The 123,146-nt window shown below is 44.2% G+C and overlaps 1 protein-coding gene across 1 annotated transcript; it reads left to right on the plus strand.

Moving 5' to 3' along the window:
• Window positions 1-62,648: 62,648 nt before the first annotated feature.
• LOC140725371 (phosphatidylinositol 3,4,5-trisphosphate 5-phosphatase 1-like) lies at window positions 62,649-116,013 on the plus strand. The gene is made up of 5 exons (XM_073040771.1): window positions 62,649-62,818; window positions 70,282-70,378; window positions 77,894-78,013; window positions 114,209-114,743; window positions 115,876-116,013. The coding sequence occupies exons 1-5, from the start codon at window positions 62,800-62,802 to the stop codon at window positions 115,876-115,878; spliced, it is 774 nt and encodes a 257-aa protein (XP_072896872.1). The 5' UTR covers window positions 62,649-62,799; the 3' UTR covers window positions 115,879-116,013.
• Window positions 116,014-123,146: the final 7,133 nt, after the last annotated feature.

Below are 123,146 nucleotides of genomic sequence, written 5' to 3' on the forward strand. Positions count from 1 at the left end.
TGGAACTATCTGGAGTTCAACAGCAGGAAATCGCAATGCGTTTTGGAAAACCTCTTGTGCTTGAACAAAGGTCTTGTCTGTTAAATCAGTTATTGATTTGATGATACATTCATTCCCCTGGAGCAGGTTCTCTTTTCTTTAATGGCTGTTCTCTTCAATACCACGAATACTCAGGCCAAGAAATCTTCCACTCAGTGTAGAGTTAAAAGGCACCACAAGGATTCCCAGGGGGCCACCGCTTCCAGAAAATTCTATGTTCTTTGTCAAATCACTTAGAGTGCTTTCTGAATGCTTGTCTGGTGGTCCTGGAGGCTCTGTTCTTACATCGTCTGCGGGTGCCCCGTCTGCTACTGTTACGATTGGCTTCACATGCAGGTTCCTGTTAGCGAGATCATCAGGCTGAGATGCAACTTGCTGTAACTGGGCAGGTGGTACAAGAGCTGGGTCACTCACATTGCCATCGGCGAATTCATCTGCACGCTGCACCTCATGCTCTTCCGTCATGTGTGCATATTTAAATTCATGCCAGTTGAGCCAGATTTTACGAAGCCAATCATGGCCCAGAAGACTGGGCCCACTACCCTTAGCTATCACCAACCTGGCTTCAGCCTTCTGGACCCCAGCCGAAATATCCACATATAACATTCCTAAATGAGGTATGGGCTGCTCGTACAGGTCCTGAGTTAGAGTTCAGATGGTCTGATGGGAGGCAGGTTGGATCCCCATGTCCTGTAGGTCTCTTCACTAATGACTGATGCAGTAGCCCCTGAATCAATCTCGAACTTAATGTCCTTTCCCTTGACAGTGACTGTGGTATAATAGGGTTCAGGTGGTCCCTTGTCTGTTTCCAGCCCAAACATGTTGTAGGCACACGCTGCCTCTTCGTCTGCTTCCCCTAGGTGGTGTGTGGCTGCCTGAGTCTATTGAGCTTTCCCCTGCCCAGGCTTAACCTTACCCTTTATGCTCCTGCACTTCTTAACTAAATGTCCCTTCTTGCTACAAGCACGGCTGACAGCATCTTTGAATTTACAAACATTTGCATAGTGCGTTCCTCCACACCGAAAACATTCCACCCGCTTTGCCTGTTTACCGGTCTCCCTTCTGACGTGGAGCACCGCCGTCCACTGCGACCCCCCCCCCCCCCCACCCCATATGCTTTGTGTATATCCTTGGCATTATTAACAGCCAACTCCATGCCTTGAGCAATTTCTAGGGCTATCTTGATAGTCAACGGTGGGGTTTCCCCCAACAAGTGGCGTTGTACGGTGTCATTATTATTGCTGCATACTAATCTATCACGGAGCATGTCATCCGACATGGCTCTGAAATTACAATGTTCCGACAGCTGCCGAAGCTTGGCCACAAAATCGCCCGCAAGCTGACCTGGCTGTGAAACTTGAACTATCACCGAAAGCTTCGGATTGCGGTGGTTCCCCACAAGCATGACCAGTTCGTCATATGGAATTTCTCCCGGTTTCTGCGGCGTAGCCAAGTTCCATATCAGCTTGTATGTCTTTGCCCCACACACACTCAGGAGAATAGAGTGCTTCTTAACCTCCTCAGTGATTCCATTAGCACAGAAAAAGTGGCCCAACCTTTCCTCGTACTCCGGCCACTCCTCGATTTGCTTGTCGAACACACCGACCGTTCCTAACGCAGCCATCCGAACACGAGGCTCCTTGCCCGCTCACAGCTCTTGATTGAAAATGGGGCCGACCCATCCACAAAACCAGTTTACCTCGTCACCAAAAATATGTGGTAATTTCTACTTTACAAAAAGACCACTCGACAGCTTGATGGCCAAAAGAGCATCTTTATCTGGGACGGCAAATGATATTTACAATACGGAGGCTTCCAGGTACCTCGTGCAGCATGGGTCGACAACAATGCATACTGGGAGTAAAAGAGCAGAAGTAAAGACCCCCGCCAACCCCAGTAGTTTAAACTTACTTTTAATAATACTCACATTACAACAGTAGTAAAGCTGGTTCTGTATTTTTCTAGCTTTTCCGTTTTTCTGTAACGATTGTCGTACCACTATTTTAAAGGTTATTTGTTATCACTGGAGAGTTGTTAGCATTTCACTCAGAGCAATATTTTTATAAGAAAAGACAACCACAACTTCTTTGCTTTCTCCTTTTTCTTCAGTTGTTTGCTCTTTATTGCTGTGACATTTCTCATTGCTGCTGTTACCTTGTGGCTATTGTTGTTTTGTTGCTTGTTGTGTTCTGTGTCATTCCGCTGAGCACTGCGGGCGTGCAATGTTGGCGCTGGAACCTGTGGCGACACATGCCGGCTGCCCCCAGGTGTGTTGGCTGTTAATGCAAGCAATGAATTTCACTGTTCACTTCGACGTACGTGTGATAAATAAATCTGAATCGGAATTATTCTTGACTTCTGAATCTCTAGATTGCAAAAAAAACAGCAGGACACTACCTTTGCCACTCACCCCCCTCCATACTTTCCTACAATCATTTAAAATTATGCCCTCTTGTACTAGTCATTCTGTGGAATCATAATTGTAATCCTCCAAGAGTACCACAACTTTATCACAGGGTTTCAAGTCTCAATTACCCAGAGATCTATGTTGGCTGGAGTCAGGGCCTTGTGCTTTGGCTCTTGGTAATGTCACCTATGCCAAATAGGTCAAAGGGTAGAGGCCAGACTTAGAGTGGTCCACCAGTCCTTCAGGTTTGTGGGTTCAGCTCAGGACTAACAACAAAAATTGTTACCGAAACAGCCAATGACAAATTCTTCTGTATCTGTGTGCGATGATATGGACTGAAATGGAGGACCATCATCGCTGTCCTAAATGCCATCAGCGTAACAGGCCATTGATATAATTGTAATTGCATGACCTTTTTTCCAAGTCTTCTGTGCATTTGATTCCTGGTCTTGCGTCTAATGGTCCAACACTATTCCTGCATGGTTCTTCTCCTAGTATTCTCTCCATAGACTTGACCTAGGTATGGTGCAGCCACCTATCTAGAAGCAAGGCTGGGCAGTTCTGAAAGGCAATGGAAAAGGACCCCTCAACTCCCATCAAAATATCTTTCTTTCTATGTCCTTTTATTCTAGAAGATTCGTGAGGGTAAAGGGGGAAGAGATTTGTTCAGTCTACCCCTTCTATAGCCCACATACGTTTACATACTTCAATCATGTACTTCCTTAACCTCCTCCACACCAGAGAAAACAGTCACAGCCACTCCAGTGTCTCCTTATGACTGAAAGGGTCAATCCCTAACAACGTCCTGGTGAATCTCCTCTGCACACTTTCTACAGTGACCACATCCAACAATATTTTCTATTCTCTTGTGTGGTGGCATGGTAGCGAAACGGTTAGCACAATACCTTACAGTGCTCAGGGTTCAAAACCTGCCACTCCCTGTAAGGAGTATGTACGTTCTCCACATGACAGTGTGGGTTTTCTCTAAGTGCTCTGCCTTCCTCTCACATTTTTAGTTGTTTGTTTTTTTTTCTCACTCTCTGCCCATCACTCTGCCTGTACTTCATCTCCCTCTGGTGCTCCCCCCCACTTTCTTTCTCCCGAGGCCTCCAATCCCATGATCCTTTCCCTTCTCCAGCTCTGTATCACTTTTGCCAATCACCTTTCTAGCTCTTAGCTTCATCCCACCCCCCCCCCCCCACCCCCGGTCTTCTCCTACCATTTTGCATTTCCCCCTCCCCCCCACTACTTACAAATTTTTTATTATCTTTCCTTTCAGTTAGTCGTGACAAAGGCTCTCGGCCCAAAATGTCGACAGTGCTTCTCCTTACAGACGCTGCCTGGCCTGCTGTGTTCCAGCAGCATTTTGTGTGTGTTGTTTGAATTTCCAGCATCTGCAGATTTCCTCGTGTTTGCTCATCGGGTATACTTAAGGCAGAGATTGATAGGTTATTGATTAATCGGGGCACAAAGGAATATGGGGGAAGGCAGGAGGTTGGAGCTGAGAGGGAAATAGGTCAGGCATGATGAAATGGTGGAACAGACTCAATGGGCCAAATGGCCTACTTCTGCTCCTATATCTTATGGTCTTATGGTTTCATATGTATGGTGTTTGATGATCTGTGAGGACTTGGTAGGCCAAAGGTTCTGATTCTGTGCTGCAGAGAAATTGAGCCAAAGGCCCTGTTCCAGGCTCTGTGACTCTGTGATTCTATTACACGAAAAGATGTTGCGAGCATTGACAGAACTTCCTGTTTTTATTTCAGCTTCTGTTTTTATTTCAATTTTCAAGAAAGGTTGTGATAAGATACAGAAAAGATTCACAAAGATGCTGGACTAGAGATTTTTCAGTTATAAGGAGAGGGGGCTGACAGTAATGTATAGAATTTTGAGGGCACACACGGAGGTTAGTCACAGTCCTTTTCCCAGGGTAGGGGAGAGTTTTAAGGTGAGGAAAATAATTTAAAGAGCACCTGGGGGGCAGGTTTTTCACAGAGAGTGTGGTGAATTCATGGAACAACCAGAGCAATACAATAAACCACATTCCTGGTCTCATCCCATATCCTATGACAAATCCCTCGAACGTAGAGTACTTCTAGAGATTTTATCTTAGGCTTATAATGACACAGAAGGTCCATTAAGTGCATGGTTCCTCTCCCCCCCCCCCCCTCGCCAAGGACAGTAGTCCATTCATCCCATACTCTTCACCCTTGTCATTTATCGTCTCACACACCTCTGGCATTCTTCTTTGAAACTTTTTATTGCCATTTACTGACGACTGAATTCTCTGAGGTAAAGGTTAACTGATGTACAGCAGAAAATGACTTTGATAAGGTCCCAAGCAAGAGGCTTGTACAAAGGAAGGTTATAAATTCAAGGAAAAAGTGATGGTTTGAATGCTCAATTGATTCAGCGACAGGAAGGCAGGTGGTCATGTTCAGTTACTGGTTAATCTACTGGGATGTAGGAGGAAATGGCTGCAAACCCATGTGACTGTGGAGAGAATATCCAAACTCTGCACAGACAGTGCCTGAAGTCACTACCTAGGTCTGCCCATGCCACTGAGCTATGAGATAGCAGCTCTACAGCACTGTTCCATAAAAGTAATACGTTTACTTCCCCCTTTTTCTTGAATAAAGGTATCAGTTATCTTCAGGGCAGCTGTCAGAAAAATGCTGGAGTTCATTATTAGGACCGCCAACAGGACAGTTGGAAAAGCTTAACATGTTTAAGACAAAACATGCCACGAAAGAAATGTTGCCCTGAATGAGCTTCATGTTTTGGAGATGTGACAGGTTGGAGATTGAAATGGTTCGTAAGCTGGAATGTCGTCAAGTGAAGAAGCAATTACCTTTTATTTATATGGGAAAAATCTGTGACCGTTCGCAGACCCAAAAAATAACCTGCCAAATCATGCCAAATAACACATAAAACCTAAAATAACAGTAACATATAGTAAAAGCAGGAATGATCTGATAAATACACAGCCGATGTAATGTAGGAATACTTTTCTACAATTATTGCAGCACTGACCCCCCCCCCCCACCCCCGCCGGAACGAAAATCTCACGCAAACGCTCTCGGCAGGAACACACGGCGCAAGCGCGCCCGACCCGGCAGGAACACACGGCGCAAGCGCGCCCGGCCCGGCAGAAACACACGGCGCAGGCGCGCCCGGCGGAAACATGAGCGCAAGCTTTCCCGGCAGAAGCACTTTTTCCAGTAACCTTAAATTTAAGCTATGAAGCTACCGAATAACACATAAAAATACAGAGCCTATATAAAGTTGATATAATGTATGTACAGCGTAGTTAACTTACTGAAAATCGGTAAGACAGCGAGCACACTGATGATGGTGTGCTAGGCTGAGTCGTCGGAGGTTGGGGTGGTGGGACACTGGGGTGTCATCTCATCGTCGTCTGTTTCCATCAGGGCAGGCAGGTCACCTTCTTCTATGTCGAAGGTCGAGCTTCGTCGTCTGATGTGGCTCATCTGGAAGGCTTGTAAAACGACAGTATGCTTGACTGCTCAGCCTCGCACATTTTTCTGTCATTCAATTCTTTGTAAGCAATCAAACCATCCTGCAAACCTGCCCTGAACCTACATACCCTTTCAAAATTAAAGTCAAACTTTTCTGCAATCTTTGCAGCGTTGTCAATCACAGCGAAAATCTCACGCAATTGCTTCCCGTTCAGTTCCTGGACGTCTTCACTTTCGCTACTGCGTTCGGCTTCAATTGTTATCCTTTCCTCTTCATCAGCTCTTCATCCATCAGCTCTTGGTCTCGGGATGCCAAAACCTCTTCAACATCATCTTCGTCAATTTCCACAAACCCTTAGCCAAACTCTCTATATCTTTACTTCGTTCACCACGATCGAAACGCTTTATTATCTCTAGTTTTACGCTGTGTAACACCCTTATGCGCTCTTTTAGGCTTTTCCGATACCTTAGAACTCATCTTGCTAATGGATGTACAAAATAAAACGACATGAAGCACAGATGCACACAGGCACGTGTTTAAGCAATGGCGGCTAGAATCCGGTTCCGGGGGAGGAGCTAGTCTGCACGGCGCGTGCGCTGCCCTTATCCGCGCGCTGCCGTTACCCCGCGCGCTGCCGTTACCCGCGCGCTGCCTTTATCCGCGCGCTGCCGTTTTCCGTAACGGTGAAAACACTTTCTGTTACCTACAACAGGTATCTAATGCAAAATATCTCATACATTCACCATTGAATTGTAGACCACTGTCTGTGAAAACTTCATCAGGTATACTATGTCTATGTCTACTATATACTATGTCTGGAAAAAACTGTTTTCTTGCATGTAATTATGTTCTCTGCTGTTGTTCTGCTCAAAACCACACACTTCAGGATACAATGAGTAGTAATCTGTTATTAATAGATAATCTTTGTTGTCATTTACAAAAAGATCAACGTCTACCTTCTGATAAGTTCTCTGAGGACTAGGATGTGGAAGCAGTGGCGCCTTCGGGTTGCTAGGTTGGTATTTAAAGCATATTCAACAAGAAGACACCAATTCTGCAATTTCTTGATTCATCCTGGGTCAAAACATCACTTCCGGCACCCTTCTCTTACACGTTTCAATACCTAGGTGGTCTTCATGAATTTTCCCAAGCATTTCTTTTCGGAGACTTTTAGGTATCACAATTCTACTACCTTTGTACAATATCCCATGCACAACAGACAGTTCTGATCTATGGTTCCAATAATCTTGTACTACTGAGGTACAGCCATGCCTATTATCTGGCCATCCATCCATCACCACTTGTATTACCTGACTGAGAATTATGTCCTTCTCTGTCTCAAGGCACAGCAGTTCCAACTTTCCGGGAGCAACAGGTACAGTCTCTATGATCACATCAACAAATGCCTGAACATCATCAGCGTCCCTGTGACTGTATTTTGTTGTTGGATCCACAGCGCTGGAAAGTGTGTCAGCCGTGTACATGAATTTTCCAGGTGTGTATGACACATTCAATGTGTATCTTTGCAATTTGTTCATCGTTCGCTGAATTTGCAAAGGACAGTCACTTAAAGGTTTGTTAAACAATGCAATCAGAGGCTTATGCTCAGTTTCAACATCAATAGATTGCCCTGACACAAATTGATGAAATCTCTCACAAGCAAACATAATGCTGAGCAATTCTGTTTCAATTTGGGCATACCTTGTTTCTGGATTGGATAATGCACGAGATGTATATGCCACTGGTAGCCATTCCTGATCATGTTTCTGGAGTAATACTGCCCCTAAGCCTGCTTGAGATGCATCACATGAGATTTTGATGGGTCTGTCAGCATCATAGAATTTCAACACAGGTTCTTTGGCAAGCACTTTCTTGAGATTTTGCCATGCCTTCTGTTCATGATTCCAGCTCCATTTGTTTTTCTTTTCTGTTAGCTGCCTAGGTGGAGCATTCTATTCCAAAAGAATTTTCCCATGTAGTAGACCATTCCCATAAACCTTTGAACATCCTTTTTATATTGTGGTCTTGGCATGTTCTCGATACTAGAAACCTTCAGTGGATCAGGATGCACACCCTCTTTGCTGATGATATCACCCACAAAGGTAAGTTAAGTCACTCCTAGCTGAGATTTGTCTTTATTCAACTTGAGGCTTGCCTTGCGTGTTGCCCCTAAGACTTGTCTTGAGTCTAGTGTCATGCTCTTTAGATAATCTCCAAACAATAACATCATCCATGGAAGTATCCACACCCTCAATGTGCTCATAGAGCATGTGAATGGTTTTATGGTACACTTCAGGAGCTGATACCGTTCCAAATGGAAGCCTAAGAAAACGGTATCCAGAAAAAGGAGTGTTAAAGGTACACAACTTTGAACTCGGTTTATCTAGTTTTCTTTTATTTTTCAATCTTTTTATTAATATCATCATGATAAGATTAATACATAGTTATTGGGATTACAAAATTAAAATGAACATGAAAGGATACACAAGCAATAAGTACAATATAGTTAAGTTCCCAAATCATGAATGATACAACTATCATATAAACGAAACAACAAAAAAAACTGGGTATATCATGTTGAGAAAAAAAAGAAAAGAGAAAAAAAATATTGCCCTAAGAAAAACTAATCTAATAAAACTAACCACTAACTAATAAAGAGAAAAAAAAGAAAAAAGGGAAGAAAAAAAATGGGCTGTTTATAATATCTATAAAAAGACAAAGAATTATCAGTGTCCCCCAACCCTGATCCTCTCAACAAACATATAATCAAAACCGGAAAAACAAATAGGATTGGAACAGGGTCGAATTACATCATGTGAAAATATTGAATAAATGGCCTCCAAGTCTTTTCAAATTCAATAGAAGGGTCATATATGACACTTCTAATTTTTTCCAAATTTAGACATAACGTAGTTTGAGAAAACCAATGAAATATGGTAGGGGGATTAATTTCTTTCCAATTCAGCAAAATAGATCTTCTAGCCATTAATATAAGGAATGCAATCATCCGACAAGCCGAAGAAGATAAATGAATTGACTATCATTGGTAAACCAAAGATTACAGTAATAGGATGAGGTTGTAAGTCAATGTTCAATACCGTGGAAATAATATCGAAAATGTCTTTCCAATATTTTTTCAAAAGTGGACATGACCAAAACATATGTGTTAAAGAAGCTATTTCAGAATGACATCTGTCACATATAGGATTTATATGGGAATAAAAATGAGCCAATTTATCCTTGGACATATGAGCCCTGTGCACTACTTTAAACTGTATCAATGAATGTTTTGCACATATAGAGGCTAAATTAACTAATTGAAGAATTTTATCCCAATTCTCAATAGGGATAGTAAGGTTAAGTTCTCTTTTCCAATCATTTTTGATCTTATAAAAGGCCTCTGAATGTATTTTCATAATTATATTGTAAACATTTGATATTACACCTTTCTGAAAAGGATTTAGTTGTAACAATTTCTCCAAAATACCCGAAGAAACAAGATTTGGAAAGGTAGGAAGTCCAGTGTTTAGAAAATTCCTAATCTGTAAATATCTAAAAAAATGAGATCTAGGCAAATTATATTTATTAGATAATTGTTCAAAAGACATAAAAAAATTATCCAAAAATAAATCAGAAAATCATAGTATACCTTCAGTCTTCCAAGCTGAATAAGCTTGGTCCATAATAGAGGGATGAAAAAAGAAATTGGATACAATAGGAATTGCTAAAACAAACTGATTCAACCCAAAAAGTTTCCGAAGTTGAAACCATATACGTAAAGTGTACTTAACTATCGGATTGTCAATTCGTTTATGCAATTTAGAAAGAGCAAAGGGAAGAGAAGTCCCTAAAATAGAACCCACAGAAAATCCTTGTACAGATTTACCCAATGAGGGCTAGGAGATAAATCCAAATCCCTTAACCAACAATTCAAATATCGAATATTAATTGCCCAATAATAAAATCTAAAATTAGGCAATGCCAATCCACCTTCCTTCTTTGACTTCTGTAAATATCTTTTACCCAATCTAGGATTTTTATTCTGCCATATATATGAGGAAGTTTTTGAATCAACATTGTCAAAAAAGGATTTTGGAATAAAAATTGGTACCCAGCTTGAAATATATATAAGAACTTGGGTAAAATAATCATCTTAATAGCATTAATCTGACCTATCAGAGATAAAGACAATGGTGACCATTTAGTAAACAAACATTTAATCTGATCAATTAAGGGTAAAAAATTAACCTTGAATAACTCCTTATGATTTTTTGTAATTTTAATCCCTAGGTATATAAAAAAGTCATTAACTAATTTAAAAGGTAAATTTTTGTAAATTGGAACCTGTCTCTTTAAGGGGAACAATTTACTCTTATTAAGATTCAATTTATACCCGGAAAAATGACTAAACTGAGCCAATAATGATATAACTGCAGGAATGGATTTCTCAGGATCAGAAATGTATAATAACAGATCATCTGCATATAATGATAACTTATGTATATCTATCCCTTGAGTAATGCCAAAAATGTTAGGTGATTCTCTAATAGCAATTGCCAAAGGTTCCAGAGCAATATCAAATACTAATGGACTAAGAGGACAGCCTTACCTGGTACCCCGAAATAAACGACAAAAGGGAGGTCTTTGATTATTAGTAAAAACCGAGGCTACTGGAGTATGATATATCAATTTAATCCAGGATATAAATGTCGGACTAAAATTAAACTTCTCAAGCACAGTAAATAAATATGGCCATTCAACTCTATCAAATGCTTTCTCCGAATCTAATGAAATGACACATTCTGAGGTACTGCGTGAAGGATTATAAACAATATTCAATAATCTCCTAATATTGAAAAAAGAATAACAATTTTTAATAAAACCAGTTTGATCCTCCGAGATAATTTGAGGTAATACCTTCTCCAGCCTGGTTGCCAATAACTTGGAAAAGATCTTGGAATCTACATTCAATAGAAATATTGGTCTATAGGATGCACAGTCAGTAGGGTCTTTATCGTTTTTCAATATTAAAGAAATGGAAGCTCTATAAAAAGATTGTGGTAGTTTACCTAGTCTAATTATTTCTTCAAAAACCCTGCATAACCAAGGAGAAAGAGTAGAGGAAAAAAACTTTTAAAATTTCACTGTATACCCATCTGGACCTGGTGCTTTCCCGGAATTCATAGAGGAAATAGCACCTTTAATTTCTTTTCTTTTTTTATTATTAGTTATTTATTAAATTTTAGAAATTACAAAGAATAAATGTGATGATAAAATAGTAAGAAAAATAATATTAACCCTCCCCCCTCCCCTTAACCCTCCCCCCCCCTTAACCCTTATCTAAAGAAAGGAAAGAAGAGAAAGATTGCCTGGATATCGGAGGATCCCCACATGCTCCATGGAGTTCAAAATAATTTTGATATTTATTTTTACTTTCCCCCATTATTTTATAATTTTATCTTCAAAGGACCTATGTATTTAATCCTATCTTTTGTAAGTATGGGAACCAAATTTTCAAAAATATATCATATTCATTTCTTAGATTGTACGTAATTTTTTCAAGTGGAATACAACTATGTATTTCGTTATTCCAACGATCCATAGTTAAATATAAATCAGATTTCCAAGTAACTGCGATAACTTTTTTGGCTACTGCCAATGCAATTTTTATAAATTTTTTCTGATACTTATTCAATTTAAGTTTCGGTATTGTCCCTTCAATGTCTCCTAATAAAAATAATAGTGGACTATGTGGGAGTTGTACTCCAGTAATTTGTTCCAATAAAAGTCTTAAATTTATCCAAAATGGTTGAATTTTAAAACAAGACCAAGTAGAATGTAAAAAAGTACCAATTTCTTGATTACATCGAAAACATTGGTCAGACATATTTGAATTTAATCTATTTATTTTCTGTGGTGTTATATATAAAAATGAAATATATTTCCTAGATTGCAATATTTATTTCAAACTTTACCAATGCAATTACCTCAGAAGTTTTTTCAAGAACTGAATAAATATGTAAGGAAATTTCTTTGGAAAGGAAAGATGTCAAGAATATCATTGGAAAAATTGACATGTAAATTTGATTTAGGAGGGTTACAACTTCCAAATTTTAAGAATTGTTATAAAGCAAATCAACTTAGATTTATTGCGTCTTTTTTTGCTGAAGAAAAACTGGCATGGATTAGAATAGAATTAGATAAGATAGGAGAAAACATACCGGAAGATTTTATATATAAATGGGAATCCAAATGGATACGGGAAAAAAAAGAGTCTCCTATATTAAGACACTTGATTGATTTATGGAATAAGGTAAATATGGACGATGAGATAAAGAAATATTTATTAGCAAAAAGAACTTTAATTCAAAATAGGCTTATTCCTTTTACAATGGATAATAATTTTTTACATAATTGGTTCCAAAAGGGGATTAAATATATAGGTGATAGTTTTGAAGGAGGTATATTGATGTCATTTGATCAATTAAAAAATAAATATATCAAATAACACTATTTTGTGTTATTTTCAATTAAAAGCTTACTTACGAGAAAAGCTGGGTCAAACAATGTTGATACCAAAACCTAGTGAAATAGAAATATTAATTCAGAAAGGAAAAATAAAAAAAAAATTACATCTTGTATGTATAATTTGATTCAAAAACAGACAATTAAATCAGGAATTCATAAATCAAGACAAAAATGGGAATCTGATTTGAATGTTAAAATTGATGGAAAAACTGGTCAAGATTATGTTCTGATAGTATGAGAAATACAATAAATGTTCGACTTAGATTAATACAATATAATTTTTTACATCAATTACACCTTTGATTTCTGCATCCGTAATAGGAGTTTCTAATATTAAAAGTTCTTCAGATGATAATTTTGGAAAATTCAATTTCCCTAAAAAATCATGCATGGTATTATGATCATGAGGAAATTCAGAATGATACAGGGAGGTATAAAAATCTTGAAAAGCTTTATTTATCTCACCATGATTAACTGTCAGTTCACCATTCTGTTGACGAATCTTAATAATTTGACGTTTAACCAAAGCACTCTTCAATTGGTTAGCTAACAGTTTACCCGATTTATCACTATATATATAAAAATCACTTCTGGTTTTCATTAATTGATTTTCAATCGAAGATGTAAGTAATAAACTGTGTTCCATTTGAAGCTCAACCCTTTGTTTGTGAAGCTCCTTACTAGGAGCAATCAAATATTTCTTGTCAATTTCTTTAATCTTATCAACCAATAAAAGAGTTTTCTTCTTAATACATTTTCTCAACCCAACAGAATAGGAGATAATCTGTCCACGTATATATGCTCTAAAAGTGTCCCAAAGTGTTCCGCAGGAGATTTCATCCGTGGAATTAGTTGAAAAGATCAATCTGTTCCTTTATAAATTTAATGAAATCTGGATCTTGTAGTAAGGTAGAATCAAATCGCCATTGCTTAGTACTGGGAGCTGTGTCCATTAATTTAATAGAATGTTTCATTGGAGCATGATCAGAGATGGCTATAACGTCATAATTTCAACCAGTTACAGATGGAATAAAACGAGAGTCAATGAAAAGTAGTCAATTCTCGAGTAAGAATGCTAGACATGTGAGAAAAATGAAAACTCTTTGTCCTTAGGATGTAGAAATCTCCAAATATCGAAAATTCCAGTATCAGTCAAAAAAGAGTTGATATAAGTGGCGGACTTATTTGGTAAAGTCTGAATGGATATAGATCTATCCAGCAAAGGATTAAAACAACAATTGAAGTTGCCACCCATTATTAACATATATTCATTTAGATCAGGTAGAGAAGTAAATAAAGACTTAAAGAAATCAGGATAATCCACGTTTGGAGCCTAAACATTAACCATAGCAAACTTCTTATTGAAAAGTAACCTAGTAATTAACAAAAATCTACCATTCGGATTCAAAATATTATCGTGTTGAACAAATGTAATAGAGGAGTCAATAAAAATTAAAACTCCTTTTACTTTGGCATTCAAATTCGAATGGTACTGTTGACTCCTCCAAAAGCTTAAAAAAAGTTGATTGTCCTCTTTCCTCACATGAGTTTCTTGTCCAAAAATAATATGCGCTTTCAGTCTTTGGAATACTTTAAAAATCTTTTTTCTGTTTAATTGGATGGTTTACGCCATTAGTATTCCAAGAGACAAAATTAATGGTCTGAGCCATATTTCTAAAATCAACCCTTTGGTATATAAAGAGTTAACCAAAGTATGAACTCATGCACCCGGAAGAGGAACAAAAATAAGTGGAGGAACTGGAAATGACGACACATCGGACATTTTAGTAGTTTGAAATCAGCCCAAATGAAAAAACTAGAAAAACTAATAAAAGGACCAATAGAATTAGAAAGAGATCCCCCACCCACCACCCACAAAAAAGAGACTCTCCTGAGCCTAAAGGAGGCAAGGAAAAAAAAGCGTGACACTAAATCTACCCCCATGTCTCCAGAAGGCGACTCCAAATATATAAAGGAGAGAAAAAAATCCTCCCAAAATCCTAAAAAGTAATTAACACTATGCTAAAACAGACTTCTTAATATAATTGCTAGTAAAAAGAAAACAAAAAGAATATGAACACTGGTAACTTATAAATCGGGTTAAAACCCGAACAAATAAAAGTTAGGATGTGATAAGAAAGGCATTATAGGAAGAAGAAGACAAAAAAAATGGCAAAATCAAAAAGAAAGCAAGAAGTATTTTAAAAAAGAAACCGCCATCTTAGTTACACAAAAAAATGAAAAAAAGATATATATCAAAACGTTAAAAAAATTCACCTTCAGAGAATTAATATAATAATGACCAAAAAATGAAATACAATGGTTAAAGTAAATAAATTTTAAAAATTAGTACGTTGATAAAGAAAAGCTTTAATAGGAATATAAAATGTAGAGTAAACCTACACCAATAACCAGAAACAAAATCTGGCTTTGGAAACAAAGATTATCTTGTAATGATCAAAACCATACATTTATTAGAGACGAGAAACTGAAGCAGTAGGATAATTCTCATCCAGAAAGCTTTGAGCATCAGATGTGGAGAGAAAAACATGTCATGGTGCATTCGAAGGCGAGATTCTAAGTTTCGCAGGGTATAAAAGCGCTGGTTTTAGGCTTTTCTCATAACATTTAGACATCAAAGGTTTAAAAGCGAGCCACGCCTTCATCACTTCTAGGCTAAAATCCTCCGCAAGCTGGAATTGGAATTCTCGCAATTTAACAATCCCTAAACGACGAGCCAAACGAATAAGGTGCTCTTTAACATGCACATAGTGAAATCGAACAATTACAACAGGTAGTTTAGATGAAGAACTTGGTGATCGGCACATAATTCTATGGGCACGATCAAGTAACGGAGGACTACCTGGGAAAACAGAAGGGAACGCATCCTTTAAAAGTTGAGCGAAATACTTTGAGGGGTCTCCTTGTTTGATACCTTACGGGAGAACAAGTATGCGTAAGTTCTGTCTTCTAGATCGATTTTCAAAATCGACACTCTTGGCTTTAAGTATTTCCAACTATTTAATCGCCAAAGATAATTTCTGCTCCAGATTCTCGATTTTCAAGTCTCACTTCCGAGTGTCCTCTTGCAGAGTTGCGATTAAAGTTTGATGCTGTTTAACTTCATGACCAATCTTATCCAGAGAATCCTGGAAAGCCTTTAAATCTTCTTTGGAAGTTTGGCATTGTTCTTCAAATTTTTCATTTAAGAGCTCCAAAAACGTATCATAAGTCAATTCAGTACATTTAGGATCAATCTTTTTTTTTCTTTCCATTGCCGTTAGAATCTTCCCCAGGGTCTCGCCCTTTAGATCTTAAAGCCATTTCTGTACTCATTTCTTCAAAATTCACAGTACACTCTTAAAGATAAGTCCAAGAAGGTAACAAGAATCTTCTGGTGTAGGTAAAAATAAGTTAAATAGGGGAGATCATAGGTTAAAAAAGTAAAGGTTATGGAGCGAATCTAAAATAGTGCTCACTCCATGAGCGTTTCCTGGTGACCTGGTTTATCTAGTTTAAGTTGCCAGAATCTAGAGGATGCATCTAATTTACTAAAGTCTCCTGGAAATCCCACATCTTACACCCAGAACAGAACACTGGCTCTGTAAACATACTGCCTATTCTCTCTGAAGTTAATACAGAATAAGAAATAAGGAACTAACTTACCTACTTACCTTGCCTCTGCCTGTTCTCGCCAAAGCCTTGTTGAGCGAGGCCTTACAACTCTGCCTCAGTCGACTCCGATGACCGCACACACGATGACCGCTCTGCTAGGTGGTACCTCTCTTTTATAGAGATGCCCCATGTGTCTTATTTGTTATACTGTACTGTCTAATGAAGCCATGAAACTGTCAAGATGGCAGGAACACTTTCGTAAAAGGCACCCTGATAAAGCTGCTTGTGGTATTACCCGGTTCCAGATGGTGAAAGAAGCATTTGAAAAGTGTTGATGCCAAGAAAGCTAAAAATGATCTTGTTCTTAATGGTGTCATTGTTTCTTATAACATTACAAAAATGTTTGCAGAGTGTGGAAAATCTCACACAATCAGTGAAAGATTAATAATGCCTGCTGTATCAGAAGTGCTCATCACTGTTTGCAAAATGGATACCAGTATTTTAAAATCAAATCCTTTGAGTAGTAACTCTGCAGCTTATCCTATTGAGGAAATGAGTGAAGACATTGAGTATCAACTATGCACAGAGCTACAAAACACAGAATTTGGGATCCATCTGGATTAGTCAACTGTGCAAGACAACAAGGTGTTGCTGATAGCATATGTACAGTTTGTCAAAAGTGGATTCTTTCCTCCAATCACCATAAAATTATGCCCTCTTGTACTAGCCATTTGCTCTCAGGAAATAAGTCACTGGCTAGCCATTCGATCTATGCCCCTTTTCATCTTGTACACCTCCTCAAGACATTTCTCATCCTTTATCATCCTCTATTGCTCCAAAGAGAAAAGCCCTAAATCACTCATCCTATCTTCATAAGATGTGCTCCCTAAACCAGGCAGCATCCTAGTAAATTTCTTTTGCACCCTCTCTAAAGCTTTCAATTCCATCCTACAATGAGGTGAGCAGAACCAAACACGATACTCCTAAGGTAGTCTAACCAGAGATTTATAAAGGTGTAACATTTTCTCACTTCTCTTGAACTGAATCCCCCACCATTTGAAGACCAGCACACCATACATTTTCTTAACCACCCAATCAACTTGCATGACAACTTTAAGGATCTTTAGATGTGCCCTCCTATTTCCCTGTTCCTCCACACCGCAAAAAAATTGCCATTTACTCTGTATTCCGCCTTCAAGTTCAACCGTCTAGAGTGAATCATTTAATACTTTTCCAGGATGAACTCTTATCTGCCACTCAGCCCAGCTGTGCATCCTATCAATGTGTCATTTAATCCTACAGCAATCTTCTACCCTATCTACAACACCATCAACCTCTGGAGTCCCATTAAATGTTCTCAGTGACTCTGCTTCCTCCACTCTCCAGCAGTCTTTTCTAAGTACTCACCGCTATCTGGGTGAAAAAGGACCCCTCAACTCCCATCAAAATCTCTTTCTTTCTATGTCCTTTTATTCCAGAAGAAGGGGGAAGAGATTTGTTCAGTCTACCCCTATATAGCCCACATACATTTGCATACTTCAATCATGTCCTCGCTTAACTTCCTCCACACCAGAGAAAACAGACACATCCACTCCAGTGTCTCCTTATGACTGAAAGGGTCAATCCCTAACAACGTCCTGGTGAATCTCCTCTGCACACTTTCTACAGTGACCACATCCAACAATATTTTGTATTCTCTTGTGTGGTGGCATGGTAGCATAACGGTTAGCACAATACCTTACAGTGCTCGGGGTTCAAAACCTGCCACTCCCTGTAAGGAGTATGTACGTTCTCCCCATGACAGTGTGGGTTTTCTCTAAGTGCTCTGCCTTCCTGTCACATTCCAAGTACATATGGGTTAGGGTTAGGATTAGTATTAGTAAACTGTGGTCTTGCTGGGTCATGCTACCCCAGCATGTCCTCAGTCAAAACAACCCTTTACTCCAACCCTCCATCTTCCATTACCACACACAAAATGCTGGTGGAACACAGCAGGCCAGGCAGCATCTATAAGGAGAAGCACTGTCGACGTTTCGGGCCGAGACCCTTTGTCAGGACTAATTGAAAGGAAAGATAGTAAGAGATTTGAAAGTAGTGGGGGTGAGGGAAATGCGAAATGATAGGAGAAGACCGGAGGGGGTGGGATGAAGCTAAGAGCTGGAAAGGTGAAAGAGCTGGAGAAGGGAAAGGATCATGGGATGGGAGGCCTCGGGAGAAAGAAAGGGGGAGGGGTGGATAAGCACCAGAGGGAGATGGAGAACAGGCAGAGGGATGGGCAGAGAGAGAGAGAGAAAAAACAAACAACTAAATATGTCAGGGATGGGGTAAGAAGGGGTGGAGGGGCATTAACGGAAGTTAGAGAAGTCAATGTTCATGCCATCAGGTTGGAGGCTACCCAGCCGGTATATAAGGTGTTGTTCCTCCAACCTGAGTTTGGATTCATTTTGACAGTCGAGGCCATGGATAGATGTATCAGAATGGGAATGGGATGTAGAATTAAAATGTGTGGCCACTGGGAGAACCTGATTTCTCTGGCGGACCGAGAGTAGGTGTTCAGTGAAACAATCTCCCAGTCTGCGTCAGGTCTCACCAATATATAAAAGGCCACACCGGGAGCACTGGACGCAGTACACCACACCAGCCGACTCACAGGTGAAGTGTCGCCTCACCTGGAAGGACTGTCTGGGGCCCTGAATGGTGGTGAGGGAGGAAGTGTAAGGGCAGGTGTAGCACTTGTTCCGCTTAACAGGATAAGTGCCAGGAGGGAGATCGGTGGGAAGGGATGGGGGGGGGCGCGAGTGGACAATGGAGTCACGTAGGGAGCGATCCCTACGGAAAGCAGAAAGGGGAAGGAGGGAAAGATGTGCTTGGTAGTGGAATCCCGTTGGAGGTGACGGAAGTTACGGAGAATTATACACTGGACCTGGAGGATGGTGGAGATGTAGGTGAGGACAAGGGGAACCCTATCCTGAGTGGGGTGGCAGGCGGATGGGGTGAGGGCAGATGTGCAGGAAATGGGAGAGATGTGTTTGAGAGCAGAGTTGATGGTGGAAGAAGGGAAGCCCCTTTGTTTAAAAAAGGAAGACATCTCCTTCGTCCTGGAATGAAAAGCCTCATCGTGAGAGCAGATGCGGCAGAGACGGAGGAATTGTGAGAAGGGGATAGCATTTTTGCAAGAGACAGGGTTGGAAGAGGAATAGTCCAGGTAGCTGTGAGAGTCTTGTAGGCTTATAGTAGATATCAGTAGATAAGCCGTCTCCAGAGATGGAGACAGAAAGATCAAGAAAGGGGAGGGAGGTGTCAGAAATGGACCAGGTAAATTTGAGGGCAGGGTGAATGTTGGAGGCAAAGTTAATGAAGTCAATGAGCTCAGCATGCGTGCAGGAAGCAGCGGCAATGCAGTTGTCGATGTAGTGAAGGAAAAGAGGGGGACAGATACCCATATAGACTTGGAACATGGACTGTTCCACAAAGCCATCAAAAAGGTGAGCATAACTGGGACCCATGCGGGTACCCATGGCTACACCCTTGGTTTGGAGGAAGTGGGAGGAGCCAAAGGAGAAATTATTGAGAGTAGGAACTAATTCCACTAGTCGGAGGAGAGTGGTGGTAGAGGGGAATTGGTTAGGTCTGGAATCCAAAAAGAAGCGAAGAGCTTTGAGACCATCCCGGTGGGGGATGGAGGTATATAGGGACTGGACGTCCAAGGTGAAAATAAGCCGGTGGAGACCAGGAAACTTAAAATCATTGAAAAAATTAAAAGTGTGAGAAGTGGCACGAATATAGGTGGGAAGAGGTTGAACAAGGGGGGATAAGACAGTGTCAAAGTATGCTGAAATGAGTTTGGTGGGGCAGGAGCAAGCTGAGACAATAGGTCTACCTGGACAGGCAGGTTTGTGGATCATGGGTAGGAGGTAGAAACGGGAAGTGCGGGGTGTGGGAACTATGAGGTTGGTGGCAGTGGATGGGAGATCCCCAGAACTGATAAAGTTGGTGATGGTATAAGAGACAGTGGCTTGGTGCTCCTTAGTGGGGTCATGATCAAGGGGTAAATAAGAGGAAGTATCAGAGAGTTGTTGCTGTGCCTCGGCCAGGTAGAGATCAGTACGCCAGACAACAACAACTCACCCTTTATCAGCAGGTTTTATAGTGAGGTTGGGATTGGTGCGGAGAGAGCAGAGTGTTCGGAAGGAGTTAGGTTGGAATTGGAACAAGGTGTGGTGAAGTCGAGAAGGTTGATGTCCCGTCGGCAATTAGCAATAAAGACCTAGGAGAAGCAGACGTAGAGGCAGCGTCTGCCTACAACATGTTTGGGGTGGAAACAGACGAGGGACCACCTGAACCCTATTATGCCACAGTCACTGTCAAGGGAAAGGACATTAAGTGCGAGATTGATTCAGGGGCTACTGCATTGGTCATTAGTGAAGAGACCTACAGGACATGGGGATCCAACCTGCCAGACCCCTCTCATGTCCCCAACACTAGATCCACCCAAAACATCCTCACCAGCGGTGCATGCTTGGTCACCGGGAGTAGTGTGTAGATCGCAGCACCCTCGCAAACCTCCTGACAGACTGAATCTTTGATTGGATAGTTTCTTCTGTTGTTAGATTGAATGTTGAATTTGCCATGTTTTTTAGGTGTTTTTGTATTGGTAACCTGTTGCTAATGATACCACTGTTTTTATTTCCCAGTTCTTCTATATTTGGGAAATGTTGGATTTTAAAGGGGGAGAAGTGTTGTAATGTGAGTATTATTAAAAGCAAGTTAATACTACCCAGGTTGGCGGGGTCTTTACTTCCACTCTTTTACTCCCAGTATGCATTGTATATAGTTCCTCCACAATCTATGAACGGCCAGAGGGAGGTACGATGACCTTCCCCTCCCCCCCCCCCCCCCCCCCCCCAGAAAATACAACCATCCTACAGACTCAGTTCGGTCTTGTGTTTGGCATAAGGTCTCAGTTCCTCTCCTTCCACAACTCTGGGCCAACCTTGTAAAAGAAAAATCTTGACTTCAGACAGGACTGGGTCCCTCTCTGTCCATTGATTGATCTGGGTCGCTTCTACAGGTGTCGCGGACAGCCTCTCCAATGAAAAAACAGTCTCTGGAGGCACATATGTAGTAACAGCTGTCTCAGGTAAAGGGAGTCGACTCAGCGCATTAGCGTTTGCATTATCTCCACCCGCCCTGTACACAATAGTATACTGTTAGGCTGAAAATGTGAGAGCCCAACTCTGTATCCTGGCTGAGGCTAGCGGTGGGATGCATCTGGTCTCCCTAAAAAGGCTCATCAGTGGTTTATGGTCCGTATAAATTGTGAATGCACATTCATAGAGGTACTGATGAAAACGTTTGACTGCAAAAACAATGGCCAGACCTTCTTTGTCTAGCTGTGAATATCCCTTCTCAGCACCCGTCAGGGTACGTGAATCAAAAGCAATAGGCTTCTCTGAACGGTCCTCCATTACGTGTGAGAGAACTGCCCCGACTCCATAGGGTGAAGCGTCACATGAAAGGGTGATCTCCTTGTCTGTGTCATAGTGACGTGCAGCTTCACTGAGTGCAACAATGCTTTCACTTTCTTGAAAGTTTCCTCCTGCTCTTCACCCCACCGCCACTTAGTGTCATTGTGAAGCAGCTTATACAATGGGGCCAAAACCTTTGAGAGGTCCGGAAGAAACTTGCCATAATAATTCACCATGCCCAAAATTGATCCGAGTTCAGTGACACTCTTGGGGCTTGGGGGCTCCTTAATACCTCTCACTTTTTCCTCCGCTAGGCAAAGCCCCTCAGCTGTAATCTTGTGTCCCAGGTAGGTCACACTCAGAGCCAGGAAGACACATTTTCTGTGTTTCGACCGCACTCCTGCATCTCGGAGTCTCTTCATCACCTGTCTTAAGTTAGCCAGATGCTCCCCCTCCGTGGCTTCCGTAATCAAAATATCATCAAGATACACTGCTACATGAGGAATCCCCTGCAGCAAAGAGTCCATTGTCAACTGCATTTACTTGACAATTCATTGAAGAATTACACAAAAATAGAGGACTATATAAAATACATAAAGCATAGAAAGTTAAACTACAAAAAAAACTGAGAGAAGTAATAATTCTGCAGAGAGTCTCTGGAACGTGCTGCCAGGGTAGATACATTAGCGGCATTCAAAAGACTCTTACATAGGCACATTGATGAAAAGAAAAATAGTGGGTTTTGTGGGAGGGAAGGGTTAGATTGCTCTTAGAGAAGGTTAAAAGGTTGGCACAACATCGTGGATTGAAGGGCCTGTACTGTTCCAGGCTTCACGTCTGCAAGCTCCACGACACTTTGCTCCATTGTGTGATTTGAGACTGAGGGGTGGGCCTGCTCTGGCTGCTCTGTGCTTCGTGCCTGTGGACTCACTCTTGTTCCAGATGCTGTTGCTTGCATTTATTGTTTTCACGTTCTGTGCTTTTCTTTGATTTGTTGGTCTTTTTAAATGGATTATTTCAGGTTTCATATTTTGTGGCTGCCTGAAAAGAGACAAATTTCAAGGTTGTATAATTTGTACATACTTTGATAATAAATGTACTTCGAACTTTTTATACATTCTTTTTTTATATATTGTAGTGATGTGCTATACACAGCGCTGAAATAACGACACGCAGTCGGTAAGTCATTTCCAGACTAGTTTATTCAAACTTCGCAGCGCTGGCACTTAATCCCTAGCGTCTGCCCTCTCTGGGCGGAAATGACATCACAGGTGCATTACCAAAGTCTCTCCCCATGCGCTGGCTATTTGTGAGGCTGTTCGCCTGCGCAGAAAGTGGGTCGCCACATGACCTCCTCCCCCCAGAACCGGCGATACACCCCCCAATGTCCACAGTCTGGATCAGCCTCTGTTTGGGAGGTCTGCCTCTGCGCCGCGGTGCCTGAACCTCGACCAGCTGCGCCAAGTCCACATGGGCTGGTTTGAGTTGGTCCACTGTGAAAACCTCCACTTTCCCCCCAATGTCCAGAACGTACGTGGACCCGTTGTTGTTGATCACCTTGAACGGCCCCTCGTATGGCCACTGTAGCGGTGCCCGGTGTCCGTACCTTCGTACAAACACAAACTTACAGTTCTGCAGGTCTTTGGTACATGGGTCAGGGTCCATCCGTGCTGTGAAGTCAGTACGGGGGCTAGGTTGCTGAGCCTTTCACGTAGTCTGTCCAGGACTGCTGCGGGTTTTCCTCTTGCCCCCTTGGGGCTGGTATGAACTCTCCTGGGACAGCCAGGAGTGCGCCGTACACCAACTTGGCCGACGAGACGTGCAGATCCTCTTTGGGTGCTGTGTGAATTCCATTCACTGACCTGCTTGCGAAGTCCGTGCCATGCAAACTGCTGGAGACCATCCGGACGGTTGTCCTGATAGATGGGTGCGCCAAACTGTGTATGGAGTCGAAAACTCGCCGCCTCCAGGCCGCTGGGATGATGGGGCGAGGTTGGCCGGTAGCCACGTCGCACAGGAGGGTCCTCTCACCTGGGCCTAAGAGAAAGTCCTGCAGCTGCAAACCCGAGACTGCAGTCCTGTAGCTGGGCATCTCGTTGTCTGCCTGCTGCGCCTCCGCCAGTGTTGCATAGTCCACCCCCAGGGACAGAGCCTGGACAGCTGGTCTGGAGAGTGTGTCCGCCACAACATTGTCCTTTCCCGAGACATGCTGGATGTCCGTCGTGTACTCAGAGATGTAGGATAGATATCGCTGCTGGCACACCGACCAGGGATTGGACACCTTCGTGAACGCGAAGGTCAGTGGTTTGTGGTCCATGAACGCCTTCTAAGAAGTACCTGAAATGCTGGATTGCCAGATACAGTGCCAACAGCTCCCGGTCGAAAGCACTGTACTTGAGTTCGGGTGGTCGTAGGTGCATGATGAAGAACGTCAGGTGTTGCCAGCGCCCCTCGATGAGCTGCTCCAGCACCCCACCGACTGCTGTGTCGGATGCGTCCACCATGAGTGTGGTCAGAATGTCCGTTCTGGGGTGCACCAGCATCGCGGCATCTGCCAAGGCTTCCTTGGCTTTAACGAAAGCGGCCGTGGCCTCTTCCTCCCAAGTAATGTCCTTGCCTTTACCCGGCATTAGGGTATACAAAGGGCGCATGATACGGGCTGCTGAGGGGAGGAAACGGTGGTAGAAGTTCACCATACCAACGAACTCCTGCAGGCCTTTGACCGTGTTGGGCCGAGCAAAGTGGCGGATCGCGTCTACCTTGGCGGGCAGAGTTGTTGCCCTGTCTTTGGTAATCCTGCGGCCCAGGAAGTCGATGGTATTGAGACCGAACTGACATTTGGCCGGGTTGATCGTGAGGCTGAAGACATAGTGCATAAGGCACTGGATGCACTTAATGGAATCTTGGTGTTGCTCCTTCATCCAGTTCAATTCTGGCCTTCATGGCTTTGATTTTACCAATCCATTCTCAAACACCTTCTCATTAGCATTAAGCAGCTATGACAGTCTCTGGTTAGTGCTCCCAGGAGGGCTGCAGTTGCCTGTGATGCTACACTAAGAGCTTTGATTGCGTGCCAGTCTAGTGGGATTTTTCTCAACCATTCATGTCCAAAACGTGCTGCCCTCCACCTTTCAACCTTTGACTGGTTCCTATTGTGAAATCTAAATCTCTAAGCTATTACCAGCAGTTTAGGGCTCAAATGATTTTGTAAAATTGCAACAATTTCATTGAATGTCTTGCTTGCTGGCTTTTCATGTGTTACTAAGTTCAGATTCAGATTCAGATTCAGTTTATTGTCATTTAGAAACCACAAATGCAATGCAGTTAAAAAATGAGACAACGTTCCCCCAGAATGATATCACAAAAGCATATGACAAAACAGACTACACCAGAAAATCCACGTAACATTTGGCAATCCCCAATCCAGAGTCTGGAGAGGCTGCTGCGTATTAATATCGCGCTACCGTCTAGCATGTTCCCCGGAAAGGAGCTCCAAATCCACCAGACAAAAACAAGACCAAAAACTAAAGCTACAAGACCTGCACAAAACCACATAATTACAACATATAGTTATAACAGTGCAAACAATAGCATAATTGATTAAAAAAAAGACTATGACACAGTAGAAATAGTCCAAGATGTTAAAGGACTGTAAGTTCAAAAGAAATCACCACAGTTTCCACAAGTCCCCAGGGTCCCGACAGACTTGCCATCCCACGCCGGCGGAAGAAGGGAGTACCCCCACTATGGATTTCCAAGGCGCCGCCCAACTCAGCCGCACAGACACAGCACACAATGGAAGCTCTGTCGAAACCAGCCTCACAGACGCAGCACACACCGAAAGCGACCTGAGTCCGTTGAAAGCACTCCGAGTCCGTCGAACCTCCGAGCCGATGACCATCCCCTCCGGCACAGCTTCTCCGAGCACCATCCTCTGCCGAGCGTATTAAGACAGCCCTGCCAATGGCCATCGGCAATGTGACCCCGAGGACTGGGGGGCTGTTCTTCCCAGCAGAGTCCCGGACCTCACAGCAGCAGCAGCATCGAAGAAGGTCTTCCTGGAATTTCCCGATGTTTCTCCGTGCTTCCACATCCATTTTCAATCGATTATGATTGTGCACGGCACCCTACTTCACAAACAGCAGATAATCAGTTCCAGAGTGGCCGCTGCAAGCTGCGTCGCGCCGCCATCTTGGAGCAAGACAGCAAACAGTGCAAGACATGCGCGCAATACAACAGGTCAATGTGCATGGGTACGTTATCCGTCAATAAGAGGTGCCAAGGGGAGTCATTGTGATAAACAAAATGCATCCATACATTATACTAATTATTCTAATACACAGTCAATATTTATGTTTTAACTGGTTACAGGTATTATTTTATGTTAAATATGTTACAAGTGTATATGAAAAATAAAACTTTTAAAGCTCTGAATAGGATTCTTTATTTACAATATATAAATATTCTTTTACAATATTCTTCCAACAAGCTGCAAAAACACGCTTAATTTTCTTACTTTGGCTGTTCAGGGAGATCCTCGGGACTGATGCAAACAAGAGATATTTTCAATATCTGACTGCAACTTGGTTAAAGATAATCGAAGATCACCTCTTTTCACAACATCAAGAGGGTTATGAGCTTTTGATAGCAGGTGTCGAACTTGACTAAAACAACATTCAACTCAATAAGAGGTGGGAAATCCAATTATAAACAACATTGCTTTCGTCCAGAGCTGTGGAAAGCTATTTTAAATATCACTAGTTATTCTGAAACATTGTTTGCTGTGTCAGAATTTTGCTTGAGCTGTTGTATTGCTCTGCAGCTCAATAAGACATTCTTGCAATTTGGAGTCAACGTTGTTCACATTCAGTCCAAATGCATCCATCACCCACTTGGAAAATGCATTTCCAGCAGGTCTTGGAACCAAAATTCCATATCAGTGTGCAGTTGTTCAAGTGATCAATGTACATAATCGGATCACTGGTGAGGCCTCACCTTGAGTAATGTAAACAATTTTGGGCCCCTCGTCTTAGAAAAGATGTGCTAGCATTGGAGACGGTTCAGAGGAAGTTCACGAGGATGATTCCAGGAATGAAAGGGTTATCATACGAGGACAACATGCTGGAAGAACTCAGCAGGTCGGGCAGCATCCGTGGAAATGAGCAGTCAATGTTTCAGGCCGAGACCCTTCGTCAGGACTGAGAAAGGAGGGAGCAGGAGCCCTATAAAGAAGGTGGGGGGAGGGTGGGAAGGAGAAGGCTGGTAGGTGCCAGGTGAAAAACCAATCAGAGGAAAGATCAAAGGGTGGGGGAGAGGAAGCAGGAATCGTGAGAGAGGTGATAGGCAGCTGGAAGAGGAGGCAGAGTGAAAGTGGGATAGGGGAAGGGAGAAGGAGGAAATTACCGGAAGTTGGAGAATTCAATGTTCATACCAGGGGGCTGGAGACTACCCAGACAGTATATGAAGTGCTACTCCTCCAACCTGAGTTTGGCCTCATCATGGCAATACAGGAGGCCATGTATAGACATACCCGTATGGGAATGTGAAGCAGAGTTGAAGTGGGTGGCAGCCGGGAGATCCTGTCTGATGTTGCAGATGGAGCGGAGGTGATCAACAAAGCGGTCCCCCAATCTGTGTCGGGTCTCGCCGAATGTAGGGGAGGCAGCACAAGGAGCACCGGATGAAATAGATGACCCCCAACAGACTCACAAGCGAAATGTTGCCTCACCTGGTAGGACTGTTTGGGGCCCTGAATGGTGGTAATAGAGAAGGTGTAGGGACAGGTGTAGCATTTACACTTGCAGGGATAAGTACCTGGTGGGAGATCTGTGTAGAGGGACATGTGGACCAGGGAGTCGCGGAGGGAACGATCCCTGGGAAAAGCGGAGAGGGAAAGATGTGCTTAGCGGTGGGGTCCTATTGAAGGTGGCAGAAGTTGTGGAGGATAATATGCTGGATCTGGAGGCTGGTGGGGTGGTAGGTGAGGACAAGGGGAACATGGTCCCTGTTGTGGTGACAGGAGGATGAAGTGAGGGCTGAAGTGCGGAAAATGGAGGAGATGCGGGTGAGGGCATCACTGATGACGGCAGAAGAGAAACCATGATTTTTAAAGAAAGAGGACATTTGAGATGTCCTGGAATGGAAAGCCTCATCCTGGGAGCAGATGCGGCAGAGACGGAGGAACTGGGAATAATTGTCTAAGGGTAGATAAGTCTCCTGGACCAGATAGAGTGCACCCTCGTGTTCTGAAGGAACTAGCAATGGAGACTGAGGAGGAATTAGCAATGATATTTCAAAAGGCGATAGATTCAGGCCTGGTTCCGGAGGACTGGAAGATCACAAATATCACTCCGCTATTTAAGAAGGGGGCAAGGAAGCAAAAGGGAAATTTTAGACCTGTTAGCTTGACATCAGTGGTTGGAAAAATGTTGGAGTCGATCGTCAAGGATGAGGTTACGGAGTACCTGGAGGCATATGACAAGATAGGCAGAACTCAGCATGGTTTCCTTAAATGAAAATCCTGCCTGACAAACCTAGTGCAATTTTTTGAGGATATTACAAGTAGGCTGGACAAGGTAGATGCAGTGGATGTTGTGTACTTGGATTTTCAGAAGGCCTTTGACAAGGTGCCGCACATGAGGTTGCTAAACAAGATTAGAGCCCATGGAGTTACAGCAAAGTTACATACGTGGATAGAGCGTTGGTTGATTGGCAGGAAACAGAGAGTGGGAATAAAGGGATCCCATTCTAGTTGGCTGCCAGTTACCAGTGGTGTTCCGCAGGGGTCCGTGTTGGGGCCGATTCTTTTTACGTTGTATATCAACAATTTGGATTATGGAATGGATGGCTTTGTGGCTAAGTTTGCTGATGATACAAAGATAGGTGGAGGGGCCGGTAGTGCTGAGGAAACAGAGAGTCTGCAGAGAGACTTGGATAGATTGGGGGAATGGGTAAAGAAGTGGCAAATGAATTACAATGTCGGAAAGTGTACGGTCATGCACTTTGGTAGAAGAAGTAAATGGGCAGACTATTACTTAAATGGGGAGAAAATTCGAAGTTCTGAGATGCAATGGGACTTGGGAGTTCTCGTGCAGGATACCCTTAAGGTTAACCTCCAGGCTGAGTCAGTGGTGAAGAAGGTGAATGCAATGTTGGCATTCATTTCTAGAGGAATAGAGTATAGGTGCAGTGATGTGATGTTGAGGCTCTATAAGGCACTGGTAAGACCTCGCTTAGAATACTGTGTGCAGTTTTGGGCTCCATATTTAAGAAAGGATGTGCTGATGTTAGAGAGGGTTCTGAGAAGATTCACTAGAATGATTCCGGGAATGAGTGGGTTAACATATGAGGAACATTTGACCACTCTTGGATTGCACTCCTTGGAGTTTAGAAGAATGAGGGGGGACCGCCTAGAAACATTTCGAATGTTGAAAGACATGGACAGAGTGGATGTGGCAAAGTTGTTTCCCATGGTGGAGGAGTCTATTATGAGAGGACATGACTTGAGGATTGCAAGGCGCCCATTCAGAACAGAGATGCGAAAACAGTTTTTTATCCAGAGGGTGGTGAATCTGGAATTTGTTGCCACGGGCGGCAGTGGAGGCCGGGTCATTGGGTGTATTTAAGGCAGAGATTGATAGTTATCTGAGTAGTCAGGACATCAAAGGTTATGGTGAGAAGGTGGGGGAATGGGACTAAAGGGGTGATTGGATCAGCTCATGATGAAATGGCAGAGCAGACTCGATGGGCCGGATGGCCGACTTCTGCTCCTTTGTCTTATGGAATAGGGAATAGCATTTTTATATTTGGCAGGGTCAGAAGAGGTATAGTTGAGGGTGTTCTGAGAGTCAGTGGTTTACCAGCCTTCTCCTTCTCACCCTCCCCCCACCTTTATAGGACCCCTGCCCCCTCCTTCTTCAGTCCTGATGAAGGGTCTCGGACTGAAACATTGACTGATCGTTTCCATGGATGCTGCCCGACCTGCTGAGTTCCTCCAGCGTGTTGTCCGTGTTGATTTGATTACAGCATCTACAGTGTACTTTGTGCTTACTTATCATACGAGGTATGTTTGATTGCTCAGGGTCTGTACACACTGGAATTCAGAAGGATGAGAGGGTATTTCATTTGCCACCTTTCAAATATTGAAAGGCCTAGACAGAGTAGATGTGGAAAGGATGTGTCCCATGGTGGGAGAGTCTTGGACACGAGTGCACAACCTCAGGATAGAGGGGCGCCTTTTCAAAACGGATGCTGAGAAATTTCTTTAGCCAAAGGGTGGTGAATTTATGGAATTTGTTGCCGCGTACAGCTGTGGAGACCAGGTGATTGGGTATGTTTAAGGTGAAGATTGATCGGTTCTTGATTGGATATGGCATCAAAGACTACTGGGAGTAGTCCGGGATCTGCGGTTGAAGGGGAGATAAAGAAAAGGGTCAGCCATGGTTGAATGGCGGAGCAGACTCAATGGGCCAGATGGCCTATTTCTGTTCCTATGTCTAATGGTCTATAGATCATCATCTTGTAATTGCATTATAAAAGTGGCCAGGGAAGGAAAGGGCATAAACTTGTGAAATCCAATATTATTGCTGAGACGTTTGAGTTTTCCATGGAAAACAGTAAGAGCCTCCTTGCAGTTTTTTCCCCATAACTGCCCTGTTTAATAAATTCAGTTTTTCAACTATATCTGACAGGTAAAATATGTCAGACTTAGCAGTGACAATTTGTTCTCCTAGAAATACTACAATACTGTCCCAAATGTAGGGCTGTCAGTACCATTAACTGTGGTGTTAACTATTCAGGCTAACAGAATGGCTTCTCTGTAATGTTACTTAATGCTGTAATGTGTTTTTGTGTCTGGAATGTTTGGGATATGACTGCAGGTAAGGGAGGAACTAACCAATGGAGAATTGTTATGCTATCTTGTATGTGTAAGCTGAGCAGGTGTTCGTGGTCTTATTCAGGGAGATGAGCGAGGAGGATGGACGTGTGAGGAGCAGACAGCGGTTCCAGGGCGGCGGATACTGGAAGTCAGCAGCTTGGACGGTGGCTAAAGGCTTGGAAGGTCATTGTGGATGGAACTGGAGGCGTGAGCTCCAATGTATTAACATATTAGGTGCACAAACTGATAAACTTACTGATTTGGTGCCTTTAGGTTATCTGTTTCTACTAACCCATCACTAACTTTATAGTTAAAATTGTAATTATTTACTCGCATTTGGTGTATTGTTTGATTTTTGTGTTGTGAGCGTGTACTGGGGGGGGGGGGGGGGGCATTACACCGTATTTACACCGAAGTATTGCACTGCTGGCAGGGCGACAGCGGTTCACCCTAGATGAACAGGGTTAAATTGGGGGCACAGATGCTACACAAATTTCAACAAACCAACAAAGACAATTACCTTTTGATAACCATCGTACCTCAATGTGCATTAGTAGCCATTCAATATCTTGTTCACTTTCCTCACAAAGTTGTTGAAAAAGACGATATGAAGTGTGTTGAATGTGATGAAGTTGACAGCCATTATCACACAGCAAGGCTGTCTTATAAACATTCTCCCAATATTTTCACAAGATGGATGAAACAAAGTATGTCAGGCAGAGCATTTTTCAATGAGTAATGAATCCTCTGTATCTTCTTCTCATCGAAGCAGCACTATTATCAGTTGCAAAGGCCATTATGTATGACATCTGTCTGATTGGGCAGTCTGACAGAAAGAAGCTGCAAAAGGTTGCAAATCTAGTCATCTCCATCTTGGGTACTAGCCTACAAACTACCCAGGAGATCTTTAGGGAGCGGTGTCTCAAAAAGGCAGCATCCATTATTAAGGACCTCCAGCACCCAAGGCATGCCCTTTTCTCACTGTTACGATCAGGGAGGAGGTACAGAAGCCTGAAGGCACACACTCAGCGATTCAGGAACAGCTTATTCCCCTCCACCAACCGATTCCAAAATGAACTTTGAATTTTTGGACACTACCTCACTTTTCTTTTAGTATATAGTGTTTCTGTTTTTGCACATTTAAAAAAATCTGTTCAATATATATAATTGATTTACTTGTTTATTTATTATTTTGTTTATTTTATTTATTACTATTTTATTTTTATCTAGATTATGTATTGCATTGAACTGCTGCTGCTGAGTTAACAAATTTCACGTCACATGCTGGAGATGATAAACCTGATTCTGATTCTGATGGACTCATTGGGTGGAAGAGCCCATCATCGTGCTGTATCTCTAAATCAACACAAACATTTGTAAAACCTGTGGAAGATGTTGGGAAAACCACATTTGGAGTACTGTATACAGTTCTGGTCATCCTGCAATGGGAAGGAAGTCATTAAATTCAAGTTACAAGGAAGTTACTGTGACCAGAACAGGAGGATTAGAGTTATAAGGAATGACTGGATAGGATCGGACATATTTTTTTGCTTGGAGCACAGAAGGTCGAGGGGTTGACAGGATAACATCATGAGGTCAGCTGTTCACACAGAGGGGAAGGTGATTACATGGACTGAGCTGCCAGAGGAAGTGGTAGAGGTGGGGACCACCACATTTAAAAGTCATTTGGATGGGAACTCGGATAGGAAATGTTCAGAGGGACATCCCCCAAATGTAGGCAAATGGGACCAGCTTAGACGGCATCGACCAATTGCATAACAACCTGCATCTTCCTGTAGTCACGTGTTTGATCATCATGAGGTAGATTGTGAAGTGGTTACGGTGCAGTACCTGGCCACAAGAAACTGCAGGTTGAGTGCAGTACACGAGGAGAGGATACTTTCCTTGATGTGCTGAGCTGCTTTTACAACATTTTCTCGGAATAACTCACAAAGTTAACAGAATTCCATAAACTGTATAGGCTGGTGGTCTTTGGTGGTATTGCCACCGTCTTCAGCTGGTGGGCTGCCTGAGATTTGGCAAGAAGCGCCCCCAAGCTGTGACAGCCAAGCCCACAGTCGGCATAGCGCAGACACTAGATTCCAGCACTGAGGAAGTGGAGCCGGGGGGCAGTGCTGCTCACTCTGGACTACCAGTCAATAGAATTTACACTGTGGATCTGAAGCCACAAGGTTAGAAGCCAGAGTATGGAGCAGGGGTATATTCAGTCAGAGGATGGAGGAAATGAGCAGGGGATGTCGTCACAGGGACTGGCAGATTGAAGTCCTGAACTTACCCAAACAAAGGCAACTGAATCAGTGGACGAACATGAGAAACGAGAGGAGGAGAGGGAGGAAAACGACAAATGAACCATCAGAGATCAGGAGGAAAAAAACAATGAAGGGAGGCTGGGGGGTGTGTGGGGTGACTCCACCAATGTCCAAGTGGGCAGGAGAAGGGGAATAAAATTGAACAAGAGAAAGAGATCCCTGGCGAAGAAGATAGTTGGAGAGGGGAAGGAAATGAGGAGGTGGAAGACAAAACTTCAAAGGGAACAGGTCTTTCTAGGTAAGAGAAGTAGAAGGGGACAATGGAGACCTCACAGAAGAGTTCTCAGGTTTAGTGAACCAGTGCCTGAGGCTCGGTCAATGAAAGGAAAATGGAAAGAGCAATCCTTTGGCCCTAGCAGGAACACAGAAGACTGTGAAGCGAATGAAGGTAAAACTATTAGTTTAAATAGATCTGTCTGTGTGTACGTGTAAGAGTTTGAGAATAAATGTATAGGCACAATTGCTGTATCAAGTTTTTAATGTAAAGGGGTCTGTGGTCCAAAGACTTTGGGGCTCTAGAATATCTAAGTTGTAGAAGGCTACTGATCAAATGCTGATAACTGGGGCTAGTATGGATGACATCATTGAAATGATGGGTCCAAGGGTCTGATTCTGTGCAGATCTCTCGATGACATGTCATGACATCACAGACCCTTTGTTTACCGGCAGTCTCCCACCCACCTTCATTATCTAACTGCCCCTCGCCTCTGGTACGGGGCAGTGGAGAAGCAATTAGTGCAACACTCCACAGTGCCAGCGATCACCAATCAGGATACAGTTCCACTGCTCTCTGTGAGGAGTTTATACATTCTCCCCAAGACACCATGGATTTCCTCCAAGTTCAATCGGAAGCTTCCAATTTCCCCCCTTCCTGGTATCAGCTGTGCAGAGGAGATTCACTAGGATGCTACCTGGACTAGTTTAACCCATCCTCATGTAGTCTTATGAGGAGAGGATGAGCATGTGAGGGCTTTTCCCTTTGGAGTGAAGGAGGGTGAGAGAAGACTTGAGAGAGGTGTACAAGTTCATAACAAACATAGATCGAGTGGATAGCCAGAGATAGTTTCCCAGGGTGGGAATGGCTAATACCAGGGAGTGCACACAGAGAGTGGTGTGTGTATGGAACCACCTCAGGGGTGGTGGTAGAGGCAGATACATTGGGGACATTTAAGAAATACCTGTACAGAGCACATGAATGATAGAAAAAGGGAGTGCTCTATCTGGGGAAAGGGTTATATTGATCTTAGAACAGGTTAAAAATTTGGCACAATACTGTTGTTCATCAGGAGTCACTCCTGTTGAAGGGTTTCGGCCCAAAACGTCGTCACTACCTCCTCCCATAGATGCTGTCTGGCCTGCTGAGTTCTGCCAGCATTTTGTGTTTTTATTTATTTCCAGCATCTGCAGATTCACTGGTGTTGCCTAAACTGTACACAGTACTGCAAATGCAGTCTCTCCCACTGCAACAGAATGCCCCAACTTCAACGCTCAGTGTGCTTTCTCTGACGACAAAGAAAGAATATTAGCTTAAGCAGTTTCTTCTGTGTCATCAAGCATCCACAGCTCATTAAGTGGTGCAAGAAGCACCCATGGGTGGGTTGGAAGGGTGGCAATGTGCATGCGCTAATATCCGTGAGCCTGGGGGTTGTGCAACCTGCCTGGTGGACTGGGACATCCGGGGGAGAAAGTGAGAGCAAGGGTGCCCTTCCAGGCTGTAGGCTCACACAGGTGCTTGTAGAACCGATTCCTGCCGCGTGTCCGAGGGTCAGAGTTACTCCAGCCCCAGGCTCTTGTCAGGGTGCACTCGGGCCCAGTTAAAACTGGCTAAGGCAGCAAAAGTGTTATTCACCACACCACAGTGAGGAACACACTGACCCAATCTCCACCGATCCTGATGAAGGGTCTTGACCCGAAACGTCAAACATCAACTGTTCATTTCCCTCCATAGAAGCCACCAGCTATGCTGTGTTCCTCCAGCATTGTGTGTGTGTGTGTGTGTGTGTGTGTGCGTGCGTGCGTGCGTACTGCTCAGGATAACAACTCTCCAATTCCTTCAGCATTCCACAGGCAGAAGAACTTTTAGACGATATGACCCACATGTTGCAATATTCTCCTGCAAAGCTCCTTTGTCACACACACACACACACACACACACACACACACACACACACACACACACACACACACACACACACACACACACACACACACACACACACACACACACACACACACACACACACACACACACACACACACACACACACACACCTGTCTGCAGCATTCATCCTGATGGAGGATGTTGGCCTGAAGTGTTGACTCTTTACTCCTCTCCATAGATACTGCCTGACCTGCAGAGTTCCTCCTGCATCTTAGGGAACCACAATAGCAGAGGGGTTTGTGCGATGCTGTTGCTGCTCGGTCAGGGATGGGGGGGGCAGGGAGAGGGCAGGTAATAATTCAGAGTTCAATACCAGTGCTGTGTGTAAGGAGTTTGTATATTCTCCCTGTGACCATGTGGGTTTCCTCCTGTAGTTCAAAAAAGGCTGATTAGTGATTGGAAATTTTCCTGCGGTTAGGCTGGTGTTAAATAGGTGGGGTGTTGGGCAATGTAGCTTTCTGGGGCAGAAGGGCCAGTTCTACAGAGTATCTCTAAATAGATAAAGTACTGTGAATAAATAACTTTGTGTGTGTGTTACTCTGAATTTCCAGCTTCTGCAGAATCTCTTGTGCTTATGAATGTGTCTGAATCTCTTGTTCTGATCTCTGCTGCTGTTTTGCTCCCTCCCTTGCAGTCTCAATTAATGATATCAAGGAGCTGAAAGCTGGTCATCAGACGAAGGGAATGCAGCGGAATGCCACAGACATACCAACCAACCAATGCTTCAGCATTGTATTTAAAGGCAGCCGGAAGAACTTAGATCTGGTGGCCACCAACACCGACGAGGGCAGGCAATGGATCCGTGGCATTTCAAAATTAATGGAGAGAAACAACCTCATGAAGAGGAGACAATGGCTGCTGAAGCATTTATCCAGCAGTGTGCCACAGCACAGAGCCAGGGAGAGAGCGACAGGCAGAGCATCAAGTCCACCCCGAACCCATGTGGAAGGTCAAAGGCACCTCTCCATCTTACAATACTTCTCTGTTTACTTACCTATGTGACCTTTAGTTCCCTCAGGCCCTCAGCCTCCACAGATTCCATTAGTTACTAATTTATTTTCAGTATTATTTTAATATATAGTCAATCTTTAGGTTTTAACATGTTATAGGTATTATAGGCTAAACTTAATTTTATAGGTGTTTATGAAATATAAAACTGCTTTAAAGCTCTGAATGAGATACTTTATTGATGTAATATTCTTCCAATCATCAACAAAAATACACAATATTTTGTTTTCATAACCAATGCTGATGGTGGATGAAACCCTGTTTGCAAAATACAACAAGCATTGCATTTTAAATGAGTAATGAATCCTCTATGTCATCCTACCATCAAAGAAGGATGCTTCCTTACACAAGCTATGATATTTTCCAGCGGAATTTTGTTTTTCAAAAATAGTTTCACCTTTTGTATCTGTCTTTAACTGTCAGGAAAAAAGCATTTCCTCACTGGCGTAATCTCACGTGAAAAAGTATCAATATTAAATATACATGTAAAAATAAAACTAGCTTTTTAGGCAGGTTCTTAGACAGTGTCATAGAGTCTGAGCAAAGTACAGCACAGAAACAGGCCCTTCAGCCCATCTAGTCCATGCCTATCTAAGCTACCTTCTCCTATCGATCAGAGAAGATTCACAAGAATGATTCCAGGAATGAAAGGGTTGCCATATGAGAGACGTCTGGCAGCTCTTGGGCTGTATTCCCTGGAGTTCAGGAGAATGAGGAGGGATCTCACTGAAACATTCCAAATGTTAAAAGGCCTGAACAGATTAGATGTGGCAGTTATTTCCCATGGTAGGGGAGTCCAGCAAAAGAGGACCTGACTTCAGGAATGAAGGATCAGGGATGTGGAGAAATTACTTTAGTCAGAGGGTGGTATGACTGTGGAATTTCTTGCCATGAGTGGCTCTGGAAGCCAAGTCATTGGATGCATTTAAGGCAGAGACAGATAGGTTCTTAATTAGCCAGGGCATCACAGGTTATGGGGAGAAGGCAGGGGAGTGGGGATGCCTGAGAGATTTGGATCATCCTGGTAGCTCATTCACAATCTCACAATCCTAGACCCTAGGTTTAATCCTATAAACCTCAGGCGCTGTCCTTGTGGAGTTTCTGCATTCTCACTGTGACCATATAGACTTCCTCTGAGTGTTCCAGCTCCTATTGGCTAAACTAGGTCAAATTCTGCCGATATCAAAGACAGTTATTCCTGACCCTCCTATGGAATTCAGCTTTTCAGTGCCTCTTTGGACCAAGGGTGTGATGAACACAAGAACATTAGAACTAAGAGCACAAGTAGACCACCTGGCCTTTTGAACCTGCTCTGCCATTCAATAAGATCATGGCTGGTCTGGCCATGAACTCAGTTCCACTTACCACCCTTTTCCCCACAGCCTCTGCTATGCAAAACTCTGTCTATCTAAGTCTTATGTAACTGGGTGACCGTCGAATCTTATTCATTATCGTTAAAAGCGTACTTAGGCATCCATCTGCATGCTTATTGTGAAAACTTTAAAGACTTGAGCTTTTACTATGTTACGCTCAGAGGACACACCAGTTGAATTTGATTTAAATGAGCAAATTAGGGAATTGCGTAGTAGGTTTGATGAAGCCATGGCAACCATAGATACATTAAGCAAAAGGTCCTATGTATATGGCCCAAGGGAAAAGACACATCGTTCCATTGACGGGGGTTGTTGAGAAAGATGGGAGGCCTGTTGATGACTTTATTGAAGAAGTACAATGTGCACTTCATAGCAGAAATTAGTCTGACCAGGATCAGTATGACTTTGTCATGTCCCTGCTCAGGGGTGCAGCCTTAGAGGAAGCACGTATGATAGATAGATAGATAGATAGATACTTTATTCATCCCCATGGGGAAATTCAACATTTTTTCCAATGTCCCATACACTTGTTGTAGCAAAAACTCATTACATACAATACTTAACTCAGTAATAATATGATATGCATCTAAATCACTAACTCAAAAAGCATTAATAATAGCTTTAAAAAAAGTTCTTAAGTCCTGGCAGTTGAATTGTAAAGCCTAATGGCATTGGGGAGTATTGACCTCTTCATCCTGTCTGAGGAGCATTGCATCGACAGTAACCTGTCGCTGAAACTGCTTCTCTGTCTCTGGATGGTGCTATGTAGAGGATGTTCAGGGTTTTCCATAATTGACCGTAGCCTACTCAGCGCCCTTCGCTCAGCTACCGATGTTAAACTCTCCAGTACTTTGCCCACGACAGAGCCCGCCTTCCTTATCAGCTTATTAAGACGTGAGGCATCCTTCTTCTTAATGCTTCCTCCCCAACACGCCACCACAAAGAAGAGTGCAGTGATGCTGAGGAAGACCGGCTGATGACACCGCCCTCAAGAGTTTGGGAGTCGGGCAATTCGGCGGAACCTCATAGGTACAGAGGATGCGCCACTATCCCGTGACCGGTTGCTGCAACGCGCCATAAGAACATGTCCAGTTGTTAAACTTGAAATAGCAGGTATCGCTCTCCATTGTCTGTCGACCACAGGTCGTCAAGAAAGCACCATGACCGAGCAGTTCTTTTGAGAACACTTGAATGGAGAGGACTGCTGTCCTGGCTGTTGTCCACTGCTGGCTGGCTTAGTTTAACAGCTGCAAACGGTCTTGATATTCCCTACCTTGGGTATCTAGACCTGGAGGTTCAAGCAGTGGGCATGAAGATACCAAATTGTAGCTTTCTATAAGTCGGGGATCCTGTTGGCACCGAACCACCTATCCTGTCTATTGTAGGCATGAACATTATCAGCCAGTGTAGGCAACTTGTCTACGCAGAGTTTGACACAACCCTAGAAGGGAAGCTGGATTCTGATTGCAGAGATGTTTTCCAGAAAGTACAGATGCACACTACTGAAAAGAAAGCAGTAGTCTGAGTATTGGGAAAAGATACTGAGCACATACCTGCTGGAACTGTAGTCACCATTGCAGCTAGCAAGGCCACTGGCGATGCTGGCAGTGACCATAAAATGTTACTTGAGCCACTTAACAGCCCTTTACCTGGAGGTATTGTAGTCATTCCTGCGCTCATTGAGTCTGTTAATCATATAGTGCCAGTACAGATTTTAAACCTCTCTCGAGAGGATGTATGACGCACACCTAGGACCTAGCTGGGTATCCTGTCAAAGGTGGAGTGCATAGATAGTGATCAGCAATGTGCAGTAAGGTTTCAGCGGATCTCAGCTGGCATTGATCACGTGACTGTGGGTTTAAAGGAGCAGTGTAGTAATCACAAGTTGAAGTCAATTCTAGACAAGCTCGACATTGGGGGTAGTGAAAGACAACAAGCTCAGCTAAGAGCATTACTGGTTAAGTACCTGGATATCTTTGCAGTTGAAGAGGAAGACCTTGGGTACACTGACAAAGTCAAGCATGAAATTCAGTTAATTGATGACAAGCCTGTTTGACAGCCATACCGTCGTGTTCCGCCGAATCAGTACAATGAAGTGAAAGAGCACATCGCAAAGTTGTTGAAGAAGGATGTGATTCAGGAGAGCAATAGTGCGTATGCCTCATCTGTGGTGTTGGTCCGGAAGGCTGATGGGAGTATAAGACTGTGTGGATTATCGGAGACTGAATCTAAGACCAGAAAGGACGCGTTCCCGCTCCCACGTATTGATGAGAGTTCTGATGCCCTGCGGGGTGTGCAAATTTTCTCGACAATAGACCTCGCAAGTGGTTACCACCAAGTGGTAGTAGAGAAGCGTGATAGGCATAAGACTCCTTTTTTGACCCTGTTTGGTCTATATGAATATCTTCAAATGCTGTTTGGGGTCTGCAATGGATCGGCGACTTTTCAAAGGCTCATGCAGGCAACCATGAATGACTTAGTCTTCCAAATCATGCTTGTGTACCTAGATGATATTCTGGTGTATTCACAGACTTTCCAGGAACACTTGGAGAGACTCAATACTGTGCTTAAGTGCCTCAAGGAGAATGATCTGAAGGTAAAATTGGAGAAGTGTCATTTTCTGCAGTCAGAGGTCAAGTTCTTAGGACACCATATATCAGCCAAGGGGATAGGCACAGATCCTGAGAAGGTCTTAGCTGTTCAGCAGTGGCCAGTACCAACTACAGTTAAGGACTTAAGATCATTTCTGGGCTTTTGCAGTTATTATCAATGGATTCAGGGATTCTCAAAGATTTCAGTCCACTGCATGATGTAGTGAATTTGTGTACTAATGTAGGGAGTCCAAGTAAAACAAACCAGCTGTTACAACAGTCTTGGACAGAAGACTGTCAAACTGCCTTTGACTTGATCAAAGAGAAACTGACCAGCTCCCCCATCCTTGGCTTTGCTGATTTCTCCCAGCCCTTTATTGTGGAGACCGATGCCAGCAATCATGGGCTAGGAGCTGTGTTATACCAACAGTAGGGAGTGGCAAAGTGGATTATTGCATATGCAAGCCGGCGATTAAGGAATGCCGAAAAGAATGATAGAAATTATAGCAGCATGAAATTGGAGCTGCTTGCACTTAAGTGGACTGAAGTAGAGAAGTTTCATGGATACTTGTGGGGTTCGAAATTCACTGTAATCACTGACAATAACCCCTTATCGCACCTGAAAACTGCCAAATTGGGAGCAGTGGAGCAGAGATGGATCTCACAGCTGTCAGTGTTTGACTTTGATGTCCAGTATCGTCCGGGTCAGAGCCAAACTGTGGCTGATGCACTCTCAAGGCAGCCATTTGCAGGGGAGCCTGAACCTGTCTCAGAGGATGCGGAGTTTGATAGGTCTGTGGTGATCTGTAGTTTGATCAATCGTGGCACCTGGCACTGGTTACTGCTGGTCTCAAAGGCTGTAGGGTTAAGCAAATTCGAACCTGGGAAGTGGTACAAGTGATGTAAGTGGTCCAATGCAAGGGAACACTCCAACCCTCCCAGGTTTATTCTAATAGGGACTTGCATACTTTTCAGCAGCAAGACCCTGTGTTAAGTGTCCTAAGAGAGTTATGGAATCAGAAAAGAAAGCTGAGTTGCCAGGAGTGTAAAACTCTGCCTAAACCTGTTTCATCTCTGTTAAAGCACTGGGACAGTATCAGGGAGCATAAATGGTTGCTGTATGGGTAGTTGAGGATGAAAAGCTTGGGGAGTGTTACCAGCTTCTGGTACCTATCAGTTTGAGGAGCAAAGTATTAGAATATGTACATGACATCAAAGCATAGAACTTTGTTGTTGAGAAGCTGATGCTTTTGGGTGGGCATACACGAGGATGTGGCACGGTGGATCAAAAATTGTCCACGTTGTGTGCTAACTAAGATGCCGCAGCCTAGGATCCGTCCCCCATGAAGTCGTTTCTGGCTTCTAGGCCGCTTGAAGTTGAGGCTGTAGATTTCACTGTGTTGGAGCTGGTGACTGACGGGCGTGAGAATGTCTTAGTGGTCACGGATGTTTTCACTGAATTCACCCAAGCGTTTCCGACTCGGGATCAAAAGGCAGATACCACAGCAACAGTGCCCTTGAGGGAATGGTTCATGAAGTACAGTGTTCCTGAGGGATTGCATTGTGACCAGGGCCATAACTTCGAAAGTGAGGTCATTGCTGAGCTCTGCAAACTGTACGGGGTAAAGAAAAGCCGTTCCACACCTCATCATCCTATTGGCAACGCGTAGTGCGAGCGTTTCAACTGGACCATGCATGATTTGTTGCATACGTTGTGTTACGTAACCTCGTAACCAGATAACTTACCAGCAAAGATAGCGGGATCAGCTGAGTCGGATGCTACTATTTTCAAACGTTTTATTCAAAAAGGGGCACAAACGTATGGTTAATACAAAACATTCAGAACATATACATCATCAGAACTCAATCTAAAACACCGGTGTAATAATAATCAATCAGAAATAAGCTCTATAGTTGTCTAGGGGGTAATACTGAGTCCAATTGAAATATAACGAGTCACTCAGAAGTCTGCAGGCTTTTCCCTTTTGGGAACCGCTGGGGTTTCACGTTGGGGAAAGAGAGATGGATGAGAAAGGATAAACACTTGCCCGTTGTCTTTACAGAGCAAATCCTTGGAATCAGGGGAGCAGGCTTCCCCATTGTTATTTAAAAGCGGTCTTCCGTTGGTTCTAGCCACAGATTCAAAATTTGGAATCTAACGCACGTGGCTTCCTTCAAAATGGCTTCCCGCTCCCATGGGAATCGGTATCGTGCTTCCTTGGTGTCTCCTTGGTGCGTCTGAGGGTTGTCTCCCCCTCAGACCCTCCTTTATACTTCTTCACGGGATCGCAGGTGTCAATCAGTTTGCAGGTGATGCGATCTCTCTCTCAACCAGCCCACTTTGCCCGAGGGCTTTTCACGTGGTCTCCATGAGACAATAGTCAATGTCGCCTTTATTCTGCTTCTCGGGAGAACGTGGTCTTCCGCACGTCTCCCTCTCTCTCTCCCATTTCCTGTGTCTATTCAGCACGTCTCTCCCCCTCTTGGGTCAGTTGACCCCCCCTTGACTAGGGCTCTTGCGATTCTCACAAAGGAGGGGGCCGAGGTCATAACAGTTGTCTCCAGGAAAGCAGCGCAGGTGGCCAGAACATCTACCCAAGTTGGAGAATGCATATAATACAACCCCTCATGCCACCGCCGGGTATTCACTTTACTATCTGTTGTTTGTGGTGGATCCCAACTTGCCCGTGGATGCTCTGCTGGGACAAGAATAGACTGTGGACTGGAAACATGATTAACTAGCTGTACACCACAGCAACTGAGGGCAAAAGAATACTCCGAACAGAAGCCGGCAGAACGCATTGTCTGGCAGGAGAACAAAGTTTCCTGTCTCAAAGTTGATGTGAATGCGCTTGTTTACCTGGGGAACAGACCATTAGGCTGTAATAGGATCCAGGATGCTTGGAACTCGACCGTCTACAGGATGGCAGAGGTACTAGGCAACACATACACTGTGGAAACTTGGGAGGGTGGGCCTAGCAAGAGGGTGAACAGGGTAGACATCATGCCCTGTGAGAACCATCCCCATTCCACTGAATGTGAAGAAAACAAAAGAGATGGTTGTTGGCTTCAGGAGAGCACAGAGCGACCACTCTCCACTGAACATTGACGGTTCCTCCATTGAGATCGTTAAGAGCACCAAGTTTCTTGGTGTTCACCTGGTGGAGAATCTCACCTGGTCCCTCAACACCACCTCCATAGCCAAGAAAGACCAGAAGCGTCTCTACTTTCTGTGAAGGCTGAGAAAAGTCAATCTCACACCCCCCCCCCCCCCACCCGCTCCCATCCTCACCACCTTCTACAGAGGATGTATTGAGAGCATCCTGAGCAACTGCATCACTGCCTGGTTCGGGAATTGCACCGTCTCGGATCGTAAGACCCTGCAGCAGATAATGAGGTCAGCTGAGAAGATCATCGTGGTCTCTCCCCGCTATTACAGACATTTACACCACACGCTGCGCCCACAAAGCTAACAGCTTTGTGAAGGACCCCATGTACACCTCACACAAACTCTTCTCCCTCCTACCATCTGGCAAAAGGCATCGAAGCATTTGGGCTCTCACAACTAAACTATGTAAAAGTTTCTTCCCCCAAGCCATCAAACTCCTCAATATTCAGAGTCTAGACTGACATCTACATCATACATCATTTTACATAGTCTAGTGTAGTCTTGTGCTGTCTCACATAGTCTGGTGTAGTTTTGTGTTGTTTCATGTAGCATCAGGGTCCTGGAGGCACGTTGTTTTTACTGTGTACTATACCAGCAGTTTATGGTCGAAATGACAATAAACTTGACTTAACTTGATGACCTTGATGCACCATCAATAACTCACTCTGAGACGTAAAGGCGAGATATCGGCTTTTATTGACTGGAAGAAGGAACAAGCAGTGATTGACCACCATACTACATCCTGGAGTCAGAGAGGCCGGGCTCAGACCTCCACCACCTTTATACAGGGGTCTGTGGGAGGAGCCACAGGAGCAGTCAGAAGGGGGCGTGTCCAGACAGGTATATGTAGTTCACCACATTCACCCCCCCTTTGTTTTAAAAAGAGTCCCCATGTGGCGAAGTTTCTTACAAGTATATTTACAGGTTATGTCTATCAGGTGGTCGAATCTGTCACTGCGATCTACGTAGCACCGGCTGTGATTGCACAGGTGCCGGTGGTGGTGATTGCACAGATGCCGGTGGTGGTGATTGCACAGGTGCCGGTGGTGGTGATTGCACAGGTGGTGGTGATTGCACAGGTGCCGGTGGTGGTGATTGCACAGATGCCGGTGGTGCTTGCACCGGAGACGAAGGTTGTGCTGGTTCCGGCCTAACTGGAGGTGTCAGCCCACTAGGCGTCAGTGATCCCTCACGCGAGGCGCCTGGTATATACGCGTACGAGGCGCCTGGTATATGAGTGTCGTGAGGAGTCTGTGTAGGGCTTGATGTGCGCGGTGTCACCTCGGGTACAGGGTTCATAGTTACCGTGGAGTGTTCGGGGTAGTTGTCTGCTGCTCCTGCGGGCACCAGGTCGCGGATGGAGACCGTGTCCTCTCGCCCATCAGGTAAGACCACGTAGGCATACTGGGGATTCGCATTTAGAAGGTGAACCCTCTCGACCAGCGAGGAGTATTTATTACTCCTCACATGTTTCCGGAGCAGCACTGGCCCTGGGGATGTCAGCCAAACTGGTAGGGTGGTCCCAGTGACAGACTTCCTGGGAAAAGAGAATAGGCACTCATGAGGGGTGGCATGGGTGGACGTACATAACAGGGAGCGGATAGAGTGGAGTGCCTCAGGGAGGACCTCCTGCCATCGAGAGACCGGCAACCCTTTTGACTTAAGAGCTAAAAGTGTGGCCTTCCACACTGTGGCATTCTCCCTCTCCACCTGTCCATTTCCCCGGGGATTATAACTCGTGGTCCGACTAGTAGCAATGCCCCTAGCTAGCAGGTACCGGTGCAGCTCGTCACTCATAAAGGAGGACCCTCTATCACTGTGGATATAGCAGGGATATCCGAACAGAGTGAAGAGCTGGCGCAGGGCTTTTATGACGGACGTGGTAGTGGTGTCGGGCAGGGACTGGCAAAGGGGAACCGCGAGTACTCGTCGATAATATTGAGAAAATAGACATGGCGGTCGGTGGAGGGAAGGGGGCCCTTAAAGTCAACACTCAGTCGCTCAAAAGGGCGGGTGGCCTTGACAAGTTGCGCCGTTTCAGGATGGTAGAAGTGCGGTTTGCACTCAGCGCAGATTTGGCAGTCCCTGGTCATCGTCCTGATGTCCTCCAGGGAGTATGGCAGGTTCCAGGCTTTCACGAAATGGTAAAATCGGGTTACCCCCCGGATGGCAAAGATGTGCATGAAGGGCGTATAGCTGGTCGAGCTGTGCGCTAGCACACATTCCCTGGGATAGGGCATCAGGGGGCTCATTGAGTCTGCCAGGCCAGTACAGGATATCATAGTTGTAGGTGGAGAGGCTGCAAGTGGTGTCAGTAGCGCAGCTGTCGGCATGGTGCAGGGTGGGATGTGTGGGTCGGTGTGTGTGTGTGTGTGTGTGGTCAGTAGCAGGGTATGTGACGAAGTCCCACCAATCTGAGGATTCCTGACAGTGAGTGGTGGGAGGGGCCAGTCATATGCCATAGTCACACTTTCGAGATGGCTCTGGAAGTCCAGCCCCAATAGCACAGGTGCGCACAGTTTAGGCATGACCAGTAGCGCAAAGTTCCGATATTCTGTGCCCTGCACCACCAATGTCGCTACGCAACCCACCTGGATGTCTGTGGAATGTGACCCAGAAGCCAAGGTGATCTTCTGACTTTCCGGCCGTGTCACGAGTCCACAGCATTGCACTGTGTCCAGGTCAATAAAACTCTCAGTGCTGCCTGTGTCAAACAGGCAGTTAGTCCTGTGCCCCTCCACCAGGATGTCCATCATTGACCTTGCAAGTTGGTGTGGGGCGCTTTGGTGGAGGGTTACGGTGGCCAGAGTTGAGCCGTCTTGGTGCCCGGTAAACACCGGTGGGTCGGGGTCGGGGGCGGGGCATGCTAACGCCGACAAATATGGCCGCCCACATCCGGGCATGCAAGATGGCGGCCCCCATGTCTCAGATGGGTCGGGGGCGGGGCATGTTGACACCGACAAAGATGGCCACCCACATCCCGGCATGCAAGATGGCGGCCCCCATGTCTCATGCGCAGCGTTGCCCGACCCCACTCGTGGTTTAGACTTACAGACCTTGGCGAAATGGCCCTTCTTCCCGCAGCTGGAGCAGGTCGCTTCTCGGGCCGGGCAGCATTTTCAGGGGTGCTTTTCGAGTCCGCAGAAGTAACACAGCTCAGGCTTTCGCCTGGCCGCAGCCGTGGTCGGGTTCGGGAAGTTCGTGGAATCGCGACTGGCAGCGGCGTTGGCGAATTCGCTCGCGGGAACCGGCAGCGGCGGGGTCTGAGGTGTCCACGGAACCGGCAGGGGATCGCGTGACTGGACAGCGTCAGCGTTGTGCAGAGCAGCCTCCAGCGTGTCAGCCGTCTCGATCGCCGAGCGTAAGGTAAGATCGGCATTTTCCAGCAGCCGCTGGTGCACGTACCCTGACCTAATTCCTGGAACAAAGTCGTCTCATTCTAGCAGCTCCGCATGCTGTTCCGCTGTGAGTGTTTTGCAGTCACAAGTTCGGACGAGTGTCTGTAGGGCTCGGAGAAATTGGGCGCTCGATTCTCCAGGCCGCTGTCGTCGGGTAGCTTAGCGATGTCTTGCGTAGACAGTGTTCACCGGCCGCAGGTACTGTCTTTTGAGGGCGTCCAGTGCCCCTTCGTAGGTCGACAGGTCCCTGATAAGTGAATAAACTTTTGGGGTGACCCTCGAGAGGAGAATTCGATGCATAACTGCGGGGTCAGTTGCACGAACCTCCTCCAAGTATGAGTGGAAGCATGCAAGCCAGAGTTCAAAGGCAAGCGCTGCTTCAGGGTCTTGGGGGTCCAAATCCAATCTTTCCGGACGTAAAACGGTTTCCATGTTTTAAAACTTCCAGTCAATAAAATTGATGCACCATCAATAACTCATTCTGAGACGTAAAGGTGAGGAATCGGCTTTTATTGACTGGAAGAAGGAACAAGCAGTGATTGACCACCATACTACATCCTGGAGTCAGAGAGGCCGGGCTCAGACCTCCATCACCTTTATACAGGGGTCTGTGGGAGGAGCCACAGGAGCAGTCAGCAGGGGGCGTGTCCAGACAGGTATATGTAGTTCACCACAGACCTACCGCACACAAAGTCATGTTTAAGATGCTCTTAGATGGTCACATGAACGTACAGAGAATTAAGGGATATGGTTATTGTGTAGGCATAAGGAATTAGTTTAGATGGGTGTTAAATTATTACTTTAATTAGTTTGGCACATCATGGGCTGAGTGTCTGTTCTTGTGTTGCACTGTTCTGTGTTTTATATTCTATGTTAAGCATCCCAAGTTCAGGTTTATTGTTGTTATAAGATATATATGCAAAAAGTATAGATGGCATGAAAATGAGCCTTGTGCAGCAGCAGTACAGTGCATTACAAAATGAGGAGAAATATACTTGTATATTTTAAGCAGAGGTTCATAGGTTCTTGATTAGTCAGAAAACAAAGATTATGGAGAATGGGGTTGAGAGGGATATTAAATCAGTCATAATTCAGTCATCAGTCATAATGGCCTAATTCTGCTCCTATGTTTTATGGTCTAATACACTGACATAAATTTAAAATTAACATAAATCATACATAACTTACATTTGTGAACAAATCACCAACAAAGTAAACAACTTGACAGATTGAAACAGAGTAAAATAAAAAGAAGTCCAAAACAAAGTTCAGTTTCTTGTCTGTTCAAGAAGCTGATCATAAAAGCCCTCAGCCAGGTAATTGATTTTGTTTTAGATAATTAGCCACAATCATTTGCTACACCTTGGGGAAATCAGATTTCTTATCTGCACTCTTGTCTACATTGAGCCATCAATTCTTCATCTTGCAACCACACTTTGAGAGAAGTAACCAGCTTGTGCATACTCTATTGGACATCTCTCTTTCCAACGCTTCTATAAGCTCTCCAAGTTGTGAACATCTAAGGATCCTGCCTCCTGTCATTCTCACCACCCTGCTCATCAATGGTCTGTCTGTAGGTCAGACTCATAATGGTGTTACGCCAGTAACAAGTGAGGTGCTAAAATAACTCTGCTGTTGAAAATAAAAAGTCCTTGATTCACATCCCAGACTCCAATGGTTCTCTTGGCACGTCCAGCTGGCAGGAATATTTTGATAAGTGAAAGAAACCGTTCGTATTCCTCCACTTCTCAAGCTTGCCATTTGCTCAAACAAACAAATATGCTATCATTGAATTATATTCCATAGAGGGTACCTGTTTGGTCTATTATGTCAGTGCTAGTGCTTGGCTATCGAATTGGTTGTTTTTCCTTTCTGACACTGGAGTTACAGTCTCAAAATAATTCAGGAGATATAGTTTGGCATAATGAGTTGAAGAGAATGTAGTGAGTATAAAAAAAATAATGGTTTAGTATTGGATTAATATCAGGTTGAGTCGGTGGTGAGGAAAGCCAATTCAATGTTAGCATTCATTTCAAGAGGACTAGAATATAAAAGCAAGAATGTAATGTTGGGGCTTTATAAGGCACTGGGGAGGCCTCACTTGCAGTATTGTGCACAGTTTTAGGCCCTTACCTAAGAAAGGAACTGCTGACACTGGAGGTTCACAAAAATGATCCCAGGATTGAAAGGCTTATCATAAGAGAAGTGTTTGATGGCTCTGGCCTGTACTCACTGGAATTCAGAAAAATGAGGGGGGATGGGGTCTCATTGAACCCTCTTGAACGTTGAAAGGACCACACACAAAATGTTGGAGGAAGTCAGCAGGTGAGGCAGCATGTTGAAAGTCCTTGATAGAGTGGATGGTGGGGGTGGTGGAGACCAGAAAAGACAGCCTCAGAACAGAGGGATGTCCATTTAGAATAGAGATGTGGGGGGATATGTTTAGCTAGAGAGTGGTGAATTTGTGGAATTCTTTGCCACAGGCAGCTGTGAAGACCATGTCATTGGCTATATTTAAGGCAGAGATTGATAGGTTCTTGATTAATCGGGGCACAAAGGAATATGGGGGAAGGCAGGAGGTTGGAGCTGAGAGGGAAATAGGTCAGGCATGATGAAATGGTGGAGCAGACTCAATGAGCCAAATGGCCTACTTCTGCTCCTATATCTTATGGTCTTATGGTTTCATATGTATGGTGTTCGATGATCTGTGAGGACTTGGTGGGCCAAAGGTTCTGATTCTGTGCTGTATGGCTCCATGACTGCAAATCTCTCCTCCACCTTCCCTGATCCAAGGAGATATATCACAATTACTCTCTTCCTTCCGTCAGAAGTAGAGAAAATGCAGGATCATCGGGAATATCGTGTTGAGATTTGAGAGGCAACAGACAGCAGCAGGAATTGAACCCGGGTCACTGGAGCTGTAATGGTGTTACACTAATCACCACACTACTGTGCTGCCCCACAGTTGGACATGCTGCGACTTCTTGCTCTAGAAAATGGAGGAATGTCAGATCATTAGGAGAGTGATAACAGTCCTTTCCCCAGGGTAGGGGAGCCTAAAATTGGCAGGTGGGAGGGGGAAGATTTAAAAGAGACCTGAAGGATAACCACCTTCAGAGAGAGCAGGGGTTCCCAACCTTTTAAATGCCACGGATCAAAACAATGAAGCAAGGGGTCCATGGACCCCAGGTTGGGAACCCTGACATAAAGAATTGTAGGTATATGGAATGAGCTGCCAGCATAGGATTTTATTTAGATATTTAAACAGTAACATGGATAGTAAAGGCTTTGAGGGCTATGGACCAATGCAGACAATTGGGACTTGCTCAGGTAGACAACTTGGTCAGCAAGCACGAGCCGAGCGGAAGGGGCTGTTTCCGTGCTGTATAACCCTTTGAGTGACTGACTCTGCCCCTATTTTCTTACGTATGTTCTCCTGTACCTAACGACTTTCATGAGTAATGCTAATTTCTCAGCACGGGCATGGTTTTGAAAGAAGTAGAACTTTTGAAAGAAGTGGCGTCGTTAGGCACCTAATGGGAGGAGCCAACCATGAATCTTACTATCACCCAAGGAGATCACAGATAAGAAGAGATATATTATACTTCATTAAATATTCATGGAATAGATTTTCAATAAATGTCAGTATTGATTAAATCCATTTAAGCAGCTGGATAAAAATCATGAAGAATTAAGAATACGTATAGCTATGAAGGAGGTGGCACTTTGAGAGATATTCAGTCTCGTTTATTACCAAGCAGGGACCTTCTCCGAGTGCACCGACTCATGACAGTAGGTGATGCACAATGATGTGGCATTACTATGATGGGATGAATGGCCTCTTTTTCACGCCATGGATTTGAACTTCGAGATTTTTTGATTTTCTTGGACAACCTTTTTCAGAGAAATTTGTTGTTCCACCTATCACCCTCCCTGCTTTCTCTGCTACCTAGACTAAACTGCTCCTTCCCTTTCTCATTTCTGAAGAGGTTTCTCAGACCTGAAACACTTTTCGTTCCAGAAGCACACAGATTGTTTCCAGCCATGTAATTACAACTTTTAAACGAAACAAGACAGAAACATGGATCAGAAATGTTTAGATGGATATGGGGCAAGTGGGACTCGCTTGGACAGAAATTGAGCCAAAGGCCCTGTTCCAGGCTCTGTGACTCTGTGATTCTATTACTCGAAAAGATGTTGCGAGCATTGACAGGAATTCCTGTTTTTATTTCAGCTTCTGTTTTTATTTTAATTTTCAAGAAAGTTTGTGATAAGATACAGAGAAGATTCACAAAGATGTTGCTGGGACTAGAGATTTTTCAGTTATAAGGAGAGGGGGCTGACAGTAATGTATAGAATTTTGAGGGCACACACGGAGGTTAGTCACATTCCTTTTCCCAGGGTAGGGGAGAGTTTTAAGGTGATGAGAATAATTTAAAGAGCACCTGGGGACAGGTTTTTCACAGAGAGTGTGGTGAATTCTTGGAATGACCAGAGCAATACAATAAACCCCATTCCTGGTCTCACCCCATATCCTATGACAAATCCCTCGAACGTAGAGTACTTCTAGAGATTTTATCTTAGGCTTATAATGACACAGAAGGTCGTCCATTAAGTGCATGGTTCCTCCCGCCCCGCCCAGGGACAGTAGTCCATTCATCCCATACTCTTCACCCTTGTCATTTATCGCCTCACACACTTCTGGCATTCTTCTTTGAACCTTTTTATTGCCATTTACTGACTTGACTGAATTCTCTGAGGTACAGGTTAACTGATGTACAGCAGAAAATGGCTGTGCTGTGCTGTGCTGTGCTGTAGATTTGAACACTTTGATAAGGTCCTAAGCAAGAGGCTTGTACAAAGGAAGGTTATAAATTCAAGGAAAAAGTGATGGTATGAATGCTCAATTGATTCAGCGACAGGAAGGCAGGTGGTGATGTTCAGTTACTGGTTAATCTACTGGGATGTAGGAGGAAATGGCTGCAAACCCATGTGACTGTGGAGAGAATATCCAAACTCTGCACAGACAGTGCCTGAAGTCACTACCTAGGTCTGCCCATGCCACTGAGCTGTGAGACAGCAGCTCTACGGCACTGTTCCATAAACGTAATACCTTTATTCAAGAAAAAGGGGGAACTAAACCAATCAGTTCTCTTCAGGGCAGCTGTCAGAAAAATGCTGGAGTTCATTATTAGGACCGCTAACAGGACAGTTGGAAAAGCTTAACATGGTTAAGGCAAATCATGCTACGAAAGAAATGTTGCCCTGAATGAGCTTCGTGTTTTGGAGATGTGACAGGTAGGATAATATTGGAATTAGAATTGGTTTAGTACTGTCATATGTAATAATATACAGTGAAACGCTTGTCCTGCACTCTGTTCATACGTATCAATTCATTACAATAGTGCTTTGAGGTAGTACAAAGTACAAGCAGGGGTCGGTGTTGGGACCACTTATTTTTATACTGTATCTCAATGATTTAGATGATGGAATAGATGGCTTTGTTGCCGAGTTTGCAGATGATACAAAGATTGGTGAAGGGGCTGGTAGTGTTGAGGAAACAGGTAGGATGCAAAAGGACATAGACAGATTAGGAGAATGGGCAAGAAAATGGCAAATGAAATACAATGTTGGAAAATGCATGGTCATGCACTTTGGTAATATAAATAAATGTGTAGACTATTTTCTAAATGGGGAGAAAATCCAAAAATCTGAGATGCAAAGGGACTTGGGAGTCCTTGTGCAGAACACCCTAAAGGTTAACTTGCAGGTTGACTTGGTAGTGAGGAAGGCAAATGCCATGTTAGCATTCATTTCAAGAGGTCTAGAATACAAGAGCATGGAAGTGATGCTGAGGCTTTATAAGGCACTGTTGAGGCCTCAACTTGAGTATTGTGAACAGTTTTGGGCTCCTCATCTTAGAAAAGATATGCTGGCATTGGAGAGGGTCCAGAGGAGGTTCACAATGATGATTCCTGGAATGAAAGAGTTATCATACGAGGAGTGTTTGATGGCTCTAGGTCTGTACTCGCTGGAATTCAGAAGGATGACGGGGGGATCTCATTGAAACCCTTCAAATGTTGAAAGGCTTCAACAGAGTAGATGTGGAAAGGATGTTTCCCATGGTGGGAGAGTCTAGGACAAGAGGGCACAGCCTCAGGATAGAGGGGGCACCTTTTCAAAACAGAGATGCGGAGAAATTTCTTTAGCCAAAGGGTGATGAATTTGTGGAATTTGTTGCTACATGCAGCTGTGGAGGCCTGGTCATTGGTATTTAAGGCAGAGATTGTTAGGTTCTTGATTGGACATGGCATCAAAGGTTACAGGGAGAAGGCTGGGAACTGGGGTTGAGGAGGAGAAAAAAAAGGATCAGCCATGATTGAATGGCCCAGCAGACTCAATGGGCCAGATGTCCTAATTCTGCTCCTATGTCCTATGGTCTAAAACAGTAACAGAATGCAGAATAAAAAGTAACAGCTAAGGAGAAAGTGGATGTGTAGGTAGACAATAAGATTATAATGAGTAGATTGTGAGGTAAAGAATCCACTTAGTTCAAGTAGGGAACCATTCACTAGACTTATAACAGCAGGGTTGAAGTGGTCCTTGAGCCTGGTGGTATGTGCTTTCAGGTTTTTGTAACTTCTGCCTGATAGGAGAGGGGAGAAGAGAGAATGTCTGGGATGGTGGGGCCTTTGATTGTGCTGGCTGTTTTACTGAAGCAGCGATAAGATTAGACGGAGTCCATGGGGGGGAGGATGGTGTCTGTGATGTGTTGAGCTGTGTTCATAATGCTCGGCAGTTTCCTTTGTTCGTGGGCAAAGCAGTCGCCATACCAATATTAAAGATTCCAGATAACTGGTACATGTATACATCAAGACAAAGAAGGGTGTGCCGGAGGCAGCCGGTAAGTGTGGCCACACATTCCGGCGCTAACATAGCATGCCCACAATACTCGGCAGAACAACACGGAACACAACAAGCAACAGAAAAACAAGCCCTGTTCCTCCCTCCCACCTATGCACTTACATACACAATCCTTTAACTCCAGGAGAGACCTCCGGATTCTAATGGACATAGAGCTTCAGACTTCAAGCTTCAACCTCTCCAGCGGACTCACGGGGATTCAGACTTAGCTCCGGACAACAAGCCCTGACTCATGGATTTCTGATTTACTCTCGGCCCACAACACTCGGGCATGTCGATCACCAAACGCTAGGCCGCAAACTCCAGACCCGCTAAGTCATGAACCCTGGGGGTGATCGGAACTTGTTCCTCTTGCCTGAACAGAATTCCAGAACTCGCTGACCTGGAAGACCCTCATTCACATCCAACATCTGACCACGAATGTCGCACATCCACATCGCTGGTCTTAGAACGAGGAGCGGCGATTTCGGCTCCACCCTGACCTCTAATAGCCCCACTTCTCAGTTACTAAAACCTAAACTGACCCCTAACTTCCCTCTTCCAAAAGTCCTCCATGCAAACCTGAGAAAATGAAAATTTGAACAAGTAAATAATTAACAAACTACTAAACCTGAGCTGTGACTCAGCAGAGGCTGCAGCTCAGCGGCATCTTGCCTTTTTGCATCCAGATAGGACTCTTTTAATGGTGCATCGATAAACATCTGTAAGTACCATGGGGACATAACAAATTCCTTTAGCCTCCTGGTGAGGCATCAGTGAGCTTTGTTGGCCGTGGCATCTGTGTGGTTGGCCCAGGACAGGCTGTTGGTGATTCTCATCAGCATTGTTAATGTAGACAGGAGCATGTGCACCCACCCACTCACCCCCGCCTTTTCCTGAAGTCAACAAACAGCTCTTTTGGTTTGTTGACATTGAAGCAAAGGTTATTGTCATCACACCATGTCACTAAGCTCTCTATCTCCTTCCTGTACTGTGACTCATCATTATTTGAAATATGGCCCTCTACAGTGATATCATCTACAAACCTGTAGATAGGTTTAAAACAGGATCTGACCACGTGGTCATGGCTGTACAGGGAGTCAAGCAGGGGACTGAGGACACAACCTTGGGAGTACCCGTGTTGAGAATAATCCCGGTGGTAGTGGTGTTGCTGCCTCTCTTGTTACTCTTTGCAGTCTGTTGATTTAATAGATGAAACACTCTAAAGTCACTCCAAAGGACACTATGCAAGAGATCATAATGCTGCATTGTTTCAGGGACAATAAACAAGCACTATTTGAAATTAGAGGCACAAGTGGCTGCAGACGCTGGGATCTGGGGCACTAAGAAATCTGCTGGAGGAACTCAGCAGGTCAGCAGCATCTGAGAATGCAAAAGCACGGCTGGTGTTTTGGGGCAAGACACTGCATTAGGACTGAAAGTGTAGAGCGGAGGACAGCCTGCATGGAGGGTCGAGGCAGGAGCTGGCAGGTGGTACATGGATTTGGATGAGGAGGGGGGTGATGGGCAGGTGGAGGGGAGAGGAGCGGAGGGATGGTGTTAGGAGACAGCAGCAAGTGGGTGATAGAGAGGAAAATAAAGGGGGCAGGTGAAGGGAGAAGGGTGGAGGTATAGATAAAATCTGCGAGGTGATATGGAGATGGATAAGACTGCAATCTGATAAGTAAGAGAGGAGACATGGAAAGAGCTAAGGAAGGGGTAGGGGGTAGATGGAACTAGCTTGGAGATGGGAAAAGGTGACTTAAGTAGGGTGATGAGCAGATTTTAACAAGGTAACAGGGGTGGGATTTGGGGAGGGTGGGTTGGAAAGGGTGTGAGAGAACCCAGGTGTTTCAGAAGGAGAGAGAAAGGAACAAAAGTGTGGGTTACCCAAACTCATATTTCGTATTCACATTATCAGATAATAAGGTGGATCAAGGATCAAAGCTTAGGCCTCAGCTACTTACAATCTGCATGAATGAGTTGGATGAAAGGACTGATTGTAATGTATCACAAGTTTGATGCATAGCTAGAATGAATCAGTGCAAAGAAACTGCTGTTGAACACTGAGGTGTGAGTCTTTAGGCTGCTGTACCTCCTACCTGATAGCATCAGCGAGAAAAGAGTGTGGTCAAAATGGTGGGTGTCCTTAATGATGGATATCACCGTCCTGAGACATAACCTCTGATAGATGTTTTCGGCGATGGGGGGAAGATGTCAACGATTGTGTGCATGGTGACTGTGCTTTAAGTAAATGCTATTGATTGATTCAGTGAAAATCTTGCTGGAAAACCAGAGGGTCGATTTTTCTCCCAGGCACTGACAGGCGTGGAAATGGGTGCATTTTCACTCTACAGTAGGTTAAATTGATGCTCAATTGTACAACAATGGTTTGCACGGAATTTAACGGGAGATCACAGGGCCTCGGGTCCTGCTGTTATTTTAATATGTGCACAGAGTAGTGAATGTGACAAAACTGTTGGTTCTCGATCACAGGGTGCACCACAGATATCGTCACCAGCGACCATTCCCCGGTGTTTGCAACCTTTGAGGTGGGCGTGTCAACACAGTTCGTTTCTAAAACTGGTTAGTAGCTGCCAAGGTAACTTATTTCTCCTTTAAGTGCCACCGTGGTATGTTCAGTGCCAAAGTTCAACATGACTGAGGCACCTACCTAACATGTAACAAAATAACTGGCCAGCCAGTTAGCACAGATAGTCAGGATGCACCTCCCTCCTCCCTCCCCATCATGCCCAACATGGTTGCCCACCAAGGGCTGTGTGCTGAGCCCACTGCTGGACACTCTGCTCACACGACTGCTGATGCACCATCAATAACTTACTCTGAGACGTAAAGGCGAGGTATCGGCTTTTATTGACTGGAAGAAGGAACAAGCAGTGATTGACCACCATGCTACATCCTGGAGACTGAGAGGCCGGGCTCAGACCTCCATCACCTTTATACCGGGGTCTGTGGGAGGAGCCACAGGAGCAGTCAGCAGGGGGCGTGTCCAGACAGGTATATGTAGTTCACCACAACTGCACAGCCAAACACCTGAGTAATCACATTGTCAAGTTCGCCGATGACACAGTGCTGGGGCTCATCACCAACAACGATGAGGTGGCCTACAGGGAGGAGGTGGAAGAGCTCGAGGTCTGGTGCTGGGCAAATAACCTCTTCCTCAATGTCAACAAGACAAAGGAGATGGTTATCAAATTCTGGAGAACTTGCACCACTAACACCCCTCCTTACATCGGCGACAGAGCAGTGGAAACTGCAAGCGGTTTCAAACTCCCGGGAGTGCACATCACACACAATCTCTCATGGTCCTGAACACATCTTACGCAGTCAGAAAAGCCTACCAGCACCTCTTTCTGAGAAAACTGAAGAGAGCTGTACTGTGCACATCACGTCCTTCCACAGAAACGCAGTACAGAGCATCCTAAAATGGTCATCACTGCATGGTACGGAAATTGCACTGTGGCAGACAGGGAGACACTACAACGGGTTGTTAAAACTGCCCACCCACCATCGAGGAGATTATTACAGAAGATAGATGGCCGATGACAGGGTGTGGGGACAGACAGCAGAGGGTGAACTGATGGAGGGGAGTGTTAAGAGGGAGAGATAAACATTAATGCTCTGCCTCTGTCCATTTAGAAAAGGCCAATCACAGAGCAACGATAGTAGTGTTGGAGTGACTGAGTGATGTTAATAACTGATACCACACTAACTTGTCACTTTACTTCTCAGACCCAAACAATGCTGACTCAGCGGGCACTATCAACTTCCTCCACTGCGAAGCCACTCTGAAAACAAAATCTAAGACCAAGTTCTTCATTGAGTTCCACTCCAGCTGCTTAGAAGGTAAGAGCACTCCCAATGACAGGTTTTTACCCAAACCCCATGTTGTTTTGCTCCAAAATCTCTTCAGTTATCACTTTCAGAACTATGGGGTGTAGTCCATCTGGTCCAAATGACTTATCTACCTTCAGACCTTACAGCTTCCCTGCTCTTTAGTAATAGCAACTGCACTCGCTTCTGCTCTCTGACACTCTCAAATTTCTGGCATACAGCTAGTATCTACCACAGTGAAGACTGACACGTAATACTTTTTAAGTTCATTTGCCATTTCTTTGTCTCCAGTTACTACCTTTCCAGTGTTGTTTTCCTGCAGTTTGATATCCAATCTCACCTTTCTTTTCCTCTTTATATATCTAAAACAACTTTATGTATCTCTTTTATATCATAGGCTCTAACTATTATATTTTAAATTTGCACTAATTTTTGCAATATTATGTTTCCTTTATGTTGTTTTTTGATTTCCCTTGTCAGCCACGGTTGCATCACCCTCTCTTTAGGATACTTCTTTGGGATGTGTCTATCTTGCGCTTTCTGATTTGCTTCCAGAAATCCAACCATTTTTGTCCTGCCATCATCCCTGTTAGTGTCCCCTTCCAATCAACTTTGGCCAGCTCCTCTCTCATGCCTCTGTAATTTCCTTTCCTCCACTGAGATACTGATACATAGGACTTCATCTTCTCCCTCTCAAACTGCCTGACGAATTCTGTCTTAATATGATCACTGCTTTCTAAGGGTTCCTTACCTTAAGCTCCCTAATCAAGTCTGGTTCATTACACAACACCCAATGCAGAATTGCGTTTTCCCTAGTGGGCTCAACTACAAGCTGCTCTAAAAAGGCATTCCACAAATTATTCTCTGTTGGGATCCAGCACCAACCTGATTTTCCCAAACTACCTGTATATTGAAATTTCCCATGACTATCATAACATTGTCCTTTTTACATGCCTTTTCTATCTCCTGTTGTAATTTATATCCCACATCTTGGCTATCGTTCAGAGACCTGTATATAACTCCCATCAGGGTCTTTTTACCCTGGTAGTTCCTTTACTCTACCCACAAGGATTCATCATCTTCGGATCCTATGTCACCTCTTTCTAAGGATTTGATTTTCATTTTTTTTACCAACAGAGTCACCCCCCACTCCCCGCCTACCTGCCTGTCCTTTTGATACAAAATACATCCTTGGATGTTAAATTCCCAATCATGACTTTCTTTCAGCCATGGCTCAGTGATGCCCGCAAGTTCATACCTGTGAAACTCTAACTGCTAACTTATTCCATATACTGCATGCATTCAGATAAGACACCTTCAGTCCTGTATTCATCACCCTTTTCGATTTTACCCTCACGTTACACTTTAGCTCATAGATTCATAGAAAAGTACAGCACAGCAATAGGCCCTTTGGCCCATCTAGTCTGTGTCGAACCATTTAAACAATGTACTCCCATCGACCTGTCCCTCTGACTATAATTTTGCCCTGTCATCTGCCTTTCTCACAGTCTCACTACACACTGCATCTACTTGTAATACAACTGCCCCAACTTCAGTCCTATCACTTCAGTTCCCATCCCCCTGCCAAATTAGTTTAAACCCACCCCAACTGCTCTTGCAAACCTGCCCTCAAGGGTATTAGTGCCCCTTGAGTTCAGGCGAAATGGGTCCTTTTTGTACAGGCCAAACCTTCCCCAGAAGAGGTCCCAGTGATCCAGAAATCTCAACACCACCGCCCCCCCCCCCCCCACTGCACCAATTCCTCAGCCACTCATTCATCTACCAGATCATCCTATTCTTATCCTCACTGGCACGTGGCACAGGCAGCAATCCAGAGATTACTACCCTTGAGGCCCTGCTTTTCAACTTTCTACCTAACTCCCCATATTCTCTCTTCAGGACCTCATCCCTTTTCCTTCCTATGTGGTTCCGATATATACTGCGATTTCTGGGGAACTCTCCCCCCTTTAGAAAGCCGTTGACTTGATCTAAGAAGTCCCTGCCCTTGGTACTTGACAGGCAACCTACCATCCAGTTGTCCCTTTCACGTCCACAGAATCTGCTGTCTGCTCCTCTAACTGGGCAATCCTCTATTACTACTGCAGTCCTCTTCCCCCTCCCCCTTCCTTTCAGAGCCTCAGGTAAGATTCAGTTCCAGGACTCTGGTTGATGAACCTCCCCCCTGGTAGATCACCCCACCTCCCATCCCCACATCCACCCAGAAGTATCCAAAGCAGTGTATTTAGTTGTGAGGGGAACAAAAGAGAGAGAGTGGATGAAGATGGATGGACACACAAATGCCGTGCTTTGTACCGGTTGAGTGATGGCTGGTTAATGCACCATCAATAACTCTCTGAGACGTGAGGTGAGATATCGGCTTTTATTGACTGGAAGAAAGAACAAGCAGCAATTGACCACCATGCTACATCCTGGAGACTGAGGGCAGGGCTCAGGCCTCAATCACCTTTATACCGGGGTCAGTGGGAAGAGCCACAGGAGCAGTCAGCGGGGGGGCGTGTCCAGACAGGTATATGTGTGCATCCAAAGATCCAATATTTAAATGAAAAGAGAAGGGAAACCTCCTCCTCACAACAACTTGGAACAAAGAGTGGAGCAGGGAGATGGAAAAGGAGGTTTCAGAGAGGAATTGGGTAAATGCATCTTAGAAGTGCAGGGGGAGGAGCAAGGGAGTGAAATGAATATTAGATCATTTGCAAGGTGGATTGGGTGGCCTCCTTGTTGATTATCAATACAAATAGCAATCTTTGATATGATTTGTGCAAATTGCTCAGGTCTTGTATAACTGTACAGCATAGAACGAGGCCATTTGATCTATCACATATTCTTGCTCCTTTGAAAGAGCCACTCCCTTGCGATCTCTCCAAAGTGAATCTTCCATCCCACTCTGCTGCATTTAACCCTGGGGATTTGCCCTGTGTTTTGTTACCCAGGTGAGGGATGCATTGCTCTGCAAGCCGGCTCCAATGAGATAACGTTCAAGGTCCCGTTGGAACACCGTGGAGAGGAGACAGGGAAGTTCAGCGGCTCCTATAAACTGATCATGTCAGAGGGGAAACAGCGAGAGAAGACTTAAGGTAATTTTCAGTGGTTGGTATATTGGGACAGGGAGGGGGGTCTAACTCCAAGTGGAGAGCTGGGTCTGCCCAAGGGACCATCGATGGACAGGGTTTGGAACTCCTTACCAACACACCCAAAGTGCTGAGGGGACTCAGTAAGTCGGGCAGCACCTGTAGAGGGGAATAAAATGTCAATCTTTTGGGCTGAGATCTTTTAGCCAGTCTTGGGCTCCTCCCCCTTATCTCTTTTTCCATTCCCCATTCTGGCTTCCCTCTTGCCCTTCTCTTCTCCTCACCTGCCCATCACTTGCCTCTGATACCCCTCCTCCTTCCTTTTCTCCTGGTCCACTTTCCTCTCTTTTCAGATTCCTCCTTCAGCCTTTACTTTTTCTGGTTATCACTCCTAGCTTCTCACTTTGTTCCCCCGTCTCACTTCACCTGATTTCACATCAGCTTGTACTCCTTTCCCCTCCCCTACTTTTTCATTCTAGCTTCCTCTCCCTTCCTTCCCAGTCCTGATGCAGGATCCTGGAGCAAAACATCATCGGTTTATTTCCCTCCACAGATGCTGCCTGACTTTGTTGAGTTCCTCAAGCATTTTGTGTGTATTGCTCAAGATTTCCAGCATCTGCAGAACCTCCTGAGTTTATTACGAGGGGCAATAAAGGCACTGGAGAAGGTGTAAATGATATTTACCAGAACTTCAAGAGTATAATAATTACAGCCTTTTTCTGTAAATCTAAAGAGGAATGATGTTACCCAATACAGCCTGTTAAAAGTAGAAAAAGATAGAGGTAACAAAATTACTGCATGTGGGAGAGTTTAAAACTCGAGACCATTAAGCTGATAGCTCTAAGTAAATGGTAATAATCTAGTAAATAATTCAGGAGAAACAACCCGGAGGCTGGTGGAGTAGAGTTTGCTATCAAAAGGAGCCACAGTGCTGAGTGGTATGGATTATGGATGTGGAAATAATATCAACTCAGAGAAGAATAGAGGTGAAGTTAAACAAAATTCAACACAATCTGTAGTGTGGACTCCTTGTACTGATTGTCTTATTTCTCAATTATAGACATAAAATATTCTGTTATATCATGTAACATTACAACCACCGATCTTCAAACACAAGCAGGTACTTTGTATGGTAGGAAGGCATTCTTTCTTTATCGGTGTGCTCCATGCATATAATAGAAGGTGCTGGGCTGGGATTGGCACAGGCCTGGAGTACTGATGCTGATTCTAAAGGAGGAGTTGAGGCCTGCTTTGATGCTGAGGTACATCCGAGGGTGTATGCTGGGACACAAGAGGGATGTGACCCGGGGTCATCAGGTGTTTCGGATGCTTCGATGTCAGACACTCTCACCCAGGCCACCCAGCCAGGGTTGATCAGGCTCTGGCTTGTGTTCCAGCTGCGTTGGTCCACGGGTCACACCTCTTGATCGTTAGTCATCTGGAGGCTCGCTCAGCAGCCCCTGTGACGGTCCTAATGGCTGCCCCCATAATGCTAAGGAGAGAGTAGGTTATTCAATAATCAGGTTAGGCCCAACCGCTGGGTTTGATCCTCTTTTGGACAATATCCAGACTACATTATTTATTAGGACAATGATTAGGAGCAGAGGTCCTCTCTGAATCCAAGGGCTGCAGATATGTTGTGGACGTAAAGTATGATAATGGCAACGTAACGTGAAAAATCCCTATTTTTTGAATAGGAAAATGGTGGTAAATCCAATGTAATGTAGGAAAATTTGAGATCAGCAACTTTGGACCTAAAGGGGATAGAATTGAGAACTTTTTGTATGATGATAAAATAGAAAGAGTGAAGACTTCTGGTAAGATGGCGATTGTTTAGTCGCTTCAAACTTTTGCTCCGTTATATTTCCTATCTTTGCACTATGTGTCTCCCTTTTTAAACCTTAGTTTGTTATTTTATTAGTTTTCTTTTATCTGCCTGCGAATACACCTATCTCATAATGGCTACAAAAGGTACTAAAATCGAGAAAAAAGAAACTTCCACGGCTCTGTCGGCTGAGATTCTCACTATTTTGGAACAACATTGACAAGATACTTTAACGGATATCAAGACTGAATTGAGAACTTCTATCAATCAGCTGGAATCAAAATTGGATCAGATTAATGCCAGAGTGGATGACCATGCTGAACATTTATCTCGCATATTCCTAACCTCTGAAGATTTAGAACACCGTGTTCAACATCTCGAAACTTTCTGCTCCAACCTAGCGGAGGAGAACAGTAAACTTACTTCCAAAATGGTGGATCTCGAAAATCGGAGCAGACGCTGCAATCTGTGAATTCTCGGTTTGCCGGAGGCCACCGAAAAGGGCTCTTCCGTTGAATTTTTCTCTTCTTTTCTCTGTGAGATTTTTGGGAAAGAATTTCTTCCGACTCCACCTGAGCTAGAAAGGGCTCACAGGATTTATGTTCCTCGCGCAATTTTGGGTTCCCATCCACAGCCAATTATTTAATGCTTTCATCGATACCAGGTGAAAAACCGTTTGATTATGGAGGCACGCCGCAGAGGTACTTTTGCTTTTCAAAACACGAATATTCATTTTGTGGAAGATTACGCCCCCCAGGTTCTGAAGATGCGTGCTGAGTTTAAAGGTGTAATAAAAGTGCTTTTTGATCGTGGATTCAGACCTTCTCTCCGTAATCCAGCGGATCTTCGAAATACGCTTACTACTGGAGAAAATAAGTGGTTTAAATCAGTGAAGGAGGCTGAGTTGTTTTTTGGAAATCTTCCAGCCATCTTGACTTCTTCGGAACCGGTCTGACTTTCTAAAATGGCTGATAAGTACTTTTCGAAGTAAAGTTCTTTTTTCCGAACTCAGACTCTAATTGAATAATTCAGACATTAACTATTGAGATTCTAAGGGCTCTAGTTAATCTCTCCCTGGACTTGGTGCGTTTTTCCTAAATAGATGATTTAAATTTAATGTTTCCCTGTGGACTTTTAGATTTTACCTGTGTAATTTATTTTACTTCTGTATAATGTTATCTATAGAGAACTACAATTGATCTTAATTTGTTTTGGAGGCTTGGAGTTTTTTATTGAAGGCCTCCCTGTTGGTTGATTTATAGTATAAGATTTGCTTTTTTTTTGTAAACGGCTGATAAGTACTCTCTTTAAATTTATAATTTCCCCCTTCCCCCCCTTTTTATTTTTTTTTCTTTCAATTTTTCATAGTTTCTCGCGGGTAGGTTAGTTTTTTTTCTGATTTTTTTTATATTAAGTTTTATACCTTTTCTGATGAAGTTGTTCCTATTTGTAATTTTGCTCTCTAGTGCATAAATTAGCTATTATTTGCTATATTATGTATACGGAACCTTTGTCAACGATACGGAACTGGAAGTCATTTTTGGGTTAATATTTTTCGTAGAGCTAGCTGCTTTTTTGGGTAGCCATCTAGTTTTGGGTTGCAAGGGTGGGGTGGATTCTCCAGTTCCAACCTACTCACTGTTTTTTTTGTTTTCCCTTGTTATTCAGGTCATGTCTGTGTCCTGATTCTACTGATTTATGTTTACATTTTTGCTCCCAGACTGTTATTGTACTGTTTGATTTTTTATATGCCTACTACCTTCTATGCACTAGCAATTGATAATGGTTAATACACTTAAATTTGTGAGCTGGAATGTGAAGGGATTGAATCATCCTGTTAAAAGAAGGAAGGTCTTCTCTCATATTAAACTCAAAGCTGACATTGCTTTCCTTCAGGAAACTCATATTCGTAGTTTTGATAATTCTCGGCTTTTGTCAAAGTGGGTGGGTCAACATTTTCATTCATCCTTTGCCGCCAAAGCTAGGGGGGGGGGGGTTCTATCCTTATTAATTCAAATATTCCTTTTGAACTCCATAATAAGATATCTGATACAAATGGCCATTTTATTATTGTTTCTGGTAAATTATATAATACTGAAGTTGTACTAGCAAACCTGTATGCTCCCAATTTTGATGATATTAATTTTTTTGAATGTTTTTTCTCCTAACTACCAGATTTAAATTCATATTCTCTTATACTGGTTGACGACTTTAATTGTTGGTTAGATCCTAATTTGGATCGATCGTCCTCTGTTACTAGATCACCGACTAAGTCTGCTTTAGCCATTCACTCTTTTCTTTCTAATTATGGTATCTCAGATATATGGCATTTTCTTCATCCTACTGAGAGAGCTTATTCTTTTTTTTCACATGTTCACCATACCTTTACTAGAATTGACTATTTTTTACTTGATAATCACTTATTTCATTTGTCTATTCTTGTGATTATCAGAGTATACTGATTTCTGACCATGCCCCAATTACTTTGTCTTTAAACTTTCCTGGTCTCCCTCAGAGGAATAAACACTGGTGTTTTAATTCGACTTTATTATCGGATGATAACTTTCTAAAATTTATTAAGGATCGGATAACTTTTAATTTTAACACTAATACATCATCTGAAATGTCATCCCAGAATGTCTGGGATGCCATGAAAGCATATTTGAGGGGTCAAATAATCTCTTATACAGCAAATCTTAATAGAAAGTCCCGTATAGATCGATTAGACCTAATTAATCAGATTAAAGAATTAGATCAATTGTATGCTCAAACTAATAATCCTGAATTATACAAGAAGCGTGTAGAACTTCAAACTAAATTTGATCTTCTGTCTACTCAACCTGTTGAACACCAACTTCTTGAAAGTAAGAGTCGCTTTTATATTCATGGTGACAAATCTGGTAAATTTCTGGTTAATCAGCTGAGGCGTTCTAAAGCTAAACAACATATTACAAAGATCCAGAAGGAGAATGGGGATTTTACATCGGATCACTTAGAAATCAATGACGTATTTAAAAATTTTTACTCTTGGCTTTATTCCTCTGAATCTCTGAATGAGAATATTTCTGTTGATCTTTTCTTAAATAATCTGAATATTCCTTCACTTTCATCTGATTTTAAAGAAAAACTGAATGAGCCTATATCATCAGAAGAAATATCTTTTGCAATTTCTGCATTGTCTTCAGGAAAATCTCCTGGACCTGATGGGTTCCCCGTAGAGTTTTATAAATCGTTCTCTTCACTCCTTTCTCCTCAGTTACTCTCAGTACTATCTGACTCGTTTAATTATGGTAAATTGCCACCCTCTTTTAATGAGGCATCTGTTATTCTTTTATTAAAAAAGGGTAAAGACCCAACAGAGTGCTTCTCGTAAAGGCCGATTTCTTTGCTTAATGTTGATGTTAAAATCTTGGCCAAAGTTTTGGCTCATAGATTAGAAATTGTTATCCCTCTATTATTTCTGATGATCAAACTGGTTTTATTAAAAACCGTCTTCCTTTTTTTAACATTCGGCGTTTATTTAATATTTTATATTCACCTTCAACTGGGATTCCTGAATGCGTTATTTCTCTTGATGCGGAGAAAGCATTTGATCGTATAGAGTGGAACTACCTCTTTGCAGTTTTAGAAAAATTTGACTTTGGTCAAAGTTTTATCTCTTGGATCAAATTGCTGTATCTGTGTCCTACCGCCTCTGTTTTGACTAATTTTCAGCTATTTAACCTCAAACGTGGCACCCGTCAAGGATGCCCTTTACGTCCCTTTCTCTTTGATTTGGCTATAGAACCTCTGGCGATAACATTCCGAAGCTGTCCTGAACTGACCGGGATCTGGAGGGGGGTTTTGAGCATAATGGTTCTCTTTATGCTGATGATCTATTACTTTTTCTTTCAAATCTGTCCACATCCTTACCTCCAATGTTTTCACTTCTTGATCAATTTAGCCAGTTTTCTGGCTATAAACTTAATTTACATAAGAGTGAACTTTTCCCGATTAATAAAGAAGCACAAGTATTAGCATTTCGTGACCTCCCCTTTAAAGTAGTTCATAATCAATTTACTTACCTTGGGATTACAGTTACAAGGAAGTTTAAAGATCTTTTTTGTGAAAATTTTGCTAATCTTTTATATACTACAAAACAGAGTCTGTCACAATGGTCACCTCTATCTATGTCCTTGGTAGGTCGTATTCATGTTGTTAAAATGTATGTTCTCCCTAAATTTTTATATTTATTTCAATCTATCCCAATTTTTATTCCTAAAACTTTTTTGATTCCTTAGACTCTATTATTTTGTCATATCTGTGGAAGAATAAGCATTCTAGAATTAATAAAGTTTATGTTCAAAAATCTAAAAAAGAGGGTGGCATGGCCTTATCTAACTTTCATTTATATTACTGGGCAGCTAACATACGTTGCACTGCCTTTTGGTCTTTTTTTCATAGCCAACCCGAGAGCCCTAATTGGGTGGCAATGGAGTTGAATTCCACTAAAGATTTATCTATTTCTGCACTTCTTAGCTCTGCACTCCCTAGTAGTTTGTCTAGACTAATTGTTAATCCTCTTGTCAGACACACTTTGCGAATATGGGCCCAGTTTAGGAAATTTTATGGTTTTTATGGTTTTTCCCTTTCTAGTCCTATCTTACATAATCATCTTTTTTTACCTACTATGTATGACTCAACATTCTATGATTGGTATAGGAAGGGCAGTAGACATTTTGAAGATCTTTTTATCGATAATCGCTTCGCATCCTTTCAACAGCTCTCTGCTAAGTTCAATCTGCCTAATGCCCATTTTTTTAGATATCTCCAAATTAGACACTTTATCAATCCTTTAATTCCTAACTTCCCTGAAATGCCCGAGAAAAATGTTATGGATTTCTTTCTTTCTATTAATCCACTGGGTAAAGGTTTAATATCATTTATTTGTGATAAATCAGCATTCTTACGGCGTGCCCCTGTGGATAAAATTAGAATGGCTTGTGAGCATGATTTAAATATCTCTTTATCTGATGAGATTTGGGACTTGATTCTCAAATCGGTTAATTCAACCTCTCTTTGTGCTCGCCATTTCCTTTTACAGTTTAAGATTGTTCATAGAGCCCGTATGTCCAAATCTAAATTATCTCGATTTTACCCTAATATTAGTCCTCTTTGTGATAAATGCAAAAGGGGCGAGGCTTCTCTTATTCATATGTACTGGTCCTGTCCTAGTTTAGAGTAATTTTGGAAAGATGTTTTTATAACTTTATCCTGTATTCTGAATCACCACTTAGAACCTAACCCTTTAATTGCTCTGTTTGGTTTTTTGGGTGAGACAGATATACGTTTGAGTTCGACTAAGTGTCGAATATTATCTTTTGCTTCTCTCCTGGCTAGACATCTAATCCTCCTTAGATGGAGAGATGTTGCCCCGCCCACGCATGCTCAATGGCTTAATGATATTATGTCCTGTTTAGACCTTGAAAAAATTCATCATTCAATTCTTAATTCGGATATAACGTTTCATAAGGTCTGGGGACCTTTTATTGAGTACTTTCATAACTTTCCTCTTAATTAGGGTTTTTTTTTTCAGTCCCTTACTTTCAGCTCTTCTTTTTTTTTTGGTAGTAGGCATTATTATCTTCTGTTTTCAGTGTATTTACAGTTTTGGGGGTTTGAATGTCCTGATTTATATCCTCTATATTTTGTTGTGGTTGGTCTGGAGTTTTTTTTTTGTTGTGGGGCTTGGGGAGGATACTAACTTTACATGACTTCAATTTGGGTGCTTTCTCAATTATCTTTTTTGTATTATATTATTATTGCATGTTTATTTTGCACTGTATTAATTTTTTATTTTGGTTTGGGTCTTTTTTATTTGTAGTGTTGTAGAAAATGCATTAAAAAATCAATTAAAAAAATAGAAAGCGTGGTAACATAAAGAGATGGTCCTGTAAAATGTCATGGATATACATGTTAAAACATATTACATACTCCAGGACTTTTACAAAGGGGGCCATCATTAATTTAAATCTAAACAAACTCCTAATTAGTCTTGGGGTTCGGTGAGAATTTCTGGGCTTTGGAAGGAGTGCAGTGTGAACGTTGCAGAATGATACATGGATTCCACTTGCAGGGTGAGATTAACTGTCACTTTTGAGGATGACAGTAAAAGTTTTCAAAGTGTTGGGCTAAATCAAGCAGGCCTTCTCCCTGGACTCACTGCCATGGTCTCTACCAGGGCAGCCATCTTCTAGAAATGGTGGCCACTTCAAGCTGATCCTCTACAACAGGGGTCCATGAAATGGATGGGGTCTGAGCAGCAAGCCAGGCTCAATCATTGGATCCTAGATCTTTACCTCTTCATCCACACTACTAATTGCCATTGTCAAAGGATTTTTAACTCTGTATAATGGTTAAACATTTAAAAGCTATTCAGGTGGATTTCAATAATTACAAAATAAATATTTAAAATGTAGAAGTAAATCAAGAAACGCATCAAAATATGACATCGTAAATGTAAAGTGAGTTTTTAAGCGTCATGTGCACTGATCTTTTGAACCACCAGTGATCTCATGCAGGTGATCACCATCCACACACCAGTCCTCCAGGGTATAAGGCTGAAGGACCAAATGGAAATTGTTCCCTCACCCTGGCTGTAGTAAGCCAGTGTTGTGTCACTGTGCTCGATGGTAATCAGTGAACATTCAGGTGCACCAGTGTCTGACCTCAAGCATGCCTTTTAACTGTGCATGTTTCAAGGTGTGCTAACCTACAGAGGACAAAACCAGTGACTCCTTTGGTGCTGCTGGCAATATGAGTGGAGTTGATGGGATAAATGGAAACAATAAACTTCCATTGGTTGGAGAGTCTAGGTCCAGGTGATATTAGCTGAAAGAGAGAGCTAATTCTTTCAGAAGTGGTCTACACTTCAACATTAACTAGCTGGTTTAACACAATCATTCCACAGATCTAGTCAAAAACCTGGGCCTGACTGGAAGACCCCAGTCTATGCGGATTGGTAATAATATCTCTACCTTGCTGATAATCAACACAGATGACCCGTCAAGGAAGAGTGCTTAGCCCACTGCTCTGCTGTCTTTACACTTGTAACTGTGTGGCTAGGCACAGCTCAAGTGCCATTTTCTGATGACACTGCTATTGCTGACGGCATCTCAAATGATGAGAAGGCATACAGGAGTGAGGTAGATCAGCTGGTTGAGTGGTGTCGCAGCAACGACCTTTCACTCAGCATCAGTCCCACCAAAGAATTGATTGTGGACTCAGGAAAGGGTAAGCCGAGAGAACACATGGTCTTCATCAAGACATTAGAGGTGGAAAGAGTGAACACTTTCAAGTTCCTGGGTGACAACATCTCTGAGGATCTATCCTGGGCCCAACGTATAGATGCAGTTACAAAGAAGGCACAACAGTAACTATATTTCATTAGGAGCTTGAGGAGATTTGGTATGTCACCAAAGACACTCACAAATATCTCATTGCTACCTTCAGGGAGGAGGTACAGGAGCCTGAAGAGGCACACTCAATGATTCAGGAACAGCTTCTTCCCCTCTGCCATCAGGTTTTTGAATGGATATTGAACCCAAGAACACTACCTCACTATATATATCTTTTTTCTCTTTTATTTGTATGTATATACATTTGTATGTTGGCCAGTTGATCTGAGCACCCCGAGGCTGCATTTGGTTGCTCATGTTACATTGTTATTGTACTTGAGATCCACAACAAAAGGTGCAGGTTCCAGCATTAGTCCCATCGAAATGTTGTGAGAGCACAGGGATTCCAGGAAACTCCCCTACACCAACCTGTGTGGTACAGATATCCAAAGTATAGGGTTTAAGAGGACAAAGGAGCTGGTGCACAGAGCTTTATGATCCATAGCGAGAACTCAATATTTTCAGAGCAATATATAGATTGTATTACATCCTGACTGAATAGGTGCCCCACATTGAATGTGTTCCATGGCTCATTACTACATAGGCAATCCCTTTATATGCCAAGTCATCAGTATGCATGATAGGTGTGATTGTAGTGGATAATATTACATTGAGAATATCATGTTCTAAATTGTGCATGGGATTTTCTAAACAGTTGTAATGTTAACCTTGTTTTTATATTTCTTTCACTCAGTTGGCATTTCATTTAATTTGCTTCTTAATTGCAGATTTTATACAGTTGGAAAAAGATGATATGATTTCAGTTAAAGAAAACAAAACAAATACTTATGCAGAACCTCAAAAAACCGGAGACAGGTTCGCAAGGTAAGTTCCGTTTAGTTAATATAAGATTACATTTGTTTTAGATTTGAGTCGACGCTGGGATGGCTACATGGTGGATTTGAGATATAAGATGGATTTTAGGAGACTTGAGGGGTCGAATGGCCTAATTCTGCTCCTATATTTTATGGGAACCCTAAGATTCAAGCAATGGCTGCTATGGCATTCGGAGTTAGCTGGTCCTCTTTGTGCCTTGTGGCACATCAGGCGGCAACCATTGCCGCTACCTTAACATTTTGTGTGTTTTCCACAAAGCCGAGTTGCAAGCTCGACACTCAACCCAGTACAGATGGAAAGTGTGCAGGAGCCGGCGAGATTCGAACCCAGGACCACTCACCTCGAAGTCCGGTGCTGATGCCACTACACCACCAGGCCAACTATTTGGAGTTTGGACACATAGAAATACATTTGGGACTGGAATTCGGGTGTTAGGGTGGATTTAAGGTTCAGGCTGCGATAGTGATTGAAGTAAACTTGGCATTAAGGTTGGGATAGCAATCAAATTGTTTCGATGGATTTGTTTCGAATTGGCATTGAGGCTAAAGATGTGTTTGGTAATGAAATTTGCACTTGGGAATAGAAGTGTGAATGGAATTTGTATCTTTGTTTCAATGGTACATCACAGTATTCCACTAGCTGTTATAACAGATCAGGCCATCAGCAGTTTTTACAACTTCTCTTGTTCAGTAGCTCAGGAAGGCAGAGCAAAAATAACAAGATGGCTGGTGCATTATCCTACGGTTAGCTAGTTGTACTGAATTTTCCCCACTTTAAACTGGGCGATTGATTTATAAGGGGTCTGCATGGAGGGAGCACACTGATAAATTCATGCCAGCTCTTTAAGGTCAACCCAGTATGTCCCAGCGTTCAGTGTTGAAACGTAAGATCTTGTTAAATCATTGTGTTGCAGTTGACCTATTGGTGAGATTTCCAGGATTCCATTTGAGAAAACCATAAAAGACACTTTCAGTTTCTGGGTGAGAACTGATCTGCCCACAACACTTACTTCATTCAATGCCCAGATTATTGTAGTAACACCTAGCACCTTGAAGAGTTGATCTTTTCAACGATAAATATGGGATGCCTGACGTTTCACCTTGTATGATCATTATCTCTGAGAAATACCCACCACAGGATGTCATGATGGTAAAAGAAAAATAGAAAATAACAGCAGAGAAGGGTCAACAATAACGATTCCCGCTGTTGCCTGTAAGCCGTTTGTACATTCTCACTGTGACCGTATGGGTTTCCTTCGATGGTACGAAGACATACTCGTCAATTGGTGAAATTGGTCACATGGGTGTAGTTAGGCCGGAAGACTGTATGTCTAAATAATAAAAGCTAAATAATAAAAAAATTCTGTCAAATCCAAAACTCCCTCTCCACCTCCCACTCAGGCACTTCAGTGATTTTGAACCTCATTCTGATTAATCCCCCCCTCTCTCCCCTGTCCTCTCTGTCCCCCGTCCCTATAGCCCTTCCCCCCTGGACCCTCGGACCTCCACTGTCCCCCTCTCCACCCCCCCCAACCTCCTCGTCCAAACCTCCCTCCACCTCCCCTCTCTCCACCCCTCTCTACATCCCTCCACTCCCCCCACCGCTGGTCCATAGACTGCCTTGCCTTGGCAGCACCATGAAAGCCTCTTGTGTCACCAGAATCTGCCATTTTCTACATTTCCAGGGCTTGCTTACTCCGCCAAGAAGTTTTTAGCTCCTTCGCCCGGTGCTGGACATTTGGCTTGGCCCTGGAGTAAAGTCTTCTTTTGGCTCTGCTGCCAATGTCATTCTGCCAAGGCAGAAAAGGCTTTCTGTTTCTTGGAGATAAATTGTTCTATCTCCCTGTCATTATCATCAAACCATTCCTGATGTTTCCTGGACTTGTACCATAAGGATGTTTTTGCAGGTATGAAATGTGGTGGACTTAAGCAGACCCCAATGCTCTTCGATATCTTCCAGATAATCCTGTTGGAGGTTTTCCCCAAATGAGGCCTGAAGGTGCTTTTGGGTGGCAGTGTCAACCAGGCTCTTGAGTTTTAGTCTTGGCCTGGTCTCTTCTTATGAACATTTCTCTTTTTCATGAGTCTGATGGACACGATTCAAAGTTCAAAAAGTTCAAAGTAGATTTGTCATCAAAGCACGTGTGGGCAGAGACGTGGCAGATGGAGTTTAACACAGAGAAATGTGATGTGTTGCACTTTGGGAGGTCAAATGTAAAAGGACAGTACAAAGTTCAAAGTACATATATTATCGAAGTATATAAACATTATACAACCTTCAGATTCACCGCTTTACAGGCAGCCACAGAACAAAGAAACTCAAAAAACCCAATTTTTGGAAAAAAGATTATTAAGCACCCAATGCACAGGGGGAAAAAATAAATCTTGTAAACAATAAAAGCAAGCAAATAGCATTCAGAACTGAAGTCCACAAATAGAGTCCGTGCACAGACCCTTAGTTCAGTGCAGAGCCGAGTAAACATCATGGAGCAGCAAGCTGAACCTCGGCCCCTGACACCCTGACCTTTTCAATCCAGCCCAGTGCCTAAATCATCATCCAAACATAGGGTTCAGTCGCTTTGATACGCAATGGGGCCTGGACCCCGCTGCCTGGATTCAACCTGCACCCAGTCTTCCTGATCCGGCCCGGCGCTTGTTGGAGCGGATCAGTCAATGATCTGTCCAGCTGTCTTCGGGGCCATTCCTGGCCTTTGTGATATTCACATCGTGCCGATCCCTAACTCGGACAATGACACAGTCAATGAGATGCCACTGCCCAGATCGGGGCTGCTGCCACAATGCCTTGAATTTGTTTTTCTGATGCAAAAGAGTTTTGGTGATCAGATCGTGCTCAGCACATGTGGAGAGAAGCAGTACTCCAATTAAGTTGAAGTTGCCAATTCCTTCCTTTCCTACGCTACTCTTCCAAAGCATGAAGTCCCAACCCCTAAAAGAATTACCTCATCCTTGGGGATGTTTGACACTGTCGCATCTAGGCAAGCATAGAAGGCCTCTTTTTCATACTCGTGCAAGTCCAGAGTTGGTGCATAAGCACTGATGATGATTGCTATCTGGTTGTTGGCAAGTGCCAAATGGATCATCGTGAGACATTCACTGATTCCCCACGAGAAGTTCAAAGAGTTGACTGACGAGCTGGCAAACCCAATGCCGTGGATGCTGGGCTTGATAGCTGTCTTCTTTCTTAACCGTAACAACTCTGCTGAACCAAAGGTTACTAATCAAGTCCTCCAGAGACCTGTGAGAGGAAAGATGGGGGAAGCTCCTGGTATGAAAGAGGCTTGTGATGTCATCAGGAGTGTGAAGAGCAACAATGCCATTGGACCTGATGGGATCCTTAAGGAAGGTGGGCCAGCTGACCTGCACCACACACATGTCTTTCTCCTGAAGGTCTGGGAAAAGGAACTCAGAGCTCAGAGATGCTCTAATAATGAGCACATTCAAGAAGGGAGACAAGGCAGATTGCGACAATTACAGAGGCATCTCCCTCATATCAGCAACAGACAAAGTGCTTGCACATATGCACGTATCCTTGTTAATTGACTCCATCCGCTATCTGAAGTACTCCCTGAATCACAATGTGGTTTCCACCCACCAAAAGATAGTAGGTCTCTGTTAGTCTCGATAGACCATGGATTTGCATCTTGGAGAGTTTCCAGGGCGCAGGCCTGGGCGGGCAAAGTTTTTTTTTATGGAAGACCGGCAGTTGCCCAAGCTGCAAGTCTCCCCTCTCCACGCCACCGATGTTGTCCAAGGTAAGGGCATTAGGACCCATACAGCTTGGCACCGGTGTCGTCGCAGAGCAATGTGTGGATAAGTGCCTTGCTCAAGGACACACATGCAGCCTCAGCCAAGGCTCGAACTAGCAACCTTCAGACCACTAGATGAATGCCTTAACCACTTGGCCACGTGCAAACCAAAAGGTACAATAGAAATGATATTCCCAGCACACCAATTACAGGAAAATTGCCGTGAATAAAGGCAACCTTTGTACTTGGCTTTCATAGATTTGATACAGTAATCTGTCAAGCTCTCTGGCATATACTGTCAAATCTTGGCTATCCTGACAAGTACTTACAAATACTGAGACTGCTGTGTGATGACATGTCAGCCACAGTACTCAGTAATAGTGGCGCTGAATTGGAACCATTCACCGGCAACTCAGGAGTCAAATTGGGTGCATCATAGAAAGAAAACCTACAGCACAATACAGGCCCTTCAACCCACAAAGCTGTGCCAAACATGTCCTTACCTTAGAAACTATCTAAGTTTACCCATAGCCCTCTTTTCCTAAGCTCCATGTACCTATCCAGGAGTCTCTTAAAAGACCCTATCGGATCCACCTCCGCCGCCGTTGCCAGCAGCCCATTCCATGCACTCACCACTCTCTGTGTAAATAAAACTTACCCTGACATCTCCTCTGTACCTACTTCCAAGCACCTTAAAACTGTGCCCTCTCATGCTAGCCATTCCATCCCTGGGAAAAAGCCTCTGACTATCCACACAATCAATGCCTCTCATCATCTTATACACCTCTATCAGGTCACCTCTCATCCTCCGTCATTTGAAGGAGAAAAGGCTGAGTTCACTCAACCTATTCTCATAAGGCATGCTCTCCAATTCAGGCAACATCCTTGTAAATCTCCTCTGCACCCTTTCTATAGTTTCCACATCCTTCCTGTAGTGAGGAGAACAGAACTGAGCACAGTAATCCAAGTGGGGTCTGACCAGGGTCCAATACAGCTGCAATATTACCTCTCGGCTCCTAAACTCAATCCCACAATTAATGAAGGCCAATGCACCGTATGCCTTCTTAACCACAGAGTCAACCTACATAGCTGCTTTGAGTGTCCTTTGGACTCGGACCCCACGATCCCTCTGATCCTCCACACTGCCAAGAGTCTTACCATTAATACTATATTCTAACATCATATTTGACCTACCAAAATGAACCACCTCACACTTATCTGGGTTGAACTCCATCTGCCACTTCTCAACCCATTTTTGCATCCTATCAATGTCCCTCTGTAACCCCTGACAGCCCTCCACACTATCCACAACACCCCCAACCTTTGTGTCATCAGCAAATTTACTAACCCATCCCTCCACTTCTTCATCCAGGTCATTTATAAAAATCACGAAGAGTAGGGGTCCCAGAACAGATCCCTGAGGCACACCACTGGTCACTGATCTCCATGCAGAATATGACCCATTTACAACCAATTGTTGCCTTCTGCAGACAAGCCAGTTCTGGATCTACAATGATGCAATATCCCCTTGGGTCCCATGCCTCCTTACTTTCTCATTGCACCCACCCTATTTGCCATTTTTATTGCTGTCATCTTTCACCTCATTGGCCAAGGCCTGACTTAGGGAATCCCAATCGTGCACAGAACGGAAAACACTGTCAACCAGTTCCAGGCCAAGAACAAGGTCAGCACAACCACTATCATGGAGCATCATTATGCAGATGACGATGCCATCACAGCACACTCTGAAAGAGAACTCCAGTGTATCCCCAATACCTTTGCAAGACATATTGTGCCCTGGGTCTTGGTTTAAATATTAAAAAGACACAATCCCTTTCTCAGCCACCACCAAGCCAGTCATTTATCCTTGAAAATATAGTTCACTTTCCCTGCCTTGGTTGCATTCTCTCCTCAAAAGCAGACGTCGACTCAGAGATCAACCACCGCCTGAGCAATGTTAGTGAAGCCCATGTAATATTAAGGAAAAGAGTCTTTGAAGACTGTGACATACAGGCCCAAACAAAACTTTTAGTCTGCAGAGCAGTAGTCCTTCCTACATTCAGATCTTCCTAGATCTGAGTATGGACCACCTACAGTGGCCACCTGAAAACCCTGGAACAATCCTACCAAAGAACCTTATGAAAGGTTTTGAGGATCAGCTGGAAGGACACACGTACTAACGCTGGTGTACTGGAGGAGGCCACAGGAACAGCATCTCCTTCACAATAAAACAACACCAACTCCGATAGATAAGTCATGACATTTGGATGCCAAACTCACATCTCCTCAAACAGGTACTTGACTCCCAGTTGAAGGAAGGTCAGTGAGCCCCCGGTGGGCAAAGAAATTGCTTCAAAAATAGCATAAAAATCAGCATGAACAAATTCAACATGACATCTAAAAAGTGGGAAGACATTGCACTCAATAGATGCACCTGGAGGAAATCTGTTCAAGAGCGAGCAGTGCTACATGAGACTCACCTCTGCTGGGCTGCAGAGAACAAGGGGCAGCTGAGAAAGGAAAGAATGAACAACGAAAAGACCCAATCATCAGCCACTGCCACCACTTACTCGTGTCTGCAGATTGGCCTTTTCAACCACCTGAGGACCCACTAGGAACCACTACAATGGTACTACAAAAATGTTGGAAGTGGGGTCTCACAAAACAATATATGCCTATTAGTTAAAGACAGACAACTGCATTTTATACTGTGCAAGTCATTATATTTGCGATTTCCCAAAGCACTTAATCAGCTATGTGATCTCTTATAGGAAATGCCTGCGCAGAGCCAGCTCCCGCAAGCAAAAATGTGAGGATAACCAGGGATTTGTTTGGTTATGTTGTTTTATGGATGGATTTGGCACTAATTAAGGAATAAGTTCTATTTCTAAGAGATTGTCATGGTTCCATAATTTTGTTTGGTATTTGGTGATTGGTTTATTTTTGTCACACCGACTGAGATGCAGCTCAATTTGTATGCCTTCCCGGCAGATCATTCCTTACACGGATACACCGAGGTGGTATAAAAGGGGCCAAAAACAAACCATGCAGAATGCAGAGTTGTTGTTGCAGAGAAAGTGTCGTGCAGGTAGACAAATACAGTGCCGGGGTTGTAACCATGAGTTATCCCTGTTATACAAGAGGTCCGTTTAAAAGGTTAGTGTTAATTGTACAAAATTAATAGAAGGAAGCAACAGACACAAAGTTCTGGAGGATCTCAGCAGGTCAGGGAGCATCTATGTAGGGAAATGAAGAGTAAATGTATCAGGCCGAGACCCTTCATCAGGGGAAGCTGGTTTTGTGATGTCTGCCTTACAAAGCTGTGATGCACCTGATAGGATGCTCTCTATGTGCCTCTAGGGTTGTGTCTAGGAGATGGCACCTCCAGCATCCTATCAAAATTGTCAGCCTAGATTTATACACTCAATGCTTTGGAATGAGAATTGAACCCAGAGACTTCTAGTTCATCTGTTTTTTATTGTCTAATCCATTCAGTCACTCCCAATCCAACACTGTGCTCCAGTTTGCTGTTATCTGCACTGCCTACATGCGAATGAAATTGGTGAGGAAGTCTTGTCACACAACTGTTAGTTCCAGTTCAGGCAGTGTATAAAATGTGCTGAATATTCTGATCGGAACGTTCTCAACAAAGATACTGGGCACAGTTGATGTTGAGTTGGTGTGAACGGGAAATAATATTTACTTGGAAATGATGTGTCCTTTCACCATTGCATTAGGTTAGCAACAAGATCGTCCTCCAATGTGGTAGCAGAAAAAGCAGCTGCCAAGGCTCGAGACCGAGTGCCGTTACCGTGCCTACCAGACAGCACCGCCAAGGATGATGCCAAGCCCTCAAGGTACTATAACTGAGAACCCAAAAAGAGGAAAGGCGTTAGTTCATGTGGGCCTCTCCCTGTGAACTCTGGATTAGGATCAAATTCAAAGGATGAAAAACTCAGCACTTGTGATGACTTCATACCTGTCTAGGGCCTTGTTAAAAGCATAATCTGAGCTCCGTTAGCCCAGTCCTTGCCAAGCATGAGTGCATAGAACAATACAGTGCATTCACTGCATAGTCTGACCCTGTTATAGGCAAGCAAGCCTACAAAGTGAGTCAGCACTGGTTGGTGTTGAACAAAATCAACTCAAACGTGAGACCATCCTCATTGTAGACCCAGAGTGTGCAAGGGCAATGGTTCCATTTTCTGGAACTGTACTGGATTTGTGACACAAGTCAATGTTACAATGCAGAGTTCCGCCTAGGTTTTGCCTAAACAATTTGGAGTTGCAACTGCTTTTGATCAACTATAAGGTCTTCTGTGGCAGTATAGGGGTGGCTTAATATGTGAGAATAGTGTGATGAGAAGCCTGGGGGTAGACAGTTAATAAGCTGTATCAGCAAGTTACAAAACGGTTATAGCACGGGAATTCAGTCTGTCCACCGTGCCTGTACCAGTACTATGCAAGATTAATGCAGATGCTACACATCCTTTTGCTCCTCCCTTAGCAGAACAAATCCTTTCAGGTTACTCAGGGAGCTGCATCTTTGCTTCGCTCATCCTTCGCTCTCTCAGGAACAGGGCCACACTGCAGCTGGAGCATCCCTGTTTTAAAGGCCACCTATTATTCAATGATAACTTCGCTTGTCAGCTTTTCATTCTGATGTTTCCCAGGCTAGATCTGTTTTCTCCCTGGCCCTGCTTTGCAGGGGGATATTCCTTCGATCCGCTGTGTCTCTGTGCTGAGCCCTTTTGTGTTCTGTTACTGGACACTTCGATGATGCAGTGCAACTCTTGAGTAGCTGTGCTAAATGTGGACGAGTCCCAGCCCCAGGTCGTGTTTGCCTGCCATCAGACTCACAGGCACCAGATAGTGCGAGGGAACATAACTAGCATTTAGTGACAGAAAGTAATTCATTTCTGTCCTTTTTAACAATTATTTTATTCTGTTTACTTAATGTGAAAGTATAGTTTTATTTATTTATTGGGATACAGTGTGGAATAGGCCTTTCCGGCTCATCGAGGCATGCCTCCCAGCAAACCCCCAATTTAACCCCAGCCTAATCACGGGACAATTTACAATGACCAATTGACCTAGCATCTCTTTGGACTGTGGGAGGAAACTGGAGCACCCGAGGGAAACCCACAAAGTCATGGGCAGAATGTACAAACTCCCTACAGGCAGTGGCGGGAATTGAACCTGGGTCACTGGTACTGGATCAGCATCTCAGGCAACTAATTCCAACCTAATAAATTGACCGCAGTAACCGGAATATTACTCGTGCTTTGAAAAGGTTCAAAAATAACTTGTATTGCCTTTAATAAATTAAGCTTATATAAGTTTATTAATGATAGAGTTATATTCCTGCAGATTAATGTTTTCCTATATATTTGTATCTCTGTCCCAGTGTAGACCCACCTTCAAACTCTTGATTTTCTCAGATATTGTTGTATTTAGTGGCACATTCGTATTAATTAGTTTCCTGTCATCTACAGTATGTATCTCTGAATGTTTGTTTCAATTTTGAATGTGTACTCATCACCCTTCATCTTCTATTTACAAATATTTATATTTAATTTTTATCCTCTATGTGCACTGCTTTCAGATCATATTCATGGCTTAGAGATTTATTTGCCATTACTGTTGTATTTACAGTGGATTCCTGTTAATCGTGATACACCGGGACCAGTACATTTTGTCCTAATTAAGAGGCGACCTCATTAGCTGAAATTTCTTGGAAATAGCTAAAAACATATAAGAAAGAACAACCTACCACTTAACTAATAAATTATGCATTTAAGAGAAGTACAGAATGAATTAGAAAGTAACAGTGCTACTACAGTACTATAAAACTGTATTTCCCAATGGTTATGTATGGATAACCTTCTAGTTATAGTTATTGGAATAGTTACTCAGTGTATGCTGCCATATTCTTTTGATTGACTTGTAAATGAACAAAATCAATGCAGATTCAGAGTACGTATAATGGACAGCCTTCATACAATCTTTTTGATGATTGCATCCTTCAAATCTTCATTTTCATTGTAACATTCAAAATGATTGTCAATACCTTCAAATTCTTTCTGGTCCCAAGCTTGTTGAAGTATTGCAATTGTTTCATTTTCACCCCCGGTCGTCTCTGGCATCTTCAATTCTGAATGCTTGAAACCGCAGTGAGCAAACCAGTTTTGAGTTGTCTTACTGCTTGTATCTTGCCAACATTCACTGCTTTTTGAACACACACTCAACTGAAGCTATTTAAAAACTGTTTGCCCTAGTCTCCTGTCCCAATTAAGCATCATAATTTCCCAAATAAACAAAGGGAATCCCAGCTATTTTTTTCAATTGTTTTTATTGTTCTTTAAGAGTTGTCCAAATAAGCGGCTGCCCCAATTAACCGATGACTCAATTAATCGGAATCCACTGTTTTCAGAGTATTTGGTGGAGGCAAGGTTTCTACCTGAGGAGACCAAACCAAGGGCAATGAATATTAGGGAGTGAATATTTAATCCAGCAGGAAATTCAGTAGAATCCTCTTCATCCTGAGAACGTGGAACTCGCTACAGCATTGAGGAAAATACCATTGATGCATTTCACAGGAACCTGGAGAAACTCGTGAAAGAGAAACTAACAGTGTTGTTAGTGTAGAGTGAGTGGAGGCTTCAGGGAATCATAAGCAACTGCGTGGAGCAGTTGTTTCCATTCCGTGTCATCTATGTAATTCACTGTATACATCTACAAAAAACAGCAAATGCCAAAAATACTTAGCAGGTCAGACAGCACCTGTGGAGAGGGAAACTGGGTTAACCCCTCAGATTCGTGGCCCTCTATCAGTTCTGATGAGTGCGGCTGAGCTGAAAGATTAACTCCATTTCTGTCACCATCTGGCCTGTGGAGTACTTCCATTATTTCAAATCTCCAGCATATACGTTTTTTTGTTTTTTCAATGATATATTGCTGTGTATGTGATGTTTTTGTATTTGTATCTTGGGCTCTTCACTCTGCATTCCTTTAATTGTATTTCATTCCTGTTTGTAAATACTTGTTTGCCTTTTCCGTCCCCGTGTACCCTAATATTATATGTGCTGTACTTCTATAATACTTATGTCTTGGAAGCTTTATTACTGTATGTTCTGTTTATGTATGCTGTGCTAAACTAATGTATTTTTCTGCATCACTGTCAAAGTAACACTGGGACTGAGAATGGTTTATAACATTCATTCTTACAAATGGATATGTTTGACATGTTCAGTGCCCACAGAGCCGCTTCAGTCAGAGGCAAAGTAGAGGCACTGGAAGGCCAACCAAGAGCACACAGAAGGTGTTAATCACACCAGGAAACCTGAAGCATAAAGAAGAGCAACAGCAGTGGTCAGGAGGTCTCAATGAAACAGGAAGGACTTGAGGACCATGTCGGTAATAGAGATGTGCGTAGGGATGAGAGGGCAGTGCAAACGGTGATGGAACAGGAGCTGGCAGGAAATGGAGGAGAAGCTGGGAAAAGTCAGTTAGCTTCATGTGTTGTACTGGCAGAAATACTTCTAATATAGAACAAATGAATAAAAATAAAATGGGTCAGTGTGACGGTGAATCTGATGCCCAGAAGCTGATCAAAGGCGAGTCATGTACAACTTGAAGGTAATCTGGAAAATGAAGCTTGAAAACAATGTTAAGATTCAGCAAATATACCTTGAGATTTTTCCATTGATGAAAAATACTCATTTAAGATATAATAAAGTATAAGCATGAAGAAATTAATTTGCATTGCAAATCAAACAGAATCGATGCGCATTTTACTGGGACAGCATCTCAGGCATCTAGATTCAAGTTAACAAATTGGCCACAGTCATATCTGAACATTATTCATGCTTTGACAGGTTCAGAAAAGGAACTTGGATTGCCTTTCATTTCTTTACACTTTTACAAAAACACTTACAGGGGCTCTGAAGCAATTCTGCAGACTACTCCGCTAATGGTGGATAAAGCGTCACAAGGTGTTGATGATTTCTGCAGAATAATAGCCATGCCATCAGAAAAAGGGTTCCCAGCCGCCTTACGCCATGGATCGGTGCCACTAAGGAAGGGGTCTGTGCTGCCCCGGGTTGGAAACCCCTGCTTTAGAAGAATACCCAGTGCTGCTTCTCATGATGCAGGGAGAACCTATTATTGGACCCTGTACAAACAGTGAAGTTCTCATTTATTATGTCTCAGTCAAAAATAGCACTTCAAACTGCGGTATACCCTCAGTACTGGATTAAAGTGTCAGCCTGGGTTGTGAGCAATAATAACCCACCTCATTCTGAGAAGAGTGACACTTGAGAAGAGATTAGGAGAGGGCAAACCTGGGAATAATTATCATTGAGTTTTTTTCCTCTGCAACAAACCATGAAATAAGGTAAGAAAGTACCTCTAGTTCGGAGCATTTAGAACCCAAGGAGTTTTTACAAAGAACCACACTTGTATGGAATGTGGGAAGAATCCAGAGCAACCACAGGAAATTCTCCAGAATCACCGAGAGGTCATGCATACTCCTCACAGGTGTGTTAGCTAAGTCACTGCCCTTCAGTTACAAGTAAATTGGAGCGCAAGGGTCTAATAATAAAAAGGAGAAAGTCTGCAGAGGCTGGACGTCCAAAGCAACACACACAAAACGCTGGAAGAACTCAGCAGGCCAGGAAGCATCCATGGAAATGAATAAACAGCCAACATTTCAGATGGAGCCCCTTCTTCAGGACTGGAAATAAAAGGGGAAGGTGCCAGAATAAAAAGGTGGTGGAGGGGGGTTTGTGAAGGAGGACAGCTAAAGGTGCTAGGTGAAGCTAGGTGGGTAGGAATGATAAAGGGATGGAGAGGAAGGAACCTGATAAGAGGGGTGAAGGAGGAGGGGAGGTGACAGGCAGGTGAGAAGAAGTAAGAGGTCAGTGTGGGGGAAAGAAGAGAAGTCAAGGAGGTGGGAAAAATATTTTTACTGGAAGGAGAAATTGATACTCATGCTAATAGATTGGAGGCTGCTCAGATGGAATATAAGGTGTTGCCCTTCCACCTTGTGGGTGGCCTCATCTCGGCACAAGAGGAGGTCATAGAAATGGGAAATAGAAATGTTTGGCCACCAGCAAGCTCCACTTCTAAGTGCTCAACAAAGTAGAAGACTAACTGACTTTTGATGAGACCATACTTGGAATACATTATTGATCTTATACCTAAGCGTGGATATTACTTGACCCCAAAGTTAGTGGAGCTATGTTGACTGGGATGAGGGCTTTGTCTTTTGAAGAGAGACAAGATGCATGAAGCTTCTTCCCCTAGTGAGGTGACCCCATTGAAATGTATACTGTATTTCTGGTATATCGTTTGACCAAGCCACTTGAGATAATGCTTTACCAGTGAGGAGATCCTGAATCTATTGGTCAGAACATTAGAATAATGGATCACTCACTAGGGCCAAAATAAAGAAAAGCTCTAAAGGTTGTGAATGTTTGGGATCATCTACCATGGAAAGTTATACATGTTCATACATGGCACACATTCACATCACAAATCAACATAACCTTGATAGCAAGTAATCAAGGTATCTGAGGGAAGTTTGGATTTTAGATCAACTATAATCTCATTAAATGGTGAAAATGTAAAACCTGGAGGGCAGATCCTGGTCTTGTTGTAATGGTGGGACTCGTGATGAATATTAGACAAATGAGTGGGAATGAATTCCAGTGACAAGAACTGATGTGAAAAATGGCTGAGGTACCAACAAATGAGTTAAGAGTCCATTCAGACGTGGAGTTTTAGTTATTCCAGGAATACCAAGAGAATACTGAAATTGTTCAGAGATCATCCTCTGAAAACCAGGATTTCTGCTCCAAGCCCCAGCTGTGTGGATTTTGGCCCTAAAAGAAGAAAGAACGTACAGATAGGTAGAGTCTTCTGTATCTGTCAAAGATCTTTACCATCAATTAACAGCAATGGATCAAATTATTGACGTAATGCTTCAGCCAAATTTACACACAATTAAGGCCTACAAATTAAGAGCACATTGATATGTGGCAAGTGTTGACTTAATAAATTTATAACTTAAAGACATCAGTGCAAATAATCCTATCTACTTGTCCATTAATAGCCTGCCAGTATGTCTATTGATAATCCTCCTGTTTCCAGTTATAATCCTTATAATCTTATAATCCTTTAATAAAACAAACTTGCCAATTAATATTGTTCCTGACGGCCTAATAATAACTTTCTCAGTAGCCTATTAAAGCCATCTTAAGCAATTAATAACAATAATAAAATGTTAAAACTTCCCTGGTCCTTTAGAAACCCTCACCCCAAACCCACTAATAACTCACTAAAATGTTGATTGGTGCCACCTATTGTTACACCCATTACCTTTCCTTCATGCCCATTATTAACTTGTGGTGAACTACGTATACCTGTCTAGACTGCTCCTGTGGCTCCTCCCACAGACCCCTGTATAAAGGCGACTGAGCCCTGTTGCCCTGCCTCATTCCCCAGGATGTAGTGTTGTTCATTCTTCCAGTCAATAAAAGCCGATACCTCGCTTCCTACGTCTCGGCGTGAGTTATTGATGGTGCATCAATTTTATTGACTGGAAGTTAAAGCATGGAACGTTTGGATTTGGACCCCCAGGACCCTGAAGCAGCTCTTGCCTTTGAACTCTGGCTTGCATACTTCCAATCATACTTGGAGGAGGTTCGTGCAACTGATCCCGCTGTTAGGCACAGACTTCTCCTCTCGAGAGTCGCCCCAAAAGTTTATTCATTCATCAGGGACTTCTCAACCTACGAAGGGGCGCTTGATGCCCTCAAAAGACAGTACCTGCGGCCGGTGAACGCCGTCTACGCCAGGCATCGCTTGGCCACCCGCAAACAGCGGCCTACGGAGTCGACCGCTGAATTTCTCCGAGCTCTACAGACACTCGTGTGGACTTGTGACTGCAAAACACTCACAGCGGAACAGCATGCGGAACTCTTGGTCCGAGACACCTTTGTGACCGGAATCAGGTCAGTGTATGTGCGCCAGCGGCTGCTGGAAAAAGCTGATCTGACCTTACTCTCAGCGATCGAGACGGCTGATACGCTGGAGGCTGCTCTGCTCTACGCCGATGCGGTCCAGCCGCGCGATTCCCCGCCAGGTCCGTGGACATCTCCGGCCCTGCCGCTACCGGTTCCCACGAGCGAATTTGCCAGCGCCGCTGCCAGTCGCGGTATCCCGAACTCCCCGACCTCGTCAGGCAGTAAACTTTGTTACTTTTGTGGGCTCCGGAAACATTCTAGAAACAGTTGTCCAGCTCGCGAAGCGACCTGCTCCAGCTGCGGGAAAAAGGGCCATTTCGCCAAGGTCTGTAAGTCTAAACCACGCGCGGGGTCGAGCAGCGCTGCGTCTGAGACCTGGGGGCCGCCATCTTGCATGCCCGGATGTGAACAACCATCTTTGCCGGCGTCACCATGCCCCGCCCCCGACTCACCGGAGATTACCGGGCACCAAGACGGCATTTCAACTCTGGCCACCGTAACCCTCGATCAAAGCGCTCCGCATCAGCTCGCAAGGTCAATGATGGACATCCTGGTGGAGGGACACAGGACTAGCTGCCTGTTTGACACAGGCAGCACTGAGAGTTTTATTGACCTGGCCACAGTGCAATGCTGTGGACTCGTGACACGGCCGGTAAGTCAGAGGATCACCTTGGCTTCTGGGTCGCATTCCAGAGACATCCAGGTGGGTTGTGTAGCGACATTGGTGGTGCAGGGCACAGAATATCGGAACTTTGCGCTCCTAGTCATGCCTCGACTGTGCGCACCTGTGCTATTGGGCCTGGACTTCCAGAGCCATCTCGAAAGTGTGACTATGGCATATGACGGGCCCCTCCCACCACTCACTGTCAGGAATCCTCAGTTTGGTGGGACTTCGCCATATACTCCATTAGCACACACACATACACACTGAACCACACATCCCGCCCAGCACCATGCCGATAGCTGTGCTACTGGCACTACTTGCAGCCTCTCCACCCTCAAGATCCCTCCCCCTTCTCTGTTCACCAACCTAACCCCCGACTGTAAACCGGTGGTGACTAAAAGCAGGAGGTACAGCGCAGGGGACAGGGCCTTCATTCAGTCAGAGGTGCAGCGGCTGCTCGGGGAGGGGATCATTGAGCCAAGCACAAGCCCTTGGCGGTCCCAGGTGGTTGTTGTTCGGACTGGGCAGAAAAATAGGATGGTTGTGGACTATAGTCAGACCATCAATAGGTTCACGCAGCTTGACGCGTACCCCCTACCCCGCATCGCGGATATGGTCAATCAGATAGCTCAGTACAAGGTGTACTCGACGATAGATCTGAAATCCGCTTATCACCAGCTCCCCATCCGCCCAGAGGACCGCCCCTACACTGCCTTCGAGGCGGGTGGCAGGCTCTATCACTTCCTGCGCGTCCCATTTGGTGTCACAAATGGTGTCTCAGTCTTCCAGAGGGAGATGGACCGGATGGTGGACCGGTACAAACTGAAGGCCACATTTCCCTATCTAGATAACATCACCATCTGTGGTCGCGACTGGTCGGATCACGACGCCAACCTACAACGATTTTTCCAAGTGGACGAAGCTTTGAACCTTACTTATAACAGGGACAAGTGTGTGTTCAGAACCACCCGACTCGCTATCCTTGGGTATGTCGTGGAGAACGGGGTCATTGGCCCTGATCCCGACCGTATGCGCCCCCTGTTAGAACTCCCTCTTCCCACCACTCTCAAAGCCCTCCGGCGGTGCCTGGTTTTTTTTTTCCTATTACGCCCAATGGGTCCCCCATTACGCAGACAAGGCCCGCCCCCTGGTCAAGTCTACCACTTTTCCCCTCTCTGCCGAGGCCTGCGCGGCCTTCAGCTGCATTAAAGGGGACATTGCCAAAGCAACGATGCATGCGGTGGACGAGACCATTCCCTTCCAAGTAGAGAGTGACGCCTCTGACTTCGCGCTGGCTGCTACCCTCAATCAGGAGTGCAGACCAGTGGCATTTTTTTCTTGTACCCTTCAAGGCTCTCAACTTCGGCACTCCGCGGTGGAGAAAGAAGCCCAGGCCATAGTGGAAGCAATTAGGCACTGGCGGCACTATCTCGCCGGCAAAAGGTTCACCTTGCTGACCGACCAGCACTCGGTTGCGTTCATGTTCAGCAACCAACAGCAGGGCAAAATCAAAAATGATAAATTTTTGCGGTGGAGAATAGAACTCTCCACCTACAATTATGATATCCTGTACCGGCCTGGCAGACTCAATGAGCCCTCTGATGCCCTATCCCGGGGAACGTGTGCTAGCGCACAGCTCGACCATCTGTATGCCCTTCATGCACATCTTTGCCATCCGGAGGTCACCCGATTTTACCATTTCGTTAAAGCCCGGAACCTGCCGCACTCCCTGGAGGACATCAGGACGATGACCAGGGACTGCCAGATCTGCGCTGAGTGCAAACCGCACTTCTACCGTCCTGACACTGCGCAGCTTGTCAAGGCCACCGGCCCTTTTGAGCGACTGAGTGTTGACTTTAAGGGCCCCCTTCCCTCCACCGACCGCAATGTCTATTTTCTCAGTATTATTGACGAGTACTCGCGATTCCCCTTTGCCATTCCCTGCCCCGACACTACTACCACATCCGTCATAAAAGCCCTGCGCCAACTCTTCACTCTGTTCGGATATCCCTGCTATATCCACAGTGATAGAGGGTCCTCCTTTATGAGTGACGAGTTGCGCTGGTTCCTGCTAGCTAGGGGCATTGCTACTAGTCGAACCACGAGTTATAATCCTCGGGGGAATGGACAGGTGGAGAGGGAGAACGCCACAGTGTGGAAGGCCACACTTTTAGCCCTTAAGTCAAAAGGGTTGCCGGTCTCCCGATGGCAGGAGGTCCTCCCTGAGGCACTCCACTCTATCCGCTCCCTGTTGTGTACGTCCACTAATGCCACCCCTCACGAACGCCTATTCTCTTTTCCCAGGAAGTCTGTCACTGGGACCACCCTACCAGTTTGGCTGACGTCCCCGGGACCAGTGCTGCTACGTAAACATGTGAGGAGTAATAATTACTCCCCGCTGGTCGAGAGGGTTCACCTCCTGCATGCTAACCCCCAGTATGCCTACGTGGTCTTGCCTGATGGGCGGGAGGACACGGTCTCCGTCCGCGACCTGGCGCCCGCCGGAGCAGCAGACCACTACCCCGTCCACTCCACGGTAACTATGAACCCTGTACCCGAGGTGACACCGCACACACCGTGCCACACCCAGACTGCTCACGACGCTCATGTACCGGGCATCTCATACGCGTCTATTCCGGGCGCCTCGCACACACGTGAGGGATCCCTGACACCTCCTGTTGGGTCAGAACCAGCCCAATCTCCGTCTCCGGTGCAATCACCACCTCCGGCACCTGTGCAATTGCAGCCAGAGCTATGTAGATCGCAGCGAAAGATTCGACCACCTGATAGACTTAACCTGTAAATATACTTGGGGACTCTTTTAAAACAAGGGGGGGGGTGAATGTGGTGAACTACGTATACCTGTCTGGACTGCTCCTGTGGCTCCTCCCACAGACCCCTGCTGACTGCTCCTGTGGCTCCTCCCACAGACCCCTGCTGACAGCTCCTGTGGCTCCTCCCACAGACCCCTGCTGACAGCTCCTGTGGCTCCTCCCACAGACCCCTGCTGACTGCTCCTGTGGCTCCTCCCACAGACCCTGCTGACTGCTCCTGTGGCTCCTCCCACAGACCCCTGCTGACAGCTCCTGTGGCTCCTCCCACAGACCCCTGCTGACTGCTCCTGTGGCTCCTCCCACAGACCACTGCTGACTGCTCCTGTGGCTCCTCCCACAGACCCCCTGCTGACTGCTCCTGTGGCTCCTCCCACAGGCCCCCCCGCTGACTGCTCCTGTGGCTCCTCCCACTGACCTCTGCTGACTGCTCCTGTGGCTCCTCCCACAGACCCCTGCTGACTGCTCCTGTGGCTCCTCCCACAGACCCTGCTGACTGCTCCTGTGGCTCCTCCCACAGACCCTGCTGACTGCTCCTGTGGCTCCTCCCACAGACCCTGCTGACTGCTCCTGTGGCTCCTCCCACAGACCCTGCTGACTGCTCCTGTGACTCCTCCCACAGACCCTGCTGACTGCTCCTGTGGCTCCTCCCACAGACCCTGCTGACTGCTCCTGTGGCTCCTCCCACAGACCCTGCTGACTGCTCCTGTGACTCCTCCCACAGACCCCTGCTGACTGCTCCTGTGGCTCCTCCCACAGACCCTGCTGACTGCTCCTGTGGCTCCTCCCACAGACCCCTGCTGACTGCTCCTGTGGCTCCTCCCACTGACCCTGCTGACTCCTCCCACAGACACCTGCTGACTGCTCCTGTGGCTCCTCCCACAGACCCCTGCTGACAGCTCCTGTGGCTCCTCCCACAGACCCCTGCTGACTGCTCCTGTGGCTCCTCCCACAGACCCCTGCTGACTGCTCCTGTGGCTCCTCCCACAGACCCCTGCTGACTCCTCCCACAGACCCCTGCTGACTGCTCCTGTGGCTCCTCCCACAGACCCCCGCTGACTGCTCCTGTGGCTCCTCCCACTGACCCCTGCTGACTGCTCCTGTGGCTCCTCCCACTGACCCCTGCTGACTGCTCCTGTGGCTCCTCCCACAGACCCCTGCTGACTGCTCCTGTGGCTCCTCCCACAGACCCCTGCTGACTCCTCCCACAGACCCCTGCTGACTGCTCCTGTGGCTCCTCCCACAGACCCCCGCTGACTGCTCCTGTGGCTCCTCCCACAGACCCCCGCTGACTGCTCCTGTGGCTCCTCCCATAGACCCTGCTGACTGCTCCTGTGGTTCCTCCCACAGACCCCTGCTGACTGCTCCTGTGGCTCCTCCCATAGACCCCTGCTGACTGCTCCTGTGGCTCCTCCCACAGACCCCTGCTGACTGCTCCTGTGGCTCCTCCCACTGACCCCTGCTGACTGCTCCTGTGGCTCCTCCCACAGACCCCTGCTGACTGCTCCTGTGGCTCCTCCCACTGACCCCTGCTGACTGCTCCTGTGGCTCCTCCCATAGACCCTGCTGACTGCTCCTGTGGCTCCTCCCACAGACCCCTGCTGACTGCTCCTGTGGCTCCTCCCACTGACCCCTGCTGACTCCTCCCACAGACCCCTGCTGACTGCTCCTGTGGTTCCTCCCACAGACCCTGCTGACTGCTCCTGTGGCTCCTCCCACTGACCCCTGCTGACTGCTCCTGTGGCTCCTCCCATAGACCCTGCTGACTGCTCCTGTGGCTCCTCCCACAGACCCCTGCTGACTGCTCCTGTGGCTCCTCCCACTGACCCCTGCTGACTCCTCCCACAGACCCCTGCTGACTGCTCCTGTGGTTCCTCCCACAGACCCTGCTGACTGCTCCTGTGGTTCCTCCCACAGACCCTGCTGACTGCTCCTGTGGCTCCTCCCACAGACCCCTGCTGACTGCTCCTGTGGCTCCTCCCACAGACACCTGCTGACTGCTCCTGTGGCTCCTCCCACAGACCCCTGCTGACAGCTCCTGTGGCTCCTCCCACAGACCCCTGCTGACTGCTCCTGTGGCTCCTCCCACTGACCCTGCTGACTGCTCCTGTGGCTCCTCCCACAGACCCCTGCTGACTGCTCCTGTGGCTCCTCCCACAGACCCCTGCTGACTGCTCCTGTGGCTCCTCCCACAGACCCCTGCTGACTGCTCCTGTGGCTCCTCCCACAGACCCCCGCTGACTGCTCCTGTGGCTCCTCCCATAGACCCTGCTGACTGCTCCTGTGGTTCCTCCCACAGACCCCTGCTGACTCCTCCCACAGACCCTGCTGACTGCTCCTGTGGCTCCTCCCACAGACCCCTGCTGACTGCTCCTGTGGCTCCTCCCACAGACCCCTGCTGACTGCTCCTGTGGCTCCTCCCACAGACCCCTGCTGACTGCTCCTGTGGCTCCTCCCACTGACCCCTGCTGACTCCTCCCACAGACCCCTGCTCACTGCTCCTGTGGTTCCTCCCACAGACCCTGCTGACTGCTCCTGTGGCTCCTCCCACAGACCCCTGCTGACTGCTCCTGTGGCTCCTCCCACAGGCCCCTGCTGACTGCTCCTGTGGCTCCTCCCACAGACCCCTGCTGACTGCTCCTGTGGCTCCTCCCACAGACCCTGCTGACTGCTCCTGTGGCTCCTCCCACTGACCCCTGCTGACTGCTCCTGTGGCTCCTCCCACAGACCCCTGCTGACTGCTCCTGTGGCTCCTCCCACTGACCCCTGCTGACTGCTCCTGTGGCTCCTCCCATAGACCCTGCTGACTGCTCCTGTGGCTCCTCCCACAGACCCCTGCTGACTGCTCCTGTGGCTCCTCCCACTGACCCCTGCTGACTCCTCCCACAGACCCCTGCTGACTGCTCCTGTGGTTCCTCCCACAGACCCTGCTGACTGCTCCTGTGGCTCCTCCCACAGACCCCTGCTGACTGCTCCTGTGGCTCCTCCCACTGACCCCTGCTGACTGCTCCTGTGGCTCCTCCCATAGACCCTGCTGACTGCTCCTGTGGCTCCTCCCATAGACCCTGCTGACTGCTCCTGTGGCTCCTCCCACAGACCCCTGCTGACTGCTCCTGTGGCTCCTCCCACTGACCCCTGCTGACTGCTCCTGTGGCTCCTCCCACTGACCCCTGCTGACTCCTCCCACAGACCCTGCTGACTGCTCCTGTGGCTCCTCCCACAGACCCTGCTGACTGCTCCTGTGGCTCCTCCCACAGACCCTGCTGACTGCTCCTGTGGCTCCTCCCACAGACCCCTGCTGACTGCTCCTGTGGCTCCTCCCATAGACCCCTGCTGACTGCTCCTGTGGCTCCTCCCACAGACCCCTGCTGACTGCTCCTGTGGCTCCTCCCACAGACCCCTGCTGACTGCTCCTGTGGCTCCTCCCACAGACCCCTGCTGACTGCTCCTGTGGCTCCTCCCACAGACCCTGCTGACTGCTCCTGTGGCTCCTCCCATAGACCCTGCTGACTGCTCCTGTGGCTCCTCCCACAGACCCCTGCTGACTGCTCCTGTGGCTCCTCCCACTGACCCCTGCTGACTCCTCCCACAGACCCCTGCTCACTGCTCCTGTGGTTCCTCCCACAGACCCTGCTGACTGCTCCTGTGGCTCCTCCCACAGACCCCTGCTGACTGCTCCTGTGGCTCCTCCCACTGACCCCTGCTGACTCCTCCCACAGACCCCTGCTCACTGCTCCTGTGGTTCCTCCCACAGGCCCCTGCTGACTGCTCCTGTGGCTCCTCCCACAGACCCCTGCTGACTGCTCCTGTGGCTCCTCCCACAGACCCTGCTGACTGCTCCTGTGGCTCCTCCCACTGACCCCTGCTGACTGCTCCTGTGGCTCCTCCCATAGACCCTGCTGACTGCTCCTGTGGCTCCTCCCACAGACCCCTGCTGACTGCTCCTGTGGCTCCTCCCACTGACCCCTGCTGACTCCTCCCACAGACCCCTGCTGACTGCTCCTGTGGTTCCTCCCACAGACCCTGCTGACTGCTCCTGTGGCTCCTCCCACAGACCCCTGCTGACTGCTCCTGTGGCTCCTCCCACTGACCCCTGCTGACTGCTCCTGTGGCTCCTCCCACAGACCCCTGCTGACTGCTCCTGTGGCTCCTCCCACAGACCCCTGCTGACTGCTCCTGTGGCTCCTCCCACTGACCCCTGCTGACTGCTCCTGTGGCTCCTCCCATAGACCCTGCTGACTGCTCCTGTGGCTCCTCCCATAGACCCTGCTGACTGCTCCTGTGGCTCCTCCCACAGACCCCTGCTGACTGCTCCTGTGGCTCCTCCCACTGACCCCTGCTGACTGCTCCTGTGGCTCCTCCCACTGACCCCTGCTGACTCCTCCCACTGACCCCTGCTGACTCCTCCCACAGACCCTGCTGACTGCTCCTGTGGCTCCTCCCACAGACCCTGCTGACTGCTCCTGTGGCTCCTCCCACAGGCCCCTGTATAAAGGCGACTGAGCCCTGTTGCCCTGCCTCATTCCCCAGGATGTAGTGTTGTTCATTCTTCCAGTCAATAAAAGCCGATACCTCGCTTCCTACGTCTCGGCGTGAGTTATTGATGGTGCATCATAACTCTTCATGAAACACATTAACATCTGTCTGTATAATTCTTCATGGCGCTCAATACACCCAGAAATGGCTGTGCAGTCCTTTAATAACTCCATTGTAATCTATTTATATGTTGTACTGCACTTTTGTAACAACTCTCTCATAGTCCATTAATAATTTTTGTTAATAGCTTTACTAATAATGCATCAATAAATCTCTCTATTAGCTCTCATTGTCCATCAACAGCTCCTCCATATCCTGTTTATATCACTCCTTATAATCCATCAGTAACTCTACTGGTAGGTCATTAATAACTATTTATTTATTACATTCTCTGTACTTCAAGTATTCTCCAAATAGTCCACTAAATGCTTTCCAAATCCTTCAATAACTGCATTCCCTTATGAAATTTCCTTACAATTCATTAATGACTCTGTACAACTGTGATTCACTAATAACTCTCCACATAGTTCATAACTAACTCTTCTGCCAATTAATAACTCCCAATGTACCCAATAAATAACTCACTGTAGCTCATTGATAACACTCCACAGAATCTATTAAGAGCTCTCCATGTGATTCACAGATAACCCTCTCTATAGACCGTTACTAACATTCTATGTGGTCTACTAATTGTCTCTACAGTCCGTTAATAATACAGTACTTCATGTGTTAAAGTAATAACACTCCATTCTCCATTAATAATCCATCATGTAATTCACCCGTTAATAACTCTTTGTGTAATCTGTTAGTAACCCTTTCTGCCGTCAATTATAAGCTCTCCATGCAGTCATAAATGGTACTTCTGAAGAAGCATTAATAACTCCAAATGTAAGTTGTTAAGAACATTTCCTGCAACCCATCAACAAATCTCTGTATTTCCATTACTAACTGCCCATGTAGTCTGTTCCGACATTTATAGTCTTCTCCGTAGGTGAATAATATCTAATCATAAGACTGTAAGACATAGGAGCAGAATTAGGTCATTGGGCCAATTGAGTCTGCTCTGCCATTTAATTATGGCTGATCCTTTCTTCCCCTCCTCAACCCCAGTTCCCGGCCTTCTCCCTGTAACCTTTGATGCCATGTCCAATCAAGAACCTATCAATCTCTGCCTTAAATGTATCCAACAACTTGGCCTCCACGGCTATCAATGATAACAAATTCCACAAATTCAGCACCCTCTGGCTAAAGAAATTTCTCTGCATCTCAGTTTTGAAAGGTGCTCCCCTCTGTTCTGAGACTGTGTCCTTTTGTCCTAGACTCTTCCACTATGGGAAACATCCTTTCCACATCTACTCTGTCTAGACCTTTCAACACTAGAAAGGTTTCAATGAGATCCCCTCTCATCCTTCTGAATTCCAGCGAGTACAGACCCCGAGCCATCAAACATTAGAAACATAGAAAACCTACAGCACAATACAGGCCCTTTGGTCCACAAAGCTGTGCGGAACATGTCTCTACCTTAGAACTACTTAGGCTTACCCATAGACCTCTATTTTTCTGAGCTCCATGTACCTATCCAGCAGTCTCTTAAAAGACCCTATCGTTTCCACCTCCACTGGCAGCCCATTCCATGCACACACCACTCTGCATAAAAAAACTTACCCCTGACATCTCCTCTATACCTATATCCAAGAACCTTAAAACTATGCCCTCTCGTGCTAGCCATTTCAGCCGAAGTGAATACTGAAGCTAAGTATTCATTAAGTACCTCTGCTATCTCTTCTGGTTCCATACACACTTTTCCACTGTCACACTTGATTGGTCCTATTCTCTCACATCTTATCCTCTTGTTCTTCACATACTTGTAGAATGCCTTGGGGTTTTTCTTAATCCTGTCTGCCAAGGCCTACTCGTGCCCCCTTCTTGCTCTCCTAATTTCATTCTTAAACTCCTTCCTGCTAGCCTTATAATCTTGTAGATCTCTATCATTACCTAGTTTTTTTAACCTTGCGTAAGCTCTTCTTTTCTTCTTGAATAGATTTATAACAGCCTTTGTACACCACAGTTCCTGTAGCCTACCATCCTTTCCTTGTCTCATTGGAATGTACCTACGCAGCACCCCTTGCAAATATACCCTGAACATTTGCCACATTTCTTCTGAACGTTTCCCTGAGAACATCTGTTTCCAATTTATGCTTCCAAGTTCCTGCCTGATAGCCTCATATTTCCCCTTACTACAATTAAATGTTTCCCTAACTTGTCTGTTTTGAGCATTTCTTTGTTTTTGGAATACATCTGTCGTGCACCTTCCTCATTTTTCCCAGAACCTCATGCCATTGCTGCTCTGCTGTCATCCCGGCCAGCAGCTCCCTCCAATTTTCTCTGACCAACTCCTCTCTCATATCACTGTAATTTCCTTTACTCCACTGAAATACTGCCATGTCTGACTTTACTTTCTCCCTATCAAATTTCAAGTTGAACTCAATCACATTGTGATCTCTGGCTCGTAAGGACTCATTTACCTTAAGCTCCTTAATCACCTCCGGTTCTTTACATAACACCCATGTAATCCATTAATTACACTCTAAGTGATCTATTACATTCCCTCCCTGCATTCTATCTATTTCTATGGGTCTTCCATTAATAAATCTTGCTGCAACCTAAACATAACTCCCTGTATACTCAGTTAACATTTTCAGACTCTCTGCTGCCCATTAGTGTTTCCCAGTAGCCCAATAATAACTTAATATACATTCCACTCCTTCTGTCAATTAATACCTCATTAAGACAATAATAATCTTTGCATAACTAATTACTAACTTCCCATGTTGTTCATTTATAAGTGTACCTGTACTATATTGATTGCTCCAGTCTCTTAATAACCCAAAATGTAATTTATAAATCAACTCTCCTTTTGATCATGAATAATTTTCCTTATTGATGATTAAGGACTGTCCATCTATTCCATTAATAACTTTAAATATAGCATTTTAATAATTCTTCTTATATTCCATTTATAGCCAATTAGTGACTCCCCAAATATACCATTAATAACTACCCATGCAATCCATTAATAATCCCCTATAGATAAGTAGTAACTTTATAGATACCCCATTAATCATCTCCCAATTATGAATTAATACCCCCCCCAACCATTGGTCCATTAATAACATAATCCATAGCCTGTATTTCACTAATAACTCTCCTTTCAGTCTATAATACCTATCCCTATATCCCTACTAAGTATTATTAGTGTCTCTTAATATTTAACCCTATCATCATTTAATAGTTCTCTGTGTCATTTTGTAATAATTATCCCTGTAGTTAAATAACATATTCCAATGCTATTTGTGAATAACATTCCCTTCTCTCCATTAATAACACCTCATGTGTCCAGGAATGTTCAGCTCTTTGTCCAGAACTATCTAGACACTCACTTTTATGGACTTTCTCAAAATCATATTCTTAAGTTCCTACTGTCATTTGATAGTTCTCTGCTCAACCGCTCAATAAATCTCTATGTAGTCCTTTAATAGCTCTCTATTGTGGACGACCAGTAATTTCCCTGTGGTTCATCAATAATCCCATATAGTGGATTATATGCTCTGTTTTAGCCTATTAACTACTCCCCATTTGATCATTCTTAATTATAACAGTGATGAAAAAACAACCTACCATATGAAATATCAGTGTGCCACAAGAAGTCATAAAAGGTTCATATGCCAAGGTTGTAAAGGATTGCATAAAGATTCCTATTCCTCCCTATAATCTATGAGTAACCTTCTAAAAGACCTATCGTTAACTCTTGTAGTCAGCCATTAGCCAGGAAATAACGGTATCTATAATTCATTCAGATCCTCTCACTGACTATTTAATGATACTCTGTATCCGAGTGCTGCCTCCTCTGCTGTCAAGATGAAGCCACACTCAGGCTGGAGGAGCAACACCTTATATTCTGTCTGGGTAGCCTGCAACCTAATGGCATGAACATTGACTTCTCTAACTTCTGTTAATGCCCCTCCTTCCCTTCTTACCCCATCCCTGACATATTTAGTTCCCCCCCTTCTTTCTCTCTCTCTGCCCATCACTCTTTGCCTGTTCTCCATCTCCCTCTGGTGTTCCCCCCCTTTCTTTCTCCTGAGGCCTCCCATCCCATGATACTTTCCTTCCTCCAGCTCTGTATCCCTTTTGTCAATCACCTTTCCAGCTCTTAACTTCACCCCTCCCCTCCAGTTTTCTCCTATCATTTCGCATTTCCCCCTCCCCCTCCTATTTTCAAATCTCTTACTATCTTTCCTTTCAGTTAGTCCTGACAAAAGGTCTCAGCCCGAAACGTCGACAGTGCTTCTTCCTATAGATGCTGCATGGCCTGCTGTGTTCCACCAGCATTTTGTGTGTGTTGCTTGAATTTGCAGCATCTGCAGATTTCCTCGTGTTTGATAATTTTTCATGTTGTATATGATACTCTGCATCTGAGTGATAATTTTTCATGTAGTATATGAAAAATGGACTTTGAGTAAGTAATTGGTAAAGATTTCTTCATGATTCATTATGACTGTTCCTAAAATCCATTGATAAATCTCGTTTGTCGATTAATGACTCCCCATGCAATTCTGCAATCCACATAGTCTATTTATTAGTCTAATCTCCTTTTCAATTGATTAGTTACTCCCTCTAATTCCTCTCTCCATTGTGCATTAATAACACTCAAAGTATCCCATTCATAACTTATTCCTGTAGCCCATTCATAGTTCTTTATGTAGTTCATGAATTACCCTCCCAATAATTAAACAATTAATTTATAAATAATCTTTCCTGTAGTTTTTTAATAACTCCTTGTGTAGTCTGTCAGTAACTCTCCCTGCTATCCATGTGACTATAACATTCACCCTCTTGTCCATTAATAACAGTCCATGAATTTAATTAATAAATGGTCACGTAGTTGATTAAGAACCCTCTCCTCTACGCTACTTATAGGTCTGCCTTTAGTTGAGCAATGACTCACCTAATCATCTGTTCATGTCCCTCCCTATTGTCCAAAAAAAACTTGTCATGTGGTCAATTAATAACATTTTCTATAGTCTATTAATAAATATCACTGCACACCATTAATATCACAACATATAGTCCATGAGATCCATTTACAACTTGCCCTTTAGTTACTAATAACCAACCCAGTAATTCATTAATAATTCTTCCTTTAGTTCATTGTTATTAATGCTCTGGTCAATTAATAACTCTTCATGTATTCCATTATGAACTCTCTTTAATATCTTACAATGTACCCCACTAACAGGTTATCATGTAATTCACGAATAGCCATTTAATTGGCACTTAATAACTCAGTATAGTTCAATGAACTCTTTGGTTTATTAATAACTCCTTGTAGCCCATTAATATATTTCCCGATAGCCCGATAATACTTTTGACAATGCTATTAACAATTCTGTCTATCACACATTAACAACTATGTAGTCAATCAATAACCCTCTTTATAAACAATAATAATCCAATTTATAATACATTCATTGTTCTCCATTTAGCCAGTAACTACTATCCTTGCAGTTCATTTGCAATTTTGCCTGTAGACGATTAATTACTGTGGTGCCTAATAATGCATTTATAGCCAATTAATAAACCTCCCTTTAGATCAGTACTAACTCTTTCTATAGCCCCTTAATAATTTCATATATTATAAAAAGAACTTTTCTTTTAGTCTAAAACTAATTTTCTCTGTAACCCATACCTTTCCTATCATCCAATATCTCTCCCTGAAATCTATCATTAACTTTCCATGTAATGCATTAATAATTATTCACTTATTCCTTTAGTAGCTCTTATAGTTCATTAATAACCAAGCCTATGGACTATAATTAACTCCTCACATCATCTATTATTGGCTGATTAGATATTTGTACTACAGAGCTGGTGTACAGGTATACTTAATAAAGTGGCCTCGGAGTATATAAATACACAAGCTTTATATTAATATCTGATAACTCACAAGTGAAGTTATCACTGACAATTGAATCTACATACATAGTAGCCTGGTCATTCATGGTAGCACACATTTATAAACAGTGCAGTTTTATAATTAGTGCCCTCTTCTAATTGCTGGCAGGAGATGCATAAAACAGAATTCTGTACCAATGAATATATCTCATTCTTTTTTTTAATAAACTTTTTTATTGAGTTTTCAAATAATTACAGAATTAAAAGAAAATATATGAACAAAAAATGTATATACCCTTCCCCCCTCCCCTTAACCCCTCCCCCCTAACACCCCTATAGAAAAAAGAAAGAAAGAAAAAAAAAGAAAGAGTGCCTGGATATCGGAAGATCCCCACATGCTCCATGGAGTTTGTAATAACTTTACTATATATATTTCTTTCCCCAAATAACCAATTATTTCATCTTCGGAGCACCTATATATTTAATCCTGTCTTTTGTAAATAAGGACGCCAAATTTTCAAAAATGTTTCATATTTATCAGGAAGATATAAAATAAAGCAATTACATCCATGTTCAGGGGAAAAATTAAACCCAGTTCAGGACTTCACCTGACCTGATCTGTATAACAATGCAAAGGATCCCCATATATGGCAACTCTCTACGCTGAAAAATTGGGTAGACTGTCATTCAGAGGCCTTTGCACACTCGTAATGGATTCAGTCTGCCGAAGTCAGACTCCACAGCTGGACTGAAAGCCTGTATATATTCAAATAAGCATTGGTGTAGAATCTAATCCACATTAGTGTACTTGTGAACGCAGCATTGTGCAGATTCTATCCCACATTAGTGTACTTGTGAACACAGAGTTGTGCAGATTCTATCCCACATTAGTGTACTTGTGAACACAGTGTTATGCAGATTCTATCCCACATTAGTGTACTTGTGAACACAGTGTTGTGCAGATTCTATCCCACATTAGTGTACCTGTGAACGCAGCATTGTGCAGATTCTATCCCACATGAGTGTACTTGTGAACACAGCATTGTGCAGATTCTATCCCACATTAGTGTACTTGTGAACACAGCGTTGTGTAGATTCTGTCCCTCATTAGTGTACTTGTGAATAGAGCACTGTGCAGATTCTGTCCCACATGAGTGTACTTGTGAACACAGTGTTGTTCAGATTCTATCCCACATGAGTGTACTTGTGAACACAGTGTTGTTCAGATTCTATCCCACATGAGTGTACTTGTGAACACAGCACTGTGCAGATTTTGTCCCACATGAGTGTACTTGTGAACACAGCATTGTGCAGATTCTATCCCACATTAGTGTACTTGTGAACTCAGCATTGTACAGATTCTATTCCACATTAGTGTACTTGTGAACACAGCACTGTGCAGATTCTATCCCACATTAGTGTACTTGTGAACTCAGCATTGTACAGATTCTATTCCACATTAGTGTACTTGTGAACACAGCACTGTGCAGATTTTGTCCCACATTAGTGTACTTGTGAACACAGCATTGTGTAGATTCTATCCCACATGAGTGTACTTGTGAACACAGAGTTGTGCAGATTCTATCCCACATTAGTGTACTTGTGCAGCTGTGCATCTTGAATTGCCTAGCCGTGCTCATCTCGTATTTCTTCTTACACTTGATTGTATTCATTGAGTGGATCAGAAGGAAAAATAAAGACAGACAAAAGAGCCAAAAGCAATATCTGTATAAAAGACCATCACAAAGTGGCTGAATTGCTAAGCCCAGAATCCGAAATTCCATCATAATCATTTATTCAGACTGTAAATTCTAAACTTTAAGTTCCTGGTTGTTTTTGTGTGAATGTCTATGTTAACCTCGTGCAGTTTTAAGCACATGAACCTAGCAAGCAGGCTCACGCTAGTCCTGTAAGAGCACAAGTACTCTGCAAGAGACACAAGAAATATCTGATGTCGGCAATCGGGAGCAACATACAAAATGCTGGAGGAACTGAGTGGGTCAGGCAGCATCCATGGAGGGAAATGGACTGCTGGCTTTTCAGCTCAAGGCCTTTCATTGGGACTGGAAAGAAAGGTAGCCAGTGTTAAAATCTGGATGAAGGGGCTGGGTGAGAGGAGGATGATATGAAGGTGAGGGAGACTCTTAAGGGTGTAGAAGATGGGTGTAAGTAACGAAGGGCCAGAGAAGTGGACCATAGAAGGGGGCAAGGAGGGGAACTGGTGGGAGGTGTCTCTGGGTAATGGACAGATGGCGTGAGTCAGGGAGAAGAAAAATATAGGGTAATAGGAACTAGTGGGATAATGGAAAAATAGAAGGGACAAGAAGAATGGTTATTAGAAATTAGGGAAATGATGTTCATGGCCCTCATCACCCTATCTGATTCCCCTCCCTTCACCCCCACCTGCCCATCATCAAGACACCCCTACTACCAGTTCCTTCTCTCATCTTCTTCCCTTTATTACATGGTTCCCTGTCCTAGCAGATTCCATTTTCTTCAGCCCTTGGTCATTTCCACCTATCATTTCCCAGCTTCTTGCATCATTCCCACTCACCACCCCCTCCTCACCTTTTTATATTGACTCTCTTCCTCTCTCTTTCCAGTCCTGATGAAGGATCTCAGCCAAAACGTAGATTGTTCCCCTGAAACGTAGATTGGCCCACTGACTTCCTCCAGCATGTCTGAGTGGTGCTCACATTCTCTGAATGGAAATGTTAAATCCTAGCAAAGTCACTTCTTTTATCTGTCCACACTTCTGTGAAAACTCGTTGGATGTTTTCCTTTGTTAAAGGTGGTGTGCAGAACATGATGAGGTTTCGAGAGACTGTAGTTTCAGGGTTAGTCAGGATACCGTGTGTCCAGGGGGATGAAGGTTCCGAACTTCATTGACACAAGGTGTGCCTCTGGCAGATTGGAGTGTTGGCTTATACCAGAGTGGTAATGGGAAGTAGAGTTGAAATGGGTGGCCACCTGGAGATCCCTTTTCTTTCTGGCGGATGGGGCATAGGTGCTTGGCGAAGCGGTCTCCCAATCTACATCGGGTCTCACTGATAGACAGGTCACACTAGGAACACTGGATACAGCAGATGATCCCAACAGACCCACAGCCTCACCTAGAAGCACAGTTTGGGGCCCCAAATGGTAGTGAGGGGGGTGGTGTAGGGGCAGCTGTAGCACTTGTTCCGCTTGCAAGGATAAGTGCCAGGAGGGAGATCATTGAAGAGGGACGAATGGAGAAGGGAGTCGCATAGGGAGTGATACCGGTGGAAAGCGAAAAGTGGGAGGAGGGGAAAGATGTGCTTGGACCTCCCACAGTGGGATCATATCGGTCAATTGTGGGGCAGTGTGGCTTGAAGGGCTGGGAAAACCTACTCCATGCTTTATCTCAATAAATAACTGTGCAAGTGTTTAGATAATGTCTGTGCACAATGTGCTATATAGCTCTGTATTATTCCAAACCTCTGTGTACCTTGTAATGCTCTCCTGTATGTGTTATTTTGTGCTTGTTTATATTTTTGTACAGTAATTCTTTTCTTTTTTCTTTTTACAATATTTTTATTCAGAAGAAAAAAAAACAAGATTTACAGAGTGCAACACATTGATACATCTCAACATAACTTGTGTACCTTCATATATTGTAATAAAATTGATCAAAATGCTATAGCATAACACTTAAAGGAATAGCACTCTGTAATCAAAAATTTAAAGATAAGTCATACATCATAAAAGACATTTTTTATATAAAAAAGTCAACCCCCTACCAACTACCAAAGAAAAAAGCTGAAGGATGACAATGGATAATTAGAAAAAAAAGACATATTCACTTAAGAAGGGAAGATAAAAATATACATAAAAGTCTGTGCACTGTTAAACTTTATAAATTGGAAAAGTAATTTAGGAAAGGTCCCCAGATATCATAAAAAGATTGTTTCGAATTTAAGACTGAGCAGCGGATCTTTTCTAAATTTAAATAAGACATAATATCATGTAGCCATTGAAGATGTGTAGGAGGGGTAGACTCCTTCCATTTGAGCAAGATTGCTCTTCTTGCTAAAAGAGAGGTAAAAACTAAAACCTGTAGGTTAGGAGTATTTAAAGTTATCTCTTCATTTGCAATAATACCAAACAAGGCAGTAAGGGGATTTGGGTCAAATTGGACCCTAAAAAGTTGTGAGAAGGTATGAAATACTTCCCGCCAAAACTTTTCAATTGTAGGGCAAAATCAAAACATATGAATTAAAGAGGCATCAGCAGAGTTGCATTTATTACAAAATGAAGAAACATTCGGGTCAAAACTGGAGAGCTTCTGTTTAGAAATGTAAGCTCTATGAACCACTTTAAATTGTAGAAGAGAATGACGAGCACAGAAAGATGATTTATTAACCTGTTTAAGAATTTTATTCCATCTATCATCAGAAATCTGACAATTTAGGTCATCCTCCCAAGCTTTTTTTATTTTATCTAAAAAGTCTTGTCTAGAATCAATCAACAAGTTATAGATACTGGTAATAGAACCATTAACAAAAGGTTTTAAATTTAAAAGATCGTCCAGTAAATTTTTATCAGGACCTATAGGAAAAGTAGCTAATTGGAAACGTAGAAAATCTCTAATTTGAAGGTATCTGTAAAAATGTGTTTTTGGGAATGCAAATTTATTTGACAATTGGTCAAATGAAGCAAGAGATCCTGAGATAAGCAGGTCCCAAAAACACTTAATACCTAGTTCATCCCAATCTTTAAAGACTTTATCAGTCATGGAAGGGATAAAAAAAAATTAAGGAGAATGGGAGATGATAATGAAAAATTTGTTAAACCAAAACATTTTCTAAATTGAGACCAGGTCCTTAAAGTTTGCTTAACAATTATGTTATCTGTTGTTTTATTTACTGAAAAAGAAGAATATGATCCAAGAAGAGAGACAATAGAGGAATTTTTTACAGAATTAACTTCTAAGGAGGCCCATGATGGGCAATCTTTACGATAAAAATAATAGGACCAGAAAGTAATATTCCTTATATTTGCAGCCCAATAGTAAAACCTAAAATTGGGTAGGGCTAGTCCACCCATCTCTTTATTTCTTTGTAAGTAAACTTTACTTAAACGAGCTTGTTTATTATTCCAAATATAAGAGGTTAAAATTGAATCTAAAGAATCAAAGTACGTCTTAGGAATAAAAATAGGTAAGGCCCGAAAAAGATATAAAAATTTAGGAAGAATCTTCATTTTAATCGAATTAATTCGGCCAATTAGTGATAAAGAAAGAAGGGACCATTTAGAAAGCGTCTTTTTCACATAATTCAATAAGGGGTTTAAGTTTTCTTTAAATAAATTCTTGAAGTTTTTAGTAATTGTTACACCTAGATATGTAAATTGACTTGTAACAACTTTGAACGGAAATTTGGCATTTGATGACATTAGGTCATTTAAAGGAAATAGCTCACTTTTATGTATGTTCAGTTTATATCCTGAAAAAGAACTAAACTGGGAGATTAAAGAAAGAAGCAAAGGTAAAGAAGTTTCAGTGTTAGAGATAAAAAGTAAAATATCATCAGCGTATAATGAAATTTTATGAAACATACCTTCCCTTAGTATACCAGAAATGTCCTTAGATTCTCGAAGTGCTTTTGCTAAGGGTTCTATAGCTAAAGCAAAAAATAAAGAACTAAGAGGACAACCTTGTCTAGTTCCCCGCTGTAATTTAAAGGGCTTAGAAATTTGGGAGTTAGTAATAACCTGAGCGGTAGGAGACAAGTAGATTAATTTAACCCAAAGAATAAAATTAGGCCCAAAATTAAACTTTTCTAAGGTCTTAAAAAGATAATTCCACTCACTCCGGTCAAAGGCTTTTTCTGCATCTAAGGATAATATACACTCTGATTTTTTTTGGATGGTGAATATATCACATTCCATAACCGACATATATTAAAATGTGAGTAACGATTTTTAATAAATCCTGTTTGGTCATGTGATAAAATAAATGATAGAATATTTTCAAGTCTTCGAGCTAAGATTTTGGATAAAATTTTTGCATCAACATTTAATAAAGAAATCGGTCTGTATGAAGAACATACAGCTGGATTTTTATTTTTTTTTAAGAATAAGAGAAATAAAAGCTTCATAAAAAGATTGAGGGAGTTTACCTGATATAAAGGACTCTGATAAAACAGAGGATAAATAAGGTGTAAGTAACGTAGTGAAAGTTTTATAAAACTCCCCAGGAAAGCCATCAGGTCCTGGGGTCTTACCAGAATGTAAAGCATGTATAGCCTCAGCCACAACTTCATTGGAAATAGGCTGATCTAACTGTGTTAGACTATCAGCAGACAATGTAGGAATGTTGATATTACTGAAAAAAGCATTCATATAGGTATCATCTGAAGAAGAGTCAGACTGATACAACTTAAGGTAAAAGTCTTTAAATACATTGTTAATTTCAGAATGGTCGGATGTCTTAGTTCCATTATCTTTAAACATTTCTGTGATTTGACGATTAACTGTAAAAGATTTTAAGCGATTGGCTAATAAACTACCAGTTCTATCCCCGTGAATGTAAAATTGAGTTTTATCTCTCAACAGCTGTCGTTCAATTGGGTAAGTCAGCAGAAGATTATACTTGGATTGGATTTCAATACGCTTATTATATATGCTTGGATCTGGAGATAGGACATACTTTCGATCAAGATCTTTTATTATCGCCGCTAGGTCAGACCTTCCTTTGTCAGCTTTTTTCTTTATATAGGTAGAGTAAGAGATAATTTCTCCACGAATATATGCTTTAAAAGTATCCCAGACTATATTACCAGCAGTATCTCATTTAAAATTTTCTTTAAAGAAAAAGGTAATATGGTTTTCCAAAAACTTTAGAAAATTTTTATCAGATAACAATGATAAGTTAAAACGTCAACTTCTATTTGGTACAGAGTAAACAGGTAGTCTTAAAGCCAGAAGCACAGGTGCATGATCAGACAAAGCAATCTCATAATCACAGGATCATACCGGTGGAAGCAAGTTTCTATCTATTAAAAAAAATCAATCCGAGAGTACATATGATGAACCTGAGAGAAATACGGATATTCCTTTTCTTTGGGGTGTAGAAAACGCCACACATCAAGAATACCGCATTGAGATAAAAAAGATTTAAAAAGTAGGACTGATTTATTAGTGACAGGGGTTTTACTTGAAGAGTGGTCTAATATAGGGTCAAGCCAAAAATTAAAATCTCCACCCATCACTAAGGAATACCGATTCAAATCAGGCAGAAAAGAGAAAAGATGTTCAAAGAACAAGGAGTCATCTGTATTTGGAGCATTTACATTCGCAAATACGATTAGTTTATTCTCAAGACTACCCGAAACAATAACAAAGTGCCCATTTGTATCAGAAATTACATTATGTTGAATAAAGGATACATTCTGATCAAATAGGAGAGAGACGCCTCTCGATCTAGATTGAGAGGGTGAATGAAAATGTATACCCTTCCATCCTTGAAAAAGCGTGAAATATAATCGTTACGAATTAAGTTTTCCTGGAGAAAGATTATACCAGTTTTAAGTTTCCTGATATAAGAGAAAACCTTATTTCGTTTAACAGGGTTATTTAGACCTTTCACATTAAAATTGAGTATATTAATAAAAGAATCCATCAAGCATCCTTTAGTAATGTATAAAAGGTAATCACAGACATGTAGTTAGTGGATAAATAAAACAGTAAAAACATCCAATCAGCTTTCTGGAAGAACCCATTTCCCCCCTCCCTCCCCCCAAGAGAGAAATCAGCCAAGAGAGGCTGAAGACTAATTCTAACGTTCCCAACCCAAAACTCCATTGGCTCCAGAAAATATATATGTATAGCTGTGCTTAATAAACGATTGTAAATATTTATATATACATAAACAAAATATCAAAGTAAATAAGTTTGCTAATTACAAAAAAAACACTATGGGAAAATATACATATTAGTCTTGGTAAAAAAGGAAAGACAGATAAGGAAAATCAATAAGTAAGACAACATATACTCGCGGGTGCAAAAAAAAGGAGTAAAGAAACAAATAGAAGATAATTAAAAAGGGAAGCTGTTTAGATAGATTCCTACATGACTAATTTAAGGCATTCAAGGGAGAGAAAAAAAAGGATAACATGGCAAAATAATGGGAAAAAAAATCAAAAACCAGCAATAAGAAATATAGAATATTGTATACTATTGAAAAACAGTAAAAGACCAAAAGGTATATAAATAATCAAAAGATAGGAAAAATCTGAGTGAATTTAAGGTAAAGCAAAACACCCTATAGTTTCATTCCCCAGTAATTGCTACATGTACACCCTACATAATTACTTTCAGTCAAATTACTAAAAAGAAGGTAAAAATCAACATAACACTGAGAGAATATAACGTATTGTTTAAAAAGAGCTGCGAAAAAGTAACATCAGAGGACCCATATAAAGGCAGAAAACAACAAAAGACTTCATAAAACCAAAAAAACCTTATTATCAACTGTTATGAACCCGATAACTGGGTCACTTACCAGTAAAGATAGAGAGGTCCGCTGAAGTCTGATGGTACCATTTTTAAACGTTTTTATTTATAAAGGGGCACAAAAGTAAGGTTAATACAAACATTCAGATAATATACGTTGTCAATACTCAATCTAAAGCACGGGTATAGTAATAATCAACAATTCGAAGTAGCTCTATCGTTTGTCTAGGGGTAAAACCATTGTCCGATGGAAATATAAAAAGTCTCGCCAGTTCATGAAGGCTTTTAGCCATTTGAGGGACCGCTGGGTGTTCACGGGTTGGAGAGAGAAAATAAACTTGCCAGCCTGTTGGACTCAAATTGTGGAATCGGGAACGTGAGTTCCCCGTTGTCAGTTCAGAATCCTTTTCGGGATTATCAGCCACTCGATTCCCTAGCTAGGGGAACCAAATCACACGTCGCTCCCGAACAGCTTCCTGTCCTTACGGGAGCGATGAGCGATGGTGTCTCCGTCTGGTGCGTCGCTGGAGTACCGCCTCCTGCAGTCTCCGTTTTATCATAGCTGGCAGATTTGTAAATGTCAATCAAGGTAGGGTGATACAATCCCCACCCCACATTGCCCGAGGGTGTCCATGTCCCTGATAGCTGGCACGTACTATAGAGTTGCAATTCACACAGGTGCCTCTAAGAACAATGGTCAAATCCGTTGCATTGTCTCTCATTTCCTGGGTCCAAGACCCGACTTAATAGCGATCTTGCGATTCTCCGGAAGGAGGGGGCTGGTCCCGCACCCTTCGGCCCCTCAGAGGTGTGGTACATTCATAACACCCCCTTTCTTCAAAGCGTTTTCACCAGCGGTGAAATGAAGTGGTACAGAGTCTTACAGGATTTTAGAATCTAACACAATACACAAGCTTTCCATGTCACTACAGAGCTATACAGTTATACATTTAATTCAGCATCTAAACAGGTAACGAGTACAGTGGCACTTCCTTTAATATTTTTTTGTTTCTCTTGTACCTGACTAAAGGCTGGTAGCATCAGATTTCAACTTAACAGGCAGGTTCCAAGGGGGTTGTCTTTGTTATTCACATGCTTTGTCAAAATCCCGTACAGCCAGTTTTCCTATTTAAAATGGCGCCCCCATTAACCATCACCTTTTTTTCGGTGAGTTTCTACGGGAGGAACTCGAGTAGTTTGGCAGGGTAAACTCCCGTCTGCCTTATTCATAGGAGTTCTCGTATCAACACCGGATCCCAGACCTAATTCATTCCTACCCAATTCTTTAGTTTTAAGCAAGTTGCTATTTTTCTCTTCAGGACCCATCATGTTATTAGTTTCCAATTTAAGATCTGCAAGCGATCCCGCTTTTTCCAGACAGCCTGTCAAGTACTGCCTGTTCACTCCACATCCTTGAATAACAATAGCGTGTGGGGCCCTGGCAGCTCTCGACTTACTCTGTAAGCGAGCTGCCGGGTTTAAAATTTTTTCATTCGATTTGGGAACTACAAACTTTCCGTTCCCTTCAATAATAATGTTTATCCCCACATGGTCGAGTTCCACTTTAAGGTTCACCACCCCTTCGTGTACAAACACCTGGGTACCCTCCCTTCCACCAATTACCAGGGTTAACCCTGTCTTCACTGAACCCAGTCCATCTGACCCACAGGGACTGCATTCCTTTTCAACTGAATCAAATACCTCAGACTTTTTCTGAGCTCCATTACTAGGTTCAGTACCACGTGCATCCACATCTTGGACACACTCAAACGGGACATCTGCCTCTTCCAGGCTTTCAATACCCGTACCCTTTTCAAATTCTAAATTCCCCTGATCCTCCCAGTTCCTCTCTGGGCAACTCCCTTCCAGAGTAAGCTCAACCTGAGACAACCTCATCTGCCAACCCAGCAGACCTCTCCAAGGTAGTGGCATCCTTTTCATCTAGGACTGCCTTCATCTCATTATCGGGAACACCTTGATAACTCTCAACTTCTTCAAACAGGGCTGCCACCCCCGACAGATCATCCATGTCCAACTATGGACCTTTTAACAGCTTTTTCCGTTTCTCATCTTTATTTCCTATCTCTAGGACCTTTCTCTTCGCTAAGGGCCGATCTATCTCTCCCTTACCCTCTTTCACGTTACTATTCCTCGTTTTACCACCCTCTAAATCCTCGTGGCAGAGGGTCGGTAAAGACGTCTCGGCCAAATCAAAACTGGCCAATTTTAAACTGCTCCCGTTCTCAGCTGCCGATCTCGACAGTCTGCGAGTGACCGTGCATGCTAGGGGACGCTAGGGGCGGGGCCTCAACACGCACCGGTCGGCGGGTCATAGTCATGGTTGACCAAATCCTACCCCCGGCTAAATCGTTCCCAAGGAGGACGTCCACGTCAGTTCTGATGGCACCCCTATTTCAACTGATCCATACACCAGCTCACAATCCAAAATGACCCTATGTAAGGACACCATTTCTGTCCATTTTCCTATTCCTCTCGGGGCTACCTCACCCGTCCGAATTGTAATACGTTACGGCTAATTAATGATAGCTCCGCCCCCGTGTCTCTCCAAATCCGTACGGGAATTGGTGGGTCCCCCTCCCTCACAGACACGGTTCTGTGAGACAGATAAATCTCAGACCCCTCGCGCTCTCTGCTTACCCGGGACCCTCTTGCCGATTTTCTGATTACCACTGCACACCCGATAGGGACCGCTGCTTTCCCTTTTTCTGGCTCCTTTCTCGGAACAAAGCACCTGGATGTAATATGTCCTCCCTTCCCACAATTAAAACAGGTCAAGCCCGGAAATCTCGGGCCGCCTGGCCTTTCCCCCTCAACCTTACCACTAGCTCCCGGCGGGACCTCTGCCTCAGCCGGCGGACTTTCTCGGTCATTCCCACGGTCTCTCGGGGTACTTTTATTCGAGGGAAACTTTGTCTCGTGGGTTAGGGCATATTCATCTGCGAACCTAGCAATTTCCGAGATGGACTTATTCGGCTTCTCATTCAAATACATCCGGATCTCCTCCGGAACACACCCTTTTAATTCCTCAATCAAAAATAACTCCCTGATACGCCCATAATCCCCGTCCACCTGTTCCGCGGTGCACCAATGGTCCAAGAGCACACCCTTTTCATGGGCTAGCTCGGTATTCCACCCTTTTCGTAAATTTCTGAACCTTTGTCAATAAGCTTCAGGTACTAGCTCGTAACTCTGGAGAATGGCCTCCTTTACTTTGGCATAATTCTCCGCTTCCCCTTCCCCGACGGACAATGCTGCATATGCTCGTTGTGTCTTCCCTTTTAACACACTTTGTAACAACGCCACCCACTGATCTTTGGGCCACTTCTGATACACTGCCACCTTTTCAAAAAGCAAGAAATAACTATCAACATCCGACTCTTCGAATGGAGGTACTACCCTCAACTCCCGACTAACATTAAACCTCTCCTCTCCATCTAACCCTGGATCTCTTCGCTCTTTCCTTAACTTCTCCATCTCTAAGTCATGTTCCCTCTGTTTCTCTTTCTCCTCATACTCTCTTTGCTTTTCAGCTCAGTCCTGCTCTCTCTCGGCCTGTTCCTTCTCTTTCTCGGCTGCTTCTAGCTCTTTTAGCTGAATTTCATGCTGTCTTTGCCTCTCAGCTTGGTCCTGCTCTTTTTTTCACCTCTAACCCCTTTAGTTGGAGCTCCTGGTCCCGTTTCACCTCTAACTCCTTTAGGTGGAACGCCTGCTCCCTTTGTTTGTCGGCCCTTTCTTTCTCTTTCTCAGCCCTTTCTTTCTCTCTCTCTCAGCCCGTTCTTTCTCTCTCTCAGCTGCTTCCAGCTGCTTTATTTTAAATTCATGTTCCAACCTTAATTTCTCCAACTCTAACTGATCCGTCCCACTTGCTAGTACCTTTTCAGGGATATTTTCCAACTCCTCAGCTGCAAACACCTTCCCAATGTAATACTGAGTTATGACCCTTTGCACTTCCCGCATTTTCATTGATGACCTCACCTCTGTGAGGCTTAACCCCTTCGCCAGATTTACCAAGTCTAATTTTGTAGCCGCCTCTAGCGCCCCCAGAGTCGGGTCTTTCATAAATTCATCCACGTCCATCTTTGCTGGTTTCCCGTCTGGCTACACGCGTACCAGATCCAAATTTTTTGACTTACAAACCCAATTCACTGACCTCCCAATTTGGTATCAAATCTCGAGACGAGGCCCCACGTTGTTATGAAACCCATAACTGGGTCACTTACCAGCAAAGATAGAGAGGTCCGCTGAAGTCTGATGGTACCATTTTTAAACATTTTTATTTATAAAGGGGCACAAAAGTAAGGTTAATACAAACATTCAGATAATATACGTCATCAATACTCAATCTAAAGCACGGGTATAGTAATAATCAACAATTCGAAGTAGCTCTATCGTTTGTCTAGGAGTAAAACCACTGTCCGATGGAAATATAAAAAGTCTCGCCAGTTCATGAAGGCTTTTAGCCATTTGAGGGACCGCTGGGTGTTCACGGGTTGGAGAGAGAAAATAAACTTGCCAGCCTGTTGGACTCAAATCGTGGAATCGGGAACGTGAGTTCCCCGTTGTCAGTTCGGAATCCTTTTCGGGGTTATCAGCCACTCGATTCCCTAGCTAGGGGAACCAAACCACACGTGGCTCCCGAACAGCTTCCCGTCCTTACGGGAGCGACGAGCGATGGTGTCTCCATCTGGTGCATCGCTGGAGTACCGCCTCCTGCAGTCTCCATTTTATCATGGCTGGCAGATTTGTAAATGTCAATCAAGGTAGGGTGATACAATCCCCACCCCACATTGCCCGAGGGTGTCCATGTCCCTGATAGCTGACAGGTACTATAGAGTTGCAATTCACACAGGTGCCTCTAAGAACAATGGTCAAATCCGTTGCAATGTCTCTCATTCCCTGGGTCCAAGACCCGAATTAATAGCGATCTTGCGATTCTCCGGAAGGAGGGGGCTGGTCCCGCACCCTTCGGCCCCTCAGAGCTGTGGTACATTCATAACACAACAAAGCACCAATTACTTGATTGAACACCTGAAATTAAAACATTTAACATAAAACAACTCAAGGTTGAATTTAAGCATGGAGACTTTGTAGCTTCTTCAGGCTTCGTAACCAAGAAACCTTATTATCTGAAGTAGTAACCTTGAGTTTACATGGATCTTTGAGAGAAAGGCGACAGCCAAGCTTAAAAAGATCAGACATGACCTCTTTAAAAGCCTGTCTAGCTCTTGGAACTTCCGGTGGATAATCTTGAACGATCCGAAACTGTTGATCACAAAATTGTAATATACGTTTCTTCCTTGATTCACGAAGGATCTGTTCTTTAATCTGATAGTCATAAAAGCGAATGATAACAGAGCGATGTTTGGCAGGATCCCAATTAGGCAGGGTAACTCGGTGAACGCCCTCAAGTTTTGGTAGTTCCGATAATATATCAGGGAATAAATCTTTCAGTATTTGAGCACAAAAATCGATAGGTTCATTACCCTGCAGTTTTTCAGGAAGTCCAAGAATTCTGATATTGCACCTTCGGTTCCTAGTCTCCAAATCTGTAAGTTTCTTCAGTAACGCGTTGTATTTTTTAAGTTGTTCCTTAGAAATTTTCTTGAAACCTTCGATATCCTTCTGCAACACCGGCAGAGATTCTTCGTGTAGCTTAATACGAATTTTGTGGTCATTCACAGTCTGCTGTATACTTCCAAGTTTCCGATTAAGCGTTTTCAGTTCAGATTTAACCAGGTCGAAGGAATTCTGTAACAAGTCAAACTTGGATTCCAAGTCATCCAGTTTATCCAATTTTTCGAGTTTCTCTGACATTTGTTGAAACATTTCAGTCAAAGTCTCTAAAGTAGTCTCTTTTTTTTTAGTGTTTTCTACTCATGGTGCTCTCACCGAGATAGGTTTAAACAGCAAAGTAAGCAAATAATTTCGGAGCACATAGCTACCGCAACCTACTCCATTACACCCACCGGAAGTCTCCCGTACAGTAATTGGTAATAACATGAGCAAACACGAGGAAATCTGCAGATGCTGGAAATTCAAACAATACACACAAAATGCTGGTGGAACACAGCAGGCCAGGCAGCATCTATAAGGAGAAGCACTGTCGACGTTTCGGGCCGAGACCCTTCGTCGGGACAGTGCTTCTCCTTATAGATGCTGCCTGGCCTGCTGTGTTCCACCAGCATTTTGTGTGTGTTGATTGATGATAATATTATATCTTTGCAATGTACTGCTGCCACAAAACAACACATTTCATGTCATCTAAGGTGGTGATAATAAATCTGGTTTTGATTGATTGTGTACACAAAACTTTATAATATAATTTTATATATTACAGTATATGTGTGTGTGTGTGTGTGTATAATATATAGACACACTGCACAAAAACTGCAAAGTGTGCCGACTGTGACGTATCTCTTTGGGAGTTGCAGTCCAGATCTTGAATCACTATCCTGTACGGGTGCACATGCAGCATTTTGTGTGTATTGACTCATTCTTTGATTCATGTTGTAATGTCACCTTCTGTGCTTCTTAACCAAACAGCAGCGTGCCTGAAAATTCCTGGAAAATAAACTCACCGAAAGCCCAAAGGAGGCCACCAACCCCATCGTGTGAGCAGAGGTCAATGGAGGTGATTAGTAATCCCTTGTATGAAACATTTGAACAGAGGCCGAACGCGGGCTTAAGGAGCGAGCCAGGAACAGCCTGGCCCCCAAGGAAAGAGGCCCCAGCAGCTGCGGATAAGATCTCTGCCAATAAATTGACCAAGTCAAATTGGCAGGTGCTTCCCCAGACAGCAGTGGTGCGGAATCGCTCCTACACCGTATCAGAGATGAAGAGCTCGGCCCAGGAGAAGCAGCAGACCAAACAAGCTCCTGCCCCAGCTAACTTTTCCAAGCCAGGTGCCAACCTGCCAAGCACGTGGGTCCCCTTGCCCAACAGACCCCCACTGCCGGTCAAGAGTCAGAAGGTGCTGGAGCAACAGCACGCACTGAAAGACTACAGGGATAGCACAGAGATCATGGGTCAAGCCAAGCAACGCGGCAGCCAAAGTGTAGGACAACAGGCCAGTGTCTCGGTGAGTAAGATATGTTTGCTATAAATATAGGCACTTGCAGACAACCTTCATATGGAATTCGAAAGATGCATTAATTTTAATCAGTAACTAGATTAGGAGGGGCACAAGGTAGGAGACGGACTCTCTAGCTGAGCTAAGTGGCCTGTTTCAATGCCAGAAATTCTATCCAACATTCCCTTGGCCAAGTTTCTATCCCAGGTCCGTAAGAAAAGCACTGACAGCGTGAAGAACAATCCGTCGGCAGAGCCTTCCGCCCACCAGCACCAACATGACCCAGGGCTGATTTCAGCTCCATCCTCACAGGTTGGGATGTGGGTTTATTCAGGCAAACTCTGGCCTAGAGATGTCACCGCGTGCTGCAAAACCTGCACTCAACGCAACGCCAAATGTAACTGCAAATCGGGGACTCCCTGTGGGTTGCCAGAAACCAGTCTCCTGCCCAGGCACAACCACACCCCCAGTCACCTGATAACCATGTTCTTATCCCAACACCAATCTGCCTGTACCTGCAAACTTTCCTGTGGAACGGCTAAGTCAGCTGTTTTGTCTTTGGGTCGGATTGGGAGGTGGTGGGGGAAACGGGTGTTTGGCTTCCATAGGCAAGTTGCATCTGGGGGTATTGCACTAGTCTGTATGGTGTTCGGTGGTCGCAAGTCAGAAGGTGGTCAAAAACAAAGAATGACCATTAAATGCCCAACATATTCCAAAGCCATCAATATTTTTAACAAAGACGTCATCCTTGTGTGGAATTCATGTGTCTAAGCACTGTGCGAAGTTTAAAATAGTTTTGATATAAGGGGAATTTTGGGAGCTAGAGGTTGGAGAGCTGCTGAGAGCGGGAGGAAGACCCCAATGGTAATGTAATCATCACAACTAATTGTTAATGAAAATCAAAAGTCTACCTGTTGGTGGACTTGTGAAATAAAACTAGAAAATGCTGGGAAGACTCAGCAGGTCATCTGCAAAATGAGAAACAGACTTAGCTTTTTCAGCTGAAGTCTCTTCTAATTGAACTGAGAAAGAGAGAAAACAAGCAAATTCTTTGTTTCCCTGTTCTGATGAAGGGTCTTCAATAATATTGGCCTGGATTGCAAACCTGCTCACAAATCTCTCTTTCTCTCTCTCTTTGCAGTGATCAAGACCACGCCTGTGATCCTTGTCAGGAACTTTGTGAAAAGTAAAGCGTTTCCTTTTTTCCTGTTTGCTTTTACTCCCTTGACAGATGTAAGCTGTGGTCCTTTGGTTGGCAGAATTTTTTCAATAAGCTAAGTACCAGAGAGAGAGGGGGAGAGAGAGAGAGAGAGGGAGAGAGAGGGAGAGAGAGGGAGAGAGAGAGAGAGAGAGAGAGAGAGAGAGAGAGAGAGAGAGAGAGAGAGAGAGAGAGAGAGAGAGAGAGAGAGAGAGAGAGAGAGAGAGAGAGAGAGAGAGAGAGAGAGAGAGACGTGATTGAATTCAGTACTGATGCCAAGGAACTGGAAGTGAGGATGCTCAGGCAGCCTAAAGAAGTTTCAGTGTTACAGGAGTTTTGAGAACCACCTACTTGTCACCCCACCCTCAACATGCACCTATTTCGTTGGTGACAGAGATTCAGTCTTTGGATTCATCCTCGCACCTTTCAACCGGATCCAACCCAGGTGCACTGCAGCTTCATCACTCGGCCTATTCTGCTGAACGGCCTGGTTATGGGAGCCACATGATCGCACTATAATCAGCATCTTTCAGCTCAGGCAACAACACTATTAACATGGATCACGGCACCAGAGTAGTCCGCCAGTTTGGAAAGCATTAAAGGGAAGAGAAAGAACTGACTTTACTACGGCACTTTCCACAAACTTGGAACATCTAGAGGTGCAGTCGCTATTAAAATACGGGAGATACAGCACGCAACCTGTGCCTCACAGACAGCAGTTCTATGTCGAGGGTGCTGATAGGTGAATAGATATCACGCAGCACATTGTAAATAACTTCACTTCTCTTCAGCTTTGAACCAGGAGCTTTTCCGTTGTTACTGGACGGGCATGCAGAACTTCAGTTCAACATCTCTTTGGCTGTGACTGACAGATCAATGCTCCCCCAGTACTGCACAGCAGCACCCAACCTAACATTCTGCTGAAGTGATTTGAAAGGAGGCTTGACCCTCGGGCCAGCTGCGTCGGAGATAGGAACACTACCCACTGTGCTGTGGCAAGAAGACACTCCTTGGTTGGGACACAGGGGCGTGGCTCATGTGAGAAAGATTGTGATTTGATTGTGTGGGGACTGTGGTGAACTAGATATACCTGTCTGACTGCTCCTGTGGCTCCTCCCACAGACCCTGCTGACTGCTCCTGTGGCTCCTCCCACAGACCCCTGCTGACTGCTCCTGTGGCTCCTCCCACAGACCCCTGCTGACTGCTCCTGTGGCTCCTCCCACAGACCCCTGCTGACTCCTCCCACAGACCCTGCTGACTGCTCCTGTGGCTCCTCCCACAGACCCCTGCTGACTGCTCCTGTGGCTCCTCCCATAGACCCCTGCTGACAGCTCCTGTGGCTCCTCCCACAGACCCCTGCTGACTGCTCCTGTGGCTCCTCCCACAGACCCTGCTGACTGCTCCTGTGGCTCCTCCCACAGACCCTGCTGACTGCTCCTGTGGCTCCTCCCACAGACCCCTGCTGACTGCTCCTGTGGCTCCTCCCACAGACCCCTGCTGACTCCTCCCACAGACCCCTGCTGACTGCTCCTGTGGCTCCTCCCACAGACCCCTGCTGACTCCTCCCACAGACCCCTGCTGACTCCTCCCACAGACCCCTGCTGACTGCTCCTGTGGCTCCTCCCATAGACCCCTGCTGACTCCTCCCACAGACCCCTGCTGACTGCTCCTGTGGCTCCTCCCACAGACCCCTGCTGACTCCTCCCACAGACCCCTGCTGACTGCTCCTGTGGCTCCTCCCACAGACCCCTGCTGACTGCTCCTGTGGCTCCTCCCACAGACCCTGCTGACTACTCCTGTGGCTCCTCCCACAGACCCCTGTATAAAGGCGACTGTGGGCTGCTGCTCTCCCTCATTTTCCCCAGGATGTAGTGCTGTTTATTCTTCCAGTCAATAAAAGCCAATATCTCACTTCCTAAGTCTCAGCGTGAGTTATTGATGGTGCATCAGGGACGAGAAAGGACTGGGGGAGCAGTTAGAATTATGTGTCAGAAACCATACAATGACACTTGTATGCCTTCAGGTTTTGTCCTCAGTTTGCAAATCACCCTGGAAGTTCTTCCCTGCAGGTTTGGAGATAGTGCAATCTGCCCCTGTGTGAAACGCCACATGAGATGTGTTAACCCTGCTGTCCATTCTGTGACATCAGGGAGATGACAGTGGCTTATGCCCTAAGGGGAACTGTTGATAATGCCTCTTCTCTACCCCTCATACCCTCGTTTCACACTTGTAGGTGTCCCCAACTCTGCTGCCATTGCTGTAGGAACAACTGCATATGAGAAGGAACTGTTTTAATTCTGCTGCTCCTTTCACCTGTCTGGGACATGACTGAGGCCCTCAACACACTGCCAAGTGTCGCTCCCTGTGTAATCTCATGCTTTAAGGGATGTACCAGTGGGAGCCAGTATCAGGCTCTTAGATGCCTTTCAACTCTTTCATCTTTCCCATACAACAATGTTTTTCAAAATTTTGACATTTCTGTGGAATTTAACACTTGGCCTCCATTTGTTATTGAATGTACAATGACAACCCCATGAAAGAGAATATGGATGAAATAAAATGCTGTCAAATCAACCATACAATTTTGTCCTTGACCCCGTTTGATGCTACTGGCTCATGTGATCCAGACTAACGTTTTCCAGCATAACAATACATCCTGGTGGTTTGGTGGCATTTTGTCTCAACTTTGCACATCCCCACTGTTGTGGATAGTGTGGAGGACTGTCAGAGGTTACAGCGGGACATTGATAGGATGCAAAACTAGGCTGAGAAGTGGCAGATGGAGTTCAACCCTGATAAGTGTGAGGAGGTTAATTTTGGTAGGTCAAATATGATGGCAGAATATAGCATTAATGGTAAGACTCTTGGCAGTGTGGAGGATCAGAGGGATCTTGGGGTCCGAGTCCAAAGGACACTCAAAGCTGCTGAGCAGGTTGACTGTGTGGTTAAGAAAGCATACAGTACATTGCCTGTCATCAATCGTGGGATTGAGTTTAGAAGCAGAGAAGTAATGTTGCAGCTATATAGGACCCTGGTCAGACCCCACTTGGAGTACTGTGATCAGTTCTGGTCACTTCACTATAGGAAGGATGTGGAAACTACAGAAAGGGTGCAGAGGAGATTTACAACAATGTTGCCTGGATTGGGGAGCATGCCTTATGAGAACAGGTTGAGTGAACTTGGCCTTTTTTCCTTGGAGCGATGGAGGATGAGAGGTGACTGATAGAGGTGTATAATATGATGAGAGGCATTGATTGTATGGATGGTCAGAGGCTTTCTCCCAGGGCTGAAATGGCTAACACGAGAGGACACAGTTTTAAGGTACTCAGAAATAGGTACAGAAGAGATATCAGGGTAAGTTTTTTTATGCAGAGAGTGGTGAGTGTGTGGAATGGGCTGACAGCAGCGATGGTGGAGGTGGATACAATAGGGTCTTTTAAGAGACTCCTAGACAGGTACATGGAGCTCAGAAAAATAGAGGGCTATGGGTAGCACTAGGTAATTTCTCAGGTAAGGACATGTTCGGCACAGCTTTGTGGGCTGAAGGGCCTGTATTGTGCTATAGGCTTTCTATGCTTCTATGATATAAATTAAAGGTAAGGAGTAAGAGATTTAGAGGTGATCAGATGGGGACCTTTGGCACCCAGAGAGAAGTGAGACACTGTCTGAGAGAGGGATGGAAGCTGAATCACTGATAACATTGCCAAAGTGTCAGGACAAGCCCAGGCATAGAAGGCTATAGGCCAAGTTCAAGAGGAGGAGTTTAATATGGATGGGTACTCACTAGTCAGCGTGGAATTGGTGGCCAGATTGTCCTCTTTCTGTGCTGTATGACTCAATAACTCTAATAAACGAACGATTAATGAGACTGGGCAGCTGATTGTGCGAGCTCTGTGAGGCCTATTTCTGCTTTGTATCTCTACATGACTATATTGAAGAGTGTGAATACAGATCATGTCTACCACCGCATGCTCAATTCTCTGAGTTTCAGCACACTATTACAAACCCTGCGCCTCAGTTTCCCCTGAGGCATTGTTCTGCTGCCATTAGCAAGGGTTAACTCCTGTTATCACTCAGTGCTCTCCATCTCAGCGTTCACCGTCTCCACATGCACCATCCCACAGATCACACACTAAGGTCGGTGCTCTCTAGCGGACTCTCTGGTGAACTGGAAGACACAGGGTGAATCGACACAAAGTGCACAAACAGAAACGAGCTGACAATTTAGAATTCAGCAGCAAATTCCCACTGAAAAAGGTGCGCATGTTTCTGGGACATTGTGAACAACTGTTTTCAACCCAATTCTGAATGTTATTTGGAGATGATGCTCTAGTTTGCAGTCCCCAGAACTGTGGCTGGAGTTGTCCGAGACCCTACCTCCCGACTCAGCCACGGTATTGCTCTGACCCGGACGATACTGGACATCGAAGTCAAAAACTGACAGCTGTGAGATCCATCCCTGCTCCACTGCTCCCAATTTGGCAGTTTTCAGGTGGGATAAGGGGGGTTATTGTCAGTGATTACAGTGGATTTGGAGCCCAACAAGTACCCACGAAACTTCTCTACTACAGCCCACTTAAGTGCAAGCAGCTCCAACTTCATGCTGCTATAATTCCTATCATTCTTTTCGGCATTCCTTAATCGCCGGCTTGCATATGCAATAACCCTCTTTGCCTCTCCCTGCTGTTGGTATAACACAGCCCCTAGCCCATGATTGCTGGCATCGGTCTCCACTATAAAGGGCTGGGAGAAATCAGCAAAGCCAAGGATGGGGGAGCTGGTCAGTTTCTCTTTGAGCAAGTCAAAGGCAGTTTGACTTTCATCCAAGACTGTTGTAACAGCCGGTTTGTTTTACTTGGACTCCCTACATTAGTAAACAAATTCACTACATCATGCAGTGGACTGAAATCTTTGAGAATCCCTGAATGAATCGTCGATAATAACTGCAAAAGCCAAGAAATGATCTTAAGTCCTTAACTGTAGATGGTACTGGCCACTGCTGAACAGCTAAGACCTTCTCAGGATCTGTGCCTATCCCCTTGGCTGATATCTGGTGTCCTAAGAACTTGACCTCTGACTGCAGAAAATGACACTTCTCCAATTTTACCTTCAGATCATTCTCCTTGAGGCACTTAAGCACAGTGTTGAGCCTCTCCAAGTGTTCCTGGAAAGTCTGTTGTTACAAATGTGGAGCAACTCTGAGGGGCCGAAGGGTACAAAGTCGCCCCCTCCTTTTTGAGAATCGCAAGATCGCTATTATTTCGGGTCTGAGACCCAGGAAATGAGAGAGATACACAGCATGTCAGTAATGAGGGAGACACAGGATAACAGCAAAGGCAGTTGTTATAGACAACACAGAATACACAAGGTTTGGAATGTCTCCTGACATAAGCGGAACGGAACCACTGATAACGGCTATTGTCTCTTGGAGAAGGAATTGTGTATTGAGTACTGTACTATTCATTGAATCCCCTAAGGGGACAACCAGAGTGGTCTGGTTGAGGGATTGCATCATCCCAACCTTACTGACATCTGAGACCCCGTGAGTGAGGATAAAAGACGGGTCTGGGGAACACCCCTTAGATGCACCAGGAGAAACGCTAGAGATCCAGGGACAGCGTTTTATAGCAAAAGTCGGTGAGAGCTCATGTGCGTCCTCCCTTGCCTGGGTGGCGGGCTCATCACGGAAGAACGGTTCAGCTAAAGGAGAGGTCACACTTGAACAGCCACAACAACGAGACACCGACGGATCGAAATCATAAAGGAAGGTTGGCAAAACACTTAGCGGTAACTGTTCCCATTCTCCTATCTCTCTCTCTCCACAACAATTGCAACACAGCAACAAACAAACGACGGCAGCCTGTGTGAACTGCAGCGAACTTTATATTTCCATCGGACAATTCATTATCCCCTAGACAACGATAGAGCTTATTTCTTATTATTATTATACCCACACATTTAGGTTTAGTATTGACGACGTATATTATCTGTATATTTGCATTGATATTATTTTTGTGTATTTTTACTAATAAAATTGTGTATTTTTACTGTTAAAAATAATATCACCAGACTCCAACGGACATCTCTATCTTTGCTGGTAAGTAACCCAGTTATGGGGTTCGTAACACTGTGAATACACCAGATATCATCCAGGTACAGAAGCATGATTTGGAAGACTAAGTCATTCATGGTTGCCTGCATGAGCCTTTGAAAAGTCGCCGGTTCATTGCAGACCCCAATCAGCATTTGAAGATATTCATATAGACCAAACAGGGTCAAAAAAGCAGTCTTATGCCTATCACGCTCCTCTACTACCACTTGGTGGTAACCACTTGCGAGGTCTATTGTCGAGAAAATTTGCGCACCCCGCAGGACATCAGAACTCTCATCAATACGCAGGAGCAGGAACGTGTCCTTTCTGGTCTGAGATTCAGTCTCCAATAATCTACACACAGTCTTATACTCCCATCAGCCTCCCGGACCAACACCACAGATGAGGCATACGCACTATTGCTCTCCTGAATCACATCCTTCTTCAACAACTTTGCGATGTGCTCTTTCACTTCATTGTACTGATTCGGCAGAACACGACGGTATGGCTGTCAAACAGGCTTGTCATCAATTAACTGAATTTCATGCTTGACTTTGTCAGTGTACCCAAGGTCTTCCTCTTCAACTGCAAAGATATCCAGGTACTTAACCAGTAAAGCTCTTAGCTGAGCTTGTTGTCCTTCACTACCCCCAATGTCGAGCTTGTCTAGATTGACTTCAACTTGTGATTACTACACTGCTCCTTTAAACCCACAGTCACGTGATCAATGCCAGCTGAGATCCGCTGAAACCTTACTGCACATTATTGATCACTATCTATGCACTCCACCTTTGACAGGATACCCAGCTAGGTCCTACGTGTGTGCCATACATCCTCTCGAGAGAGGTTTAAAATCTGTACTGGCACTATATGATTAGCAGACTCAATGAGCGCAGGAATGACTACAATACCTCCAGGTAAAGGGCTGTTAAGTGGCTCAAGTAACATTTTATGGTCACTACCAGCATCGCCACTGGCCTTGCTAGCTGCAATGGTTACTACAGATCCAGCAGGTATGTGCTCAGTATCTTTTCCCAATACTCGGACTACAGCTTTCTTTTCAGTAGTGTGCATCTGCACTTTCTGGAAAACACCTCTGCAATCAGAATCCAGCTTCCCTTC

Source organism: Hemitrygon akajei, chromosome 3 (assembly GCF_048418815.1).
Source record: "Hemitrygon akajei chromosome 3, sHemAka1.3, whole genome shotgun sequence".
Taxonomy (NCBI): domain Eukaryota; kingdom Metazoa; phylum Chordata; class Chondrichthyes; order Myliobatiformes; family Dasyatidae; genus Hemitrygon; species Hemitrygon akajei.

Coding starts and splice junctions, on each gene's coding strand:
- LOC140725371 (XM_073040771.1), top strand. Junction 70,379..77,893: donor ACCGGAGACAGGTTCGCAAG/GTAAGTTCCGTT, acceptor CCATTGCATTAG/GTTAGCAACAAGATCGTCCT. Junction 78,014..114,208: donor GATGATGCCAAGCCCTCAAG/GTACTATAACTG, acceptor TTAACCAAACAG/CAGCGTGCCTGAAAATTCCT.